The sequence below is a fragment of the Xyrauchen texanus genome, chromosome 40, assembly GCF_025860055.1.
Source record: "Xyrauchen texanus isolate HMW12.3.18 chromosome 40, RBS_HiC_50CHRs, whole genome shotgun sequence".
NCBI lineage: Eukaryota > Metazoa > Chordata > Actinopteri > Cypriniformes > Catostomidae > Xyrauchen > Xyrauchen texanus.
The window spans coordinates 32,483,534-32,627,712 of record NC_068315.1 but is presented as its reverse complement, the minus strand read 5'-3'; the positions used below and the strand labels follow the sequence as shown (position 1 = coordinate 32,627,712).

At 42.7% G+C, this 144,179-nt stretch overlaps 1 protein-coding gene across 2 annotated transcripts; it reads right to left on the bottom strand.

The window, feature by feature from the left end:
- Positions 1–32,266: 32,266 nt before the first annotated feature.
- Positions 32,267–116,185, bottom strand: ngfrb (nerve growth factor receptor b). 2 transcript variants are annotated; one of them, XM_052112444.1, is made up of 6 exons: positions 115,858–116,185; positions 100,352–100,493; positions 85,097–85,456; positions 42,854–43,130; positions 40,006–40,166; positions 32,267–34,135 (listed from the first exon to the last, which is right to left on the bottom strand). In XM_052112444.1, the coding sequence occupies exons 1-6, from the start codon at positions 115,891–115,893 to the stop codon at positions 33,813–33,815; spliced, it is 1,299 nt and encodes a 432-aa protein (XP_051968404.1). In that variant the 5' UTR covers positions 115,894–116,185; the 3' UTR covers positions 32,267–33,812. The 2 variants fall into 2 exon arrangements, with proteins under 2 accessions (XP_051968404.1, XP_051968405.1); XM_052112445.1 differs by having other exon boundaries at positions 42,854–43,022.
- Between the last annotated feature and the right edge of the window lie 27,994 nt (positions 116,186–144,179).

Here is a 144,179-nt window from a genome sequence, read left to right as displayed (position 1 = left end):
ATTAGCACTGTAAATGGCCGTGCTTCATTTTCGGCTCCTCAGTGCAAAATCCTGACTGGCATTCGCTGCCCCGCTTCCCTTTATACCTGTATGTCCGGGGTGGGGCATGCAAATTCTGTCTGCCAACTTGACATTGGCTTTTCTCAGGTTCAGAGGTATGATTCGGCGTCCAAGGAAGACCTCTTGTGTCACTTCATTCGACACAACGTATCGTTCCCTCCCTCGGGGAACGGAGTTTATGACAGTAACCATGATGTTTATTATATTCCTTTCTTTGTATTTAAAATCTTTTGAAAGCTGTGAAATTATTAAACATTTTTGTTTGTTTTTTTTTGTTTTTTTGCACCTGAACAGCAACAGTATTCAGCTCTGAATACGTTTATTAGTTGTAATTCTGCTAGATCCTGGCGCGACTTTTGTTGATGGTGTTTGTGTAATTGTATAGTAATATGTTAGCTAATTTTCAAAATATTTGTTTGAAAATTCTGCGGAAAAGCACTGACTGAACTGCGCATCTCTGCGGGTCTTCACAGTATTTGCCAAGGAGGTGCTGTTGCGAGGAGCGTGAGATCCAAGAACCAAGTCCGAGTGGGCCAGTAAGGAGCCATTAAGGTGACTTGTTCCCCGTCCTCCCTGACCTTTCACAGCACCAGTGAGAAGGCTCACTGGGGAAAATGCGTACTTGCTCAGCCCCCGGGGCCTCCTTTAGGGAGTACCAGAGCGGGCAGTGGGAGTTGCCTTGGGAGGCAAAGAGATCTATCTGTGCCATACCGCACGGGTCCCAAATCAGCTGTGCCACCTGGGGGTGGAGCCTCCACTCTCCACTGAGCATACCTTGTCATGACAGCGCATCCGCTGCTGTGTTGAGGTTGCCTGGGATGTGAGTGGCGTGTAGCAACCTGAGTCGCTGCTGGCTACAAAGGAGGAGATGGCGGGCAAGTTGTGACATATGACAAGAGCGTATGCCGCCTTGGTGATTTATGTACGCTACCATCGCGGTGCTGTCTGAGCAGATCGAGATGTGCTTGCCCCGAATTAGCGGGAGAAACCTCCGCAGGGCAAGGAATACAGCCAGCAACTCTAGGCAGTTGATGTGCCAATGCAGCGGGGGCCCTTTCCAGGAGCAAGCAGCTGCATATTCATTGGACAAGGCACCCCAACCCTGTTTGGAGGCGTCTGTGTTGACCAGAACGCATCGGGACACCTGCTGTTTGGGGACTCCTGTCCGCAGGAACACAATACGTGCCGCAGCGCCATGCCCATCTCGGACTCAAGTCTGGAGCCAGTGGTGAAGCGGTCTCATATGCATCAACCCCAGTGGCATGACCACCGCGGAGGAAGCCATATGCCCCAGGAGCCTTTGGAATTGTTTTAGAGGAACCGCTGTGCCTGGCTTGAGGTGAGGCATTTCAGCACTGACTGCACGTGCTCGTTGATGAGGCACGCTCTCATTGAGATTGAGTCTAACTCCATGCCGAGAAAAGAGATGCTCTGAACCAGGGTGAGCTTGCTCCCAGTTGACCTGAAGCCATAGACAGCTGAGGTGCCTGAGCACCTGGTCCCTGTGGGCACACAGTAACTCTCGAGAGTGGGCTGGGACGAGCCAGTTGCCGAGGTAGTTGAGTATGCGGATGCCCACTTCCCTTAGTGGGGAAAGGGCTGCCTCTGCAACCTTCATGAAGACGCAAGGGGCCAGGGACATGCCGAAGGGGAGGACCTTGTACTGAGACGCCTCGAACTGTAAAAAGGGTCGGTGTCGAGGCAAGATAGAGACATGGAAGCACGTGTCCTTCAGGTCTACCGCTGTGAACCAATCTTGATGCCAGATGCAAGTTAGAATGTCTTTGCCTGAGCATTTTGAACGAGAGTTTGTGCAAAGCCCGGTTGAAAACTCAGTCCAAGATCGGTTGTAAGCCGCCACCTTTCTTGGGTACGATGGAGTAAGGGCTATAAAAACTCTTGTTCATCTTGGCTTGAGGGACAGGCTCTATCACACATTTGAGTAGAAGTGTCGAGATCTCTGTATGCAGGTGTTGGCATCTTCGCCGTGAGGGGGCGGGGGCCTGTCGAACTGAATCGAGTAGCCGAGTCGGATGGTCCTGGCCAACCAGCGCGACGGGTTGGGAAGTGAAAGCCACGCGTCCAAGCTCCATGCTAGGGGCACTAAGGTTTTCTACGTACCTAGCGAGGCTTCACAGCGGGTAGGTAGTGTGGCGTCGGGAGGCAAAAGCACGTCCCGAGGCTCTGGTGCTGAGAGAAGACTGGAAGCACTTACCTTGCTCTGCACACCCGGCAGGGGGCGGGTTAGTGACTGAGGAGGAGGTCCCATGTAGGCGCCCTCTGGACTCATCAGAACTGGCCGGCCAGGGGGCAGCAGTCATGGGGGTCTGATTCCAGGGTGCCGGGACTGTTGAAGCATGGCACCGGGTTGCCGTGAGAAGGACGGAGTGGTCTGCTTACCAAACGAGAGTGCTGGGGGGCGGATGGTTTCTGGGGATTTACCCGGCGAAACAGAGCCCACTGTACGCCACAAATCACCTTCATCGCCAGCCACACCAGCCGCAATCCCATAAGAAGGAGGCGCAGCGCGGGCGGCGGCCGATGTGGCTTTCTCTCGTGAGAAAAGTAAGCCGCGACCGCAACGTTGTCATGGCTATGTTCTCGCATAAAATGCTGCCTGCGTGTAATCGCAGCCCAGGCACGTGAGGCAGCTTTTATGATCGTCAGAAGCGGTGAGAAATCGACTGCATCCAGGAACTACACAGGGGTAGAAGGGCATCTTTATAAAGACGTGTCCTGAGGATGTTCAACATCAGCTGTGTATTGCTCTTTTAGAGAAAATAACTCTTTCAGCAGCACTGTCGAACCACCCAGGGGCAAAGCTGCACTGCCGTGCAGAGAAGGAGAAAGCCGCTGATATGCCTGTAGATCCAACAGCATACGCTCTATAGAGATGAGTGGAACAGTAAGTGAATGCAGCTCGCTGATCACACAACCGCTCGGCTCCGAAGAAAAAATCTGAATGGACAGACGCATATTTCCCTCCCTTTATACCAGAATGTCCGGGGGAGGGACATGCAAATTCTGTCTGCCAATTTCTCATTGGCCTTTTCTCATGTTCAGAGATGTGCAAGGCTCTCAAGTGAGACCCCTAGTTTCGCTTCTTCGACACAATGTCGAAATGAACGACGGATGGGGAACATATTTTTCTGCCATAAATTATATAATAGTTTGTTTACACCACTAAACATAATATATTATTTAAAGAGCCCATTCATTCACACTGATCAGTGCCTGTGCATTTAGCTTTAGCCCTATAGCTGATAAGGATGGGTATTGTTGGTCATTTTGTCTACTCAAGTACTCGAGGGGCACTGACATGTACATAACTGTGACGTATTCCCTGTTATCTTTTGTTTGTGTACTTTTATTTAGAATTTCTTGTTAAAGTTCCTGTTCCACAGTCATGTGATGTCCTGTTTTCCCTCCATGTTCATGTGTCTGGTTTTCATTGGTTCATTGTTTGATTACTTTGATTCAGTTCTAGTTTGTCATTGGTTTTAGTTAATTGTCTTGTTATCTTGTTTTAGAGTTCTGTTTGTTAATTGGCCTTTGTTACCCATGTCTTGTGTATTTAAACCCTCATGTTTGCCTTTGTCGGTTGTCAGGTATTGTTCATGTAACCTTGTTGTTTTGCCTAAGATTTGTCTAGCCAGTTTACATGTAACCTTGTTGTCTTGCTAAAGTTTTGTCTAGCCACTGTACGTGTAACCTTGTTGTTTTGTTCTAGTCTCGTCTAGCCATAGTCATGTCAAGTCTAGTTTTGTCATGTTTAGTTAGGTCTATGGTGTTTCTTGTTTTTGTTTCATACACTTATAGTTAGAGATACTGGTTTCCACGTTTGAAGAATAAACTGCACTTGGGTTCATCTTAACTTCGTCATCATCGTCTCTGCCTGTTTGTCAGCAGCGTTACAATAACTGTATATATAACATGTCTGACAAAGGTCTTTGGCTGCTGAATTGCATCTTGTTGTTCCTGTGTACCGTCTATTAATTTTTATTGGCTGTTCTAAAATAATCTGTTACAAAATGTGCAAAAGATTTCATAATCAAAATATACTGCATCATATTTTGTTATTATGTGAATGAAGGTTTGCTGCCCAACTCAATGAAAGAATGGGCACAATGCGCATCTGTCTGTTCTTCCTTCAGGGTACCGTAGTAATCTTAGTAAGTGTGCAACAGTTTTTTTTGTGATTGTATGAACCGGTATGAACCGTTCTGTGACATGGTGAAGGTCATTTCAGGGTAATGGGCTTTTGCGACATTAGTTTTTAAATGTACATTTTTAAATCAGCAGCAGTATATCAGTGCACTTGGTACTGAATCCAGAATGTCATAAGCAGTATTTACGCATTTACCCCATGCCCTAGCGGGCATACTGAAAACGATTGCAGTGACTTCGGGTCAAAAATTCCTTCTTTTTACAATTTACAATTAAATGTAAATTCCTTCTGCTCTGCTGATAGCGTTATTGACAACTGCAGTGTGAACAGACAGCATTTCACAGGCTGCATACTCTGCGTTTAGAGAATGCTAGTACTGCTGCACAGACCTAATGATCTAAATTCTTTCATCACTGAAAACTGTAACTACACTGAACTAAAAACTACAAGCTATGAAATAGCAAAAGTAGGCATTAATAAAACATCATCTTGCTTTGGTTTATATTTCCCTTTGGGACATTGTTCACATTTTCACTGTAATAATTACTATAAAAGTTTCTAAACCTCTCTTCTTATTGACAAATTCATCCAGATCTGGCAAGAGCCCTTAAAAGGATAGTTCACCCAAAAATGTATCTGTTTCTCACCCAGACTTGGACTAGCTCACATATACTGTGAAATCATATATCAGTTTCTGTGAGGATATATGCATTCCTACTAGGGCTGATTAAACATACAACAATGACAAACCATGGTTTACAGCTAAACTCAGGCAGCTTTGTCAGGCCAAAGAGGATGCTCACAGAAGTGGCGATAAAATCTTGTATAATTAGGCCAAAAACAGAGTGACAAAGGAGATAAGAGTGGCTAAAAGAAGCTATTTTGAAAAGCTGAAAAAACTAAGCTAAGCTAACTACCCTACATCAGTGTAGAGAGGCCTGAAATGCTTTAACAACTACAAGACACCATCCCCAAAACTGTAGGGAATCAACAGTTGGCTGACAACCTAAATGTGTTTTACTGTAGATTTGACCTTCACAGCACACACACATTTACACCTCCTGCAACCCCCCTCCTCACATCTCCTGCTACTCTACCTGCACAGAAAGGCACAGGGGCCAGACAGTGTTTCACCCACTTTTCTAAAATCCTGTGCTGTCCAGCTGGCCCCTATCTTCACACAGATCTTCAACAGATCCCTGGAGCAGTGTGAAGTTCCCTGTTGCTTAAAATGCTCCACCATCATCCCCATCCCAAAGAAACCCAAGATCAATGGACTTAATGACTACAGACCCGTCACTCTGACGTCTGTGTTCATGAAGTCATTTGAGAGACTGGTGCTGGCCCACTTGAAGGACATCATTGAACCCTTTCTGGATCCCCTGCAGTTTGCCTATTGAGTCAACAAGTCAATGTGGGACTGCTAGACATCTAGACAGACCAGGGACTTGTGCAAGGATACCATTTGTTGACCATGTGCTTACGTTCGGCTTTTAACACCATCAACTCTGCTCTCCTATGGACTAAATGAACCCAGCACTCTGTTCCTGGCCCTATCTGTCAGTGCATCACCAGCTTCCTGACAGACAGCTATTGACAATGATGAAAATCACCTCCAGCACATGTACAATCAGCACTGGTGCCCCCCAGGAATGTGTACTCTTCCTACTACTCTTCTCCTTGTACACAAATGACTGCACCACCAAGGACCCCTCTGTTAAGCTCCTGAAGTCTGCAGATGACACTACTATCATCGGCCTCATCCAGGATGATGATCAATCTGCATACAGAAGAGAAGTTGAACAGCTGGCTGTCTGATGCAGTCAAAACAACCTTGAGCTGAACATGCTTAAAACAGTGGAGATGTCAGTGGACTTTTGGAGGAACACTCCAGCATTGACCCTGCTCACCATTCTGAACTACACTGTGGCAGCAGTTGAGTCATTCAGGTTCCTGAGTACTACCATCTCACAGGACCTGAAGTGGGAGATCCACATAGTATAACCTGTAGCTCATTTCGGTGTGGTTCGGTGGGGTCCATCCTAAGTCCAAGGTTCAGTCAGTGGCATATGAAGTATCCAATGTCTTACAGTTGGAGTTGGTATCAGTTGAGACATGGAAACAAATATAAAATTATTAGCGTTGATGCCATTCAATTTTATGCAGCGTTTTCAATTTTCATGATAGATGTTTCTGGTTCCGGCAGACCTAACTAAAGCAGCCTAATTGTGAGTTGATGGATAAATTAGGTGTATGCCTGGCTAAATAGATGATTCTTTAGTCTAGACTTAAACTGCATCCCAAACAGTGCTAGGAAGACTATTCCATAGTTTAGGAGCCAAATATGAAAAGGATCTACCTCCTTTTGTGGATTTTGATATTCTTGTAATTATTAACAAGCCAGAATGTTTTAATCATTATGAACGTGACGGAAATTTCTGGCCATCCAATCTTTGATTTCATTGATACAATGCTAATTTGGAGATTTGTGAATTTTTGTTGGGTTTAGAAGAAATATAAAGTTGGGTGTCGTCTGCATAACAGTGGAAACTTATTCCATGATTCCTGATAATATCTCCCAAGGGAAGCATGTATAAGGAGAAAAGGAGAGGCCCTAAAACTGATCCCTGTGGCACTCCATACTTTTGTTTGATTTGAGAAGTCCACATTTACACATACAAAATGGTAGTGGTCTGATAAATAGGACCTAAACCATGCTAATGCAAGTCCACTAATGCCAACAAAATTCTCCAGCCTATTCAAGAGAATGTTGTGATCTATCCTTTCAAAGGCACCACAAAAATTTAAAAGCACTAGAAGAGAAATGCAACCATGATCAGGGGTAACACTATCAAGAGTGCTAGAGAAGTCTGTATTTATACTTACTGTTATTAGTGTACTTTTTGGATTACTAAGTATGTGAGACAATTCTGGAAGATTATTAGTGAAGCTATATTCAACTATTAGTGGTCGAAAGAAAAGTTCTACCTGAACGTTAGTGTGGTGTATATTGAGTGACATAAGCTGATCACAGCAAACAAGAGACAAGGTAATGATCTGAAATGCAATCGCTCTGTGGTAGAATTTCTATAGCATCAACATCAACTCCATATGATGGAATTAAATCTAGTGTTTTATTATGGTGATGAGTTGGTCCTGAAGAAGATGCGCAATTTGGCGGTGAAAGTTCAGGATCTGGGGTTCCACTTTAGCCATGGGTTGGTGCATCCCCAGGTTAACAAAACCACAGCCTGTCTGAGGCACAAGACCAAAAATGAGGTGAGACAGTTTCTGGGGCTGACTGGCTACTACCGAAGGTTTGTGCCTAGTTACCATGATGTTACCAGCCTGCTGACTGATCTTACTAGAAAGGGGGCCCAATCCGATCCCAATCAAATTAAAGTAAAATCTACGCTTTGTGGGGGGCTGCTTTTAAATGCTCCTAATTTCTCTCTCCACATTATTTTGAAGATGAATGCATCTTATGAAGGGCTGGGGGCGGTGCTCTCACAGGAGATGGAGGAGGAGTGACCGGTGCTGTGCATTAGTCATAAGCTCTCACTGAGCGAGACTAAGTACAGCACCGTGGAGGAGTGTCTAACGATAAAGTGGGCCATCCTAACTCTCCACTAATACCTGCTGGGGCAGGCCTTCACCCTCTGTTCAAATCACCTCCCACTCCAGTGGCTCCACAGCATGAAGGAGACCTATGCACGGATCACCCGTTGGTACCTGGAACTTCAGCCATTCAAATTTGAGGTTATCCACAGACCAGGGTTTGGATTAACCAGTTTGTCTGCTTCCTGACCTGGGGCCTAGTTAGTCTAATACGATCACTATTAAGACATACAGCCATTCAGTGACACTAATCTACTATAAACTTCATCACCGCGATGAGCAGGGAGGGAGCCAGAGCTTATTACAATGTCTTACATTGTTTAGTAAACAAGCTATAGTAAACCTGTATGGCATGCAGGAAGCGATAACATGAGCGGATGCAATGACTTACCGCAAATGTTTGTTGTTGTTGTTATGATTGTTCTTGAGCAGCGATGATGTGGTTTGATATGGTTCCTAATCAGCAGATGTTTGAGAATGATGCAAAAGTCCATGTAAAACACAGTGGAGAAAATAAATGCACGCAGTCGAGACGTGAGATATAGACAAGAAAAAAAATTGACAATGGGTGCACGTGGTAAAATACACAGTTGAAACCGTAGAAAAGTGAAAAAAAACGTCTAGGGGTCTCTCTTGAGCGCCGATATATACCTCTGTTCTATGAAAAAAGGCCAATGAGAAGTTGGCAGACGGTATTTGCATATCCCGCCCTCGGACATACGGGCATTTAAGCGGGGCGTATACGAGAGTTCATTCAGGATTTTTCTGAGGAGCCGGAAATGGTCCGGCCATAACAGTGGCTCGGCTCAGTGATGTGGCGGGGAAGACACAAGATCTCGTTCCCTCCATCGGGGAATGGAGGCTACATACGTAACCTAGACGTTCCCCTTCTGTCACTCTCTCCACGTTGTGTCAGAGAAGCGACACTAGGGGTCCACCTTTAAACGTGCCATGCGCTGAGCAGTGTACGTGAACTGCTGATACAGGAGCGACCAGCTGTATCAGGCTGCACGTACCCTTCCCCAATGCCCAATTAAAGCCATCAGAATCCTTCTGGTTACCCTGGAGAGGGGAACAAGGAGATGCTTGCCAACCTGGGAACGGGCCAAGCCTGGCTGGGCCTCTTTTCTCTCTATGTTTCTCGCATAGAGCAACTACGGCCGGGGCCCTTACATGCATTAAAGGAAGGGGGTCTTACCCCACAGACACTGCGGAGACCACACCTACCCTGCAGGGGAGGCAAAGAGTGGTGAATACATCACATGGCCGCTTAGGACCTATGTGGGAAAGTTGGCGCGGTGGTAGATCCAGCCTCGTAGAGGGGGGAAGCTTACAGCACGGCGACCGAGGCAGCTGTAACTGCCTACGGGAGACACGGGAGACCGCTCGTGAGGGGACAGTACCGCGGAATTACACACAGGGGGAGTCCGAACAGGAGGCCTTAACCTGTGGCGCACCTATTCCAGTACAGGGTAGATTGAGTACCCGTAGTGGCTTGGGTCGGCGAGTTCCTCCGCTGAACTGCGGACCCAAAAGGGCTAGTGAGGAATCAACCAGGGATCCGAAGATGGGGTCTCCTGGGAACAAAGGCGCACTATTTTACCTCGGCTGAGGGAAAGGGTGCTAGGCGCAAGCGATTCACCCGGCCAGAATGTCAGCGTGTTACCGAGTTCTACAGGCTCGGACCTGAGAAAACACGAGATGATACTGACTCAATTCGGAGATTGAAAATGTTGGGTGTTGCCCACCCTGCTGCTCTGCAGATGTCTGCTAGGGAGGTGCCCCTGGCCAGTGCCCATGAGGACGCAACACTCCTGGTTGAGTGAACTCAGACCCGCAAGGGGGGGCATGGCCTGGGTGTGATAAGCCAGTGAGATGGCATTGACAACCCAGTAGGCGAGCCTCTGTTTGGAGACAGCGTTCCCTTTCTGCTGTCCCCCAAAGCAGACAAAGAGCTGCTCAGAACGTCTAGAGCTCTGTGTGCGGTCCAAATAGATACGCAAAGCACATACCGGACACAGCAACGAAAGGGCTGGGTCTGCCTCCTCCTGGGGCAGCGCTTGCAGGTTCTCTACCTGGTCTCTGAAGGGTGTGGTAGGAACCTTTGGCACGTAGCCCGGTCGCGGTCTTAGGATCACGTATGTGTCTGCCGGACTCCAGGCAATTGTCGCTGACAGAGAATGCTTGCAGGTCCCCGACCCACTTGATGGAGGCGAGCGCGATCAGCAGGGCAGTCTTGAGAGAGAGGGCCCTGAGTCCAGCTGAATCTAGCGGCTCGAAGGGGGGTCTCTGGAGGCCCTTGAGGACGATCGAGAGATCCCAGGAGGGAAACAGGTTAGGCCGGGAGGGAGTTAGCCTCCAGGCACCTTTTGGGAACCTGATAATTAAGTCGTGCTTACCTAGAGACTTGTCGTCTATCATGTCATGGTGAGCCGCGATGGTGGCGACATACATCTTGAGGGTGGAAGAGGACAGCCTCATCTCCAGCCTCTCCTGTAGAAACACGAGCACTGATCTAACCGTACACCTCTGTGGGTCTTCAGCCTGGGAAGAGCACCAATTTCTGAACAAGCGGGGTGGCAGAGGGGGCTCTGGCTTGGTTGATAGTATCTACGACGGTCGATGGTAGACCGGCTAGATGTTCCGCCTCCCGTCCAGGGGCCAGACGTGGAGGCCAGGGAGGGGCTGTTGCGAGGAGCATGAAGTCTGAGAACCAAGTCCAGGTGGGCCAGTAGGGGGCCACCAGAGTGACTTGCTCTTCGTCCTCCCTGACCTTGCACAGCACCTGTGCAAGAAGGTTCACTGGGGGAAATGCGTACTTGCGCAGCCCTGCGGGCCAGCTGTGTGCCAAAGCGTCTGCCCTGAGGGGAGCCTCTGTCCGAGCATACCAGAGCGGGCAGTGGGAGGTATCTTGGGAGGCAAACCGGTCTCGGTCTATGGGTCGGTCATCTCAGGAGTGCCTGGGAGCCTTCTGGGTCCTCGAGGGGGTCTGTGAGACGAGGGGCGTCCAACTTCTGTGGGGAGCTCGACGCTGGGGCTGAGAGCTGGGCCCACTCTCTTTGTTAGTTGAGGCGGAGCACCACTTTCTTTGTTTCTTGAAAGCCGCAGGAGGACGCCCTCGGCGAGCAGACAGGGCATGGCACCTGGCGGCAGGTTTGCGGCAGGGCAAGATGTGTGAAATAGTCTCCGTCTGTTTCTTCACTACTGAGGACTGCTGGGGACAAATGGACAGAGCTGGGAGCCTCCTGTACTGCGACCAGGTCCTGTCCATGCATTGCGTTTCTGGACCACGGGGATGGCCATCACCTGTTTGAGTGCAGTACGCCGCTGTTACGCTCTCCGATGCAGCGGTGATGTCATCATCCAATGCCGGGGAGCTTGAGGGACCGGACGGTAGGCCGTTAAGCAGACCGCACTAATCCCAGGCTCGGGGGAAGCAGGCAATCGTGCCGGGGAGGCGGGAGGTTTTGAGGGTATTTACCTCGTCTTTCATGGCCCGCGGCGCCTGCCTCAATCCCGTAGGAAGGAGGCGATGCACGGGGGGCGGCTGAAATGGCTCTCTCTCACTACAAGAGAAAGAAGAGATCGCAACGCTGCCGCGGTTATGTTCTCACACTGAAAACATAACCCATTGGAGAGAATGCTCATCCCGAGCTCGGACGGAAACAAGCAAGCGTGCCGGGGAGGCGGGGGGTTTCAATCCCGTAGGAAGGAGGCGAGGCACGGGGGGCAGCTGAAGTGGCTTTCTCTCACTACAAGAAAAAGCCTACGACTGCAATGCTGTCATGGCTATGTTCTCATACTGAGAACATAGACCATTCATAAAAACGCTGCCTGCGTGTGATCGCAACCCAGGTATGCAAGGCAGTTTTTATGATCGTCAGAGGTGGGGAGAATCAACCGCATCCAGAAACTACACAGGGGCGGAAAAATCGTCTTTAAAAAGACGCGTCCTGAGAAGGACGTTCAACGTCGCTGTGTTTTGCTCTTTTTTAGAGCGAAATTACTCTTTTAGAATAACTCTTTCGAGTTGTCTGCACTGTCGAAGCGCCCAGGGGCAAGAATGCACAGCCTTGCACGAAGGAGAAAGCCGCTGTTGTGCGCCGTAAAGTCCAACAGCATGCAGAGCATCAGAGGATTTAAACAGGAACTTGGTGTGTAACTCGCAGCAGACTGCATGTACGACCATCGGCTCCGAAGAAATTTTCTGAATGAACTCCCGTATTCGCCCCGCTTAAATGCCCGTATGTCCAGGGGCGGGATATGCAAATACCGTCTGCCAACTTCTCATTGGCCTTTTTTCATAGAACAGAGGTGTTAGGGGTATAACAGTTGTGACCCGGACCAGATATGGAGAAAGAAGACCATGAGTCGAGAAGTTCAATTAAAGAATCAAAAATTTACTGAAGTATAGTCTGCAGTGAAATTGGTAGAGCCAACGGCAAAGTCTCACGAGGAGATCGAAAGCCAACTCGTACCTTACACAAAATCTTACATCAATTATACCATTTGCAAGGACGTACATTCCATTATTTTACTCCTGATTGGCTAAAAGACCATAAAGTCACAACATATGGACAGCTATGCGGCCTATCAACATTAATCAGCGCACTTGTCGTCCGAGCCCGAGATTTACATCTGAAGTGACCTCGCAGATGGTCGCGGGGCATCTTCGAGTCGGCCTGGTGTGCATCCCTGGGTTCAAAACCTGGGTAGAAAGACAAAACACACAAAACACTGACGAACGACAGTTTTTCTCTGGGCACAAGAGAGCCAGAGCACCACGTTATCAGGCCATTTAAACCAAAACAGAGAGATAAAATATTCACTCCTCGGGCAGAGGAGAGGGGTAGAAATAACATACATTTCTTCCCTAAAGAAATAATAAGAGAAAATCACACTTCTACTATTCAGGTATTATTACATAGGACTTTAAACCATATAATTAGTCATGGAAAGGTAACAATCAAAAACAGAATACATCTGGAACCTATGTTTAACGCATTCTCCCTGCCCCCGAAGAGACTGGAGCCTCACAGATAAGCTTATCCCCAAAAGACCTTCAGCCTACGTGCAGGACAGAGAGAAAGACTCTTGAATGTTCCTAAAAGAGACTAGTTAACATTCAACACACATATGATTCAAAGTATATTTCAGTTATGCATAAGAAAATAGAATTGATTATGTGATCATGCATATAGTTAATTCATCACTTTATTAAAGAAGTTAAGCAACAGAATACAGATAGATATTGATAAAAAAGGAAATATATATATGTATATATGTATTGATATATCTGAAGAGACAAGGGATTTTGACCCTCACCCTTCAGTTCCCCATTTTAGACCAATGTGGGGTCCAATACCGCCATGTCTGGTCTACCAAGTGAGGTCACTACGGAAGGTGGAGTTGTAACGCATGCTTCCCTGACGGGTCACACTTGTCTCTTCGCCTCATTGCGGACATGCTGGATCCTAAAAATTCCCAGTCCCCACGCGAAGGCTCTCCCACCTTCCACTCACAACAGGGCATGGATGTTATCCTTCTTAAGTTTCTCTTTCAAGCGTGTCGTCAGTTTTCTCAGTCGGTTCTCCTCCTCGGAAGGGTTCAAGTTACTGCAAGCAGACCTGCATACATAAGAAAAACAGAAACGAACACACATCCACACACACAGACAGAGGACACCCACTCCCAAAAGAGCTCCAAAAGCATATAACACATATTTAACAGCTCCCATGACCAAATCCTCTGATGCAGCCACAAACTCCTCCCAAGCTTCCTCCACATATTCCTCCACTGTTTCCATCATGTGAGTAAATATTGCTCCTACCGAAAAAGCCAAAACCAATGCTACTGCTATAGCAGACGGAGGTTCCGAATCAGTATACCATGGAGTGCCCTTAGATTTAAGCCATACAGAATTCAAATACTCATAATCTGCAAATGGATCATTAGTTTTTATCTGTTCCAGAAATGCAGTGATAAATTTCTGCCGAGCTGTTTGCGCCTTCAACCGAGGAAAATATTCAGTCTTCTGCTTCAACTCTGCAACACAAAGAGACAGCTCTGCTTCGTTAGCTTTCTTACTCTTATCAACTGGACGCCATGCAGGACCCATGGGGTGTGTCAACCTGTGTTTAGCACAGTCCTCTGATGGAGCCTTAGACTCTAGATCTCTGATTTCCTGTACTGAAGGAATTGGACTCAGAAATTGTCTAAATTGTTTTGCCCTGTCAAACCACTCATCTCCAATAGCTACATCGGACAACTGAGGCCACATCCTCACCTGAAATGATTTATAATTGTCCCACAACAGCTCCTCATACTTTAAAGGTACCAGACTAGTCTTTGCTCGAGTGTACATCATTTCAATATTCAGTTTAAACACTTGCAAGTGCATCCATGCTGTCACATTATAAGCCATCGATGTAGGATTATAACATTTATCTTCAAGGTAATCATGCAAGTGATCCATGTTGAAAACAGTTCTGTTAGCAAGGTTCCTAGCAAACTCATACTGGTGCAACACATCAGAAAAACTAGCCCAAGTGTAACCTGACTTAACAAAAGAAGCATTACACACCTCCCAGTGTATCTCCATCATCTTCACACCGGTGAGCTTCTCAGAAATTTCTCTACATTTATCAACATCTCCAGGAGGAAACATCTTAACAAACCACTGTTGAATTTCTTTACCTAAACAACGCTCAACATGTGCAGTCTCCTTCCAAGGGTCATCGAATCTTGTGTACCTGGGCCAAGAGAGGGACAAAGCATTAATAACAGGCAAACCATTTTTACTGCCATTCAGATCGAACTTGTCCCTGTCAGTTTTATCTATCCGTCCTAACCTATCACAGACTGCACCGTAAGCCCTATTAGTGTCCCATCGGATCATGTGGCATTTAGTTGGGACTAACACTCCCCATCTCATCAAATCCTTATCATTTATTGCTGTTTGATACTCATCAGACCCCGGTTCTTCTCTAATCACAATATTGCTGTATATATAGCTTTGGGCTACATCTTTAACGACTTTGTTGTAACCAAGTTCATTCTTAGCTTTGGGAAGATAGTATGACATGATGTGGCGAGGATCAGGAGCACTTGGGTATAACGGAAGTTTCACTGCTTTTCCACCTAAAATCATGTGGGAGTCATTCACATCTGCTACCTGACGCCTCCTTCGTTCTGCTCTACTCTCACCTTTTCTAGATTTTAACAAATATCGATTAACCATATCCATTCGTATAGAGCATGCACTCATGTTTTCATGAGCTATGTGGTCAGGGATCCAGCTCATTGAACTGAAATCTCCTTCAAACAGGTCAACGCCTCCACTCCTCATCCACCGACCTTTTTGCATAATGAGGGTAGTATTGGGATAATTTGGGGAGTGACCAAGCCAATAGGTCACTGTCTCATTTCCGTCCAGACGATAACAATGATCATTTACCTTTTGGTACATGGTCGAATTAAATTTAGACCCTCAGTTGAATTTAGACATGGGTATTGTACCCATGATGGACTGGTTATCGATCTCCTCACAATCCCAATGAGTTGAAAGCATGGAATCTCCCTGTCCAAATTGAAATTTGAATCCACATCAAAAATGATAAAGCGATCAGAATTAAAAATACCAACGAGGCGGAAGTACCAATCGGATGAAAGCTCGTTTCACTTTCAGTCGTCTCTCACTACGCACTTCTTCTTGAAGAATTAGCAGCTTCAGTATGTCGTCGGATTCAGCCATCTGTAATGATAAAACATTTGTTCTAGAATTCTAGAATTTTAACATACACGACAGACATTTAATGATCCCGAGGTAGTAAGTTGTTACACTTTTCAAGTGGTTTCACCTGTGACCAATGTCTCCATACGGTACCCAAAACCCCCCTGTCCAGTAGAACAGAGGTGTTAGTGGTCAATACCACCTGATAAGGCCCATCACATTTCGGACCTAAGGGGGAAACTATCTCCCGCTGTAACATTACATTGTCTCCTATTTCAGGCAAAGCAGGCATGTCTTTTTGCTGAACATTATCTCGATCTGCTTGTCGTGTGCTAACACTAACCCGTGTGTCTCGCAGACTGTCATCCAAAGCTTTCAGATAATTTTGTAAAGCGTCTTTCAAAGGCCCGGATGGTCCCTCATGTTGCAAGGGGGCATCCCAGGGCAGCCGCATGTAGCGACCTGTCATTACCTCAAAAGGGCTGAGCTGTGTAGTCTTGTTAGGGCTGGCTCTCATGCTTAACAAAATCGCTGGGACAGCCGCATGCCACCCTTTCCCCCACTCCAACAATCTCTTTCTCAATGAAGTTTTAAGCATCACGATTAGTGCGTTCAATAGATCCGCTAGATTGGGGCCTAAATGGAATGTGAAAGTGTTGCCTCACCCCATCAATTTCATGACATTTTTCATCACCTTCCCAGTAAAATGTGTACCCTGATCTGAATCAATTTGTAAGGGCAAACCCCATCTTGGGAAAACTTCATTCAACATAATCTTGGCGGTTGCATCTGCGGTGCAGTTTCTCAGTGGAAATGCCTCAACCCATCTGGAAAACAGATCAACAATCATTAGAATGTATGTAAAACCTCCACTAGGGGCAGTGGACCTATGAAATCAATTTGGAGGTGTGTCCACGGCCCTTGAGGTCGAGGGGCATGTCCTAAGGGAATTTTCAGCTTAGAAGAAGAATTAACCTTAAGGCATACTAGACATCTCTTACAAAAATCATTGCAAGAAGCCCTCAGTCGGGGCCACCACCAGGTTTTGGAAATCATTGCATGTAGTTTTTCAGGACCTGCATGTGCCAAACCATGATACAAAGACATTAGTTCAGTTCTAGCAGAAACAGGACAAACAAAACGCTCATTAAATTTCCACAGTCCTTCTGCATTTTTCTGAGCTCCTAATTTTGTCCATTGTTCTATCTCTTCAGGGTCATCCTCATCATAGAGTTTAAAAAGGTCTCTGGGGGTCTCACTCTCCTGAGGAGCAAGAGCCATAACACTCACGCAAGTCTCAGTCCGTGTTGCAGCCTCTCTGGCAGCTGTGTCAGCAGCTCGGTTTCCTGTGGCCTCAGGAGAATTGTCCGTTGCATGTCCAGTGACTTTGATAACTGCTCCTGTTGCAGGAAGATCACAGGCATTCATAAGTTCTTTTACCTGCTGTTGATGAGAGATCGGCAGACCGGCAGTGGTTAGAAATCCTCTTCGTCTCCACACAGGGCCGAAGTCATGAACAGCACCATATGCATAACGGCTGTCAGTGTAAACATTGACTCGTTTCCCTGGCCATACTGCAATGCTCGTGTCAATGCGACCAGCTCGGCCACTTGAGCCCCTCCTCCTGAAAGAGAACCACAGCCAACAGTTTCACCATGTTCATTTACAACAGCCCAGCCAGTGAAGCGTTTTCCCTGTTCATGAAAGCTGGAACCATCCACGAACAACTTCATGGCATCAGAAAGTGGTTCAGATTGAAGAGGGCTCTGGCTGTCCGTCTCGATCAGTCGGGCACAGTTGTGTGCAGTTCCTTCTTCTGGAAGTAAGGAGGCAGGGTTGATAGCAGTTTCAATGTCAATATTTATATCCACATTTTTACTCAAGAGAGTGGCCTCCCATTTAGCTCGTCTTTGATTAGAGATAGAGCCTAAACGAGTGTTTGTTAACAATTTCAGAATCTGGTGTCTAGTGTGCAGTATCACCTTCTGATGAGTCACAATGACCTCGGTAATCTTTACAGCCCACTCTGCACAGTCGCATATCAACAGGCACGGATGCTGTCCTGCCATTGAAACAGGAATAGGAGCAGAATAATATCCTACCATCCCATAGGAGTTTCTTCCTGGAACCCTTTGACCAGGGCCGCTGAATAGGATCGAGTTCCCACCCATGTCCATAGATGGAACGGCCTGCTGGCATCGGCATGACGTAATGCTGGGGAGGAAGCAAGAGTTTCTTTGATACTCACAAACGCCTCCTCCATCTCCTCAGTCCAGTCGATCAGCTCCGATCCAGGTTTTCCTCCTTTCAGCCTCTGTGAGTGGTTTAGAAAGTTCAGTGTATTCAGAAACATACTGGCGGCAGTAATTCAAAAGACCCATTACTTGCCTTAGACCAGTAACCGTGTTTGGTTTTGGAAGTTCAATGATAGCTTTAACTCGTTCAGGAGTGATGCGTCTGCCGTGCACACCCACAATTTGCCCCAAATAAGTCACTTCAGGCAGTGCTAGCTGTGCTTTCTTCAAGTTCATTTTGAATCCCCCGTTTTGGAGGGCATTCAAAACAGTCTGTACAGCAGTCAAATGTTTGAACTTGGTTGGACTAGCAATTAAAATGTCATCCACATATTGTAGGACAACAGATCTGTCATATTCAATTTGTTTTCTTACCGGATCGATGAAGGATGCTAGTACCTGATGAAACAGTGTGGGTGAGTTGCAGAAACCTTGTGGCAAATGACTCCATGTCCATTGGCGACCCCTGCTGGTGAAAGCAAATCTGCCTTGGTCCTCCTTGGCTAGGGACAAGTCCAAAACCGTTAGAAATGTCTAAAGCAGTAAAAAGACAATGTTCAGATCCTATCTCGTGTAGGATAGTTGTGGGGTTGGCCACCAGAGGGTGCATTTTCTCAGACACTGAATTCAGAGAAGTGTAATCAATGGTCAAACGCCAGCTCCCATCCGGCTTTTTGACAGGCCACATGGGAGAGTTAGTGGGAGAGGAGCAGGGAATCACAATCCCCCGTTTGCAGTTCATCTACAACAGTGTCAGCCCCCTCTCGAGCCTCATTTTTCAAAGGATATTGTCTTCTGGCTTCATGCAAAGGACCTGGGATGCTCAGTGGCTGAATCTGTGCTAAACCACAATCATATTTATCTTTTCCCCATACATCAGGAAATTTGGAAATGATAAACTTCCACTCAGGGCGAGTTTCAGTTAGACTAGCAGGTTCAGCCACTGCACATCTCTGCTCATGGTGGGGGCCACTCTGAGATAAGCAAATTGTTTCATTGCAGCCAAGCACTAGCTTATCTTGAGAAAGCAAAACATCAGCTTCGAGTTCTTTCAGAATGTCAACACCGATTAGAGTCCCTACAGTATTTTTCCCTACCCAAAATTCAGTCCAATAGACTTTTTCAGAGTTAGAAATGGTTAGAGGGATAGGAACAGATTTATGATATACATTTGTGCCATTTAGACCTTCTATATACAAAGTTTCAGAAGTGATCTCGAGATCGAGATCTGTAATTGATACAGTCGCGCCCGTGTCAATCAAAATAAGGCATTGCCGGCCTCCTAACAACGCATGTATGAATGGGCGGGTGTCTGCATAATTACATGAACCGGAGGCCGCTGACCCCTATTCGTCCCCTATCAGCTGCCTCAGCTTTTTGAGCTCAGCTGTAGTCAGAGAGTTAAGCTTCGGAGCATCACTGTTGACAGAAACATCATTTTTAGGACCTTCCTTTTTCTCATTTCTGTGATTTTTTTGTTTAACACTACGACAGTGTCTAGCAATGTGGCCCTCTCTGTTACAATTTCTGCATCTGGCAACAGGCTTGGTACAATCTCTAGAGGTATGATCTCTCTCGTCACAATTATAGCAGGTTATGTTATTGCGGGGACTCATTTCCACTTCAACTGACACAGCAGATACTTTACCCACATTAACATCATCATCACGTGTTTGCAAACGGCTCCAGCTTACAGAGCACCAACGAAGCAAATCCTCCCAATATCTGATGTCAATGGCACTGTTCAACAACATGTCTCGGTATTGTTTATTCAATCCGCCTGTAGCGGATTCTATCACTATGGCAGAATCAAGATCTTCTGCGTTGTTGTTTGCAGCACAGTACGTTTCATAGGCTATGCGAAAGCTCAATGTATTCTAAGGGGTTTTCGCCAGCCCTCTGTTTAATCTGTGTCACACTGGTCCAGGGAAAAGACCCCGACCCAAAATATCTTTCACGCGTAACTTGTAATCTGAGTAAGCTTCACAAAACTCAGGCCAATCTGTGGGGACTCTGGGGTGGAAAGGAGCAATCTGAACCGCCCTTAATTTGCTGGTGGGAACCAAACCCTCAACCAAAGACTGTATATCTGCCATCCCCAGATTCTGTTGCCTAGCAACGGCCTCTAGCCTGTCCCATAGAATTTTGTTTGGGTTATACAACTTAAAAGGTTCCAACCCTGCAAGCAAACTGTTTTTCTCAGCCTCTGTGAGTCTGACCCATTGACCATCCTCCCAGCCAGCACCCATCTCAGTATTCAATCCTCCCCAAGCCTGATGTCGGATTGGGGTGGCGAATGCCGTCTCAATGGGTTTAGACGTTTCTTAACAAGTTAAGATTTTTTAACTTAATCTGTTTTTTGCTTAATCTGCTTTGCTTGCATGGCAGGAATCTCCAAAATGTCATAAGGTGGGGGGCGCGAAACAGCCACATTCAACAATCCGCGCGCCTCAGCATATGGCCCATCGTTCTGATTATCAGTCTGATCAGCAGCGCTGAAAGCAGCAGCTGCCTGAGCAGTCTGAGAAGAGCAGGTGGGGGCCAAGGGACCACTGGGAACTGTCTCACTTTTCACAGCATTTTCTGCCTTCTCACAAACAGCCTCGAAACCCTTACTCAAACTACACAGATCACAGCCGACTTCCTGCCCAATAATTTTTGCCACTCTATCACGCTGGGTAATCAAACTAGACCATCCGTCCATCATATTTGGAATTGCCTTTTCATGGCTTAAAGGTATACCACCCAGTTTACAAATCCATGAATAGGCAAACACGGATAGATATTTGGCCCTATCAGCGTCTTTTTTGTTCTGCAGCCAGTCAATCTGCTGCATGACGTTCCAATCAGAATCAAACCCCTGACTGACCATTTTCTTAATTAACTGTGCACATTTCTTTGATTTGAGCTCGTCAGAGCAGAGCTGTTTACAGCGTGTGCCCTCCTCGTTTTGGTCAGAACTACTCAGAAAATTCCCTTTATCAGTCATTTTTCTTGGTCACAGTTGAAAATCACTACCGAAAAGATTTTAGCAGCAAATATTTTACGCGGATAAATTAACTATAGTAGCAACAATACTGGATTTCTACACAATACACCACAAAGTATTCTTCACAAACATCCTGGTCACATATACTGATCCATACCAATTCGGGTCATAATTTATTTATTTACTTGGGACCGCTCCTGATGCATCCTTGGCAAAACAATCCCTATTGTATTTTATTTTATTTTATACCTAATATCTGAATCCCTAACTGCCTGATTCAGTAAGCTCGGGGTACCCCTATCTGAGGTGGAAGAGATTGAGCAGGTTTACGGTGCCACTGGACCTCCCGTCCAGGGACGCACTCTGCCGGGGTGGTGCTACACCAATGCCCACCTGGGCCCCCCACAGAGCACGCTTCACTTGCCCTGTTTGCTGTTATAACCCTTAACAGCTCTCTCAGCGACTTCTTATACTTTCAATAGTATAATTAAATTACTCTTCACTCGCCTCGTCGGAGTGAAGCTCTCCCGCTCCCCTTCAAAATCTCTTCCAGTCAGACAGCCCTAACAATTAATAAAAGCTTCCTACCTTGTTTGCTGATTTGCCAGAGATGTCACCACGGAGTGATTGCCTGCCGAATCCTCCACCAAACTGTTAGGGGTATAACAGTTGTGACCCGGACCAGATATGGAGAAAGAAGACCAGGAGTCGAGAAGTTCAATTAAAGAATCAAAAATTTACTGAAGTATAGTCTGCAGTGAAATTGGTAGAGCCAGCGGCAAAGTCTCACGAGGAGATCGAAAGCCAACTCGTACCTTACACAAAATCTTACATCAATTATACCATTTGCAAGGACGTACATTCCATTATTTTACTCCTGATTGGCTAAAAGACCTTAAAGTCACAACATATAGACAGCTATGCGGCCTATCAACATTAATCAGCGCACTTGTCGTCCGAGCCCGAGATTTACATCTGAAGTGACCTCGCAGATGGTCGCGGGGCGTCTTCGAGTCGGCCTGGTGTGCATCCCTGGGTTCAAAACCTGGGTAGAAAGTCAAACGCACACACAAAACACTGACGAACGACAGTTCTTCTCTGGGCACAAGAGAGCCAGAGCACCACGTTATCAGGCCATTTAAACCAAAACAGAGAGATAAAATATTCACTCCTCGGGCAGAGGAGAGGGGTAGAAATAACATACATTTCTTCCCTAAAGAAATAATATGGGAAAATCACACTTCTACTATTCAGGTATTATTACATAGGACTTTAAACCATATAATTAGTCATGGAAAGGTAACAATCAAACACAGAATACATCTGGAACCTATGTTTAACGCATTCTCCCTGCCCCCGAAGAGACTGGAGCCTCACAGATAAGCTTATCCCCAAAAGACCTTCAGCCTACGTGCAGGACAGAGAGAAAGACTCTTGAATGTTCCTAAAAGAGACTAGTTAACATTCAACACACATATGATTCAAAGTATATTTCAGTTATGCATAAGAAAATAGATTTGATTATGTGATCATGCATATAGTTAATTCATCACTTTATTAAAGAAGTTAAGCAACAGAATACAGATAGATATTGATAAAAAAGGAAATATATATATGTATATATATATATATATATATATGTATTGATATATCTGAAGAGACAAGGGATTTTGACCCTCACCCTTCAGAGGTATATATCGGCGCTCAAAAGAGACACCTAGTGTCGCTTCTCTGACACAACGTGGAGAGAGCGATAGAAGGGGAACCTCAAGTATGCAGCAAATATGGCAAAGGATAAAACGATGGACATATAAGAATAAGAACAAACAATGCTAAGAAGGCTAGCAAACTACAAACACTCATGCAGCATACTGGCAGCAACCGGAACAGGAAGTTAGCACCCCATTCAGCTCATTCTGATTCTGAAAACCTGCGAACAGTAAAGCTATGAGCAGTAAATAATAATTTTCATAATTTAATCATACTGCAAAGCATTACTGGAATCTGAAGTGCAGCTTGCTAAATAATGCTCACGCCTGATAAAAATGCAGAAAATAAGTCTTGGTTAATTGAGTCTTTTTTTCTCCTCATTTTGGAATGTCCAATTCCGATGCGCTCTACATCCTCGTGGTGATGTAGTGATTCGCCTCAATATGGGTGGCGTCAAATCTCAGTTGCTTCTGTGTCTGAGACCGTCAATCCACGCATCTAATCATGTGGCTTGTTGAGTGTTTTACCGCTGAGACATAGCTCGTGTGGAGGCTTCATGCTATTCTCAGCGGCGTCCACGCACAACTCACCAAGCGCCCCACCAGAGCGAGAACCACATTATAGCGATCATGAGGAGGTTACCCCATGTGACTCTACCCTCCCTTGCAACTAGGCCAATTTGGTTGCTTAGGAGGCCTGGCTTGAGTCACTCAGCACACCCTGGATTCGAATTCGTGACTCCAGGGGTGGTAGTCACCGTCTTTACTCGCTGAGCTATCGGGCCCCCCACTAATTGAGTCTTTGACCCTTACATTGTTTAAAGGATAGTAGAAACAGCGCTTGTCAAAGCATAGGGCCATTCACTTTTTCTTAATATAATCTTGGGAGAGAATTAAAATACTACAGATATAAAGACACAACAAACTCACATAGAGGGAAATATGAGCAATTAATCTGCAAAATATCTGCAAAGATCTACACTTTAAGAGGTATGTTTATTTTTTACATTAACTTAGCAAAAAAGAAACATCCTCTAATTTTCAATTGCTTTTATTTCCAGCAAACTTAACATGTGTAAATATTTGCATGAACATAAAAAGATTCAACAAATAAAAAATAAACGGAACAAGTTTCACAGACATGTGACTAACAGAAATTTAATAATGTGTCCATGAACAAAGCGGGGGGGTGTTACTATGAGATGTTACACCACCCTTCCACCAAGGCACTTGCAAGTTCCCAAACATTTCTGAGGGGAATGGCCCTAGACCTCTCCCCCCAATCCAACAAGGTCCCAGACGTGCTAAATGGGATTAAGATCCGGGCTCTTCGCTGGCCTTGGCAGAACACTGACATTCCTGTCTTACAGGAAATCACACACAGAACGAACAGTATGGCTGGTAGCATTGCCATTGTCATGAGGGTCATGTCAGGATGAGCCTGCAGGAAGGGTACCACATGAGGGAGGAGGAAGTCTTCCCTGTAAAGCACAGCATTGAGATTGACTGCAATGACAACGAGCTCAGTCCAATGATGCTGTGACACACCGCCCCAGACCACGACAGACCCTCCACCTCCAAATCGATCAGAGTACAGGCCTCAGTGTAATGCTTATTCCTTTGATGATAAACGCAAGTCTGACCATCACCCCTGGTGAGACAAAACCACGATTGTCAATGAAGAGCACTTTTTGCCAGTCCTGTCTGGTCCAGCGAAGGTGGGTTTGGGCCCATAGGCGACATTGTTGCCGGTGATGTCTGGTAAGGACCTACCTTACAACAGGCCTACAAGCCCTCAGTCCAGCCTCTCTCTGCCTATTCCGGAGAGTCTGAGCACTGATGAAGGGTTTGTGCGTTCCTGGCAGGGCTGGACTTGTAATCTGGCACTTTTCAGACATTTTCGCAGTGCGGCGACACACTCTGGGGCCGATCAAGGGCAGACTGGCCATCGAGAGAACCGAGCGTGCCGGTGGGTCGGCCGTGAAACGGGCCGAATGGGCCGCGATATGCAGAAAAGGACAGAGAACACCCCCCCCCCCCTTCAACTTTTGGGCCAGTTGCTATGTAAAATCCCTGGCCGATTTCTCTTCCCAGTCCAGCCCTGGTTCCTGGTGTAACTCGGGCAGTTGTTGTTGCCATCCAGTACCTGTCCAGCAGATGTACATATTCTGGTGAAATGTGATTAATTAACATGACATTTTAAGCATTGTCATCAGTGTCCTGCTTTGTAACACTTTCTTCATCTAACTATTTTAAACAATATTTTATGATCTTGTATAGCTATACAGTACATATATAATACACTCACCTAAAGGATTATTAGGAACACCTGTTCAATTTCTCATTAATGCAATTATCTAATCAACCAATCACATGGCAGTTGCTTCAATGCATTTAGGGGTGTGGTCCTGGTCAAGACAATCTCTTGAACTCCAAACTGAATGTCAGAATTGGAAAGAAAGGTGATTTAAGCAATTTTGAGCGTGGCATGGTTGTTGGTGCCAGACGGGCCGGTCTGAGTATTTCACAATCTGCTCAGTTACTGGGATTTTCACGCACAACCATTTCTAGGGTTTACAAAGAATGGTGTGAAAAGGGAAAAACATACAGTATGCGGCAGTCCTGTGGGCGAAAATGCCTTGTTGATGCTAGAGGTCAGAGGAGAATGGGCTGACTGATTCAAGCTGATAGAAGAGCAACTTTGCCTGAAATAACCACTCGTTACAACCGAGGTATGCAGCAAAGCATTTGTGAAGCCACAACACGCACAACCTTGAGGCGGATGGGCTACAACAGCAGAAGACCCCACCGGGTACCACTCATCTCCACTACAAATAGGAAAAAGAGGCTAAAATTTGCAAGAGCTCACCAAAATTGGACAGTTGAAGACTGGAAAAATGTTGCCTGGTCTGATGAGTCTCGATTTCTGTTGAGACATTCAGATGGTAGAGTCAGAATTTGGCGTAAACAGAATGAGAACATGGATCCATCATGCCTTGTTACCACTGTGCAGGCTGGTGGTGGTGGTGTAATGGTGTGGGGGATGTTTTCTTGGCACACTTTAGGCCCCTTAGTGCCAATTGGGCATCGTTTAAATGCCACGGCCTACCTGAGCATTGTTTCTGACCATGTCCATCCCTTTATGGCCACCATGTACCCATCCTCTGATGGCTACTTCCAGCAGGATAATGCACCATGTCATAAAGCTCGAATCATTTCAAATTGGTTTCTTGAACATGACAATGAGTTCACTGTACTAAAATGGCCCCCACAGTCACCAGATCTCAACCCAATAGAGTATCTTTGGGATGTGGTGGAACGGGAGCTTCGTGCCCTGGATGTGCATCCCACAAATCTCCATCAACTGCAAGATGCTATCCTATCAATATGGGCCAACATTTCTAAAGAATGCTTTCAGCACCTTGTTGAATCAATGCCACGTAGAATTAAGGCAGTTCTGAAAGCAAAAGGGGGTCAAACACAGTATTAGTATGGTGTTCCTAATAATCCTTTAGGTGAGTGTATATTATTATTATATTTGTTGTTTCCACAACCTCATATTAACTAAGACAATAGTTTATTTTCACTTATAGAAAAAAGTTCTTTAAAAACTTTCAAGAAATGCTGACTTGTTACAGCACCTAAAATACATAATTTCCCTTGTACATTTATGTAGATTTTAACCTAACATCTGTATGTTGGGAGAAATGTTTTTGGACATGTTATTTGTCTGTGCTATAAAGCACTTATTTTTAGTGCTTTATCTAAAAAATCCACTCATCACATTAACAGTGGTTTTATATGTTTTAAAGTAATGACAATTTTTGCACACTTGGGCCCATTGTCATGACTAGCAGTCAAGAGAATCTTTTTTTTTTTTTTTTTTTTTAACACAGAAATGTGAAATTGAGCCATAAAATGAAATCAATGAGCCAGTGTGTTATGGTGAGGTGTGTAACTTGTGTGTGTGTCTCTTGACAAAAAAGTCACACAAATGTAGAATTGCAATTATATTTGTTTTTTTTTTTATTTCTTAATAGTAACTGCATCAAACCTACGTATGAATTCTAGTAAATTAACTAGAATATGATACATTGCACAAAACAGTAAATACATGTAACATTCAGTCATTTGTCTTCCTGTAGAACCTCGAAATAATACAAACAAAACAATTTCTTCACCCTCTCATTGTCCTCAAGCTCTTTGCTTTGCAGTCAAGTGCATCATTCAGTCTAGTGTAATATGGTGCATTTTGTCTCTGGATAACATTAAGGGCTTTCTGAAGGATAGACACCTTTCTGATTAACTCAATGTTCCAACAACTGCACAAATGTTTTTAATTGATTGTCAGAGAGCAACGTTCCACTTTATTACATCCACCTCAGAGATCTAGACGTCTTAAATGTTCTATAACAATATTCTACAATTAAATTATCCACATTTGTGAAATAATCAAGGTTATTTTAAAGACCCCATGAAAGCAAACTATGAGTTTTATGCAGTTTAGTCCATTGGCTTTGAAGCCATCTATATGCTATATGTACTCCAAAAGGTAAAGACTTACATGTTTATATGTTATTAAAATGTACAGTATTTCTCTTTTTGCTAAACAGACAAAATATTTTTGATTCATCTTGCAGTACACCTATTTTTGTCCAGTCAAATGCTCTCTAGAATGAAAATATCCCTCCCTCTAATACCACCTGCAACTGACTAGCAGGTAGCAAATCATTGTTCATGTCTGTGACATAACTAAAGACTCTTGGTTATTTACAAAAATAAATTGCAATCCCTTCGATATTCCCTGGACAAGCTTCCTGCTTCAATAGTAGGCTGAATATATCTACACAAGAAAGAAAACTGCACAAGTGATTTCATGAGGACTTTAAACCAGGAAAACATGGCAAGGGGAAGGCCTTCAATAGGTTGACAGTGGCTAAAGATTGGCAAAATATGGGCCCAGTTTTTCAGATAATTTGGTTTATTGGCTGTGTCAGCAGGATTGGCTGATATACGCCATAAAAAAATAAATGTTTCTATATGTCCTAACCTGGTGCAACGCAATAAACGAAAAGGGATAAAAGGTATCTCATCCTTGTCAATCTGAGATTTTTTTCTTAACAGCTAAGACAAGCAACAAGCTACAGGATATTTTGTTGGTCTTTTGGTTTCTATTTTTGCGTCTTCATGCTGGGTAGGCCCACCCACAGTGAAACCTTATTGGTCCACAATCCTGCCCCACACAGCTTTTTATAAACATCAAATAGGCCATGTTCTGTTGGGCTGTGATTGTGTGACCTTGCAAAGCATTTTCGCTTTCAGTGTGGACAGACAACTCCCCTATCACTGAAAACTTCGCATCACGTCAGATTAGGACACAATGTAAGCCTTTGAGGCTATATAAAATACATGTAAACAAAACAAAACAGTTATAACAAACACAAGATAATTCTGTACATACAAACAGAAACAACCCTGATATCAGTCTGTGACAGGGTGGAGGGCGGGGCTGGGTCGTGATTCTACACACCTGTGGCCCCTTATCAGGCTAATCAAGTCTCTGAGAGGAATAAAGGCCGACTGAGTGTTTATGGGCAGCTGTCCGTCATATGTGTGTGTTTGTGTCTTTTAGTTTAAGTTCTTAATTAAATATAATTTATATTGTCAAGCCAGTTCTCGCCTCCTCCTTTCCATAAACCCCTTTACACTGGTGCTGAAACCTAGGAAGGGGGAGGGATACACCGTAGTGGATTTCTCGCCTCTACCATCCACCCCAATGGACCATCTGCCGGGGTACAGAGGAGCCTGGCTGCCTGGAAGCGGAGGAATGGCCGCCGACCGCGAGGGGAGAAGGGGCTACCAGCCGACTGCCTGGAGTGGGAGAACCGCTGCCAGGGGCGGGGGAGACCCCTTCTGTTCCCCCGAGAATGCGGCGGAGCGTTCAGTCCACCAGGGGCCAGAGGACTGCATCCGATCCGCCCGGAGAGGTGCGGCTGTCATCCGTTAAAGGGTGGAGGAGTGGCCGAGGACCGGCAAGTGTTCTCTCTCTCTCTCCCTGCAGTGCTGCATTGGCCTTTTCCCTCTCTTTTAAATGTTACAGTGTTTTTTTGTTGGGGGTACTGCACTGTTACAGGGAGTACCCCCTATTCTAATCATTATTGTTTCCCTCCCCCTGTCCCCTCCCAGATTCAGGAAGGCGAGGATGACCTGCCGGCAGATGGGGCATAGGGCACATAGTGTACATCATGCCGGGGGCTTCCCGGCCTGAGAGAACGAGGGAGTATGGGACAGGGCGGAGGGCGGGGGCCGGGTCGTGATTCTACACACCCGGCCCCTTATCAGGCTAATCAAGCCTCCGAGAGGGATAAAGGCTGACAGTGGACAGTGGTGTGACAGAGAGAGAGAGAGCGTTTATGGGCAGCTGTCTGTCATAAGTGTTTGTTTGAGTCTTTTGGTTCAGTTTTATATTAAAACTATTTATATCATCAAGCCGGTTCTCGCCTCCTCCTTGCACATCTAAACCCCTTTACACAGTCTCAGGTATTTCTTTTACAAAATGTATTATTCTTGTAAGTGCTACACACAGGTAAAATAAAACACAAAAAAAAATTTATGGAAACAAATAAATCACATCCAGAAATGGAGAATGCCTTAATTTAAAGACACAAATTACACTCTGTTTTGCAGTTTTCCAAAATGTATGGCCATAAACATTTGTAGAAACAAAAACATACACCAAAAATCATATCACAGACTTTCTTTCCTCCGCATTTAGGCAGACACAGACAGATATGAATGATGAAAGATATTAATGTATGTTGCTGCTTCACTTTTCATACCGAATGCACATCAAAAGATTACATCAATACTGGCTATCAAGCAGCTAGAGAACATGTCCCATATCTGCGTAAAAAGTAAATCAAACATTTTTACTCCTCAAACTGACCTTTTTCCATACTTGCAAAGAAAATACACATACTGTTTGTGCTGAAGCTAAACTCCTGGGACCTGTGTGCTGCAAAACCCCTCTGTTATAAGGCCACTGATAGACTGAAAACATGCAACACAGCATTGACAGATGGGCAAAACTCTAAATAAACCCTGAGAAATGATACAGTCCTGGGTATTTTTATTTAATTTCAACTTGCCATTTCATAAGAGAGCAATTATACCAGCATCATTATTTGAACCATTCAGTGAATGAACTTAAATTTCAGTCTGTTCCTCACACAAAGCAATCGCATGGCTTGGAATGTAGAGCAGGAATCATATTGATTAATTATACTTTAATAGTCTTTTTTCTTGTCTTTTTTTCTTCTTCTTCATTTTAGAGCATGAAAGCCCCAGTCCCTATTCACTTTCATTATTTGGAAAAGAGTATCTTTAGTATCTTAGTACGTTCTTCAACATTTCTTCTTTGTGTTCCACAGAAGTTAGAAAGTAATTTGAGTTTGAAACGATATGAGGGTAAATGATTATGAATAAGCTCATGAGTAAGAAATTAGTAAATTATATAGTTCACACAATTTTTGACTATTTAATTTCCATTACTTTTCCATTACCTTTCCAGACATTCATGATTATTGGAAAATAATTTGTAAAAAATCCATCTATAGAGTTTGGTGGGGATGATGTTCACTGGTACTGTACTAATCTTTGGAATGATTTAAATCCTTATGAAGAGCAATACAAAGACCATTAAATATTTTAGAACACACTAAACACACACATATCATTATTAATTATATCCATGAATTTCAACGGCCAATTCTTTTTACAAAGCAGCTTGTTTCTTTGGCATGTGTTTTTGAGCAAATGTGTCTTTAACATTTTTCTATGTAGGTCACAGACCGCATGGCCAATTGTCATGGTGATGATCTGAGTCAGGTAGTGACCAGTGTCACGTTACCTCTGTAAAAGAAAAAAAGAAAAAAAAAAAGGAACCGCTATCATCTTTCAGCCAGACCACCAGGACAGCAAAGCCTTCAGCCTATTAATTCCACCTAGAATGTTGTGAGTCACCAGCCCAAATGCAGACAAAATAAACTGCATTAGACAAACATACTGTATTACACACAGACATTAATTCATGTTTTTTGCAAAGGCCAGTATCACACTTACTACTTCTCATATTTTGGATCCTTTAATTCATCCTGCACTGTTTGTGCTATAGATATGCCATTACTTTTCTAAGCTTCTGATCTTATGATTTTTGCCAACTGGATGATAAAATGGTTGAAAATATCCATATCTAGCGACCACAATATCATAGAGACATGGAGACGACCTAGCAAACATTTTGAATGGGCAAGCACCAATCCGGTCTAATGACAAGTCGTAATAAATGTATGAGATGGCGAAATTGACAGAATGGACGTGATGGACTATAGGGTCATCAGTATTAGGGAAGAGATATTTTGGAACACAAGAATGATGTGCTGTTATTCCAACATGAATAAGAAGGGTGACTTTCATGCAGTACTTGCCAAATAGTGAGCATTTTATTTTACATGTTATAAATGCTTCATAGATATTATTAATTCTTATAATACTCATAATAACCCTAATACAATTATATTCTTATGTCAAAATGTGGCAAAAACAAATATTTTTATAATGAGATTAAAAGGATGAATTCATTAATTTCTCTACAGTCTCCTTTGTGTTTATAATAATGTCTGGACTCACTTGATTTGTCACTCTTCTTGACATGTTGATGTCAAAAGAATGGCACCACGAGTCGTGGATCTCACATACTTAACTAGTCTTAGTTACCTAGTCCTCTGTAAACTCCACACTTTTCAGGTCTTCATGTTCACTCACAGTATATATATATATATATATATATATATATATATATATATATATATATATATATATATATATATATATATATATATATATATATATATATACAACATCTCATGACCATTACACCATACTGGACATCATGTACAGTACAGAGGTGCCTAATGTTGTCAACTCTTTAATAAAATCTTCATGTGTCCATTTTACATTGGGGAGCATTTTCGTAGGTTACTAATGTTGAATAAGTGTTATTAAGCATTTGTAACATGTGAAGTAAAATGGCTCACTATTTGGCAAGTAATGCATGAAAATCAATCTTTTTATACATGTTGTTATAACTACATATCAATTATTTATAATATATTATATATTTTTAACATTCTATTAATATTTATAATATATTATTGTAGATTAGTCATTAATAAACCCCTTTAAGCATAATGTAATAAATGCACATCATTTAATAAGTTAAATGTAATAAATGTTCATAATTTTTGTTCATAATCTAACTTAAAAAAAAAACAAAAAAAATGTTTCACAAATTTCCACTACCTTGAAGGTCTTTGTGGTGGCACGGTTACTCACCTCAATCCTAAATTGCCTCCGCTTCTGAAACCGTCAATCCGCGCATCTTATCATGTGGCTTGTTGTGCATGACACCGCGTAAACTCCCAGCATGTGGAGGCTCATGCTACTCTCAGAAATCCACGCTCAACTTACCACGCACCCCATTGAGAGCGAAAACCACTAATCACTAATCGCGACCACGAATCTCACCCTGGATTCAAACTCATGACTCTTTTTCTAATACTTTTGAATGATGGTCAAAATGATGGAACAGGTATAACCTATTTTAATGGTATAACCTATTTTACACACACACACACACACACACACACACACACACACACACACACACACACACACACACACACACACACACACACACACACACACACACACACACACACACACACGTGTGTGTATTGTGTTTATATTATTATATTATAAACATTAGGTTTCACTTGTGCATTATGTGCTGTTAGTATATAATGTACTGTTATTGTGTCATCAGTTGCTACTCTGAGTTCATAATATAATAAAGTTCTCATGATAACTCTATAAAGTCACATTATGCATTCACAATTGTATTATGTTTTAAGAAAATGTTTATATTATGAACATTTATTGCATTTAACTTATTAAATTATGCTTTGTTATTCCGTTAGGTTGCAACAAATCCTTAACAAAGTGAGCATTAATGTAAAGTTCTCCCGAAATTTGAAAAGAAGTAACACATATTGATAACTCATCTTGCATTAAAGTTATTTTTTTGACCAATTAAATACATTATTCTCTACAATAGGTATATCACTCCACCTATTATCTGTCTCTGTCTAGCAATAGCAAGTAGCAAATCATGCTTTATGGTGTAACATTGGGGCACTTTGATATGTCCCATCAAATCTTTCTGTTTCTAAAGGAAATACATTACTGACATACCTCAACACAAGAAAGACAACTGAGCTGTTTTTCATTCGCTCTTGAGGTTAAGTTGGTTCAATGAGATTCATACTAAGTGGCCATCTTGGTAACTCCTCCAGGCAGCTAGAGTATTATCAAGTCATGCTAATATAGCTCTTATCCACTGGAATACGGAAAAGACTGAAATCTCCAAAAAGTTTGATCAAACTTATGTTTCAGAAACAATACAAATATGAACCAACAAAATACAGCAATGGTATCATTTCTTCTCTAGCTCAAAAGACACTCAAAAATGTTTTTTTTTTTCTTTTCAGGTTGCTCTGCTAATGCACGTTCTATAGCAAAAAGACCTGACAATCCCTTTGCCAATAGTTGCCTTTTTTTACTGAAATGCGGTACTTTCCTACATTCCTACAGCCACTATATTTGGCATTGTGATATCTTCCATTCCATTTATCTCTGAGTGGTCTGTCTTCTTATAGAGTCTCTGCTTATGTTTACCAACAATATAAACATATCTGAAGCACAACACAGACTGTGTACATGAGATTGTGAGGGGTAAAACTGATGGGAAATCATCTGAGACTGAGCATATGGCTTGTGGTTATGGTACAGTTAGTGCATAGCAAGTAAACTGACCTTGTGTTGTTATATATCTCTAGCATAAGTGTTATGGATGTTTAGTAGCGGTTGATGTATAGAGACAAAGAAATAGGGATTGGGACTGAAGATAAATGAAAAAGTTGAAGGTCAAACTTGCATTTAAAAGCACTTACGTTTGCAGTCTAACATTAGCATTAGGATATAGTGATACATCAACTTCATCAGTGATACAACAACATCAAGGTATGCTGAGGGAAATGTAGGGTGTATATTTGGTTGCCTACAGCTTCAAAGATCACTTTAGAACCAGTGTATGAGTGTGTGTGTTGGTGTGGTCTTGCTTGTGTCACACAGCAGATGTAGCAGTAGGTTTGACTGTGATGCTCTGTGCAATATCCTCCCTATTAATCTTCTTGAGTGCTGTGCAAAGCGCCTCAATACTGGCTGAATCTTGGCTCGCCCAATGAGACAGTAGGGCTTGGATAGGCCTCTCTTCCTGTTTGAAATTAGCAATGTGTTCCTCTTTGTATCCAAGCAAGCCTGCCAGGCTACACCAATCGGATTCTTCGTTGGCCCCTGACTCCTCCCTTTCACAGGTGCGGTTTAGCAGTTTCTCCAATTCGTCCCGTGTGTGTAAGGGCAAGGACAGCACTCCATCTATCTTCACAACTAAAACATAAAGAACTCATTCAGTCAGCAGTCTGGTGCAATATTATGGCTAAAGATTACACTCTATACAATACTATACTATACTATACTAATCTATGATATGCTGTACTATACTAAACTATGCTCTACTATACTGTGCTAAATTATACTAAACCATGCTATACTGTACTACGCTATACTATACTAAACTATGATATACAGTCTATCCAATACTATACTATGCTACACTATACTAAATTATACTATACTAAACAAAACAATACTCTACTATACTAAAACGATTAAATACTATACTAAATGCTAATATACTCCTTGTCCAGGCCCTTGTTAAATTAAGATTGGATCACAGCAATGCTTTTCAACCAGGACTTTGTGCATATTGTCATCCCAGGTAGCACACATACATCTCTTATACGTCTGTTTTAGATCTTTTCATCTGGAAAGCATCACAATGCAATAAACATCTGCTAAACTTAATCTTAAAAAAATAAGCTTTACAAACATTCTAACTCATAAATGTCTCAAAGACAACTGCTAAATGTCCAATTGACATCTGAGATATACTTATTGACATACTTCTTGTAGATGTATTGTAAATTTCACTTCCACCACTCCATGGTGGTTTAACGACCTTCCGATATCAATCCGAGCTGCTGATTCTTTAGCGAATTTCAAGAAACACCTAAAGACGCATCTCTTCCATGTGCACTTTTCCAGTTCTACTAACGCTAGGTTCACACATTCTCCATGAGTGGGCATGAGCAGAATATTTTGTTTCGGCACCCATATTAACAGATTACACCATTCCCACAAGTATGAGTCACAAGATGACACATCCCAGAAGCGTCCCAGACATGGCAGTGAGTGGATAGTTTCGATGTTGAGCCTATTTTTGCTGCTGGGTGCAGTACAACACTAAAATAATCAGGAGATTATAGAAAAGACACAAAAGCAAATCAAAATTATTCAAACCGAACCTATAGTACTATGTATATGTGTGCATGCAAGTAAACTCAATAAAATAACATAATAAAGGAAATAATTAATAAACTGCCAGACCTTTTACCATTCTATGTATATGGGTGTACAGTATATACACAACATTAACCAGTCACAACCAAGTGTGATGATAAAGATGAAGTTCGTGTGACTGCCTGCTGTTGTCCTTGAAGCAGCAATTACCAGATCTTTTTATGACCTTATTAAAGACAAAATTCGGCGTAGGACCACATAGATAACTTTATTTTCTTTGCAGAGGTGCTGCTGTTTCTCACGGAACAGAAGCAGCCAATGTGAATGTACACTGTGACCGCCCTGCTCACGTGCCACTCGTGCCTCGCTCATGACCCGCTCACGGAGGATGTGTGAACCCGGCATAATGCACTGACAGTGTCGCTTCTTAAAACAAAAAATAATATTCTTTCACCACTGTCTCTCCCCTTCATCTCTTCTTGTATTACTCTGAGAAATTTAAACATTTTGAATTGCAACTCTTTTCATATCATTGCCTCCTTAGGATGAATTACTTTTGATGTATTTCTCATTTGTAAGTTGCTTTGGATAAAAGTGTCAGCAAAATGAATAAATATGATTTGTTGCAATTTTCCTACGTGCATAAGTTTTTGTTTTGTTTTTTACTTGAATTGTGATTTATTGCAATTCTACTGTGTGCATCCAATTTGACCTCTCCTATTGTTACATAGATTATTATCTCAAAATGTTGCTGCTGTAGGGCCTTGCCCCACTCAAAATGGCAGCGGAGACAGCATGGCCCTTTGTTCTATGATCAAAGGTGAGACACTGAACTCTGTTTCCCAGAATGCTTCTCAAACGTCATTGGTCAAAAGCGGCCTATGACCGATGATGTCATTTCGTCAACAAAACCGGCAAACAGTGGTGAGTTCGGTCTCTCTGCATACAGCTGCGCAAGCCTGCGGTTCAAAGAGACGTGTATCTACACATACAAAGGAATTTCCCTCCTTCTGGACAAAGAGACCACGTTTTTCTAACCTCACCATTTGGCCACGGTAGAGTAAGATTAACTTAGCTTTGTTCCAGTCGTGTTGTATACTTATTACAACTGGTTCATTTCATTTTCACTGCAAGACAACCGTGAATTTATTTAGAAAACGGAAAAGGCGATCAGCTTCCCTTCTCAATAGTTTTCTATCAACGTTGACTACCTCCTGCATTTATCTCCATCACCGGACTCCAGAAATATCGCAGAGACGCATCTTTTTGCTGACGAGCGTAAGACAAAGGACCGAATCCAGATCGTTTTTCAATTTTCAATTCAATTCAATTTTATTTGTATAGCGCCTTTCACAACACACATCGTTTCAAAGCAGCTTCACAGAACATCAGCATTAACAGACGACAAAAACTGCAACGTCCATAAAGTCGATTAATCATCATTGTGTAATTTAGACAAAATTTGATTTTAATGGTTTAAAAATAATTAAATGATAATTATATTAACTCTTTCCCTTCCAAACACGGAATTTTCCGGGTTTTATGAAAAAGCTTCCGCCAAACACGGAATTTTCCTGGTATCCGTGTTTTAGGTGGAATACTGATAAGAAAGACCCAGACGCATGTTTTGAAAGAGTACGCAACTCTTTGATCAAAGAAACAGACTGCGATCGTCTTAAACGTAAAGTGGAGTTTTGAGAATGTAGCTCAAAATGTAGATAGAAATGCCTTTTTCTCAGCTTTTTGTCCGAAATGTTGTTTTTGACAAAGCCTACCTTTAATGCCTTAATGGCATTAAAAATAACAAATGAAGATAAAATAAAATCGTTTTTTATTTGCCTAAAAGCAGAGGCTCAGATCTTTATTTTGATATATAGCATCTTCATATATTCATGGAATTAAATATTCTGCGGGCCATTAAAGTTTTGCGAAAATCGTCAAAAACCCTGGCGGTGGCTGGCAACTTTTTTTTTTTAAAACGCTGGCGGGGAAAGAGTTAATAGGTTTTCTCCTGACCGCTCAATGCAACAGGAATTCAAATGGACAACCCTGCTGAAATCACACAGGATTTCTCAAGTAAGGCTTGATATCTGGGCAGATTTAGTTAAATGTGAAAATGGTTCACTTTAACGATAGATCTCAGGTGGAAAAAGCTACCCTTGACAACAGCATTTATCTGCTTATTGAAAAGTAACGAGGAGCCTAAAATCACTCCAAAACTTCTTACAAGATCTTGTACATTTGACGACCTAATTGGGCAACCAGGCCAGGTAAGGAGGACATGGAGGAACCTAAAATCAGAACTTTGGTTTTGCTTTCAATTAATTTGACGAGCTGTCAGCTATGCTTACCTGGTCCATCATGCACAATCAACTGACGAAGTCGTGGAGGGCACCTTTCACTGCCCGAAACCGACTTCCTCGCTTATCACACGTGATCGTCCCCTTAGTGCCCCTCGCCCGGAGCTTGGACGCATACACTTTCCAACCCGTCGCGGTGGCTGGCCAGGACCATCCGACTCGGCTATGTGATTCAGTTCGCCAGTCACCCTTTCTGTTTCAGTGGCGTCTGCTTTACCTCGTTTGCAGGGTGAAAACGCCTCCACCCTGCATGCAGAGATCGCAACCCTTCTGTGCAAGGACGTGATAGAGCCTGTCCCTCCAGCCGAGATGGAGAAGGGTTTCTACAGCCCTTACTTCACCGTACCCAAGAAAGGCGGTGGGTTGCGGCCAATCTTGGACCTGCGAGTTCTGAACCGGGCCTTACACAGACTCACGTTCAAGATGCTGACGCAGAAACGTATTCTAACGAGCATCCAGCATCAAGATTGGTTCGTGGAAGTAGACCTGAAGGATACGTACATTTACGTCTCAATATTACCCCGTCACAGATCCTTTCTGCAGTTCGCTTTTGACAGCCAGGCATATCAGTACAAGGTCCTCCCCTTTGGTCTGTCCCTGTCCCCTCGCATCGTCATGAAAGTAGCAGAGGCAGCTCGTCCCCTGTTAAGGGAAGTGGGGATATGCATACTCAATGTGGATGGAGTTAGACTCGGTCTCAATGACAGCATGCCTAAAAAGCAAGCATGTGCAGTTGGTGCTGAACTGACTGGGTTCATTCAGACCATGCACAGCGGTTCTACTGTAACAATTACAGAGGCTCCTGGGGCATATGGCATCCTCAGCGATGGGTGTCCTTCCTCCCTAGCCCTCTGGCTCCGAACTCAGGGGAGGATGTTCGCAGCCAGACCCACAGCAGGCACCGAATTGCCTGTGCTGGAATAGGTGCTCCACAGGTTCTGATTATTCCAATAACTCCTGTGATGTATTTTCTGTGGTACGGTCCCCCTGTCGGCGGACCCGCATCTCGCTTGGGCAGAGCTCACTCTACCCCCGGTCGCTGATTTTGTATAGCTCCTCCCGTCGAGGCAGGACCTACCCCCGCACAACTTCCATGTGTGGCTGATAAGCCCATGTGACGTATTTGCCACATGTTAACCTCTCCTGCTGGGCAGGATGTGGTCTTCGCGGGGTCTTTTTCCCCTGAAAGAATAGGATTGGAAAAGAACACCTTCCCCGATGTGTGTTATAGCATTAGATGTCCCCAGCCACATCTAACACTCTATGGAGAGAAAACATAGAGAGAGAAAAGGCCACAGCTGGCACGGCCTGCTCCCATGTTAGTTACATTGCTTTCCTCCCTCAGGGATATGGGGAACTATATGACGTTTTTGGGGCATTGGGGAAGTTTACGTGCAGTCTGATGCACCTGCTATTTTCACATGCAGCAGCTTGCTTGCACCTGCATCAGCAGTCCACGTAACATGGTTCAGTATTGTGGTGCTTTTAGATAGGTACTCCTAGTGTCACTACATCGACACAACGTCGAGTAAGTGACAGAAGGGGAACGTCTCGGTTACTGTCATAACCTCTGTTCCCTGATGGAGTCCCTCTTGCCACAACACTGTACAAAGCCGCTGAAATGGCCGGGACCTTACTCTCGGCTCCTCTACTCAAAACCTGTCTGAACAGAAAAACGCTTCCCTGCTTTTATACCCATATGTCCTGGCGAGGAGCATGCAAATTCTGTTTGCCAATTCTCATTGGTCTTTTCTCAAAGATAAGAGGTAACCGAGGCTCTCAAAAGAGACCACTAGTGTCACTATATCGACACAACGTTTCATTCCCTCCATCAAGGAACGGAGGTTACGATAGTAACCGAGACGTTTTTCCTGATGAGACTGGGAAAACTCATCTGCTGTGAAATGTCTATAGAGAAGAGTGTGATCAAACCAGTGTGTGTGTAATCTGCATCCACACTGCTGTTTACTGGAAGCGAGGGGCTGAAACAGTTGAAATAATGAAACAGCTGCTCAAAAGTCTTTTTAAAGTTACAATATCTTTATTTTTATGAAAAAATTTTAAAGCCATTGCCCTATGAACTTGCTGTTTTGATGGGGCAAAGATTTTTTTCCCCACCAAACTAAGAATGTATAAGGTAACAAGTTAGTCCATTTGAGCCTTTTACCAGTTCATTCATCTGTTATTTTCACCACTTCCAGAGCAACAAGTGGAATGGCTAGTTTCTAAGAACCTCCTTTGCTATGACAAACTGTTAAGAATTAACCCATTATCGTGTGGTATCGTGATACTTCAGCTGGTATAGTATAGTAAGATATGATGATGGTATCATGACAACCCTAGTTTACACGTGTGTAACAATATCTGATCTGTGTTGGATGTGAGTAAAAATAAATTGTGAAAGTGTTATTGCAGCCTATGAAGCAAAGATGGCAGCATGCAAATGGCATATTTCAAGGGCTGCAGTTGCTATTGATATGAATGGGAATGCCAACAGATCGCTCTCCCCAATTATTGTATTATAAACAGTGTTTGTACCTGTATGTGGAGGCCCTTGGCCATCCTGTAGACTCTGACTATCAACAGAGATGCCGCTGTCACTGTGAAGTTTCTCTCCCTCAGGAGATGGTGTCAGACTGGGGTTCGCACTGCACGCTCTGTTATTGGCTCCTTGCTTATTCTGCTTACAACTGTTCCACCTGAAAGATATCAAACCCAACATCATAATCATTACTCATTTCTATCTTAAATGTAAAGTGTGTCATTTCTTTAACACTGCACCTTGTTGCCATTGTTGAGAAAAACATATGGTCCAGCCACAAACTCTCATTGAAAATGAACTTTGACCTAGCAGATAACTTTAGCTAAGCAGCTCTCTCACTTCTGTTGCTGTCTGTCTGACTAGTGTCTATAAAAAGGCTTCTCACCTTTTAGATGGCATATGTTTTAAAGAGACGTATTTTATGTTAATAGCACCATACAGTGCAGGTCCAGTTAAGATAGCAAAAATCACAAAATAAAATGCAACCATACAGTGAATCCGGAAAGTTTTCACAGCGCTTCACTTTTTCCACATTTTGTTATGTTACAGCCTTATTCCAAAATGGATTAAATACTACAAACAACACCCCATAATGACAACGTGAAAAAAGTTTGTTTGAAATCTTTACAAATTTATTAAAAATAAAAAACGAAAAAAATCACATGTACATAATGTATGTATGCACACTGGATACATGGTTTATAAAAAATATATTTCATCAGATTAATTTCATTGTATTGTTATTTTTAGTATTATTATTATTATTAATAATTTATATTATTTATTTATTTAATAAATTCTTCATGCTTTTTGAATGCACATGTGATTTTTTTCATTTTTCATTTTTCAAGTGACCACTCCAAAGTTTTCTTAAATCAGCATCTCTAAATGTATGGTAGCTCCTGAACTTACTTCAAACCCCACAAAATGTACACAATGAATTTTTTTTCTGACCATACATGAAGACTTTCAAGGCTTTCAAATTAGTCTTATATGTGACTCTTTTAATACACTTTTGTATATAGTTGTACTTTTTTCTCTATAGTCCTGTCTATTTTTCATGCATCATGTGATATGTTAATAAATAAATAATTTAAAAAAAGTATTCTCTTTATTTGGCTTCCAAAGGGAAAGTTTGTTAATGATGTCATATACACCTTTACATTCTTAACAGTGCCATCTGTCTGTTCCTGTAAATGTTACACATAAGAAAGTGTATCACCGCTGTTTAAACCATCCTTCAATTGCACAGCTCTTGCTTTATTTCTTACAGTAATGATAATTTCAGATCAGTAATTGAGTCAAATGTTGATAAAGCTGAATTATTCAGTGACTCATTCAAAAGAAAAAAGAAAAACAATTCTAAAGAAAAGTCTTTTGAAATATTCACAAAATGAACTGGTTCAAAAGAGTCATTGTTATGGTATTTGTATCTTCAGTTCTTGTTTCTGTGACTTTTATTCTGTTTTGTAATGTGTCCAATTCCTTCTTCCTGGTTTTCTGGTCCCTTCTCTGTGTTCACCTGCATATTTTTAACTTATTAGCCATTTTGAGTTTTATAATCTTAAGGTCTGCTCTTTGTCAGTTGTTGTCCATGTATCCTGGGTGTTTTTGGTGAGCCTCTGCCCTTGTAATGTGTATCTTGCCATGGGAATCTTTATAGTAGTACTTTGTGAATAAATGTCTGCACTGCACTTGGGTCCTTGTTATCACTATTATGGAGCCAGCATTAAGGTCATGTGCTTGTGAATCAGACTACACAGGTCACACTTTGTTCCTCTCTATGTTCCAACTGATGTGATGTTCAACTGAGCGCCTAAAGGGGCGGGGCTAAATCACCATTGCAAATTACAAATTGCCGTTATTTTATAAGGGCTTCGACTAGGTTGTCAAAGAAGGAATTCCTCATAAGTGTCAGCTTAACTGACTCAATGTCTCATTCCCTTCACCTTATGGAACCGAGGTTACATGTGTAACTGGAGATGTTTTTGCGTGCAGCTAAAGCGTCAATAGAATGACTTGCTTTCTTGCCATTATTTTAGGATAAACAGTCTTTTTATCTAATGGCAATTTATATAGACTGCAAGATCACAAGTCTTTATAAATTCATTTAAAATAATTTATGTTGCGGTGGACTGCCCCTGCTTGGATGCGTTGCATATTATTTATATTGAATTAAATTCTATTTAATTTATTTTTATTAGTAATAATCATAATAAACAATTTGTTTTTTACTAATTAGTTGCTAAGTATTGCAGCAACTTGCTAAATTAATACAGAATTCAACTGAAGCTTTAGAAATTGTGTTTTCATCTGAGGGCAGCATGGTGACTCAATGGGTGGCACTGTCACCTCACAGGCCTTTCTGTGCAGAGTTTGCATGTTCTTCCTGTGTTTGCATGGGTTTCCGCCGGGTGCTCCGGTTTCCCCCACATGCATGTTAGGTGAATTGGAGACTCTAAATTGCCCGTAGGTGTGAGTGAGAGCGTAAATATGTTTGTTTGTCTGTGTCGCCCTGTGATGGACTGACCATCTGTCCAGGGTGTTTCCCTGCCTTTGGCCCAAGATAGATGGCATATGCTCCAGCACTACCCACGACCCTGCATAGGACAAGCGGCTATAGAAAATGGATGGATGGATTTTCATCCGCTCTGAGGTTACATAATATACAATGTATTTACTAAAATAAATAATTACTTACTCCTAATAAAATAAATAATTACTTACTCCTAATAAAAACAGCTGAACTAAAGCCCAAATAGCACTGTGCTTGTACATTGTGAGTGCTGTTGATGATGATGGAGATACCAGCATGAAGGAGATAATGACCCAGGTCATTCTCACCGTTTAAAGATGATGAAGGCCACCAGGCCAAGCAGCACCGCAGCCAGTATGGAGGTGTAGATGGGAATGAGATTGTTGCTCAGCCCGTGGAGTTTCCTCAGTCCAGGGTCGGTTGTTGTCACACTCTCTGTAGGCCCACTGGGAGGAGACTTGTCTGTGTATGAGACAACTGATGGAGCAGAAGAGGTAGGTGGAGAAAAAGTAAGAAAGGATGTAGTAGGGGAAACATATAGAGGAGGAGAAGAGGGAGAGGTTGAGTTGTTAGGAGGATCTACATCTGTTGGAGGAAAAGGAAAAAGACAGAGAAAGAGAGTTTACAACAATCTGTTAGTTAAAGTTACTTTGAAGTTGCTAAAGCATGTTTTAGTATATGAAAATGGTATGAGAGATCTTTGCAAACCAGCTCCATTATAACTTAGATTTTAATTAGGGCTGCCAATTTAATTAATTAATTTAGTGTGATTAATGCTATAAAAAATTATGTTAAAACATAAACTTGAAGTACCACTTTCATGTTTTTATGAGCAGGGCACAACTCCATCTGTACAGGCAAAGTGCAACTCTACTGGCAAAAATCCACACTTACTCAGCAGACAGCACAAAATGAAGATGCATTCTTGCGTTCAGATACAGCTGGATGGAGTGCAACTCCACATGCAGGGGTACTGATACATGTTTTTCTATGTTACAAATACATTCACCTTGGTACAGCATCCAAAAACTGTGTATTTGATGTGACGTATAAGTAAAAATTAAGCTACATTTTTTGCTTCAGAAAAAGATGACAGCGATTTCTGGCAAAGTCCCTTCAAGGCTGTAAATGGGTTGAAATTAATCAGTAAATAATTTATGTGAACAAGTTAATTTACGTGAACCATCTGAACGAACCAAACAAAATTAACTGGACCCAACCCTAAATATAAGCAAGTTGGTTATTGTGGCAGCGGGGGCGTGGTCAAGCGCCCGTCCGGGAGAGGAAAGCGGTAAGGGCGCTTACACCTGAGCTAAATTATGCCTAACACCTGTCTCTAATTCCAGTGAGCACGAGGAGAGCGGCATAAAAGCAGACACCGAGCCTCCAGTCGAGAGAGATGACAAGCCAACTCAGTGCGCTTGATCACTATTGTGTAGTGTAAAAGAGAATTAAAAGCTTACCTGTTGCTGAACACCTGTTCCCTGTCCTCCTTCTTGTGGGAAGCGTTACACTGGTGCCGAAACCCGGGAATTTGTTCATCCAAGAAGGAGGACAGGGAACAGGTGTTCAGCAACAGGTAAGCTTTTAATTCTCTTTTTACACTACACAATAGTGATCAAGCGCACTGAGTTGGCTTGTCATCTCTCCTCGACTGGAGGCTCGGTGTCTGCTTTTATGCCGCTCTCCTCGTGCTCACTGGAATTAGAGACAGGTGTTAGGCATAATTTAGCTCAGGTGTAAGCGCCCTTACCGCTTTCCTCTCCCGGACGGGCGCTTGACCACGCCCCCGCTGCCACAGTTATTTTAACAGGTTCATTTACATGAACTATTCAAATAAATCGATTCATTTAATTGATTTGGATTTTCCAGCGCTACATGAGAAATAAAGAGGATGGTTTAGGTGAGTGTGGTGGTTTTTGATCACTCTCTCAGCTCCATTGCTGCATTCGCAATACAATGTGACAAATGTAGCATTTTTTGATACTACAGCACTATTCTTTTTTCAGATTCAAACTTTTTATTGATTCAAAACAAAACAATAGAAAACACCTTTAAACCAACACTGATTCCCATCATAGTCACATAGTCTAGTGCAAAAAGAAATTTGGGAGTCTAAAGCCTCACATATAAAATTCTGGACTCTTACCCAGAATTCTCGCCAGCAGATAGGTCTTTAAAACCAAGCCTAAACAATCTAAAGGGAGTCCAGTAGAAACTATGCAAAATCTTAAACTGAATAAGGCATACCCTTGCATCCCAAGAAATTGTTTCAAAATGTTTAAGAATACTTTACCACTCCCCATCCTCCAATACCAAGTTCAAATCTCTTTCCCATAACTTCTTAAGAGCTGTTAAGGCCCCATCACCAAGACTCTGAATCAACAACGAATAATACACTGACGCTTTGTGCCCCTTTACAAAGGCTGTGAGCACCACACAGCGCGGGTCTGCAGCTTTAGGGGGCTGTGTACTACCACTAAAAATAGTACAAAGTAGATGGCACAACTGTAAATAGCCATAAAATCGAGACCTACAAATCCCAAATTGCTGTGTTATATTTTCAAATTATCTCAAAGCTCCGTTTTTATAAAGGTCACCAAGTGCAGCAACACCCCTCTCCAACCATTCTTTCCAGCAAAAGGGGGACTTGTTAATACACAATTTGGGATTCAGCCATATGCTTGAGGAAACATTTAAGTAAGTATCAAAATGTAACAAATTGGAAACCTTTGTCCATACTGAATATAAATGTGAAATAATGGGATACATGTTCACTTCAGGCAATTTGATAGAAAGACTTTGCAATGGTGAGATTGGGGCAAGGACCGTGTTGTACCAAGGAGGGGCTCTCTCAGGTGTAAGAAACCAGTAGGCCAGGTGTCTGAGACTACAAGCACAGTAATAAAACTATATTTGGGGAGACCTAAATTGACCTCCTTTGTCAATTGGTCTATGTAACTTACTGAAATACAACCAAGGTCATTAAACATTCCAAATAAAAGACTTAAATATTCTATCAGATTGCTTAAAATAAGAAAGAGGAACCTGTAGAGGGAGAAACTGTAGTAGATAATTGAATTAGGGATACAATTCATTTTTATAACATTGATCTTCCCTGCCATAGACAAATATTGTAAAGCCCACCTATCTACATCACACGAGAACCTTTTCATTAATGGGTTGAAACAAAATAAATCTCTAAAATCAGCTGGAAATAAAATGCTTAAATACCTAATGCCTTGATCTATATACTGAATACCTGGAAAATCATCCTCTTTTCTTATTGCAGCTGCTAATGGTTCCAGGGCAGAACAGCAAAGGGGAGAGAAAGGCACGAATAATGACTTAAAAACGAATAATGGATTCATTCGAATAATAGAAAAATATTAGTTTGACTGATTATCCAAGAAGCACAAGGATAAAGCAACATTGTAAATAAACACATCCAAAATTACAATTAATTTATGAATCTGTTCAGCCAATATTTCTAAAGTGTAATCCTTATAAATAAAAATGTGCACGGTGTGATTTCAGATCGGATATGCGTGGTCTCGACTCTGTTTGCGGTCTCCATTAATTGTGCATGTCAGAAGCTTATCAAGTGTACCTGTAATTAAGATAAAACTTCATATACACCTTCCACTTCTTGAAATGTCTATGTTCATGTGTTCATATTTAGCCAAAACCTGAGCACAATGTTAAATTCCTGAACTGAAGAGATTATTTTACGTCGGAGCTCGTCTATCCGTCTTTTAAAGTTGACCATATTTATATCCACATTAACAGAGGTAATTTTTTGGTTAAGACTTTATTCCAAAACATTTTTAAATGCTACATAACGGTTTAAATGCTCCATAGAGTATTCATATATTCGGAAAATTCCTGCTCATGTAAAATGAATATGTCATGTTCATTCTGTTGGTTCTTGTTTTGATTCCATGTCTTTTATTATGAAAAGTTTAGTTGTTGTTTCTCTAGTCATGTGATGTCCTTTTTTGGCCATTTTCCCCTCCATGTTCATGTGTCTTGTTTTCATTGGTGTATTTTTTCATTATGTTATTATCAATTCTAGTTTGTCATTGGTTTTAGTTTATTAGTTCTGTTATGTAATTGGTCCATGGACATAGTCTTGTTATCTTGTTTATAGTTCGGTCTGTTCATAGGTTGATGTTAGTTTGTATAGCACTTTTTTAGTTCATGTCAAGCAGTGCCTACCAAGCCTACCAAGTTTCAAGTTTATGTTATATTTTATTCATGTTTATAGTTAGGCTTATTGGTTTTCACATTGATTATTAAACTACACTTGGTTTCTTCATTTCATCGTCATCGTCTTCGTCTTCATCTTTGCCATTGCCAGCTACAATACGTTACAGAATACTAGACCGACAACAAGGAGCCCAGCAGTTCAGCTCCTCAGCCTACGTGGAGGATATCTGCAATCTGGCCAGCAAGGAGGGCCTTTATGAGATCGCCCTCAAGGAAATTTTTCAGGTGGGACTTAATGAGCCCATCTCCTCCTTGATGCCTGGCGTTCGCAGTCCCCTCAATCTAGCCCAATATATCGACCTCGCCCTACAGATTATTGGTTCCAAGTTCACTGTGGAGGAGGCGGAGTCAGAGTTCCACGACATGGCCGCCGCCGAACCAGAGTTCCACGACATGTCACCCGCCCCGGAAAGCTGACCAAAATCTCTGTGGGCACGCTCAATATCATGCCAGCGGTCCGCTGTGTTGATCAAATTCGGAATAAGCCACTCCAAAAGTGGTGGTGGTGTAGTGGTCTAAGCACATAACTGGTAATCTGGTAATCAGAAGGACACTGGTTTGCCCCACGGCCACCACCACTGTGTCCTTGAGCAAGGCACTTAACTCCAGGTTGCTCCAGGGGGATTGTCCCTGTAATAAGGGCTCTGTAAGTCGCTTTGGATAAAAGCATCTGCCAAATGCATAAATGTAAATGTAAAAGTCTATAGCTCTCTTTCAGTCGACTCATGAAACTCGACCCATTTTTCAACATCGTCCATTCTTGTGATCAGGGTGGAAAGTTTAGTCACCATAGATGTGGTCACTCGACGTATTTCTGCAAGGCCCTTCAAGTAGGTCGAGATTTTTGTCAGAGATCTCCCGACCTGCTTCACAAATTTTGCTGCCACTAACGTCTATACAGCTGCCATCCTTATCCTGTAAGGCGTCTGACACATGAGAAAGTAAGTGCTTTTTAATGTCCCCACAGGCCAACATTTTGCCCTCCCAGGACAGTTTAGCAAACAAAACTATTACAGTTATCGTCAGTTAATACTGCTTAAAAGGATAACTGTAGCAATGTTTAAGTTGAGCTTGCCTCTAAGCGACCAACCCTTGCATAATGTCATGTGACTCCCCACTACAGCACTATACTTTTGAATAAGTAACTCATTACTACTTTGATAATAACTAATTGAAAATGTAGTTGAAATTAGTCACTACATTTAGTTAACTGCTCTCCAGCACTGATAATCATATATCACTTCTAACAATCTCGGAGCTCATGGCAATTCTATCTAGAAAAGGCTACTCATTATTGCTAAAAATCTATTTCTCTCTGGAGAACATTAATGGTATTTATATGCCCAAGTTTTCCGTTCTGGGCCTCATTCAGTGAAACACAAGAAGAATTAATTTCTGTGTTAAATGTAAAAATATAAAAAATCAGCAGAAATTTGTTTGCTTGTGTTTCACGAATGAGGCCAAATGAAACAGAAGATCTTGAATAAGTTGTGTTAAATAAGGCCTGTTGTGTAAAAGTTAGTTATATAAATTAAAGTTAGTTATTTTAGTTACTTAAACTGTCCCCAAAAAGAGACATAATAACAGTCACAATGCAATAAAAATGGAGAACAAGGACATGAATACTAAGACGGTTCTGTTCACTGGAAAGCTGAAAAATGGTCCTTTTGATTGTATTAGCAGTGATTCGATTGGGAGTTGTAATAAACAGGCTTTGTCCTGAGTCAGACTTAATGGACACTCAGCTAGTGCAGGAGACTGTGATTAGATTGGTGAGGTGGAAGCTCGGCCCAAAGAGGACAGGCTTTGCCCCGGGCTACTTTGTGTGTGTGTGCATGTGTGTGTGTGTGTGTGTGTGTGTGTGCGCGCGCGCGCGTGCGTGCGTGTGTGATGGTGTAAGTTATAGCATAGACAGATGGACAGACACATTGAAGATCATCAGATATTCTGGCCAGAGGGGGATGGGAGTTCATGGGGGATTTGGTTTGGGGAAGGGCTGTGCAATGCAATGGTAATGCAAAATATGGATCTATTGATCAAAGTAGTGCAGCATGAAACATTTTGGAATGAATTTTGGCCGTGTGAGTTTGGCTGAGGGGTTGGGTCAACACAAATAATAATTGGAAAGTTGGGGCCTCATTTCTGAAACACAAGCTAAATTAATTTCTGTGTAAAGTAAGCTGTTGCACTGTGACATTTTAAATGGTTTTATAAGCAATTTTTTTTTTCATGAATGAGGATAATTTAGCATTTTTGCTAAATTATATTATGTAGGTTATTACACTTATCGCAGTTGTTCCGAGGTGAATGTCCACTAAGCAGTGCTGGGTAAGTTACAGTAACTAATTACTTTATAAACCTTAAACCTAAACCTAACCAATGGTGTCAGAAAAACAAGTGTTAGATGAAAAGTTCAATTGCTAAAACATCCACATCATTTTCAGTTTACATGTTGACTCACGCGTGCTCTTCAGGACTCGTTCCACAGTCCTTTGCATCACAAGTGTAATGCTCCCAGTTGGCCTACTATGCAATTTGATCTTGTTTGAACAAGCTTGTAAATGTAGTTTGTAAGCTTGTAAGTCATGAGCCATGGCAAAAGTGTTATGTCATAGGATAACATCCCTTTCAAAACATTTTCAGAACTAAAGTTCTGACAAACTTGCTGCAAAATCCCACTCATTATTTTTGCATGCAAATGTTTGCTGGAAGTTTGCAGCTCTTCACCGGCAGTGGTGAACGTGCAGCGAGCCTTTGGCAACAATAGACAATTTGCCACTACTGACAAACATTTCTGTGGCAAACATGTGGCATCAATGAGGAGTTTGCCACAAGACTCATTTGCATGTGAAAATGATCAGTGGCGAATTTGCCAGAATTCTACATTTTTGTAAGGGATTGTGTGTGAGGAACAGGACAAAAATTAAGTGTTGATGAACTGAAAATAGCTTTACTCGTGATTTGTGTGGAAGGGAATAAAATTAATTGTTACTAAAGTGCTCCTAGTGCTCATGTAACCAGGAAACTGCAGCAATATTTACAATGAGGCACATAAAAAAATGATTTGGCAAAAATGTAGGTATAGAAATGTTGTTATTTGAGACCAGGCTGAATTTGCAGGTGTGCTTGCAGGGCCAACATCCTGAGTTTTCATTTATAACCGCAAGCTCAGAATGATATGGCTATCTATATACGCCAACACACACACACACACACACACACACACACACACACACACTGAATCATGGGAGACAGGACACCAGACATGGACAGAGATACTCTTTGTGAAGGAAAAATCCCCCCTGCAAACCCCCATCTCTCTGTAACTCCTCTGTCTCTCAGTGTTGCTTTCTTTCTTCTCCATTATCTCTCCATCAAATCTCTCTTATGCATGCATGACCTTCTGACAGATTTCTTCCTTCCCAGTATATAAAGACGTGACTCACTCTTCTATCTCTTCCTCCTGTTCTTCTTTTTCTCACTTTTGGAGGTTCCCACATCAAACTTGTGCATATTGACACTTTTAAAGGAATAGTTCAGCCAAAAATTGTAATTCTCTTATTATTCACCCTGATGCCATCGCAAATGAGTATGACTGTCTTTCTTCAGCAAAATACAAATAAAGATTTTTATATAATGCAAGTGAATGGGTGCCAGTGTGTTCTGCTGAAGAAAGACAGTCATACACAACTGGGATGTCATCAGTGTAAGTGAATAACGAGAGAATTTACATTTTTGGGTGAACCATTTACTTAAAAACAAAAGAACAGTACAGTACAGGCTTAGTTAAAAGGCTTAACGTGAAAGATGCTTCTTATATTGCCCATGTGAAAAACTAATTGACACTTAAATCCAAGGAGAAATATGCTATTATATGTGTTTTCTTTGTCTCAATAATACCCTGTAAATAATGGCTTTAGTTCATGGAATAAATTCATAATGGCTGACTGTGAATGGTTCATTTTTACATTGATGTCAATAACAAAGAACTACACAACTGTTTTAGCCTGATGCTGCATCTATGCTGCCGGTGTCTCTGCAATATACAGAAACATTATGAGTGCAACTTTTAAAGATAAATATTTACTGTGCATATACAGTAACCATTTATGGTGTTTCCTAAGGCAAGCATGATGTTGCTATTGATTATTAGGGATATGAATGAACCCCAAACCCTAAGTATCGTTTAAACTACAGACATAAATGATACCTAAAATAATACAGCTCGTTGAGGAGAGGATTCCATTACTTTTCTTTACTTGAACATTTGTCACTTGGTGGATGATAAAACAGGTGCAAAAAATCACATAGACTTACAGTTAAGGAGGAACCTGAGCTATATACAAAGACCAGAATATCATAGAGACTAGTGTTGTCACGGTACCAAAATTTCAGTAGTCGGTAGCAACTAGGGCTGGGTGATAGGACGATGTTATTGGATATCGACGGTATCTTACAAAGATCCCAATGCTGATTGTGACACTCAATTGACAGGCCATGATTGAAAAATGTGGGAAATGGCCAAACTATGGAGCTGGGAAATCACCAAACACATTAAACAGTGGCCAGGGTGTGAAACTAGCACCCGCCACCCACCAAATGTGGCGAGTCTGGATCCAGTTCACAAGCTCCTCATCCAAATGTATTTCATGTGTGAGTAATTTTGCTAATCTACCTGCAACAGATGGGTGACCTGTAATAGTGGTGGTGATTTTGATTAATTTCAGTGACTTGATTCTTTTGAGTCCATTCACCAAAAAGATTTGTTCATTGATTTGTTCACTGACCATATCATTGTTACGCCTTTGTGCATGCAGATGGTGCCAAATGACCGTCTTTTAAGTAATTGCATTGAATCAAATGCAGCCATTCTTGACCAGAACAATTCTAATACCCTTTATTGAAATTATGTTAAGAGACTTCAGCACTGCAGAGTGTTTAAGCATCATAAACCTTTCCCCACAAATGACAACAAAGCATATCTATCATACTGTGAACTGATGAGCACAACTTTTAATCAAGCTATTAAAAAAAAGACAACAATACTAGCCTAAAAATAATTATTAGTTTCAATAACATCTGTATATCATTGTAATATGTGGTCATCATTCACTTTTATTCATAATTCATCCAGACCCTTTTCTTGTTGAACAAGATTGACGAAATTAACAAACAACATGCAGCACCTCCTCTCGGTCAGCAGATGATCGTTCATGATGACTGATTCGTTCATGCCGGTCACAAAGAGTTTACAGTATATTCAGTTCCCTATCTGTCACTCTCTCGATGTTGTGTCGATGAAGTGACACTAGGGGTCACTATTGGGAGCCAGAGACACCTTCTGATCTTTGATAAAAGGCCAATGGGAATTGGCGAATTGTATTTGCGTGCCACTCCCCACACATTTGGGTATAAAGGAGATGAACTGCTCATTCAGATTGTCTTTTCTGAGCCGATCAGTTGCTATTTCATTGAGAAATATGCAAGCTGAACAGCAAACAGCTTCCATTCACCTCTGCTGGATTCTGAAGGTGCATTATAGTGGCTTCTCCCAGTCTCTGCACTGGTGTACTGCAGAGATCGCCCCTGGGCGCTTTGGTAGAACAAACTAAAAGAGTATAATTCCTAAAAGAGTATATTCTAAAAGAGCGGCACACATGGAAACATCTTTTAAAAGACGCGTCTTTTTAAAGATGCCTTTCCGTCTGTGTGTTATTTCTAGTTGCCTCTCTCGTTGTCTCTCGCCTTCACGTGGAGACATCGTTCGTGGATGTGTCATGTTCTCACTGTGAGAACATGACCATGGCAATGTTGTGGTCGCAGCTTGCCTTCGTAAGAAAGCAAGCCACCACAGCGTCTCCCCGCCTCTAACCTTCTACCTACGGGTTTGAGGCCAACACGGCTTGCACTGTGCGTAATTTTAGGACCTCAATGGGATCACCTCCGCTGCGTAAATCCCCACGGACCTCCCATTCCCCAGCACGCTCATCAAGCTAGATGAGTGCGCCGGCTTGTCTAAGAGCGAGTTCAACCTCTTGTCCCTGGTGGTGATGAGATCTTGAGCGCTGCGCACTCTTGAATCCTATTGGCTCACACTAAAGTCAAGTCTTTAAAAGCAACACAAAGGAACACAAATGGAAGTTGCTTATCTACAAATGTACGAAGACACTTTTAAAATATAATTTAAACTCCATAACCATTTTCACGACAAATGGTAGGTCTTATTTTTACAATATTATGTCAAATGCTGGAGATAGCATTCATTATTACCAAACAAAGAAAAAGTTTAAGAAAAGCCTAAATATCTTACACTGTGCATTAAAGCACAACATTTCCATCTGTAATTAATATATTTTTTACTGTAAGTCTTCAGTCATTTTTACAGCATTGGGGATCATATTTTGTGCATACTTGTAAACTTGTATTAAGTGCATTTCACCGTCTGTCCTTGTTCAACGGGATTGACTCATATGCCAAACTGATTCTGAACTAATGACATACTGCAACTCCTCTCGTTCAGTCACTCAGCAGATCTTTGTTCACAAGTCATTCGTGACCGAGTTTGCTCACGAACCACCTCTAATCTCATTCAGACTCAAATTACATCTAGTTCAGTGATGTGGCATATTCGTTTAGTGGGTTGAACCAATGATATGCTCCTTCACAATGTGCACTCAATTGCTATTGGCTCATGCTATGGCCAGTCTTTGGAGGCATGAAAAGCAGCAAACAACTGTGAACGAAAGGAGAGACATCAGTGAACGAAAAATATGAGTCAGTGTATGAAGGTGAACGAGAACGGTTTGTTCATTTAAAAGATTAGTTCACTAACCTTTAAGATGTCTCTGAGTGACACATGACAAGAAATGCTGTTATTCACAAAGACACGTGCTTGAAACACACTTTATTACATTTTTAAAAACAGGCAAAAGAAAAGCTGTCAATGCTTGTGTCTGAATCACTGTTTGTTCAGAGGCGTGCAGCACGAGCCTGTCTCGTGGAACAAGCGCATGTTAAGAGTTTTCACAATTTTTTTTCTGTTTCATTTATATAAAACTGTTTGCAATAATAATGTCGTCTATGAGATGCTCAGAGAATTTTCTCTGATCATCTCAGGAGGTTCTGTGAGTTTAGTTTGCTTTATTTTCACAGAGCAGTTCGCAGTTAACATGCATTGTGAACGCAACTATGCTGGTTCAGTAATATCTATCTTTGTATTAAAGAAACAAAGATGAAATTGATTAAATCATAAAATAATACAAGACAAGTTCACCTTGAACCTAAAATTGAGTTCTAATTTATTTTCTTTAGGCAGCATTAACTGTATTACCAAAATGCAATACAAACACAAATGTGACAGTTGACAGATGCTTGCGTGATTGGAAATGGGGCCGTTGGAGACGGTAAATGTTTGGTTTTGTGGGAAGTGTTTTTTGATCACTTCATTATTTTAATTGCTATTTGTGTTTAGTTTAAATTTCCATTTGAATTTAGAAATGTCTTTTGTTTATGTTGTATATATGTATATATAATTGCTTATATACATTATTGCTTGCTTCAGAATTCTCCATAGTGATAAAAGCATTCCATTCTGCATTAAACAGGCCAGTGAGAGCAACAGTTCCCTTTCGAAGGAAACTTCGACTTTGCATACTGACCCAGTTGTGGTCTCATGTTGATCTGAAGCCTGTATATAATCACCACAATTTATTGGCTGATGGTGCTTAAGCGACGTCAATAGGGAGCCACGTCACAGGCTCTATTTAGGCAAGCATTTGGCGCCATCTCGCCAGATTTTCTTACTTCAGTACACAAATTTGTCTAAGCTGTGTTGGTTACTAGCGATTCATGTCAAAGCGAGGACTATGTTTTCCTTTTGGGTGACAACACGTGAGGACGTAGTTGGAAATTATCAGTTTGTGTGTGGATTCAACCGCCTTGTTAAACAGGCGTGATGGCACTTCATTGAGGCTCTGTCAAACCATGCAGTCTCTGAAAGGAGCCATATGAGCCTTGAGGATCTGGCTCTTGTCATAAGAAGAAGGATTGAGGATGGGCACCAGACTTTTCCTTGTGTTTCTCTCTGCATCATTCTCTATGAACGGATGCACCATTCTTGCCATCATTCTTGCTCCTCTATCTGGCATGCAGCCAAGTTCGGTGCCGTTACACCTCACGCTGGCCATTTTCCATCAGAAAATGCTGATTTGGAGGTGTTCATCACAGGAAAGATGGAAAAGGTAGGCACTTATTTAAAAATACCTAATTACTTCTATTTTGTTGCCCTAGAGTGTTTGCAGAAATGTAAACTCTTTCTTTCTCTCCCGTTTTGGAGAGCTGTTGGTGCTCAGGCCCATAGACTTGAAAAAAAAAGAGCATTTTTCAACAATACAATAGTGTGAACCAATGCGCGGGATGCTTCGTCAGCATTACTATTCTCCCTGGGTCCCAGGAGATGGTGAGGCTCTGCCATCTTTTCTTTGAAGGGTGAAGAGAAGAAAATGCTATCTCTGTCCCTGTTCAATGGCAGCAAGTACTTCATGCTCCTTGCTCCTTATAAGATGCATTAGTTCTGTACTCACTGATTTTGCAGTCTTTCTGTTGTTAAGGATTTGTGTTTTGAGTTCTCTGAAGGTAACGCTCTTGCTTCTCCTCGCGTGAGTCTGCCATTTGATATACATCAGACACTCGAGATTTAGTAAGTATGGATGATCGACAAAGTTATGAGAAACCATTGGGTCATAATTTGTATATGTAGACAAATTAGTATCAAAATTTTCTATGGAGGCCATTTGGTATCAACATTCACCTATTGAAGGTAGGTTATGGCTCAGCTGTCCCTCGTGACTTACGCTGGAGAGTGAGTAAAAAAAAAAAGAACTCTCATTCTGAAACCAGCCTCTGTTAAATTCTTTCCCATGTTCATTCAGAGTGACCCCTTTTAACACTTTTAGCCAAGGGTCTTGGGCATAACAGAATTGGATGTATAATAAGCTCAAGTGTTCACAAATCACACTTTTATAAAAGTATAAAAAGCCCCCATAATAAAGGCTGGGGCTGTTGTGGCTCTCAATTCCCTCCATGTTCACACATTCATCCCGGTTCTATGCCAGGGAAGATGGTTTATCTGGCATCCTCTTCTGTAAATACATTCAGAATTACGTCTTTTTTTTATAATTGCCTGATTGAAATCAGCCTCTGTCCCCATAGCCAAGGGTTCGGGACAGGCATAACAGAATTCGATGTACAATAAGCACAAGTGCTCCTCCCCAATGTTCACATACTCTTTTCTTCAGGATGACAGTCATTATACCTAAATAAATGTAAATGTTGTTAAACACATTCAATCAGTCACAACGATGGAAGTGCAAGGGGTTCCCTCCACACTACCGCTGATTGCAAGGCGGATGCCAAAGGTTAGCCAAGAGTGCCAATCAGTTGTTAGAGAATCATGCATTAATTACTCTGTCTGTTCATGTGATGACTTAGCAGCAGTTCCGAATTGGGTAATCTGAATGAGAGAGAATGCATTTTTTTACAGCATAATGTAACAAGTGCAGCCGAGGTTCTGGTTTGACAGTAGATTTGAAGGATGCTTATTTCCACATTCAAATTACACCAAGGCACATTAGCACATGTTCACCTTTGGAGGCAAAGTGAACTAATATTGCACCCTTTTTATGGACTTGCATTGCACTTTACGAGCAGTACATGTTCCAGGATTGTCGAATTTGGGGGAGGATCCCCTGTCCAGACAAGTTTTGATGCGTGGAGAATGGACATTACACCCGCAGATTTTAGAACAAAAGAATGGCTTCTCATTCTCTGTAGTTGCTTCATAGGCTCGTACCTTTTGCAGAAAATCTGGTGAGATGGTGCCAATCGCTCACCTATATAGTGATGTGGCTCCCTATGGGCGTCGCTTAAGCGCCATCAGCCAATAAACTGGTGTTATTCCATACAGGCTTCAGACCACGTGAGACCAGTGATGTAGTCCCAATTGGGTCATTACGCAATGTCTCATTCCCTCTCAGGGAACCAAGGTTACGTTCGAAAGACGTAACATGTTTTAAGTCTTTAAGGAATAGTTTAACCTAACATTTAATTCTGTCATTGTTTACCTTTTTTACATAATTTTCTGTCAACATGATGTTCCAAACTTTGTATGATGAACAGACCAATATTTAAGTAATTTTTCACTAATCAATTCATTAATACATACATTTAAACAGCGCACAAATCCAATGTGGTAATATGTCATAAACATCAAACCTCGTTGGTTCTTGTGTCATGACGTCATGATGTTTGATCAAAATAATATGATGTGATTTATTATTGAATAACTACTTAAGTTTCATTATGTTCATCAACTAAGTGATGGTATGCCTTCAGAAGACTTGGAATTTGAAACACAAGTCACATTTTTTGGGTGCTCTTTCAAGCTTTAAATTGAGTCAGCTGCAATTGTATGGAATTATTATTGTGTAAAGTGTGATTGTGACATGCTTTAATCTCATTTTGTGTTCTGCAGAAGAAAGAAAATCATATGTGTAATACAGTATGAAGGTGAATAAAAAAAATTCATGTTTCCGTTAACTATTCCAATAAAGAAAGAAGAGGCCTGGACAAGGTCAGTGTAACAGATATCTTTGGTTTAATAGACTGCATTTGTGCAATACTGTAATGTTGCATGCATGTGATAGCAAAATAGAAAATATCCTACATAGACACAGCATTTTTTTCCACAATCCCATTTGTTTCTTTCTAGAATGAAAAGGTGCACAACAAAGTCTTTAAACTGAGCTGATGATGGTTTGAGCCTTTCCTGTAAGACATCTTACTATGTCATTATGTTTATTGGGAATTAAGTACGCATACTACAGTTACAGTAGATGCCTTGTCATGCTGGAGAAGTGAGCTGAATATATTGTGTGCTGCTCATGTGTGTGTTCTCTGCAGCAAAATGTGATAGCACTCACAAAGGTCAATGTGTGTAACCTGAGAGTGCAGTAGAGTATAACTGCATCTCTTTTATCGACCACAAACGCTTCTGTACATATGCTTTCTCTCTCTCAACTGATTATTTGCCTACTGATATACATCTGTCTTTTCTGGAGTGTTTCTGTTTCAGTTCTGTTAAGTTTTTATCATTTATTTTGGATCTCTCGCTATACTGTCAAAAATGGATTCAAGCTGCTTGTTCAATTTAAAGAGATAGTTTACCCAAAAAGATAAATCCTGTCATGATTTACTCGCACTCATCATTGTTTTTTCTGTGAAACATGAGGAGATATTTTGAAGAATGTTGATATATGAATTTTGACTGAGGCTGTCAGTACACAACATTTTAACTAACATTCCTCTTCTGTCGCTCTCTCCACGTTGTGTCAGAGAAGCGACACTAGGGGTCTCTCTTGAGCGCCGATATTCACCTCTGATCCAGAGCCATATAGAGAGAGAGTTGCGACAACTCCATTGACTCCAATGGAATGTTTTTTTTACAGCAATGGCGGCTCGTGGAGCCTCTCAATAGTTCCCGGAAGTAGCAGCAAACACATGCTGCACCATAGAGATGCAGCAGAACAAACCGTTTGCGACGCACTTTTAAAAGGTGAGCGGTTTAAAGAATAATATTATCTTATTCTGTATATTATCAGTACTTCTAAATAAAAATAACTTGTAAATTAAAACCTTATAGTTGAGTATTACTCATTAAATTAGGAGATAAGGGATGTTATCGGATAACTAACAGATTAGGCAAGGATTGGAGCTGGATAAAGTTAGTAACGAACACCCTATTAATTGTAAAATCTGTTCTCTTGATTCAGTTTCATCCATCGTTTAAAAAAAAAGTAATATCAGTAATATATTATTACAATTTAAAATAACTGTTTTCTATTTTAATGTATTTTAAAATGTAATTTACTCCTGTGATGCCAAGCTGAATTTTCAGCCTCATTACTTTTGAACGGCAGTTTATATACAGTATGCTTAAGTTGTTTTAAAGCTGAATATATTGTGTATATGAATAAGTATTATAAGAATTATACATTAGATATATAATATTTATAATACATAAATAATTATATTACTATATATAGAATTGTAAGAATTGTAAACAATAAGCTTCATTTCACAAAATTTTACATTTACGTAACTGCTGCTAATAGTTAACAGTTCATTGACCCATTGTGCGGTCGTGAGCTGGAAATCACCTGTCACCAGCCTGTCTCTGTACTATCTGAAAAGTCATAAATATGACATTAGTTACCATGAGATTAGTGAAAACAATGAACATGAGGTAACATAAAAAGGCAACAGAAACCCTAGCCTGAAATAAGTTGAGGCAAATAACGGTAAACGAACACTAATCCTCAAATATTAGCTGATTTGATCTTTAAAAAAACAACATCGCTGTAACAACATACTCATGCTACATACATATGTCGGTGTGTTACATAAATATGTAAAATAAATGCATTTATTGACTACTAATTACCAGAAATCGCAGTTCTGTCACTCTACTCTAACAGTTTGAAATGCCTGCCAAAGCACCAAAGCAACTATCTGAAGTCTACGTGAATCACGTGACGATCAAGCATTTAGAACTTCCATTGTCGCAACTCTGTCTCTATATGGCTCTGCTCTGATCTATGAAAAAAGGCCAATGAGAAGTTGGCAGCCGGTATTTGCATATGACATATGGGTATTTAAGCAGCGCAAATACGGGAGTTCATTCAAAAAATTTGAAGCCGATGGTCGTGTCTGCAATTGCGGTGTGTTACAGACCGAGTTCCTGTCATTCCTCTGCTGCATGCTGTTGGATTCTACCGCGCACAACAGCGGCTTTCTCCTGTTTGCACGGCTATGCATTCCTGCCCCTGGGAGCTTCGACAGTTGCAGATTATAAAAGAACTCTCACGAGTCCTTTTTCATAAAAGAGTGATTTTATGTAAAAGAGTAATTTCCTCTAAAAGAGCAAAACACAGCGGCGTTGAACGTCCTTTTAAGGACGCGTCTTTATAAAGATGCCTTTCCGCCCCTGTGTTGTTCCTGGATGTGGTAGAGTGCTCTCCGCTTCAGATGGCCACAGGCGTTGTCTCGTGTGTCTGGGTAGCGATCACACCGTGGCTGCATTTGTGGATGGTTCATGTTCTCACTGCGAGAACATGACCATGACAACGTTGCGGTCGCGGCTCGCTTACAACCGTAAGCAAGCCACTCCTGCCGCCTCCCGCATTGCTCCTTCTTCCCACGGGATTGAGGACGATGCGGTTGGCGATGGAGGCGATTTGGGGATGGCAGCTCCGCCGGGTATGCCCCCTCGGACCACCCGCACCCCGGTACGCTCGTTGACTCCCATCCGTGCTCGAGGCAACGGCGACTCGCCTTACAGCCAGTCCGCCTACCCTCCTGACACCGAAGCAGATGAGCTCGCCGCGGCATCGGAGGGCGCGGTATCTGATGCTGAGGAATCCCCTGGGCTGCCGCTTTCGGGCCTGCATGCCCAAGCTAAGGCCGACACACAGATGACCGACATGCTTTCCCGGGCAGCCACTAGCGTGGGCTTGGATTGGAACCCTTGGATTGGGTTCCAATCCGCCCTCGCCACCCTCGATGGCAGAGCATGCCACGGGTACATGCCAATTCCCCATAGGTGCTATGCAAGGTCAGGGAGGACGAAGAGCAAGTCATTTTGGTGGCCCCCTACTGGCCCACCCGGACTTGGTTCTCGGACCTCACGCTCCTCGCGACAGCCCCTCCCTGGCGAATTCCCCTGAGGAAGGACCTTCTTTCTCAGGGACGGGGCACACTCTGGCACCCGCACCCAGACCTCTGGAAGATCTAGCCGGCCTACCACCGACCGTCATAGATACTATCAACCAAGCCAGAACCCCCTCAACCAGGCATCTTTACGCCCTAAAGTGGCGTCTGTTCGCACTGGGTTGTCGACGCCATTTCATTGGCTTATCACGCCCAGTCCGTGCCCCCCCCTTGCGGGTCCGAGCTCACTCCCTCATGGGCACTGGCCAGGGGCACCTCCCTAGCAGACATCTGCAGAGCAGCAGGGTGGGCAACACCTAACACTTTCTCAAGGTTTTACAATCTCCGAGTTGAGTCAGTATCGTCCCGTGTTTTCTCAGGTCCGAGCCCGTAGAACTCGGTAACACGCTGACGATCTGGCCAGGTGAATCGCTTACACCTAGCACCCTTTCTCTCAGCCGAGGTAAAATAGTGCACCTCCGTTGCCAGGAGACCCCATCTTCGGGTCGCTGGTTGACTCCTCCCTAGCCCTTTTGGGTCCGCAGTTCAGCGGAGGAACTCGCCGACCCAAGCCACCTGAATGAACTCCCGTATTTGCACCGCTTAAATACCCGTATCGGGGGCAGGATATGGGTACCCAAACTAACCTGTACTGGAATAGGTGCTCCAAAGGTAAGGCCTCCTGCTCGGACTCCCTCTGTGTGTAATTCTGCGGTACGGTCCCCTCACGAGCGGACCCCCGTTTCTCCCTTAGGCAGTTACAGCTGCCTCGGTCGCCGTGCAGTATGCTTCCCCCCTCTACGAGGCTGGATCTACCACCTCACTAACTTTTCCACATAGGTCCTAATAGGCCATGTGATGTATTTGCCACTCTTTGCCTCACCTGCAGGGTAGGTGTGGCCTCCGCAGGGTCTTCTCCCCCTGAAAGAAGGGCTAAGACCCCCTTCCCTCAATGCGTGTAAGGGCCCCGGCCGTAGTTGCTCTATGCGAGAAACAAAGAGAGAAAAGAGGCCCAGCCAGGCTGGACCGTTCCCAGGTTGGCAGCCATCACCTTGTTCCCCCCTCCAGGGTAACCAGAAGGACTCTGATGGCTTTAATGGGGCATTGGGGAAGGGTACGTGCAGTCTGATACAGTTGGTCGCCTTTGCACGTAGGAATACCTGCTCGCTCCTGTATCAGCAGTTCACGTACACGGCTCAGCGCATGGCACGTTTATAAGTGGACCCCTAGTGTCGCTTCTCTGATACAACATGGAGAGAGCGACAGAAGGGGAACGTCTAGGTTACGTATGTAACCTCCATTCCCCGATGGAGGGAACGAGACGTTGTGTCTTCCCCGCCACGTCGCTGAGCCGAGCCACTGTTGTGGCCAGACCATTTCCGGCTCCTCATAAAAATCCTGAATGAACTCCCGTATTTGCGCCGCTTAAATACCCATATATCCGGGAGCAGTATATGCAAATACCGGTTGCCAACTTCTCATTGGCCTTTTTCATAGATCAGCGGTGGATACAGGCGCTCAAGAGAGACACCTAGTGTCGCTTCTCTGACACAATGTCTCGTTCCCTCCATCGGGGAACGGAGGTTACTTACGTAACCTAGACGTTTCCTTTTGTGTACTATGGATGAAAGTCTTATGGGTTTAGAACCTAATTAGGGTGAGTAAATGATGACAGAAGCCTCATTTTGGTGTGAACTATCTATTTAATTAAAATTAGCTATTTGTGTTGCCCAACACAATTATGACTTTAATTTAATTAAAAAAATAAAATAATTTAAACTTTATTTATTACTTAAAAATTGTGTGCAGTTCATTGATCCATTAGCATATCGACTACATGACAATTTTTTGATGGCCATAAGTAAATGTATGGAAATCCAGATCCTTGCTGACACAGACTTGGAAACTGTTTCAAGCCTTATTTTCTTACAGCTGTTGATGTAGTTTGTTTAATTAAAACTCTATTAAATTATAATTTTTGTATTTTTTCTTTGTTGGTTAATGTTTGCCATAAAAAAAACTATAATTTGCCAATGTATAGTCAAATGCCAAAACTGTAACAATGTATTCAAATTTGTAAAGGTATCATGTAATATAATTGTATTGATGTAAAAGCAGTCACTTCATTAGAGGACCATAATTGTGGTGAACATAGGTTAAGATGGCATTCCAGGGACCAGTTTATGGCAGGGTGCCTCTCTAACTGCCAGAGTGGAAGAAGATGTGCCACACTGTGATTGGATCATTGGTGAATGAACATAAACAAATGTTCAGGAAAATCATATAAGATGCTAAGACAACTGCCAGACACCTCTTACAGGGCAGGAAGGGGGACCTTCTGCACCCACCACAACCAAGGATTTCTCATTGGACTACAGGTTGACTTCAACTCAGCATTAACTAATCAAATCAACTAATTCCTAAGGTTTAGGCAAGAACTGCCAGGACCTCCCGGATGCAGTAGCAGTGGAGGGCCACAGAGATCTATTCATACCTATGTTTGGAGGCCTTAAATGAATATAAACTGTAACACATCCACTCCATTTTCATGCAAAGCACAGTTTATGTTAATGATTATTGACTGTTAACACAGTTCACAGGAAAGACCTATTAACAGATAAACAAATGCATGGACGATGACTGAACCGTTTCTTATCGTGATTGGTCTCTATCTGTTCCATACAATGCCTTTAATATTTTGAAAGAGGTTTGGTAAAGAAATAATGCATGGGTAAAACATTAAAGGCACTGTTTAAACACTGTACTTTATGCTATGCAAATGAGTTCCACACTAGAGTGGGCAACACCGTGGCTACTTCAGATCACACTCCAGGATCGGAAAGGTGCCAGATTCACCAATCTCCACCTCATCAGAAAGGTATAAATATGTCCCCCAGTTAGACACACCCTTGTTCTGCATTTCCAACTCGACTGGGAAGGAGACACCAACAAACACACCACGTCCTGGGTTTCTGACCTGATGAGGAAAGAGACTACAAGATAGTTGAGGTTAGGCATTTGCGAGCAAAACCTTTTATATTGCTTTCAGCTGCACTCTAGCTGAAAAAGGGCCCAGCATTGTGGGACCTTATCTGACCCCTTTGGCTCCACCAACAGCGCAGCCCAGTCCACAAAGGACCCCTTGGGTCACCCGCAGTTCAGCATCCTCCAGCCGAGCATGGCAACGACTACACCTTTTCCCATAGGTATATTAGTTGTTTAATGATAAATAAGCATGGTTTCCCATAAGGAGCATTCCCATACAATTCTCTCCCATTGCAACATTCAGTTCAACAGCATTGCATTTATCCATTCTGTGTTCAAATCATGTATTTGTTTTATTGTTTAATTCAGTGCTTTCCTCTTGGTTATTAGTTTATTATCCTTTAGCGCTACATATTCATTATTAGCATTATTAATCATTGTGGTATTTACTCTTGAACATGTTGATGATCAAAGACTCTACTAGTTGTCCAGACTCTCACAAATCCTTCAGATATATCAGCTGACCAACTCCCTCTAGTTTACATTAATTCGAAATTATCGATCAGCTCTTTTGAGAGTGTTCTTAAATTGTTAAGATAGTATTCTTAACTGGTGCTCCGTATTGAAAAGGGGGAGGTGTCAACTGATACACAACTTAAGTGACACGTGATCAAAAATCACTACGTCATTGGTGAATTAAGTAGAAACCTCTACAATTGTGAATTATGTTGCATGGTGGTGAATGTGACTCGAGTTTGAATATCAATCAGTAACTTAAATTTGGCTGCATCTAGTAGGATAACAAAATTATTTTATGTTCTTACAGCAAATCTATTTTTTGCTGAAAAGGCTTAAGGCTTAATTGTGTGGGAAAGTTTTCCTCAGTTTAATTGCCGATAAATTAAAAATATTTGTAACTCTTTTTGTGTACTATTGTTCCCCTTATCTTTCAAGTCTTGTTCCAGTAATGAGCAAGTAAATCTTTTGATCTGAATCATGTCAAATTCAATCACATTTACAATAATAATAACATTTTGGCCCTCTAATCACCAAGTTAACCTAGTTTAAGGTTGTCATTCACTGGCAGTGAAATCTGATCTTCAATTAAAAAAGTTCTTACTACTACCTGATTTAATCAAGTGTTAATGCACAAATACTGTTCACTGCCATCCAAGATCTTTAGAGATCACTTCCTGTTAGTTGTAAGGACAATGAAGTTAGGGATTCCACTTATCCATTCCATTAATGACTTGAAGTACTTTTAGGAAAGTACCAAATAATGGATCCTAACTACAATATAGAGTATCATACAGTATCACCTACTATACTTTGTTCTATGGTGAATGTTCTACCTGTCAATCAACCTCTGCACTTAAATAAGATTTTTAAGCTTTGTCTGTTACGTGCGGTTTTAAAAGGTAATGCCATCTCATCGTAAAATTTGAAAAAGCACATACTCTCATGCATAAAACTTCACGGAACGTCAGTGTGCTTTCAACTTACCCCTCTTGTGGTAGCCAAAAGGGCAGCTGTAATGGCGATCTGAGCCGTTTTTCTTTCTTCGCCATTTTTATAAGGGTGTAGCACAAAGGATTTGACGCGTGAATCCATAATTTGTCTTGTAAACTTTACTTTTCGTTATCAGGTTACATTTTAAGAGAACTCAAATACACACAAAAAAAAAGATAATACTTATTCACGTTCCAATAACATGAATTCGATCCTTTTCACGGTCAAAAGACTGTCTAGCCTCAACCCTTTCTTCTTCCTTTTTCTTCTTCAAATTATTCCACGTACATAGCACGTAAAACTAGTCAAGTCTCGCGATACCATACAAATAACACAACATATGCATTTATCAAAACACATAATCACTCTTAATATAAGGAAAAATATTACAAAATTATTAATGTAGTTATGGCTCTAACATTCCGGCCCCTAATTGTCTATGCCGAAAGCATAACAATTATCCTGTTCAATATTTGAATAGAGTAATAACAATATTTCCTTTTCTTTAAACAGTTCTTTTTAGAAAATTCAAATTTTCAATGAAATTTCCATTCACAGTCTTTATGAAGGTCCTATTCCTCTTCTGCTTCTTGCAATAAGCAGAGTTTTGTTATCGGCCTTTCCAACTGACAAGTTTTTGTCTGAACACGAGCACGTCGGACAGTACCAGAAGCATCTGGTGTGGTCTTGAGAATTCTTCCCATAATCCAAGAATTTCTTGGAGCGGTATTGTCCACAATGAGAACAATGTCTCCAGGTACCATGTTTCTTTTCAATTTCTGCCACTTCTGTCGTTCTTGAAGTAACGGCAGATATTCCCTAGTCCATCTGAACCAAAAGAGGTCTGCCATGTATTGAACCTGCCTCCATCTTCTACGCGGATAACAATCCTCTTTCACAAAAACTCCTGGTGGCATGGTTGGTTGTTTTTTCATAAGCAACAGATGATTCGGAGTCAGAGGCTCCAGGTCATTTGGGTCATCTGATGCTTTAGTAATCGGTCGATCGTTTATAATGGCTTCAACTTCACACAAGACTGTGTGAAGCCCCTCATCGTCTAACATCTGTTGATTCAATACGGAATTCAAAATCTTTCGAACTGTGCGGATCTGTCTTTCCCACACTCCTCCTTGATGCGATGCTGCTGGGGTATTGAAGATCCACTTGATTCCTTTTTGAACAAGAACTTCAGCTATTGTGGAATTATTTAATTCTTGAATAGCTTCTTTAAGCTCTCTTTCAGCACCAACGAAGTTCGTACCATTGTCCGATCGAATTGTAGACACCTGTCCTCTTCTGCAGATGAAGCGTTGTATGGCGATTATGCATGATGAGGTATCAAGACTGTTGGCCACCTCAATATGAACTGCTCTTATGTTCAGACACGTAAACAACACTCCATACCTCTTTACAATGGTGCGTCCTCGTTTTACTGAGAAAGGACCAAAATAATCCACTCCTGTATGCGTAAAGGGAGGATTATCTGGCAACACACGATCTCTTGGCAAATCTGCCATTTTCTGTTCGTTGACTTTGGCATTTAATCTTCTGCACACTGTGCATTTAGAAATCAGCTTCCGTATGGCTGTACTGGCAGCAGCAACCCAAAATTTGTTTCGCAGTTTTGCAAGGATTTGATTTCTGCCACTATGGCCTGTGTTTTTATGTATATCCTTCAGAATCAAAGACGTTACACGCTGTTTTTATCAAGAATTGCTGGATGCTTCGCGAGATTCTGGCATTGTGGACTGATTTAAACGACCACCTACTCGTATTATGCCATCTTGCACCAGTGGGTCCAGTTTGTACAGAGGACTACTTCTTTTGACATGGTTACTGCTTTGTAAAGATTTGAATTCGTCAGGGAATGTCTGTCTTTGATTGTAACGAATCAAACTCAGTTCTGCATTTTCCATATCTTCTATTGAAAGAGGTTTTTTGGTCAGTGTCTGTTTCAACTTGAACATTTGAGTTTGCAAATGTGTTTGTTGTCTGTTTGGATTATTTTCAGTTTGACTTTTGGTAGCTTGAATTTCTCGTCTCTTGTTTGATAGATGTTGGAGTATTTCCTTCAGCCTCAACATCCAAGCGATTGCTCTCTTCAATCTGTACCATTCTGAATAATACTCAATCAGTTTATCCAAAGGTTTAGCATTTCCTGTAACACTGACACAATTTACTACAGCTGATTCCACTTCCATTGCACCTGCCTGTTCAGGCCGCCGAGGCCATTCACTTTCAGGTTTGCAAAGGAATTCTGGACCTTTGGCCCAATTTTCCTTTTTCATGAAGTTTTCCACTTTGATGACTCTAGAGGCCATGTCTGCTGGGTTTAGCAAGGTGTTGACATACCTCCACTGTGAGGGCTCAGAAGCTTCTCTGATGAAGGAAACCCTATTGGCAACAAACGTTTTAAAACGTGAGGCTTCATTCTCAATGCATTGCAGCACTGTGAGGCTATCTGTCCAGAACATAGAGTCTTTGAGTTGTAACCGAAGCTCGTATTTTAACATTCTGTCCATTTTCGCTGCAACAACTGCTGCAGTCAACTCCATCCTAGGGATTGTTATCTGCTTCAGAGGCGCAACTCTGGATTTACCCACTATGAATGAACAGTGTTTTTCTCCTTGCTCATTTGTGAGTACTAGATAGGAAACGGTTCCGTACCCATTTTCACTTGCATCTGCGAAATGATGTAATTGAGCAGACTTAGTAGTTCCAAAATTGTCTGGCTTGAAGCATCTGCTTACACTGAAGTTTGATAATTGTTGTATGTCCTTTTGCCACATGAACCATTTTTGAGCTTGATTTTCCGGCATGTTCTGATCCCAGCCTAAGTTGTCTTTGCACAGTTGTCTCAAAATGAGTTTCGCTGGAAGAATACAGGGTGCTACAAGACCGAGAGGATCGTAAATGGAATTCACTACTGAAAGCATTCCTCTTCTCGTAGCAGGTTTCTACTGTATGTTGATGGAGAATCTGAATGTATCTGATTCTGTGCACCACCGTACTCCAAGAGCTCTTTCAATTGGTAGATTGCTTTTGTTGAAATCTAAGTCCCCTACCTCTTTAGATCTTTCCTTTTCTGGAAATGATAACAGAACTTCTCGGCTATTGCTGACCCATTTAGTCAAATTGAATCCACCTTTAGAGCACATAGATATCAGACTTTGTGATAGTTTGATTGCTGCCTCCTCAGAGGCAACAGATTTTAAGCAATCGTCCATGTAAAAGTTTTGCTGAATAGTATTGGCAGCTTCAGCTGTTTCCTCTGTTTTTCCATCCATTGCAGCCTTTCGCAAAGCGAAGCATGCACAACTGGGAGACGAGGTTGCCCCAAACAGGTGTACTGTCATCCTGTATTCCTCTGTAGGCTTACCTAGATCTCCTTCAGGCCACCACAAAAATCGCAAAAGATCTGAATCATAATCTGGGACTCTAACTTGGTAAAACATTGATTCAATATCTGCCATGATAGCAACTGGCTCTTGTCTGAATCGATTTAGCACACCAATTAGAGTATTGGTCAGGTCAGGTCCCTGCAACAGTTGATTATTTAGTGAGAAGCCCTGGTAAATCGCAGTGCAGTCAAAAACAACTCTGATTTTGTTCTTTTTCGGGTGATATATCCCATGGTGTGGAATATACCACACTCTGTCCTTGCGTACTAGTTGTTCTAAAGGCACTTTTTTAGCATAGCCTTTGTCAATTATGTCTGACATGAACGCTTTATAGTCTTTGTGAAACTCAGAGTTCCTGCTGAGCTTTCTTTTGAGACTGATGGCTCTTTGTTCTGCTATGCATCTGTTGTTGGGCAGTTTATCAGGATCGTTCTTAAAGGGTAATCCAATACAGTAATGTCCATCTTTATACTGTATCGACTGCTCAACGCACTGCATGAATTTTAGGTCTTCTTGGGACATCTCAGCTTTGTCACTGTAATTACGTTTAGGGAAGTCTGCATTGAACTGCTCTACCAACAGCGTTTCAATGTCCACCACTGCAATCCTGTTCACTGTGAAACTTGGAGTTCTGACCTGATCCGATTCAGTGCTCACTTCTGTTCGTAAAGGCCCATTCACTATCCATCCTTATGCCGTCCTAAGAGCATAAGGTCCATTTCCTTCACTGTTTATTATTTGCCATGGTTCTATTGCCTTGTGCACATTAGCGCCAATCAGTAGACCTACTTCTGCATTGAGATGAGGAAGGGTAACTTGTCTCAAATAAGGCCATCTTTTCAGGTCCTGTTGTTGAGGATTGTTTTCCTGTTTTACCGGAATCTCTTTTTGAGTGAACATTTTCGGAAGTTCTATGTAGTCTTCACTCTCTAAACCACTTATTTCCAGGTCTGACAGAATGTGACTATGAACAGGTTTTTCTTGTCCCATAGTACGAAGAATAATCTCCGTCTTTCTGCCTCTCAAGTTTAACTCTCTCATTAAAGACTCGGTGCAAACCGTTGCAGAACTTCCTTGATCAATGAAAGCATATGTCTTTACTATTTTGTCACTTTTCTTTGACTTGATCTTGACTGGAACTATAGCAAGAATGTATTCACTGTTTCCGGCCCCAGTGTACCCACAAGTTTCATGGTCTATGGAAGTTGTTCTCTTGCTAGTTTTGTTCTCATCACAACTGCTAGATGTGGGGCTGTACTCTTTTGTAATGTGCAAAACACTTGGGTGCCTCTTGGAACATTCTTGACAAATAAGCCTTTTCTTGCAGTCTTTGCTTAAGTGTCCTTGTGTGAGACATCCAAAGCATAGTCCTTTTGTTTTCATAAACTCAATTTTATCTTTGTGTGCTTGCTCCTTAAACTTGAAACAGGAATGCAAGGCATGATTCTTTTGACAGAATATGCATGTGACATGAACGGTCTTGTCAAATTGAGGTTTTGTCTCTTTCTTAGTCTCACTTTCTTTTTTCTGATCATTACAGACACTTGTAACGAAACTACTTCCCTTAGTAGTAACCTTTTTGTTGTTAAAATCGGAAGCTTTGCTTTTCTTTCCAGCATCAACACCTATCTCCTGAATGTCTCCAAACAATGGGTCATTTTTTACTTTGGCTTGACGGTCGATATATTGCACTAAGTCTGAAAACCTAGCTCTTCTGCCCGTCCTTTCATGAATATCATATGCCACGTTTCTCCAGTTCTCTCTCATTTTGTATGGAAGTTTGGAGATGATAACCCTCAGGTTTGTAGGGTTGTCCATTTCAACCATGTAATCTACATCTTGCATAGTATTGTGGCATCCAATCAAGAAAAGAGTGTATGCATTTAGCATCTTTCCGTCTTCTGTTTTGATCTGAGGCCATTTTAGTGCTTTCTCAATGTATGCTGAAGCAATTTTGAGCTCATCACCGTAATTATGTTGCAATAATCTTCTTGCTTCTTTATATCCATTTTCTGCACTCATGTGTCCACAACTCCTTACCAGGTCTTGTGGTTCACCGATGGTATATTGCTCCAAATAGAACAGCTTGTCCTTGGCATTCTCAGTTTTACTGTCTATGCTATTGTCAAAGGCTCGCACAAACGATCTGAAATTAAGAGGATCACCATGGAAGATTGGGACATCTCTTTGCGGTAGTTGAGACAGATTTTGTTGCTTTACTAGCATTTGTGTGATCTCATTTTGTCTTCGCATTATTTGAAATAAATTGTCTTCTGAGCTTTCGGATTTTTGACAATTTTGACTGGCATTATGAAGTCGAGTTTGTTCAGCAACAGGCTTTTGTTTTCTTCTGGTTGCAGCTTGAACATCAGAACTTTCACTGCTTGAATCTTTCTTAAGTCCTGACGTCCTTTCATCCAATGCATGCTCTGGTTGAACATATTTTTGCACTGATTCACCAGAATTTTCATGCTCATCATAAACCTTCAGTTTTGCGTTAGAAACAGCAATTGCGGTCTGCAGTTCTAATTGCTCCAGTTTAGCTTTCAAGTTGATCTCTTCTACCTGTAGAGCTTGTTTCTTTTTTAAAGCAGCAGCTTTGGCCAACAGAGCAGCTTTCTCAGCCTCTTCTTTAACTCGTAAAATAGAACTTGAACTGGTGGCTGATGATGTGGCACAACTATTTCCAGCTGACGAACCTGCTCTACTCTTTTTTCTTACTGTTGAAGCAACTTCAGAGACACTGTCACCTGGTTCAATGTCATAATTTTTTGCAGCATTTTCATTCTTGACATGTTCTATCCACTGTTCAGTAGCAATAACATAATCCCTGATTTTTGATGATTTTGTCTCAAACCAGATATGCTGATCATCCTTCCTTTCATCATCCAACAAAAGCTCTTGAACGCTTTCATTTAACTCAATGAACTCCTGATACAATTTGGTGAGTGTTGTAAGAACATTTTGTTCTATTCTTTCTACATTGGCATAATTTTCTTTTAATTTGTCGATTTCTTTCATTTGAATGGTAATTTGAGCCATCTTTGTCTTTCTCAAATTAACGAGTCTGTTCAAACTCTCCTCCTGCGCTTTAGGCATGTACTTGATCACCCTCTTGTGGCCATCTTTATCTGAGTCATCCATAATTCAACAACAAGTCAAAATCAATGGATTGAAAAAAGTAAAAGCAAAATTACTTTTAAAATTGTATTAAGACTCTCGTTTCAACTTGAAAAAACAAGTTTAAATGTCTCTATACATCCAAATAGTACAGACCGGGAAATCAACGCGTCCCCTGGTTTACTTTCATTTTCGTCCGTCGCAATAATCTCGAGCTCGCAGTTTGTTCCGCTCATACATACATAATCCTTGAAAATCCTTTTCGGTCCATTGCAGCATCAATCCTGGCAAACCGATTTCCACTTCACGCAATTCCAATGTGAAGTAGTCTTTTGACTAAAATGTAATGGCGATCTGAGCCGTTTTTCTTTCTTCGCCATTTTTATAAGGGTGTAGCACAAAGGATTTGACGCGTGAATCCATAATTTGTCTTGTAAACTTTACTTTTCGTTATCAGGTTACATTTTAAGAGAACTCAAATACACACAAAAAAAAGATAATACTTATTCACGTTCCAATAACATGAATTCGATCCTTTTCACGGTCAAAAGACTGTCTAGCCTCAACCCTTTCTTCTTCCTTTTTCTTCTTCAAATTATTACACGTACGTAGCACGTAAAACTAGTCAAATCTCGCGATACCATACAAATAACACAACATATGCATTTATCAAAACACATAATCACTCTTAATATAAGGAAAAATATGACAAAATTATTAATGTAGTTATGGCTCTAACAGGCAGCTTCCTCACTCCTTGACTCACCTAACAGGTGTCCACACACGCTGTTCTCACGGCGGTCTGGCGCAAAACACCAACAGTCACGGCACCATGGACGCGGTCCTTTAGCCTCCACGCCTTCGACTGTAGACTCTGGCGGGCCTGTTCTGACTAGTCTAGAGGATGCATCCATAGGACCTCCTCCTCAGTCACTTTCCCGCCCCCAGCCGGGTGTGCAGAGGCAGGTAAGAGCTTTGAGTTTTCCCTCAGCACACTGTTTCGGGACACAACTTTTCTCCTCGACATAATATTACCTGCTCCCCCCGCTGAGAAGCCCCACCAGGAACATCAAACGTGATTGTCCCCTTAGTGCCCCACCCTCGGAGCTTATGCTTTCTAACCCATGGTGCTGGCTGGCCAATACCATCAGACTCGGCTACGTGATTCAGGTCACCAGGCTCTCGCCCCGTTTCAGCGGCATCTGCTTCACTTTGGTGCATGGCGGGAACGCCAACACCCCACGATCAGAAATTGCAATGCTTTTACACAAGCACGCAATAGAGCCTGTCCCTCCATCCGAGATGAAGAAGGGTTCTAAGGCCCTCACTTCATCGTGGCCAAAAAACGCGGTGGGTTACGGCCAATCTTGGACCTGCGAGTTATGAACAGGGCCTTACACAGACTCCTGTGCAAGATGCTCACGCAGAAACTTATTCTAATGTGCGTCAAGCATCGAGATTGGTTCGCAGCGGTAGACCTGAAGGATATGTACTTTCATGTCTCAATTTTATCTCGACGCAGACCCATCCTACGGCTCGCGTCCGACGGCCTGACATACTAGTACCAGGTCCTCACCTTCGGCTCGTCCCTGTCCCCTCGCGCCTTCACGGAGGTTGCCGAGGCAGCCGTTGCCCCAATAAGGGAAGTGTGCATCCATGTACTTGATTACCTCGATGACTGGCTGTTTCTAGCTCACTCTCCAGAGTCACTGTGCGCCAACAGGGACCAGGTGCTCAAGCACCTCAGCCGCCTAGGGCTTCAGGTCAACTAGGAAAAGAGCAAGCTCTTCCCCGTTCAGAGCATCTCTTTTCTAGAAATGGAGGTCTCAATGACAGTGCGCCTCAAATGCGAGCGCACGTGGCCGGTGCTAAACTGCCTATGTTCATTCAGACAAGGCACAGCGGTTCCACTGTGGCAGATTCAGCTCCTGAGGGCATATGGCATCCTCAGCAGCGGCAGCGCCACTCAGTTTGATGCATATGAGACCGCTTCAGCGCTGGCTTCAGACTCGAGTCCCGAGATGAGCATGGCGCCACTGTGTGACCATCACTCTTCTCTGCCGTCACCTATTCAGCCCCTGGACAGACCTCTGTTCCCTGCGGACAGCAGTCGCCCTTCAGCAGGTGTCCAGATGCGTCGTGGTCTCCACAGATGCCTCGAATCTGTGCTGGGGCTCCTTGTGCAATGGGCACGCAAACGCTGGCTCCTGGACAGGACCGTGGCTGGGCTGACACATCTACTGCCTAGAGTTGCTGACTGTACTTCTTTCCCTGTGGAGATTCCTCCTACCCTTTCAGGACAAACACGTCTTGATCCATTCAGACAGCTCTGCGACTGTAGCATATATAACTCGCCAAGGCGACTTTTGCTCTCATCGCATGTCGCAACTCGCCCGCTATCTCCTCCTCAGGAGTCAGCCGCAGCCGACGCCGGATCCCGAGCAGCCTCAACACGACAGCGGATGTGCTGTCACGACAGGCCACGCTCTGTGGAGAGTGGAGACTACACCCCCAGGTGGTCCAGTTGATTCAGAATCAATGGTGCGAAGCAAAGGTAGACCCGTTTGCCTCTCGGGAATCCTCCCTCTGCCCGCTTTGATACTCCCTGATGGGAGCCCCCCTCGGGACAGACTCACTGGCACACGACTTCACTTTTTCCCCAGTGAGCCTACTTGCAGAAGCCCTGTGCAAGGCCAGGGAGGGCGAGGAACAAGTCACTCTTGTAGCCATTTGTTGGCCCACTGAGACTTGGTGCTCGGATCTCACGCTCTACGCGACAGAACCTCCCAGGCAAATTCCCCTGAGGAAGGACCTCTGGAACCTCCACGTCTAGTCCCTGGACGGGACGCAGAAGATCTAGGTTGTCTACCAACAGCCATCGTAGACACGATCACCTAAGCCAGAGCTCCCTCTACCAGGCAGTGTTTATTTGCGAATTGGTGTTCTTCCCGATCTGAAGACACACAGACCCTCCTTGAGGGCCTTCAGAGAGCTCCCTTCAAGTCAGTTGAGCTAAAAGCCCTCTCCCTGAAAATGGCCCTCCTGATTGGGCTCTCTTCCATCAAGAGGGTTAGGGACCTGCAAGCCTTCTCTTTCAAAGACACTTGCCTAGAGTTCGGTCCAGCAGATGCTCATGTCATCCTAAGACCCTATGCGCACCTATTTGGACCACACGCGGAGCTTTAGACATTCCGAGCAGCTCTTTGTTTGCTTTGGCGGACAGCGGAAAGGGAACGCCCACTGGGGCGTCGACACCATTGCACTGGCCTATCAGACACAGGCTGTGTCCGCCTCCTTGTGGGCACTGGCCAACCTCTCTAGCAGACATATGCAGAGCGGCGGGCTGGGCAACACCCAATTCCTTTGCGAGATTCTATATTTTCTGGGTTGAGTCGGTCTCGTCCTGTGTTTTGTCAGGTCTGAGCACGTGAACGTACTCCCAGGTGAGCCCACAAAACTCATGCTCCCGTACTTCCTCCCTAGCCCTCTGGCCCACGAATTCTGTGGAGGAATTCCCGACCAGACCCACTACGGGTACTAATTAATCTTTACTGGAATAGGTGCTCCACAGGCATTGGTTATCAAGGTAACCCCCTGTGTCGTATTTTCCATTGTATGGTCCCCCTCTCGGTGGACCCGCGTCTCCCTTGGGCAGTCCTCTCTGCCCCCGGTCGCTGTGTTTGTAGAGCTCCTCCCTCACTAGGCAGTCCTACCACCACGCCACTTACATGTGTGGCTTGATGCTTGTGATAGCGTTAGATGGCCCCAGCTGCATCTAACACTCTATGGAGAGAAAACATAGAGAGAGAAAAGGCCACGGCTGGCACAGCCTGCTCCCATGCTTGTCACATCACTTGTCCCCCCCCTCAGGGAAGCCAGGAACCTAAAATGTATATGATGTCTTACAGGACGTTGGGGAAGGTTACAGCGTGCAGCGTGATGTGGTCTGCTCCTTTGGCATGCAACAGCTTGCTTGCACCTGCATCAGCAGTTCACGTAACACGGTTCAGTGTCATGGCGTTATTGGATAGGGACCCCTAGTGTCACTACATCAACACAACGTTGAGTGAGTGACAGAAGGGGAACGTCTAGGTTACTGTTGTAACCTCCATTCCCTGACGGAGGGAACGAAACGTTGTGTCCCTCTTGCCACAGTACTGTAACAACCACAGTAACGGCCGAACCTTATTCTCGGCTACTCAGTGCAAAACCTGAATGAACAGCCATATTGCGCCCTCCTTTGTACATGTATGTCCGGGGGAATAACATGCAAATTCTTTTCGGCCTTTCTCAAGTTCAGTGGCAACCGAGGCACATTCTCGAAAATGTCCCTCCATCAGGGAACGGGGGTTACAACAGTAACCTACACGTTTCTTTAGAGAACTGCAACAAAAAGGTTTGTCTCTCCTACAATGTGCATCCGTTTCTTACTTTGTTATTATTTATTAAGTCACAGAGCCCTATGCAAATACTCGGTAAAAAATGTAATGTTTCGGATTTTCACTATGCTGGCGTAGCACTATTTGGGCAGAGTAAAATTTACTTATGTGGCTTAAACAGACAGATGCGTTTACACTTATCCATAGAACACAAATGTTGGTCAAAATTGACCTTGCGTCTATTTCTTAGGACATAATTTTTACATGAAGCTTTTGATCTGCCACAAGTATTCCTAAATTAAGGTGTCTTTAATCATGTGAAGTGACTTTTTAAACATTTAGTTAAATATTTTTTTTAATTATATGGGAATTTGCATCACCACTCCTAGTATGCATATGCGGTCCTATTTAACACATATTTATTTCCAATGGTATTTAATGCAGCTTACACTGGTATTATTTTTGTAATACACTGATTTTTTTTTCCTCTCCATTTGTTATACAATTAAATATATGTTAAATAACATGTTCACATTTATAATTGTGTGTAGTATGAAAGTATAGAAAGTCATTCAGCCGATGCTAATATCCAAAGTGCTTGACATTAAACCCATTAACAGGGACAGTCCTCCTGGAGCAGCCTGAGGTTAGATGCGTATTTCACGACACAGGCACAATTGTAGTGGTCTCTGGACCAATTCTTAGTGTGTTTGAACCTGCATCTTTTCTTTTTTCAGTATGCCTCACCACTCTAAACAGCAACATAGAGTAATTAAGAAACAGAATGTCACTCAGCAATACATACGGTTGTAATTTTAAATTGTAGTTTCATAAAGAATAAGCATCTATATTTCACCTAGGTCTTTTTTGACCCACATATGCATTGAATGGGTGTAAAGTTACATTTGCATTATTTTGTCTGGAATGCTTCTCAAACCCCTATGATATTCTGGTCTCTAGATATGGCTTTGGTTCCCCTTGCAATGCTAGTCTATGGGATTTTTTTTTGCCTGTTTTCTATCTGCCAGGCAAAAATCATTATTGTATAGAAAAATAACAATACACCTTTGTTTAAAAAAATCCAGGGTTATTTAAGGTATCACTCTTGTCAGCAACACAAACAGTGTGCAACAAGTTACATGCCAAAGTTTAATACTTAGTGTAAGGGCTCATAACCCTTTAAAATTATGAGCAATTTGCCTTAACAAACCTCACTAAAGAACAATTAAATAGTAGGGAGGAAGCCTGACTTTTAGTAGCACCTATATTACATGATAGTGTCAACTCCGAAGAATTATAGTTTTGGCTGATTTTGCCCTTTTTATTTTACCAATGCATTACGATATATCTTAATGCAATGATTAATCCCAGAATTTGATGCAGGGCCTCTATATATTTATTAATTCACCAGTGAACTTCTATACTTGAACGTCAGTGATGTCATCTGGACATACTATTGACCCACAATACAGCGGGTGAACCATGACACTGGGGTTGTAAAGGGGAAGATTGTAAGATAAAAGAAAAAGATGTTAATTGTTCTCGACTGAATGGATTCTTTTGAAAACATTGGAACAGACAACAGAGTGAAAATATTCCTTTGTAAGATGCTGAAATTCCACACTGGGCATCTTGGAATTTCAGTGATGTAATTCCAGCCACAATCCCAGATACATCCTAGAGGAAGAATGAGACACAGAGGAAAACTTACTGGCCCGGAAGCTTAGCAAACTTACAAACCACAAAACTGGTTTCATGCGGGGTAACAGTGTGACCGAAAACAGCACATCAATCTGTGCACTAATGTCATTGGGCACATGCCATACAGCTGCAGGATAAGCCATTGCCATGAATGGACACAGTTCATTGTCTTGGTATGAGTAGGATGGGGCAAATCGGAGAGAGAGAGATTTATTATTTCTGTCCAGTATGAAAGGACCTCTGGGTTTGAAGGCGTACATTGTACTAGGCAGAGAGAGAAGGTCAAAGTTAAAAAAATCAATACGGGTGATGACAAATCTTTGGGTTTGGATGGGTGGAGATTGACCAGTAAAGCTCTTCTCTGTGCTTGAATACACACAGAGAGAGCGACAGAGAGAGAGAGAGAGCGCATCACACTATTTTTCCAGCGATTTTCAGACATAACCTTGATTACATAATCGCTGGCCAGTAGGTAAATGATGGAGCAGCAGGAGGTCATTCACTTCTTGACCGTCTGGTCTCCCTGCTAAGATAATGGCTCTAAGAACTGGAAAAGCAGATACAAATTCTTAGAAAAAATTCTTAGAAAAGTTGTGCCATTGGATTCTCCAATTTTAAAATGACTAATAAAATCAGAAAGTGGAGGCAAAACTGTCAGTTTTTGTTTAACATTAATCCTTTTATCACTAAAAGCTGCATATGGACATTCTACGGCTAGCCTCGAGGGGATACAGTATATGCACAATCTCACACATATTTACAAAGTAAAATTACAACATGAAACGCATACTAAATCACTCTATTACAATTTATTATGTTCACGCGGTAGTCCTGTTGTTTTTTTCAAGCTCCATGTGACAGAGAATCAAAAAGAAAGTGTCGAAGGGTGCAGTATGTCTGTCCACCCTCCACCATTCTGAACTGGCATGTGTGTCATAACTCAAAGAGTACGAGATCTCCCCAAAACAGTCAGTAAGTGTGATAACTGCTGCCAAAATGTAGTTGATTGGATTCAGCTAGTGTGATGCCAGCTTAAGAGAAACTCACATGTCCACTTCCGAAAGTTAATCACACTATACCGAGAAATATAATTTTGAAAGTTCACAATGCTTGATATTTGATTTAGAATTTATTTCATAATATATATGTATTTTGTATGTAAAACGTCTAGGTTACGTATGTAACCTCCGTTCCCCGATGGAGGGAACGAGACGTTGTGTCGGAGAAGCGACACTAGTGGTCTCTCTTGAGTGCCGATATATACCTCTGTTCTATGAAAAAAGGCCAATGAGAAGTTGGTAGACGGTATTCGCATATCCCGCCCCCGGACATACGGGCATTTAAGTGGGGCGAATACGGGAGTTCATTCAGGATTTTTCTGAGGAGCCGGAAATGGTCCGGCCACAACAGTGGCTCGGCTCAGCAACGGGGAAGACACAACGTCTCGTTCCCTCCATCGGGGAACAGAGGTTACATACATAACCTAGACGTTCCCCTTCTGTCACTCTCTCCACGTTGTGTCGGAGAAGCGACACTAGGGTTCCCACTTCAATCATGCCATGCGCTGAGCCATGTACATGAACTGCTGATACAGGAGTGGGCAGGTATTCTTACGTGCAAAGGCGACCAGCTGTATCAGGCTGCACGTACCCTTCCCCAATGCCCCATTAAAGTCATCAGAATCCTTCTGGTTACCCTAGTGAGGGGAACAAGGTGATGCTTGCCAACCTGGGAATGGGACATGCCTGGCTGGGCCTCTTTTCTCTCTATGTTTCTCGCATAGAGCAACTACGGCCGGGGCCCTTACACGCATTGAGGGAAAGGGGTCTTACCCCGTTTCCTATTCTTTCAGGGGGAGAAGACCCTGCAGAGACCACACCTACCCTGCAGGGGAGGCAAAGAGTGGCGGATACATCACATGGCCGCTTAGGTCCTATGTGGGAAAGTTGGCGCGGTGGTAGATCCAGCCTCGTGGAGGGGGGAAGATACAGCACGGCAACCGAGGCAGCTGGAACTGCACCTATTCAAGTACAGGGTAGATTGAGTACCCGTAGTGGCTTGGGTCGGCGAGTTCCTCCGCTGAACTGCAGACCCAAAAGGGCTAGGGAGGAATCATCCAGGGATCCGAATGATGGGGTCTCCTGGGAACAAAGGCGCACTATTTTACCTCGGCTGAAGGAAAGGGCGCTAGGCGCAAGCGATTCGCCCGGCCAGATCGTCAGCGTGTTACCGAGTTCTACGGGCTCAGACCTGAGAGAACACGGGACGATACTGACTCAATTCGGAGATTGTAGAATCTCGCGAAAGTGTTAGGTGTTGCCCACCCTGCTGCTCTGTAGATGTATGCTAGGGAGGTGCCCCTGGCCAGTGCCCATGAGGATGCAACACTCCTGGTTGAGTGAGAACAGACCCGCAGGGGGGCACGGCCTGGGTGTGATAAGCCAGTGAAATGGCGTCGACAACCCAGTGGGCGAGCCTCTGTTTGGAGACAGCGTTCTCTTTCTGCTGTCCCCTGAAGCAGACAAAGAGCTGCTCAGAACATCTAGAGCTCTGCGTGCGGTCCAGATAGATACGCAAAGCACGTACCGGACACAGCAACGAAAGGGCTTAGGATCACGTATGTGTCTGCCGGACCGAACTCCAGGCAAGTGTTGCTGACAGAGAACGTTTGCAGGTCCCCGACCCTCTTGATGGAGGAGAGCACGATCAGCAGGGCCGTTTTGAGAGAGAGGGCCCTGAGTCCACCTGAATCTAGCGGCTTGAAGGGGGGGTCTCCGGAGGCCCGTGAGGACCACCGAGAGATCCCAGGAGGGGAACAGGCTTGGAGGGAGTTAGCCTCCGGGCGCCTTTTGGGAACCTGTTAATTAAGTCGTGCTTACCCAGAGACTTGCCATCTATTGTGTCGTGGTAAGCCGCAACGGTGGCGACATACACCTCGAGGGTGGAGTGGGACAGCCTCCCCTCCAGCCTCTCCTGTAGGAACACAAGCACTGACCTAACTGCGCACCTCTGTGGGTCTTCAGCCCGGGAAGAACACCAATTTGCGAACAGGCGCCACTTTAGGGCGTAAAGATGCCTGGTAGAAGGGGCTCTGGCTTGGTTGATTGTGTCTACGACGGTTGATGGTAGACCGGCTAGACCATCCGCATCCTGTCAAGGGCCAGACGTGGAGGTTCCAGAGGTCTGGGTGCGGGTGCCAGAGCGTGCCCCGTCCCTGAGAAAGAAGGTCCTTCCTCAGGGGAATTTGCCAGGGAGGGGCTATCGCGAGAAGCGTGAGATCCGAGAACCAAGTCCGAGTGGGCCAATAGGGGGCCACCAAGGTTACTTGCTCCACGTCCTCCCTGACCTTGCACAACACCTGTGCAAGAAGGATCACTGGGGGAAATGCATATTTGTGCAGCCCCGTGGGCCAGCTGTGTGCCAATGCGTCTGCCCCGAGGGGAGCCTCTGTTCGGGCATACAAGAGGTATGTCCAAAGTTTGAATGTCTGGCGGTAGGCGTGGGTGAGAAACACACGGTGCGTGCCGCAGGATGTCGTTCCTGAACCACGAGGGTGGCCATCGCCTGCCCGAGTGTCCGCGCTGTGACCTTAGTGGCACTTAGGGTGAGGTTGGTCGCTCAGCGCAGTTCCTGCAACATGTCTGGGTCAGGACTACCCAAGTGCAGATCTTTAAGTGCCTTGGCCTGGTGGACTTGCAGGAGGGCAACCGCTCTGTCCACCTGGGGGACCGCCGAATACCTGTGGACCGCTCTGCCGTTGAGGGTAGTGAGAGCTTATGAGCGGTGGGTTTGATTATGGGCAGTAAAAGGTGCCCTCCATGACCTCGTCAGCTCATCATGCACTTCTGGGAAGAAAGGAACCTGGGGGGGGTTAAGCGTGGCTGTGAGCGCGCGCAGACACAAGGAATCAATCATCCAGCCGTGAAGGCTGTGGGGAGGATGGAGGGTTCCAGTCCAACCCCATGCTGACAGCAGCCCGGGCAAGCTTGTCAGCCATTTGGGCGTCAGCCTCTGACTGGGCATTCTGACCCGAGGGTGGCAGCCCAGTCGAGTCTTCCGTGTCAGACGCCGAAACACTCTCTGATGCAGCGGCAAGCTCATCATCCAGCTCAGGGGGCTCAAGAGGATAGGCCATCTGCAATCCCGTGGGAAGAAGGAGCGACGTGGGGTGCAGCTGGAGTGGCGTTCCTTTTTAGGAAGGAAAGCCACGACCGCAACGTTGCCATGGTAAGGGAATAAACATGGTTTGTGTACAAGAGCCCATTCAAATACATTACCATTGGACGCATACCTGGTTCTCGCAGTGAGAACACGAACCATCCACAAAAGCTGCCTTGGTGTGATCAAGGCCCAGACACGAGGCAGCGCCTGTGACCATCAGGAGCGGAGAGCACTCGACCGTATCCAGGAACTACACAGGGGTGGAAGGGCATCTTTATAAAGACGCATCCTAAAAAGGACGTTCAACGCCGTGGTGTATTGCTCTTTTAGAGAATTAAACTCTTTTACAAAAATTATCTTTTAGGGAGCGCTGTCGAAACACCCAGGGGCAAAGCTGCACTGCCGTGCAGAGAAGGAGAAAGACTCTGATATGCGCATACGCTCTGAGAGATGAGATGAACAGTCTTGTGAATTGCAGCTCACTGCTCACACAACCGGTCGGCTCTGAAGAAAATTTCTGAATGAACAGATGCATTTCCCTCCCTTTATACCCGTATGTCCGGGGGCGGTACATGCAAATTCTGTCTGACAATTTCTCATTGGCCTTTTCTCAAGTTCAGAGATGCGCGAGTCTCTCAAGAGAGACCCCTAGTGTCGCTTCTTTGACACAACGTCGAAGTGAGAGACAGAAGGGGAACAGTTTTTATTTTATCTATGCAAAATATATTCCTTTTTTATGGTATATGGTGAAGTATGACTTTGAAAGTTTCACTCAGATATGTTTCGATGGGGCTCTCTGACACACACCACACACAAACACAAGTTTATGCTTTTATTATAAGATTACAGGCGTTTTTATGTTCCACTGTCAGCAATAGCCTCACACGCGGCTAATCTCCAATTAGAGTGCAGAAATTTAAAATGAACAAACGTGTCTCTAATCTGAAGATCTCAGATCATTATTGATGCCTTTTGCAGAATCTGCCTTCTACTAAATGTTCTTAAATAAACTCCTTGAAATGGACAACATACATATTTTAGAGTTTTTTTCTAGAGATTTTTAGGATTATAGAAACCAGAACACATTGAAATCAGCATCAACCCGTGACTTCTGACCTATCACCTTCATGCTAAAATCCCAGCAAGAGGTCAGACAGGGTCAGCGCAAATCTCATGTTGATCTGTGCAGATAAACATCATAGGCAATCACGCACACTCATACACATGCATGTGTGAAAGCTGATCTGACAATTATGCTTCAAAGACACAGTCCAGAAAAAAAAAAAAATCAACCGAGATAGAAGTCTTAATTTAATAATTTTGGAGTGTTCTATTTACAGTAGTTATTTAAGCTTATTAAAGTATAACCTTTAACAATCCATTGTAAACAACTCTGCCAGTTATTTGATTAGTGTTCTCTCTTTGGCACTTTCAGCTAATATTTGTTATGTTTATAATGCATGCACTATTTTATAGATTCGGTAGGAAACCAATGGCATGGCATGCATGTGAATTTGAGCCAGACTAAATTATCGGATGCTTTAAAAAAGTTAGTCAACTGACACACCCTTCTGCTTAATCACAAATACTGTCTACACACTACACGCACAAACACACAGACACACACACATGCACACAACATGCTAAAAAATTATGTCACATACTCTTGCTGTTATGCCATAATGAGAATAGATTAAAGGAGCTTAATTATAGAGTTTACAGCTTGTAATTACGAGATCTTCAGACACATGAATGCTTTTTACCAGGGACTAAAAATGAAATGATATTCATTTCGGCTCATTCTGAGCAAAAACGGTATTTTTTTGTTCCTGTTCAGAAGTTCTGCAGCCTCGCTTCCAAATGGTAACTGGTTAGAACTAAATAAAATAAATATACTTTTTTCCTCTAATAATGTTTTCCTTGTACCTGAATTAGCTGTGTATGTATTTGTAGTAATAAAACATAGTTGTTAAAAAGGTCATTCACAGAATGCTACATCCACAACAGGCAATTAGGCAAAAAAATGTGTGATGCAGTTTCCTTCAGGATCAAAGCACATGTTTTGCATTTTCGGGCAACAAAAAACGTAAAAAAAAAAAACTTACTATGATAAAATCTTTGGCCTTTGAACAAATTATAGGAACAAAATTAACCAGTAATAACGTTTTCATTCCATAACAATTCAATCACTTTGTTCCCGTTTTCGGTTACGTTCTGCCAAAAATTTTGTTCGTTTCCAGTTTTCGTTTTTATTCTTTGAACCGTTATTAGTCTTTCCTTTTTACAAGTCGTAATCTCATAATTATGGTAATTACGACATGATGTGAAAGCACCATCATTAGTGGCACCCCGGCCTCAATCGGGCGGGGGAGGAGTGTGATGAGGAGGGGGGCCTGGCCGAGCTGTGATGGAGCACGGCCGGTGCTGAATCAGCTGATCAATGGGAGAGCAAGATAAAGGGCAGCCAGAGACACCCGTTCGAGAAAGAGAGAAAGAGAGACACACGCGGCCGCATTGCATGTGTGTCTGTGTTATTTTATGTTTGTTTTAAATTTGAAAATTAAAACTTTATGTTTAATGTTCAGCCGGTTTTGCCTCCTCATTGCCTGTCCTCAAACTGTTACATTATGTAATCATGTAGTCAATATGAAATACAGTTTCTACTAAAAAGTAACTGTAATCTGATTATGAGTATTGTACGATGTAATTTTATCTAATGAAATTACTTGATTTTTTTATATGATTACATAATCCAGATTACATGTAATCTGTTACTATCGAGCGTTGATTGAGACCTTATGCATAGCTGGTGTAACCCAACCCAGAATATAATAGAGATTTGGGGGTCAGCTCTTTTGATGTGAGCCAATACCATTAAACTCCCTAGCAACCCATAGCAACACACTAAAAAACACATGGTAACATACTAGTATCATAAAAGTGAATTTGCATGGGCAAGCACCAATCACATTTTCATAAGAAAATTTAAAAATGTTGTCAAAAGATTGTCTTCCATACTCATCTGTCATCTCTAGAATAACAGGCCATTTTGCCACAGGGAAAATTACTGAAAAATGAGAGGCGGAGTGGGGGCCGTTAATAGACAGCACATGGGCCTCCAAGGCCAATGTTTGGCCAGAGATTTTAAAAACAAACAACAGGGTTGAGTTTAATAACAGGAAACTTCTTGTCACATTGCTGAGTTTGTGTTCACAGTAATTTGTCTATTTATTTAAAATGGCTTCATGATTCTCACTCCTACCTTGGCAGACAGCGTCACTGACAGACGTGCAGCTTTTCAACTCCATTTCAGGCTGGTCGCACACTGTGCAGGGCAGGCATGGGTCGAGAGATGTCTCCTGGTCTGAAAACGAGTCTTCAGGGCACTCCTCACAGACTGTGTCACAGTCATAGTTGCAACGCGTCAGCACCCCCTTGCCCACCGGACACACTGTGCAGGCCTCACAGCGACCTGTCACTTTGCTGAAGAAGTAACCGTAATCGCAGACACAGATGGCGTCGTTGGCATCAGTGCAGGGTGTGAGCATTCGCATGAGTTCAGAGCAGGCTGTGCATGGCTGGCACTTCTCTGTGTGGCTGAAGTTCTCAGAAAAAGTCTCACCTGAAGACACAGAGAGAAGTTTTAAAGGGCTGTATGTTTATGAATGCAGAATTTTTCATTGTCCCTCACTTCTGTTTTAACCATGTTCACACAAGACCCTTTCATGTATTCAATTTGCACTATTTTTAATGTGCATATGTTTCAGATGGACGTCTTTGGCCACGAGTGGCATGATGTATCAAGTTATAAGTAGTTCAAATTTGACAGTTCAAACTGTTTTGAACTCAATAATGTGTCCTATGTAAACTGCCCTTAAGCTGTGAGATTTTCACCCTTTAAAAATATTGATTAGATTTTTCTGTCATTGTATTTGTGGCAGCGACATGAAGTCTTTTTGAGCATGGTTCAAACTGTCTTTTTGTTCAAACAGAGTCAAACACCGTTGTGAAAAACAATCACAGTGATATCATTATTATTATTTCAGTTTTTGTTTTCCTGGCACAAAGTAAAAGAAAAAAAAACATAAAATGAATAATGTGGTGTGGTTAATTTTGCGCATATTATCAACCCCACAACATTGAACTCTGGAACACTTTGTTTGAAACAGGGTTGATTTTTTGTTGCACAAATATGTTTTAAAAAATGGTTCAAATAGTATTTATCAATGTTTCATTGTGTTTACCCTTATATTGGCTTAAAACTGGTTTTGAGAAACAGATTGATTTTCCCAAATACTTCGGCACAAAGTTAAAAAAAAAACATTGACAGTGGAAAATGTGGTTTGGTCAATTTTGCACAGATATAACTACGGTTTTACCATGAATGCCATGGTTAAAATATGGTTACCGTAATAAAACCATGGTTAATTTTGTGGTTATTGTTTTACTACAAACACCATAGTTCAGGGGTCGCCAAACTACGGCCCGTGGGGCAAATATGGCCCTCTTTAATGTTTTGACTAGCCAGCAGAACCATGCCTGTCACACATTGCTAAAAAAATGAATAAATTAGTCACCTTGTTCATGGACAAAAGGATCTGCTGACCGGCTGAACAAGAGGAGGAGCCAAGATGTTTGTTTAATTCTGCAATCTCGTTCAACCAGAAAATGATTAGGATGAATTATTAATTCAAAAATGTGATGAACAACTTATTACAATGACAAACAGACTTTATTGAAACATAATAGTTGAACAATATGATAGATATGCTGTTTTCATTTATGGGGAAACAATAATGATGCTTAAACACTGCTTAAAAAAGTCTCTTAGTAGAATTGTTGACATGCAAATTTTCAATCATGAATAACTGTGCAATTTAATCGCTTAATGCATAAAAGACGGTCATTTAGAGCCATATACTGGCTCAAAAGAGTAATATGCAGAATTGGTCAATGAACTAATCTGAACGAGTCTTTTTAGCAAACCGATTTAAAAGACTTGAGGCACTAAGATGAATTAAAATCACCACTACTTTTTACAAATTCTCTGAGCCAGTGGATGGATCCTATGGTGTAAGATGAAGTAGGCTCAAATGTAACTGTAATGAGGTAGAAGGGAAAGGAGGAGGCGAGAACCGGCTTAACAACATAAATAATAATTTAATGATTAACTTAAACAAAAAGTAAACACATGTTGTGCAGCTGCCCGTAACTCTCTCACTCTCTGTTGAACAGCCGTCTCCGGTCGGCTTTAACCCTCTCGGGCTTGATCAGCCTGATTAGGGGCCGGGTGTGCAGAATCACAGCCCAGCCCTGCCCCTTGCCATGCCACAGTAACATTTAACAAAGATTTTAATTTTTTTCTCATTAGCTTACGATAGAAACAAATATTTCATGAAAGTTCTGTTAAAATGACTGGACCTTTTTTCCCCCCTTGTCATGTCTAGACATTCACACGTCGTTGAACAGAGATAACATGTATGCAGTGACAAAGTAGGCCTATCCTAAAGCAAGTTGCTAAGAAATAATTATGTGGCAGGGCGGAGGGATCCTACACACCCGGTCCCATATTAGGCTAATTATGCCTCCGTGAGGGATAAAGGTCGACTGCAGAGGATCGTACGGGAGAGAGAGATCGTTTACGGACATGTCCATCATGTGTGTGTTTATGTTGTATTTTAAGTTAAACCATTATTTATATCGTCAAGCCGGTTCTCGCCTCCTCCTTTCCATTGATCACGTTACACTGGTGCCGAAGCCCGGGAAGGAGGAGGGATACGCCGTAGTAGAGTTCTCGCCACTACCATCCACCCCAACGGAGCAACGCTGCAGGGTTTAAGACCGCCGACCGCGAGCGGGAAGGGGCTCACTGCCAACCACCTGGAGCGAGAGAACCGCTGCCAGGGGCGGGCAAGACCCCTTCTGTTCCCCGAGAACGCGGCGGGGCGTTCTGTCCACCAGGGGCTGGAGGACTGCCTCTGATCTGCCAGGAGAGGCGCAGCTGTCGTCCAATAGAGGGTGGAGGAGTGGCCGAGGAACAAGCTGTGGCTTATCGGAGAACTAAAAAAACTCCTAATCTCCTCTCTCTCTCTCACTGTCGTTCTGCGTTGGCCTTTTCCCTCTTTTAAATTTTACAGTTTTTTTATTTAAATTATTTCTGTTTCCCCTCCCTCGTCCAGGTAGATGGGAATGACCTGCCGGCAGACAGTGCAGAAGGTGCACCCTCCCCCAGGGAAAGAGGGGGGGGGGATGTACGTCAGGCCGGGGGTCCCCAGCCTGAGAGAACGAGGGAGGAATCTGGCAGGGCGGAGGGCGGGGCCGGGTCGTGATCCTACATCCTATACGGTCCCGTATTACGATAATTATGCCTCTGTGAGGGATAAAGGTCGACTGCAGAGGATCGTGCGGGAGAGAGAGATTGTTTACGGACATGTCCGTCATGTGTGTGTTTATGTTGTCTTTTAAGTTTATGATTAAACCATTATTTATATCGTCAAGCCGGTTCTCACCTCCTCCTTTCCATTGATCACAATGAAATTGTTTTCCTACTTAGAAATATAAATTGAAATGATATGATAACACAAGAAAAAGGCACTTCCGTGTGCAGATGTGTACATGCCGTATTTTCACAAAGTTTTATTGCATTATTTCAATATAAATGATGAGCTGACGTCGCTGTGGAGGGCACCGTTCACCACACAACATCACAAAGCCACACGCTCATCCGCTCTCGCTACCCTCGATGGCGGAGCGGCCCACGGGTACACGGCGATCCCCCGGTGGATAGGGCTGTTGCGCTCCATCTATGCCCCGGAAACCCTACCACCTGGCGCGGTCGCCCTGTACTCCCTTCCAAGGCCTGTAGGACAACATCCTCGCTGACAGCGAAGGCCTACAGCGCCACCGGAACTGCCGCTTCCGCCCTGCACGCCATGGCCCTCCTGCAAGTCCACCAGGCCAAGGCGCTCAAAGAACTGCACGTGGGTAGCCCTGATCCCGACGTGCTGCAGGAACTTCGCTCAGTGACCGACCTTGCCCTCAGAGCCACGAAGGTTACGGCGCAGTCACTCAGGCAGGCGATGGCCACCCTCGTGGTCCAGGAACGACACCAATGGCTGAACCTGGTCGAGATGCGTGAGGCCGACAAGCTTCGCTTTCTCGACCCCCAGTCTCCCAGTTTGGTCTCTTCGGCGACACGTCGAGGACTTCACCCAGCGGTTCTCCACGGTGAAGAAACAGACGGAGGCGATATCACATATCCTGCCCCGCCGCAAACCTGCCGCCCCGGGCCCTGCCCCGTCTGCTCGCCGAGGGCGTCCCCTTGTGAGGAAACAACAAGCTGCTCTGCCTCAACCCGGGCCCAGCTCTCAGCCCACGCGTCGAGCACCCCGAAGGAAGCAGACGCCCCCTGTCTCACGGACCCCCTCGAGGACCCGGAAGGCTCCCAGGCGTTCCTGAGACGGACGACCCAGAGCCCAAGATGTTAGCTCCGGAGGTGGTAAGACCACTCCGTCCCCCAGTGGAGGGCCGGGAGGAGAATTTTCCTTTAAAAACTTTTCTTTTGCCGCTCCCCTTAACCGGGGCAGCGGTACCCAAATTCTCAATAAAAGAGCTATTTCCTTTGTCTCTGGGTCATCTGGCCCGCAAATGCCGTTCTCACGGCACTCTGCCCCCAGATCTCAACAGTCCCGGCACGCTGGACGCGGCCTCAGGCCTGCCTGCAGCCCCACGACTGTCCCCCGGCCGGCCGGTTCTGACGAGTCCAGAGGACGCCACTACAGAACCTCCTCCTCTGTCACCAACCCGCCCCCTGCCGGATGTGCGGAGCAAGGTAAGTGCTTTGAGTTTTTTCTCAGCACCTGGCCGCGCCTCCCGATGGCGTATTACCTGCTCCACTCCGCTGCGAAGCCCCGCCGGGTACGTCAAAAATAATCGTCCCCTTGGTGCCCCTAGCACGGAGATTGGATGCGTGGCTTTCACTTCCCAACCCGTCTCGCTGGCTGGCCCGGACCATCCGACTCGGTTACGCAATTCAGTTTGCCAGGCCCCCGCCCCCCTTCATGGGCGTCCGCTTTACCGCAGTGCACGGCCAACATCCCAAATTCCTGCGCGCGGAGATCGCTACTCTTCTACTCAAAGACGCGATAGAGCCTGTCCCTCCAACCGAAATGAAGAAGGGTTTCTACAGCCCTTACTTCATTGTACCCAAGAAAGGCGGCGGCTTACGACCAATCTTGGACCTGCGAGTTTTCAATCGAGTGCTGCTCAAACTCCCGTTCAAAATGCTCACGCACAGATGCATCTTGACAAGCGTCCAACACCTAGATTGGTTTGCAGCGGTAGACCTGAAGGACGCGTACTTCCACGTCTCAATCTTGCCATGACACCAACCTTTTCTACGGTTTGCGTTCGACGGCCAGGCGTTCCAGTACAAAGTTCTCCCCTTCGGCATGTCTCTGTCCCCTCGCGTCTTCACGAAAGTCGTAGAGGCAGCTCTTGCCCCACTCCGAGAAGCCGGCATCCGCATACTCATCTACCTCGACGACTGGCTCATATTGGCCCACTCCCGAGAGTTACTATGCGCTCACAGAGACCAGGTGCTCAGGCACCTCAGCCGCTTGGGGCTTGAGGTCAACCGAGAAAAGAGCAAGCTCACCCCGGTCCAGAGCATCTCCTTTCTCGGCATGGAGTTAGACTCAGTCTCAATGTCCGCACGTGTCACCAACGAGCGTGCGCAGTCAGTGCTGAAATGCCTCGCCAAATTCAGGCCAGGCACAACGGTCCCTTTAAAACTCTTCCAGAGGCTCCTGGGGCATATAGCATCCTCCGCCGTGACCACGCCGCTGGGGTTGATGCATATGAGACCGATTCAGCACTGGCTTCAGACTCGAGTCCCGAGACGAGCATGGCACCACGGCACGCACCGTGTGACGATCACCCACGCCTGCCGAAAAACACTACAACCCTGGACAGACCTCTGCTTTCTACAGGCAGGAGTGCCCCCGCAGCAGGTGTCCTGGTCACTACCGACGCCTCCAGATTGGGTTGGGGCGCCGTGTGCAAAGGGCATGCAGCCGCGGGCCGTTGGAGAGGGGCCCCGCTGCGCTGGCATATCAATTGCCTAGAGTTGTTGACTGTCTTCTTTGCCCTGCGGCGGTTTCTCCCGTTAATTCGAGACAAACACGTCCTAATCAGGTCAGACAGCACCACTGCGGTAGCGTACATAAATCGCCAAGGCGGCATACGCTCCCGCCACATGTCAAGACTCGCCCGTCGTCTCCTCCTTTGGAGCCAGCAGCGACTCCGGTCGTGCCACTCACATCCCCGGCAAGCTCAATGTGGTAGCGGACGCACTGTCACGACAGAGCTTACCCAGTGGAGAGTGGAGGCTCCACCCCCAGTCGGTCCAGCTGATTTGGGAACGGTTCGGCAGAGCCCAGGTAGACCTCCCACTGCCCGCTCTGGTACGGCCGAACAGAGGCTCCCCTTGGGAAAGACGCGCTGGCGCACAGCTGGCCCACGGGGCTACGCAAGTATGCTTTTCCCCCAGTAAGCCTTCTTGCACAGGTGCTGTGCAAGGTCAGGGAGGACGAGGAACAAGTCACACTAGTGGCTCCCTACTGGCCCAACCGGGCCTGGTTCTCGGACCTCGTGCTCCTCGCGACAGCCCCTCCCTGGCGGATTCCCCTGAGGAAGGAACTTCTTTCTCAGGGGCAGGGCACGCTCTGGCATCCGCATCCAGACCTCTGGAAACTCCACGTCTGGTCCCTGGATGGGACGCGGAAGATCTAGCCGGTCTACCACCTACCGTTGTAGACGCGATCAACCAAGCCAGAGCCCCTTCTACCAGGCAGCTTTACGCCCAGAAGTGGCGCCTGTTCCCAGATTGGTGTTCTTCCAGGGCCGAAGACCCACAGAGGTGCGCAGTTAGGTCAGTGCTCTTATTCCTGCAGGAGAGGCTGGAGGGGAGGCTGTCCCCTTCCACCCTAAAGGTGTATGTCACTGCTATCGCGGCTCACCACAACGCAGTAGACGGTAAGTCTCTTGGTAAGCACGACTTAATCATCAGGTTCCTAAGAGGCGCCCGGAGGTTAAATCCCTCCCGGCCAAGCCTGTTCCCCTCCTGGGACCTCTCGGTAGTCCTCACGGGCCTCCAGAGACCTCCCTTCGAGCCGCTAGAATCAGTTGGACTCAGGGCCCTCTCCCTTAAGACGGCCCTGCTGATCGCGCTCGCTTCTACACTACTGGTATACATACTATAAAGTAACCAATATTAAAATCTTGTTCTGTGAATGGATTGTAATTGTAAAATTAATACAAGTAATAAAAGCTGAAGAATAATGTGACAAAAATACCATCTGCTCACTCCAGCCCCCCTTGAAAATATAACAGAGTGACCTGGCCCTGGCAAACTGCTATAGATGATACTATGGTTAATTTCAATAAGGGATAGATAAAACTATTGCAAGGTAATGCAAAATTCATTTTGAGTGAACAAAAACTATTGTGATTAAACAAAAATCGTATTATGAGGGAACGCAAACTATTAGAAAACAAATGCATATATATATATATATATGCATTTGTTTTCTAATAGTTCTAATATATATATGATATATATATATATATATATATATATATATATATATATCATAGCTATTCTAGAGGCTATGGAATAATGACAAATTACAAAATCTAAATGCTGCATGCTTATGGTATTGTATTCATATCCTCTATCCCATTCAGATATATTCGAGGATAGAGGTCTGGCTTACACTAAATTATTCATTAAGGTATTTTGTGTGTGTGTGTGTGTGTGTGTGAGAGAGAGAGAGAGAGCGAGAGAGAGAGAGCACAACCTTTGTGACCAGCCCCCCACTTAATGGCACGCTGCCCCAGTATCCCATACCATATCAAATGTTTTAGTAGGTTATTTATCACTGGCAGGATATTCATGGCCAAAGTGACCAGACACCAGTAGAGAGAGAAAGATAACACGCTAATGCCATAGTTATCCTTGGATCTGCCATCAAAGTGGATGAAATGTTATTGTGCTGGACAGAGTTGCATGTTATGGATGCTTGCTCTCTTGTGTGCTGTGCACTGTTGCTGCTAATGGCCCTAATTATAAGGAGGTAATGTGCTTGCATCTAGGGGGACTTCTGGGGACTTTATTCAGAACCCTCAGAAGGGTTGATGGGATATCTGTACATTTCCTGCAGATGTAAACTCGTCCACTCAGCCGTTCTCCCTCTGAGTCGACTCTCCTCCTCTTCTCTGCTCTTTGAGACCATTAGCATAATGCCAGCCATCAATAATGCATGTCTATGCATTATTACACACAGCCGATGTGTGTGGGGAGGGGTGATGTTCTGAGAGTTTGTGTGAATGTGTTGGTGAGAAACAAACTAAAAGTAGCGAAGCTGCTAACTTAAAGAAACAATTCACCCAAAATGGAAATTGTCACCTATGACTCACTCTAACTCATGTTGTTCCAAAACTGTATTGCATTTTTTCTAATGAGGAACACAAAAGGAGACGTTTTAAAGAATGTTCAGACTGCTCTCTTCCATCTAATGAAAGTAGTTTGTGACCAGGGGCTGTTGAGTCATTGGGAATGACATGGGAAAAAGCCTACAGTACACAACAATCCATTTAGCAATTGAGTTCATCAATCTGTCCTTTTCTCACAGGACGTGTTTTTACGTTTTGTCACTCTTTTTAATTGTCAATCTGTGTACATCAAATGTCAAGTGGATGTTTTTGGAGTGTCTAACCTGGTTTAGATCCTACTTGTCTGATTGCTACCTCTTTTTGTACAACTATCTGTATAAAAGCTCAGTGTTTGGGCCTTTGTTGTTCTCCTTTTACCATCTCCCTTGAGGTGATATAATTAGGAGTCATGGCATTACCTTAGCCAAATATACAGTAAATTCTGTTACAAAATAAATGTTTTCCTATGACCGGAACAATTCCAGCTTGAAGTACATGTTATCTTGTGTATTTTCAAGCTAAGTCAGCAGGGGGCAGTCAGCACGCTACAACAAACCTCATTACCAGTGCATGGGGTATAACGATTCTCTCGTTTTCTCTGCATCAATTAGTAATCCTGCTGATTCATATGCATCGATCTTGAAAAATTATTTTTTAATAGAGAATCGTTAGTGTTGGTCAATAATTGATTTAAACTGTTAAAATATCAAATGAATTGTGATTCAACAAATTGGCATATAATATTTTAGAATATATAAACATTTAATGAATTATATGTGTGATTTAAATTAGATGGGCACGGCTTCATTTTCTAGCACATCCCGGAGCGTGTGCCCTCACAGCTCTCCCCTCAGATGTATGCTGCACAATCACCCTTCACAGGATCACACCCACCCTCCGATCCATCCGAAACTCTCACTGAAACTTTTTCTGAGTAGCTATCCAAGTCTTCCTAGCACCATATGTCTGTTCACTCCTCCGGATGACCACTGCCTCATGAGCAAATGGCGGTTCGCATAACGCTCTTGCCTCGAGCCAAACACGCTCAATCTATATGATTCAGCTGCCAACTCGTTGCATGGCCAAAACAAGGGCGGATATTTAGGGTAGCTTGGGGCAAAAATGCCATTAAAATCATTTTAAAAAATGCTCCCAAAATTCAAAATGTGGGGGCAAAAAACGATTGTAATAAATTATTCTGTTTTTTTTATTTGTAACATTTTATATAGTTGAAGTTGATGTAAATTGTAGAGTAAGATATAATACATTCTCAGACTTAAGAATTTGTATTTATGAATTGATTAAGTCTACATTTTGACAAACATAAAAATATGCCCTCATAAAGGTAAAAATGCCCATTAAAATAAAATACAGGGGCAAATTGACCCTAAATGTAAAAGTTATTTTCTGACACTTGGTCACTACTGAAACAAAGAGATTTAATTGTTAACTGTTATTTTATATAAGATAAAATAGTGCCATTTTACTGGAATCATTGTTTCATTGGTGATTTGGTGTGCAGAAAACCTTTAAATTGAAGTCATCTATATGATTGTGTAGTCAGATGTTACTTTAATATTGTAATACTTGAATTAGTTTACTGATTCAGGGTCCATGACAACATGATTCATGGACAGCATACATCAATCACTATGTAACTGTGTTACTGCATGATAATAAACCATAAAAGGTCATTAACGACAAGAAAGCATGAAAGTGTGTTGTTTCTCCCAAATGCAACTGAAATTTGATTTAAAGCACAAAACGCAACATTTTAAACAGAATTCTTTGTTATTTTTTTTAGATTACTTTTATTAACCTGAGCTTCAGATGTTCGTGCTTCTCATCTGTGTTCATATTAGACACACTGAAAAAGATCCTTGAAGTTCTCGTGTTTGTGTGTCTGTTTTTTTTTTTTTTTCCATTCAGAATTTATTTTCCTTTTAAAGCCGCTCGTAACTGGCAAAGTTTAAACTCTTGTTTTAGCACAGGGGTTGATTGACAGGATAGTGTGTTGCTTCGCTGGGTTACACTTTATAATAAGGTTCCATTTGTTACAACATTAGTTAACATGAACTAACAATGAACAATATATTTTTACAGCATTTATTAGTCTTTAGTTAATGTTAGTTCATGGTACATTAACTTGTGTTTTTAAATATATGCTTTAACATTAACTAGGATTAACTAATGCTGTAAAAGTATTGTTCATAGTTAGCTCATGTTAAGTAATATTGTTAACTAATGTTAACAAATGGAACTTTATTGCAAAGTGTTATCCTTCACCATTGCAGGGACACATTTAGGACGGATTAGTGTTTACACCTCAAATGTGATGTGGTCACATACGTTTTTGACTACCTTTGTATGTGATTTTTGTGATATGATCACAAAACGTTTTAGACCTGATTTTAGAGCTGACCACATGTGATCGGATCACCCAAAATGCATCTTAATACCAGGTGTAAAAGGGGTCTATAGTGTTTTCAGTGGAGTGTTACTTCCAGAGAAATACAGCCCCAGTTGGTCAAAGTAAGAAGGTCATTTGATACTTGGACTTAGGTACAATAAAAATAAATAGTATTATTACTATTGTTATTATTATATTATTTGTATTTTTATTATTATTATTAGGGCCCAAGCACTGAAAGTGCAGAGGCCCTATTTTTCTTCTAAGGATTATTATTAAGGATCAAGCACCGAAAGTGTTGAGACCCTATTGTTCTTCTAAGGATTATTATTAGTAGTATTATTACTATAACTATTATTCTTTTCAAGGTTTTTGGTACTTTTGGGTACTTAACATGCTTCAAATTTCATGAAGGTTTGGACACACATCAGAGTTGTCTCTCTGTAGCACCCCCTTTAAAATGGCTGTGTAAGACACCCTCTGTAGTACCTCCATTTTGAGCTAGACTCACAAACCTTGGTACATATATTGTTCTCATCAAGCAGAAAAACTTTCATACTGTATTACATACAGTCATTAGCTTGCCCAACAGGAAGTCTGCCATTTTGGATTTTCTGAAAATTGCAGGTTCTGAACTTTTAAATACTCATCCTAGGGGATTCATGCGACTAGCACCAACTTTGTGCAACATCGTGCCAAGACATTGTAGATGCTAAAGTGTGAACAGATTTTTTATATTTTGAATACATTTATGGCGATAAATGGGGAAAAGGAAGTGCCTTGTATCTTATGTGTACATTGTAAGATTTTGATGAAAATTAATATATATGTTTGGTAATGGGGCTGATCACATGGATGTGGCTATTATGAGTCACAGTCATAGCACTACCAACTGGCAGTAGGAAGTATGGCACTTTAAACAGAATTTGTATATGACTTTAAACAGCCCTCTTATGTTTACATGAATTGCTTCAAAATTATTTAGAATAATGTCAAGACTGCTGATGTAAAATTGTTGAGAGATATTTGATATCTTAAATAGTGTAGTCATGGCAACACATTAATTGTTATTATTCCTTTCTTCCTATATTTTGGTGTTTTTGAGGCACTTGGCATGCTTAAAATTTCATGAAATTTTGCACACACATCAGAGTCATTGGCCATTAGGGCTGGGCAAAAATTCACGCATGGGTGTGTAGGGGAGCTCTGTAGTGCTCCCTTTAAAATGGGCGTGTAACAAGGCCTTAGTTGCACCCCAATTTTCAACTACATTCACAAATTGGTACGCATATAGTTCTCATCAAGCCAAACAACTTTAATAGTTAAAGTTATTAGCTCTGCCCAACAGGAAGGTGGCTATTTTGAATTTTTTTTATATTGTAGCCTCAGAACTTTTAAATACTCCTCCAAGGGTTTCATGAGACTGTCACCACATTTAGACAACATTACACCAAAAGATTGAAGATGCTAAATTGTGAACTGAATTTTTGCAGTGTTGCCATGGTGAGGCATTCAATTATTTATTATTATTACATATAAATGAATTGTGCATCATGCCAGGTTAATACTGAAGCTAATATGAGTCATGGATTCTTTTTTCATTCCCAATATGGGTGCTGAGGAAAAACTTTAGCTAAATTAAAAGTATCTAACCAAAAACACATTTTAGTGAAAGTCCAAAAGTGTTTTAATTTAATTGTATTACAAAGTATTAGTTCTAAGTAAAAGTGAATGTTAGTTACAAAGTAAACTAGTTAAGGTGACTTTGATGCACAAACTTTGTATAGCAACAAGTTAAAATTGCAGTTTTGTCCTCACCGTGTAAGGCTCTAGAAAAGACCAGATGTGAAACTAAAGCCTATATCGTGAAATCTGTTAAATGAACATTTTAAACTATAAATGCAGTAGCAGCTGATTTCATTGTTGTTTGACATTTGAGTACAGTTGTTTATTGAGTATCGACCATGTTCACCCTCAAGTCAAATTCGTCCATCTCTGGGAATGGTTTAATTAAAACACATTGCTTTATGTCAAGGGCTTTATGTTAAGAAAACTGTTAAAGGGATAGTTCACCCAAAAATGAAAATTCTCTCATTATTTACTCACCCTCATGATATCCCAGGTGTGTATGACTTTCTTTATTCACCAGAACACATTTGAAGAAAAATAGAAAACTATCCTACTCTGCAGGTCCATAAAGAAAATGTTGACGCTCCAAAAGTCACAGACAATCAACAGAAACGTCATTGATAAGACCAGCAGTTAAATTAATGTCTCCTAAAGTGACATGATTATATTTGAAGTGAAAAATATAAATATTGGAGTACTTTGTTTAACTCTAAATCATGCTTCCTGTCAGGAGCGGTAAGCGTGTGTGATGTAATTACACTGGCATTTGAAACACGTGAGAACTGAGGCACATGCGTCATAGCTGGAAGAGCAGTGCTGTTTACAAGTGAGAAGGAGGAACTCTGTACAGAAGCTTGGTTGGTTTTGATTTAGATCTGTATTGATCTGTTTCTTTACTCACAATGGTGCATTTGTGTGGAGTGGAGAATGTGAGATTACGTAGGTATCATGGCAATGCAGATCCGTCACACAAGAGACCACTTGGGCTCCACCCTCTTGTGAAGCTTATCGGAAGCATCTGATTAAAGTTAAAAAGTAATTAATTACACACCTGGGATATCAGTGAGAGTGTGTAAATAATGAATTTTAATTTTGGGGTGAACTATCCCTTTAAGTTGTCTTTGTTTGAATTTGAAATTTAAATAATTTATTTTCATTAAATAAAGATTTAAATAAAGGTTTAAGGTAAAATTTGAGGAAGCACAATTTGATTCACTTATCAAGCCACTCAAAGCCAGTGTTCATTTGGATGGATGTTAACCTGTAAAATAAGTACTTCAAAGATCTAAATAAAATTGTAACAACTGAAAATTATTGTAATTGTAAAATTATCATGTAAGTATTCCATTTCAAAATCAGTCAAGAAAAGAACAAATTAAAAACAAAATACTGTGTGAAATACAAAAGTGACAGGGCGGAGAGTGAGGCCGGGTCGTGATGCTGCAAACCCGGCCCCTAATCAGGCTAATCAAGCCTCAAAGAGGGATAAAGGCTGACTGGAGGCTGCAGTGCGAGAGAGAGAGAGAGAGATTTACGGGCACCTATCCGACACCTTTGTGTGTATGTCTTTTTGTTTAGTTCTTCATTAAAGTATTATTTATATTGTCAAGCCAGTTCTCGCCTCCTCCTTTCCATTAATCCCATTACCACATAATATTGAATTGAAGAACAATTACTCAAGTACTTTATAACCTTGCCTTCTTCTTAAGAGTAAATCTATTTTTTGGAAGAGGGTTTAAAATTTAGGTTTTTGACAAACAGAAAGGTAAATGGGGTGGTGAATGGTGAATTAACACACCTGAGTATTTCACATAACACAGTACTTACAGTATGCATTTAAAATTACTATGGGCTACATAAATGTATCACTTCTTAAACAGCTGTTTTCATTCCAGCAACATCACATATGCTCTTTTACATATCAACACATAATAGCTGAACAGTTGTCAAACAGCACTGAGTGAGTTATGAGATTGTGAAGAAACAGTTTGGAGTTTTCAGCATGCAATGGGTCAAGTTGATGGATGGGGTCAGGAAAATAGATTTCAGAACAGGTCCTTAGGGAAGTCCTGATGGAGAGATGGGAATTACAGAATGAAGAATGTTCAGGGTTAATAGTGAATATAACAAGAGGTTAGCGGCTCTAGTGATCAGGGGTCATGTTGGACATGCCTTTTCCTGAGCTCCGTTCAACAATTATTAAAAATATTAAGTAAGTATAAATGAAAAATTGTAAGCAAAAGAAAAAAAATTAAACTTAATAATGTTACATTTAAAATGTTATTAATATTAAAAAATATATAAGTTACACAGAACTCAACATCAGGTTCATTTAATTAAATAGTTGGTTTGAATTTATTTATTTATGTGAAAATCTATCTTATTCAGCCCTGCCATTTTCAGTGGTCCGCTCTTACGCATTTTGTTGTCTAACTTCCAGTTTGTATTGAAGCTACTGAGAAGAGTCGATCTAAGAATGGAATACATGCGGGAAAGTATTTTTCAACAAGAGGTGATGTGTGAGGCAACTGTAAATGTTTATTTTCCGAAACCCACAGAGGTACATTGAATCTTGCAGATCACATTTTGGACAGCTATGACTGTGCTCTTTTCATACTTTATCCATTGAGTATTTGGAATACTATATAGTTGGGAAGTCGGCATATTCCAACGCAGGATAAACTTTTTTGTTACTCTGCAAAAATGCAATTTACTGTTTGATTTTTCCATAATTAATTTCACTTATCTGTGAGTGGCCAGACACCTTGGGATTGGTCTCAGAGCACTCCAGACTATGTTTTATCAAGCTTCATTTCCTAAAAGCATTTCCCTTTTAGCTGCTAATTACCGTTCACAGCTGAAAGGTCTCTGCCTCCCCTTAAGTGAGATTTCAGAGCAGGAAATGTCATTTTAAATAAGGCAGCTGTTTCACTTGTTCAGTGTTGTGGCCAACATCTCTGGCTAAGTGTGTGTGTGTATACTTACTGTCAAGACACGGTTCACACACTGTCTGTGTCACTCCACAGGGCTTCACCATGCCCTCCCCAGGATCACATTGTTTGCAGCACTCTCCACTGGATGTGTACGCCCCTAAAGGACATACGTCACGACTGGTCAAAACTTCCCCCTGTAGATGTGATGCAGAGAAAGAGGAAATGTTTGATAAAGTAACTTTAATGATAATAATAATTGTAATAATATGTCTTGTCAATGAGTCGGCATAATGTGGCTGATCCAAGTGTACTGGAAGTTTTTTCCCCTTTTCTCCCAATTTGGAATGCCCAATTCCCACTACTTAGAATGTCCTCGCGGTGGCGCGGTTACTCGCCTAAAATCCGGGTGGTGGAGGATAAGTCTAAGTTTCCTCCGCTTCTGAGACCATCAATCTGCGCATCTTATCATGTGGCTCATTGTGCATGACACTGTGGAGACTCCGCATGTGGAGGCTCATGCTACGCTCCGCAATCCACGCACCATTAACCCCATGTGACTCTACCCTCCCTAGCAACCGGACCAATTTGGTTGCTTAGGGGACACCCTGGATTCAAACTCGCGACTCCAGAGGTGGTAGTCAGCGTCATTACTTGCTGAGCTACCAAGACTGGAACTTTTAGAAATAACATGCCAACTTCCCCTGTGATCATGTTGGTTTTAGCCTTGTTCCAGACACCGATTTCATTGAGAATCTATTATAAAAAAAAACAATACAAAGTATCACGTTTAAAACTATGATAATCTAAGCAAAGGCAAAAATAAACGTAAATATATAAATACTGAAATGGGTTATTTTATATTTCACTATTTCGTGTGTGACATTGATTTCTTTTTATTATATTTTTGTAATTTTTTAATATGATTGTCCCACAGTTGTTGCATTATTTCCACCACACCAAACAATTTTACTCTTAATAAAGTGTTTATATTTATAATCTTTTTCGGAAGTCAGTGTACTTGTTTACAAAGTCAGCAAAAGTGAGAAAAGTGATGTTTGAAGAACATTTATTTTGGTTGTGTGTTTTATTATTGGATGTCATTTAAAATCAGGCTGTAATTTTGCTCAATTATTCCAAATATTTAGGATCCATAAAATGTTAGCTAAAATTTCTATATACATTATATACACAGTATAAGAAATAAAATGTTTTGGCCAAATTGTTCAGCCCGAATTTGAGCTCATACTGATCAGCATTCACACCAGCTGAATCAACCATCCCAGAATCCAAGTATCTTCACAAACAGTTCTAAAGCAACAGAAACTACAGTCTGAAGAAACACTTTTTGAAGATACTGTATGATTATACACATGATCTGTAAACAACACATGCATTTTTAAACTCAATTTCTGGTGCATGGATTGGATAAAGGGGAGATTACGTGCTAGCAAGAGCTTCCCACCATTATTTTTTCAAACATCTCCTTGATCTATTAGAGACAACTACATTTTAACTCAAGCTCACCAGATATAAAAATGTAGAAAAATAACAGCCTTTCATAATAATTAAAATAGTTTTGTATATAATTATTTAACAAGCAAATAAATGAAATTCATACTACTGAAAACATTTTGAAAAAGCTTGTAGATATATCAACAGACTTGACTGAAATCACTGACCAGTACAAAGTTTTCCTCACTCCTGTGGCTCTGCTTTGAGTCTAATGTCTTCAGGGAATGTAATTCCAGAAGCTACGACTACTCACGAAGACTCAGAGCCAAAAGCACTATTTGCATTGGAGCAGGACTTGTTACATTATTTAGTCCTGATAATGTCTAAAGCCTGTCAACAACATGCTTTGGAGAGATTAGAGAGCTTCAAATGGGAATTAACAGGTTTCCGAGCCTGTTTGCAAATAAAGTAAACATTCATGGTACATTTAACCTTAATTCAAACACTTTTCATTTAAACATATTTCAAACTGAATGATTGATAGACAGACAAAAACATGGCAGCTGAACAGGGTCGTTTGGTGTTGCACAGAATATCTTGTGTCTCAAGAGTTTTATTTATGATCATGAGGTAAAATAAGCAAGAATTTATGCTGACAGCAAGTCCTTCTGGGAAGTTCCTATTTAAGAATTTGGAAATTGTAATTGTAGTGATGTCTACAAAGTGAATTTTGATGGAATAAAATTGACTCTCTTTTTTTTACTTGCCAACAAAGACAGAAAGATTTTGAGTTCAAGTGCATATAAATATAGAGCAAAGGATGAAATATAAGGTGCCTCATTTATGAAACAAAAACAGAGTGAATTTCTATAGTAATCATTTGTAAAGCCATTCGTATGTAAATTGTCACATTCATGTGTGTAATAAGTGTGTGGCATGGGGGGGGGGTCATGTGTCGGTCTGCGGGAGAGAGAGAGTGGTAAGGCTCGTCACCTGGGTCATAACTGTCTCTAACAACTGTCTCTCTTCCGCAGACTGACATGCCACAATGTGTAAGTTTGTACAGTAGTTTATGCTTTATATAATCAGTTTTGTGCTGCCAATGTTATGTTGTTAATGTTGTTTTGTCACACAAGCTTGTCACCCCATAAACTGGCTGAAAAGTAATAATTCTGGTAATCTTTATCTCTATTTTTATCAACAGTACACAAAATGTGTACAAACTAAATTGTATAATTAACATTCACAACTGAACTGAAGTCATAAGAATGAAGAAATCATTAGAAATCGTAAAAGTTGGCACGCACAAAAACGTAAGACTTTTACTTCTATAGAGAAAAATAAATGAACCTACGAATGTTGTTGTGATTTTTGGTATAGCCCTTAACCCAAACATAAACCTAACCATGATTTTAATAAGAAAGGGAAGAAAGGGAACCACTGGAGATTTAAAAAGGGATGTCAAATGATCCAATGAAAAAATTAAAAAAGATCAAGTCTGACAAACAAATATCAAAGTGTAAACATTCAGCAATATGTCCTAGTGTATAAATATACAGTATATTCTGAATGTGCTGCAAGCTTCAGAGTGAATGTGTGAAGCCGGTTGCTTGTACACTGAAAACAAATCATCATGAGCATCATGAGTGCACTTGTGTATAGCAGATGACATAGGACAGAGCACTTATACACTGTGCAGCACACAGCACATACAAACTGCATATTTAATTTATTTAATTGCAGCCTTTTGCGGCTGTATAATCACACTGGGTTATGTAGCAACTTGCTTTTCCGGAGGTATGAAACTGTCATCAAAAACATAAAAACTGAAACGGCATGGCAAGGCACATCTCTCTGAACTCACAGAGCAGATGTGGCAGTTATGGAGCGCAGCCAAATCCAGTCATCTCGCAGTGCCCCCTGCTCCTCCCCCTGCCAGTCCTCCTGCCAAGTGGAAATCTGATCTTCGACTCAATCCTCCAGCTCCCTATGATTGCGACCCAAAGGCGTGCTAACCGTTCGTGTCTCAATGCTACATGATATTCTCACTGCAGCCATCAGCGTTTGCCACCGACCCAGCTAAGACTGCCTATGCCATTACCCTTCTGACAGGATGGGCTCGTGAGTGGGGAACAGCTGTTTGGGAGGCTTAGGCTCCTTGTTGTGTAGGTTATTTTGAGTTCTCTATGGAGATGAAGAAGGTTTTTGTCCGATCTCTGCAGGGAGCTTTGCACCTGTCAACTTTGTGAGATTAGTCAAGGGAAGCATTCGGTCATGGATTACGCTATCAAGTTTCGCACTCTCGCAGGATTGGAATGAACTGGCACAATGAGACAGCTTCCTGCATGGGCTCACCAATCGCATCCACAATGAAATCTACGCACTGGAATTACCACCATGCTTTGAAGACCTTGTAAGCCTCACTGCTCGGGTTGATAATCCCTGGCTCTTCATCAGCAGTGTCGACTGCTCTGCTCGGCTGATGCTTGGGGCATCTCCAATTCCAACTCTCCGCCCCTTCCGCTGGATTCATCCGAGGTGGAGCCCATGCAGGTTGGCTGGGTTCGGTTGCCTGTGGAAGAGACACAACGTCGGTTAGCCAATTTTCAAATAGAATTTGCCTCTACTGTGGGAAACCAAGTCACTTTTCCAAGAACTGCCCAGTAAAAGCCACTGCACATCCATAGACAGGGGCTTACTGGTGAATGCAATGTCTGTTGATTCAGCCCCTGTTTTTCATACTCTCCTTACGGCCATGCTTCATAGGAAAGATATACATCATTCATGCTCTGTTTTTATTGACTCTGGGGCCGAGGGGAACTTGTTGATTCCACCTTGGCTGTCCAGTGGGGCCTGCCCATCCGTAATCTCACATCTTCACAGACTTTCAGCGATCTCAGGGGACGTACTTTGGAAACTATTAACCAAGTCACTGCTCTGGTGAGTCTGTTTATTTCTGTCATAAGGAGGTGATTGGGCTTTAGTTAATCAGGTCACTCTTCACTCCCATTATCTTGGGACATCCCTGATTAGTATGGAGTGGTGTGATGAGCTGGAGTGGTGGTGTAGTGGTCTAAGCACATAACTGGTAATCTGCTATCTGTTAATCAGAAGGACGCTGGTTCAAGTCCCACACCCACCACCATTGTGTCCTTGAGCAAGGCACTTAACTCCAGGTTGCTCCAGGGGGATTGTCCCTGTAATAAGTGCTCTGTAAGTTGCTTTGGATAAAAGCCTCTGCCAAATGCATAAATATATTAGTAAAGCACAATTTCCATTTCCATTCACCATTTCCTCATGGAGCCCCTTTGGCCTTGATAATTGTCAGAGAGCAACACCTTCTCCTGTCTCATCTTCTCCTGTGTTTAAGGTCAAGCACCAGATTTGATGGGGGTCCTGGCAGTTTACCATGACATGGGGGGTGGGGGGTGGTTGTCAGCAGGCTGCGTCTCTCCCGCCACATCACCCGTATGACAGTGCTGTGGATCTGTTGCCAGGTACTTCTCCACGACGGAGCTGACTGTTTTCGTTGTAGGGCCCCGAGAGGGAGGCCATGGAGAAATCCATCAAGGAGTCTCTGGCTCATCCATCATTCCTCATCGCCAGTTGGCGCAGGTTTCTTCTTTCTGGATAAGAAGAATGGATCACTTTGCCCCTGTATCAACCTTTGGGGGCTGAATGCCATTACCATCTAAAACTTGTCCCCTTTACCTTTAATGTCTTCAGCATTCGAGTTGTTGCAGGGGGCGACCATCTTTACCAAGTTGGACCTGCACAACACCTACAACCTTGTGCGTATGAAGGAGGGGGTTGAATGGAATACAGCTTTTAACACCCCTACATGGCATTTTGAATATTTAGCGATGCCTGTTGGTTTGACCAATGCCCAATGATGAATGATGTGCTGCGGGATATGGTTAATCGGTTTGTCTTTGTGTACCTGGATGATGTATTGATCTTCTCCCAGTCTCTCCAGGAACACACCCAGCACATCTGCCAGGTCCTCCAGAAACATCTCGAGATCCAGCTCTTTGTTAAGGCGGAGAAGATTCAGTTTCACACACAGCTAGTTCCGTTCATGGGGATTGTTGACTCTTCGGAGGAAATTCATGTGGCAGAGTAAGTGCTGTAGCAAGTTGGCAAATCCCTTATTCCCGCAAGGCCCTGCAGAGGTTTTTGGGATTTGCCAACTTTTATAGACATTTCATTAAGAATTACAGCCAAGTTGCTGCCCCATGACAGATCTTACTTCCATCAAGGAGTCATTTGTGTGATCTGTCAAATCTCAAGCTACCTTTGACAAACTTATTTCCGAATAACACTTCGTGTTGGAAGTAGATGTGTCAGAGGTGGTTGTTGGTGCAGTCCTGTCACAACAGTCCCCTTTTGATGGTTTGACTCATGCTTGTGCCTATTTTACTCATTGTATTTCTCAGGCCGAAAGGAACTATGGTGTCAGTAACTGGGAATTGTTGGTGGTCAAGCTGGACTTTGGGGGAGTGGCATCACTGGTTGGAGGAAGCCAAGAAAATGTTTGTGGACTTCTGGACCAAACACAAAAGCTTGAATACATCCAATCTGATAAAAGGCTCAATTCCCATCAGGCTAGCTGGGCACTCTTCTTCGGGCGGTTTGATTTTAAGATTTCATACCATCCTGGCTCCAAAAATGCTAAACCTGACATGCTCTCTAGGATCTTTCCCAGACCTGAGCATCCGTTCTGTCCCGAGCTGTCCAATCTACTTTGCTGTTTGTTAGACGCTGTCATCAGATCTGGGCCCGGGCCCATAAAACTCTAAGTTAGGTTAGGGACTGCACCAAGGCCCATGCCGATTTACACCGTACGGCCCCACTGGTTTAAGTCACTTGCCAGAAGGTCTGGCTGTCCACTAAGCACCTCCCACTCAATACCTCTACTCACAAACTCTCCCCTTTTCCATTGCCAAGGTCTTTAGTCCGGAACCTGTGATGTTGGGTCCCAGCCCAGGACATTCTGGATCCCTCACTGATTGATGATTTCCACTGTCTTCACAGGTCGATTCGCCTGGCAGCACCAGGTGGTGCTTCTGAGAGGGAGGGTAAGGTACATGAATGCTTATGTTCGTAAAAAAAAAAACCTGGCCCTTACATTTGAAAAATAATCTTTATTGGTAGAAAGCCTTTACATATTGGTTATTATTATGATTTTTCTGTGATTTTTTGATCATTTATAATAAAGTGAGAGCAAAAAATAACTTATTTTATTTATTTATTAACATAATTAGTTTTGAGTTACTGTTAATGAAACCAAAAACTTTAGAAGGTCAGCTCTCTTGGTTTTGTGTATAGTGATTATATTATATCCAATTTTTAATGTGAATTTTGTTTGTAATTTTTTATCATTTTGTGACAGCTAAAAATAACTTTTTTGATGATGTCTTTTAAGTAACAGTTACTGAATGGTACTAAACACTGTATGCAAATCATCAGTCTCACAGTATTGTATTTGAAAACAACAACACTACAAAAAAAACAACAACAAAAAAAACAGGTAACTTATCAGCAAGTAGTACCGAAATGGATGTATTGGTACCTGTACTCATTCTCCAAAAAATCAGGACATCCCTAGTTTTGAACAAGCATTCTTGTGATTTTTTGTAAGATTAACCCCCAACCCAAACCTCAAACCTAACCATAATGTGTAAACCCTTACCAAAACCCCAAACCAAACAATTATTATAACAGGCAAATCACTGTTGTGCATCATGGAAGAAAGAAAATTAGATGAGGGAAGCATATTACAGGTTAATAACAAAGATTAATCATTTGTATTGCATAAATAAATATGGAAGGAGTAACCAAATTTGTTCAGGGATGTTTCCTTGATAAAAAATTTAGTATTGAATAGTATTATGTCGGGATCTCTGGTCTGAACTGTTGTGGTCCATGTTTCTTCTCGCATGTGCCTTGTATGTTTATAGGCGCCACGTGTATGCCGGCTTTGCTGGGTTTCCCCGCAGACTTTGGCGGCTCATTATCCTGATTATCACCACCTGTCTCTTATCACCCTTTCCTTTTATTACTCCCTTGTGCTTGCTGTTCTGTGCCAGATCATTTTGCATTCCCATGCGTCAGTCACGCTGAGCGATTCTTAGCTCTGTCTGTATAGTGTTGTTTTTTCCCTTTCTGTCAGTTTTTGTTTGGTGCTGTTTTCAGTCAATTGTCTCCCTGTCTTTCCAGTGCTCACCTGGTTACCAACTGCGACATGCAAATGTTTGGATGAGATTCGACTTCACTCACAAGAAGCTATCGTGTGACATCATATGACTTTTAATGGAGCCTGAGTCATTTGAAATACTTATTTGTTATTTTTGTCATAATTTTGTCTTTTAAAAAAACTATTGTGACTGTACTTGTATTTGCTTGTTACGTCTTAAATTTTTGATAATTTGTTAGGTTTATGAGTGTGGTTAGGTGCTCCAAAATATCTACAGCATACAACAGTGTTATGTAACTTAAGTAATTGTGACTAAATTTATCTGTAATTCATCTTTTTATATTATTGCGAATTGGTTAGACTTAGGAATGGGGTTTGGTTAGGGGATAAAACATATATTGATATGATAGTATAATGTAACTAAACTAATGCATTTAAAAGTAAAATAAAACATTGCACATGCAGTAAATCAGAATATTGTCGAACCTGATATGGAATCGTCCGAACTGAGGTGATAAACGAATGATAAGGACGTTTTCATGATCTAGGCAAAAAGTCACAATGGTGACACCTCCCTCCTGAATTACTGTGCAAAATCAAACTACAGTAATTAATCTAGAAGCTAGCCAAATTAGACCAAAATATGCAAGATTAAAAGAAATACAACCCAGACAAAATTAAATACCAGTTCACAGGTAAATCACAGTTCTGTTATGAATTTATAAAAATGTATAAAATTGCCTATTTAGCTATATGTATTTTTATTGTTAGGCCAATGTCATTCAATGACATCAATATACTGTATGTAAATATTTTTAGGATATTATAATTGTGTAATATAAGCATTTTTGGTACTGTGTTGGGTTGTCACTTGATCCAATGTAAAATCTGTAAAGTCCTGAAGCAAAACCAGTTGAGAACTACTGTTCTATTGTAACCACAACTCTACGTTTTGTGTTCCACCCACTTCCATTCATATGTATGCAACTGCAAACAAAGGAGTGCCTAAATGCATGAATCTACGGAGAGTGCTTACCAAAGTACAAAATTGGTGAATTCTGACATGCAAATTTGTATTGCAAAAAGATGTTTGTCTTTGACCAAGTGAAGAATGTCTCAGATTGACTTAATACCAGGAAACCAGACTTCAAAGTTGCTTAGTTTGTAGTGTTGCAAGAAAGTGTAGTAGATAACATGAGGCCGATTTAACATTTTGAGGTTAATATTAATTGTTATCTGTGATTTTTTTATTCATCAAACCTTAAGTGTGTAACTTTTTCTGTTGTTAAAATAAGTTCCCCTAACCCAGATTAATATTTAAAGAAATCTATAAGTAAGCAATTCGTAGGTGGAGCAAGTGGCACCTAGAGCATGACATCCTGTTTATATACTGTTGATATTCTTTGTGTTGTCCAAAGTAATTGTGCATGCACGAAGTCTACTGTGACCGCGCCTTTATCCTCATGCTGAAGCAGCGCTTGAATTGTTTTCTGAGGGCGGATGATGATCCCAAGAGGTGATTGGCTGAGTGTGTGGTGTGCAGCACTGTTTGACACAGGTGTAAGAAATTACATTTAAAAGAGTGTGAAGAAAGACAGAGATAGATAAAGAGTGAAAGAGAGAGAACGATCCCCTCAAGCCGTTTGTGAGTCAGCTGGAGCAATGAGAGTGATGGGTGAAAAGAGGTGGGGCAAGCACAAATTAACATTCCCTTGGTTTTTACCTGTCCCTCACACCCCCTGACCTCCTCACACACATAAAAACACAAACACACCCCTACAGCAGCATTCCAGCTCCAGGTAATGTTTAACAGCCCACCAAAGGTACATCAGCCCAAGTCTTTATAAGTTAACTCTTTGGCCAGACATAATTTGTACGCTACATTGTACAAATGTTATTCACAACCATGTGGCTCAGTCATTACTGTGTTTAGGAATGTGTAAAGGGTCATAAACAAGTACGCGTGTCACAAAACCTGTTTGCAGTCAGCATTAATCCTGACAGGGACAGCCAAGCTGCAGTAACTTGTGCAGTTTTGTTCAAGCAGATCTGTGAACAATGTCAGCATAACATTTCACAACATGTTTATTATCACTGCCAATAAACTTAAGAATGGGTCGTAATGAAATGCATTCACCAACAGCAACAACAAATGTGTGATTGGCAAATCTGTTTTTTACGAATTGTGAAATAATGATGTAGTTCGACTAGATTTTTGCATTTTCTAAAGAAAACGTGAGTGGTGCTTGCTACCATGATTCTAGGGTGTTGCTAGGAGATTGCTTATACCAGTCAAAAGAGCACAACCCTTAAATGGTGAGTTCACCCAAAAAATTAAAGAAATTCTCTTATGATTTACTTACCTTTAAGTCATCCCATATGTGTATGACTTTCTTTCTTCAGCAGAACCAAAGTGAAGATTTTTATAAGCAGAATAATGTTTTTTTTTTTATTTTTACATCAGGCTGAGTAGCCTGCCAGGAACAACTCGAGACACCTTTCTCCTATCGATTGAAGATCCAGGAAGTAAAAAAAAAACTACTGCATTAGTTGCTTTAATTTAACGCATAAAACTACAAATCTTAATTGCAGAAATTAACGTGTAAAATTGTCCAGCACTAACTTTTATGTATTCATTTGTATTGTAAGAATGATAATATGATGCTCACTGACAATGTATAATGTGAGCAAATTAAACAATATAGCCTAAACCAACAAAATCAAATAAAATTGTGTCTTCTTACAACTTTGACCTCATTAGAAAACTTGCACAAGTTTATTTAGGATTTTCCACAACTTCATGTGGTGATATATGTGTGGACATATACTTTTGTTTACCACAAATGTAGGCTACAAAAAAGGCTAAATAATGCCATTGATATAAGGACAAAAAAAAAAAAAAAAAAACGACAATGCAAAATATGGTTTCATATTATTCTATGAGTCATTTTATTTAGTACTGTGTAATACTAGGTAACTACATGTACTTAATATGGGTTAAGGTTAGGATTGGGATTAGGTTTAGGGTTAGGGTTTGTACTTAGTAATTACTGTAGTTGTTGTAATTATATTGTATGTAAATGTAAAACAGTACTGTAAAATAAAGTGCTACCGTTAACCCTTATGAAACTTAACCAATGGTTTTACTACAGTAATCATACTTTAAACATGGTATTTGTGATAAAACCATGGTAACAACATGGTTAACCATGGTAACTATTGTCATGATTACTACAATATTACTACCGTTAAACTGTGGCTACTGCCAAAACACAATGGTTTGTAATATTACTACAGTTAAACCATGGTTGATTTAGTGCAAGGGAATGCTTTTTGCAAGTGCAACAAGTATGAAGGTATATTTTAAATACACATTTATTTCTCATTTATAGAATTACACAAAATGTTCAATAAGTAGGCTGCCTAATGTAACCAAGTCTGTGCATAGTATGTAGCTGGGTATCCATCAAAATGTTTTGTATTTTTAAAGCGCATTTCTTAAAATCAGAGTAAAGAAAATTCTAAACATCTCGCATTTACATGAACTGTTAATGTGCATTATCTTAATGGAGCCTGCCTTTTTGTCATGGAACAGCTGAACAAACTTTTTGCTTTGGGGAGAGTTGTATTTGCTGTAATAGCCTATAATTTATGGTAAAAATTTGCATTGTTTAACATGAGAGTACATGTAATTTAGAATTACAGTAAAAACAATAATTGGGTATTCCCACAATTCCCTGCATGACCCATCATATTTCATTATATTTTATGGTAAAAGTAAAAAAAAAATTTTTTATATCAGTTACGAACATTGGGGTGTTCTGTTTTATATTTAATTTAGTTTAGTTAATGTTTACGGCACTATTACAATTTCTGTTTATTTGTCATTGCTTCTGGAAGAGCCACTGTTGTTAAACTTCATGTCATCATGTGCTCAAGGCCGTAACCAGGATTTTTCAAATACCGAGGTAAAAAAAAAACACTTGAGAAATAAGTTTGGCTGACAACACATTTATTTTCAATAACAACATGTGCAAACTGTGCACCGTGTGTGTGTGTGTGTGTGTGTGTGTGTGTGTGTGTGTGTGTGTGTGTGCGCGTGTTTTTGTGATTTACGAGGACAATTTTGTAAGTTACAAATTAGTAATTACAAGGGTATTATGCTATAAATGATATTTATGAGGACATTTCTAGTGTCCCCATAATTCAAATCGCTTAAAAATCATACTAAACAATGATTTATTGAAAATGTAAAAATGCAGAAGGTTTTCTGTGAGGGTTAGGTTTAGGGGTTGTGTTAGGTTTAGAGGATAGAATCTATAGTTTGTACAGTATAAAAGTCATTATGTCTATGGAAAGTCCTCATAATGATAGGTAGACCAACATGTGTGTGTGTGTGTGTGTGTGTGTGTGTGTGTGTGTGTGTGTGTGTGTGTGTGTGTGTGTGTGTGTGTGTGTTTTCCTCTATCTGGGTGTGAACTGTAGAAATATTACCTATTTGTGGCTTCTTGTGCAACCTCTGAAATGGTGGAGATCCATTTGTAGTGTACACTAAATTATATTATATAATATACTATATTAGTGTGTATGCATCCTCTGAAATGGACTTGGGTTCTCACCACTAACTGTAATTGATAGAAAAATATTTCCATTATCAGTTCAGTTGACTCAACTGTTGATACAAAACCTGTACTGCAATGCATACATACAATACATAAAATAATAAAGAATACCTTTAGCTTTCAGTAATTCAGTCTCACCTTTTATCAAAACAAGTGACTATTCTTTTGTGGCCAGAAGCATCCCACCTTTGCAGGACTCTTTTGGTATAACGCAACGCAGTGTCTCGCACATGTCACGTTCTTTAATTGGTTTAGGGAACACTCCGCTACAGCCTGACTATTTTCGTTTTGACATGTCAGCGGAATCTGCAAGTTCGTGTCTTTCCGTTGATGCAAGGATAATTGTCTCGTCTGCTATTTTCACTTCCCAATGAAATGACACTTCAAGAAAAAAAAAACGAGGAAATGACCTCGGTGTCCTCAATGGTAGTTACGGCCATGCATGTGCTCTTCTGTAATTTTTATAGTCATTAGCAATACTTTATAAAGTAAAAAGCAGATTTTTACCGTTTCAGAAGGTTAATATCAAGTTTATTTATTTATTTTTTTTACTGTAAATGTAACTGATTTTTTTTTTTTACATTGTACATTATGATATTAAATGCTGCCAGGAGACATCACGGAATAAGTGCAATAGCTCACATAATGAGGTCTCAAATGGCTATTCCAATTTGCCGACAGCCTCCATATAGCTGCTCCATCGTGCTTTACAAATGGTCATGTCATCATTCAAGCGATGCACATTTTAACTAAATCCATCTCCTACTAGCGCATTCAATTTTATGCAGATTCTGAGAGTTTATTCACATATCAAGCATTTCAAATGAGGATTTAAATATTTGGATGAAAATACAGCTTGTGTGTGTCTCTGCCCCTTTACATTTCTGACCGCAATTCTGTGCTCATTAATGATTTCCTGTCTTAGCTCCTCCTCTTCCATTTCGGCATTGCTCTAATTAATCTAATTTTATCTTTGCTTTAAAAATATATTTTAGGTGTATTTTATTTTTAATTCACATGTATGTCATATTTCCCCAATATACTGTACCTGTATTTGATTATTTTCTTGATTTTATTTTTTTCTGTCTCTTCTATGAACTTGAAACACATGCCCACCACACCCCACATCATGTTAAAAAGGGCGAACTCACACAAATAAATGACTGGATTTATTTTGTATTATATCAGAATAAACCACGAGTTGAACCCAACCAAGGATGTCCACAGTTTACTTAATTTCCATCTAACACCCAGCGCAGAATAAACCAGTTACAAGAGGGAACACAAATCCTCCCTGACCTCTGAGGTGCTCAGTAGAAAACAACATACTTTTTTCTTAAGGTTTTCAAATGTTTTGTGGTCTCTGGTATGTTTATTTCATGTAAGTCTATGGGATTTTTTTTTTTATGCCCAAAAGGAAAAAATGATTATTCCTATTGTACAGAAAAGTAATTGCACTCTCCACCTCAAAAAGCCACACAATTTGAAGTAATTAATTTAACACACTTTGTTCAAATCACTACCCCTATGTATAAGCAATAGCAGTAGCAATGCTTGCCTAAGCAAATACCACTAATTACTGTGGCTTGTTTCCAAAAAATAAAATAAATAAAATAAAAACTCTTGTGTATAGGTGTAGATAATTGGAATGAAAAGTATACCAAAGTTCTCCTTTTTTATACTGCGAAGCTGCAGTCAAAACTAACACACACACACAACATTTTATTAGCAAAGTGATTTATGGGGAGTTACTGTATGACATGACACTTTCATACTGAAGAACCAAATGATGATTAACAAAGAAAAGTAATACATGCATCAAGCAGATGTTTTTTTTGCCAGTAGCTCTACAGAATGTCTCGTTCTACCATTCAATCTTTGATGTTTAGGAAGAGTTGTTTGAATGACTGAATGCACTTTACTCCCTTATAACCCTTATAACCTGTTGGCACTTGTCAACATTTCAAAGTTGCCCACTGTTCTCCCCAAGCTGAATTGAATGAGCTTATGGGTGCTAATGGAGTTCTCTCTCTCTCTCTCTCTCTATCTCTCTCTCTCTCTCTCTCTCTCTCTCTCTCTCTCTTTCACTTGAATATTTTAAATTTTTTGGAAGATTTTATAGGGTTTTTGTAAGATATTGTGAATACGCAACCACAAAAGAATTACATGTACTTTTCCCCTCCAACATAACTGGAGGAATAATGGTCTGGTGTTTGCTAAGGCAAGCATCACTATTACTATTGCTCATAGATAGAGTTCACAAGTTCACTTGCCCATATAATCCTTAAATGATGTAGGTCAACAGATTTTGTTTGCTGTTCATAATGGAGGGGCTCAAGCACAAGACTCGACTCAAACTCTGAGCTTCCTCCCTGGACTATTAATGAATGAGAATCAGTGGCTAAAATGTTACAACAAAGGTGGCGATGGGGATTAATAGCTCAAGGTAAACAACATATTATGTGACTATGCATTACTTTACAGAGAGTTTACAACATAATAGTTGCTAGTACAACCAAAGTAAGCACAGACTTAGTTTCAAACTAACTAGTAGTTACTAAGCCCCTAATTTGAATATTACATCCTGAATTACTTAAGACCTTGTGCACAGCTGGTGCAACCCTACCCAGAATATCATAGAGGCTTGGGAGTGGGCTCCTTTGACTTGGGCCAGTAAGCAACCACCTAGAAACCATTTAGTCCTGCTTAGTAACCACTAGCAATGCCCTAGCCACCACCAGAGCACCCAAGCATGGCAGCATGTTTTTGTGTGTATGATGTCAAAAATGTGGGTGTATCTATAGTGGACACATGATGACATATGCTGCAGTGACATAGATGTTGCCAACACATTTATCATGTTATTCACATGGGCGTAGCTTTAAATCAGTTTTAAAACAAGCCATGCGACCACAATATGATTCTCTAACACATGATATTGGTGAAAACCTAAAATATTAAGCAATTAGGCTCTCAAATGTAAATATGCCTGCAGTTATGTAGGTAGACATACTCAATCAATTATCAGTCATAATAGGAAATGCATTTAAGAGCACACATAAGAGTCAAAAAGTTCAAAGAGTCTCAAATATATTTCGTACTATTCAGGAGATGACATACAGTTTGAATAGTAAACATAATACTCAAAACAAGACCTTCATAGACAGATCTCCACTCGCTGATAGTCTAAAACATAAAAAAAAGTTTCACTTTCTCAGGTGTGAATCCGTAGAGCGTATCACAGCCGGGTTGAAACGCTTACACTGATTTAAAAGATCGTGTACTCACCACTCCAAGTAAAAATAGTAAAATCACAGTGAGCATGCTTGTCTTCTGTGTGTCCTTTGATGAAGAGACTGCGGATTAATTATTCACTCATTGACTATGGCTTTAAAATACAACATTTAGCATCATAGTTCCTTCACAGATTCAATGTCTGAAGTATCTCTAGTCCTTATTCGCATTCGATGGAGAACTTTCACAAACAACCGAAGAGCATTGTTGTTCTTGGACTTGAGAGCGGTTTTTCCAGATGAAACTGTAGTGGTCGATGTATGAGAGTCAGTCGGAACTGCAATCTGCCCAAGCGCTCGTGTCAAGTGATATATAATTGAAAAGATTCACCATCTCTCTCTCTCTCTCTCTCTCTCTCTCTCTCTCTCTCTCTCTCTCTCTCCTCGTAAATCAGAGTATTTTCCCCTCCCATCTCACAATACCAATCAGTAATAACAGTACAAAATAAACAAATGTCATATTGTAGGAACTAGTTTGGCATTGGTGTAATATAAGATAAAGCCTATAATATAATATAATATAATATAATATAATATAATATGATATAATATAATATAATATAATATAATACACAGCAATAAATAGAGTTATATTCCTGTGTCAACAACAGACATTTAATCGCATTAGGCTTTACTGTAACATAAAACTATTACAATGTAATAAGAACCATGTTTCCTTCTGTAGCGGAGAGCGTGCTGCTGCTTAAAGTCAGCTCTGAGCGGGTCTGTGATTAAACTTTTCGCTAGAGGGCGATCACGCACAATACTTGAGGCCCGAGAAAGAGTTCAGGTCTCCAAGATAAGAAGGGAGAAAGTAAATCTAGAAAGGGCCCACCATATGTAGCTTCCTGTGAGTGAAAGATGCACTTTAGAAAACTGGTTGGCATCTTTTATACTAAAAATTAAATAAATAAAAAGTCAGTGTTTTTTGCACGTCAATGTAATTTTTCTACATGACATGTAGGATGAGTTTAACGTCAAAGCAAATGTATTCAGGTTTCAAAAATATAAATGTTATCATGCAAGTTTTTGAAATGCCAATATATAAATGGCAGATGTTATTTGCACCCTCATGCAATAATGGTATATTTGCACCCCAACCTTGGTACAAATAATGGTAGATACTTATTGAACCCTGGTGCACATAGGGTCAGGTACTATTTGCACCCATATTTAAATACTAACTTCCAGTATATGGGCATCACTGCAGTGGGTTTATTGTGTTTATTTGGAGTCCAACAGACACACTATATTAACCCCTACACCTAAACCTAACCTTAAACTTTTCTTTGAAAAAATGATCTGGGTCATATTATAGTAACCATGGTTTCAACATGGTATTTTTTTGTAAATTTACAGTAACCACAAAATTAACCTATAATTACTATACCATGATATTACTGTACTAACAGCATGGTTAATTGCATTAAAACTATGGTTTCTACCCCCCAAAAAAGGTAACTACAGTATTACTAATACAGTTGTGCAATCTACACACAAGCAAAGCTGAGCCGTGGGAGTAAACAAGTATGATAGACAGACCCCGCTTCCGGAACAAACTCTTATCTGCACTACTCGATATTCACCATGACCAAATTAACATTTATATAATTTTGCATCTATTATTATAGAAGAATAAAAAATTGGATGGGGAAAAGAGTGGGACAAAACATGGACTCAATCCACAGTTCCTAGGACAACAGTAGGCTACACGTTCACACACCATCTTTACACCCCATGCCACTGCACCAGTGATGGATTTAGGCATGGGTGACATTGGCAGCCGCACGGGGTGGCATATTGCAGGGTGGCATCACAAGGTACAGACAAGTGGGCACCCTGAACTCCACCAGCCATCTCATTTCCAACCACCCACAATGGCTAACGGAAACCCTGGTTTGTTTTGTTGTGATTCACCTCAGAGCTGGTTGGTTTGGTTCATGGCTAAGAACTCTTTTATGAAGGCTTTTATTAAATCTCTATGAAATCCCTATAGTGATAGTGAGCTTTGTATAATGGTAGTAGTTTGTCCTAAAGAAACTGATCAAGGATTTTTCCCACATAATCAGTCAACGAAACCTTACTGTCATGGTCCTGTCACATTGTCAATTTGGGTTTCTGCCTAATGGCAGAATCATTCTGTCTTATTTCGTGTACGTGCTTTGTGTGGGCACACAGGTCCGGTAGTTGGTTCCCGCCGTGTGCTCGTTACCTCCATGCGTCTTCCAGTGATGTCACGACCTTTCACCTTGCCATGTTGAGTTTTTTTTCTGACGAGGACTGTGGTATCATCGTTCCGTGTCTGTTTTTGGTCAAAGCATGTTTACGTTTTGCCCTCATGTGTTTCAGGTGCCGCTGGAATGCAGAATTAGCGTTTCCATGGGAACCCTGATTACCTTCAGCTGCAGGCGTCACAAGCCCCTTGTTTGTTTCCTGCTTATTTAAATCCCCTCGTCTGTCATGTCTGACTTTGGATCATTCTACATTGTTAAATGTTGTTCCACGTTTAATGTAGTTTGATGTTAAACATAATCTTGCTGTTGCTGATTGTTTGACCACTCAAGAATAACCTTTCCCTTTCTTTTTAGTTGGTGTTTACCTTCCAGTTCGCCGTACGCCTGTACTCACCATCCACAAATTGCCGGTGGTGGATTCCTCTTCTCTGCCCGTGTGTCGGGAAGACGCCAGCCCTCTTTCGCATGGGCTTTTTGAGAGAGTTTTTGAGAGTTTGAGAGAAAACAATTTTTTTTCTGTTATTAATAAATACTTTAAGTGTTTCCTCTGCTATTGGGTCCTCTATCTCATGCATTCTGACACTTACAGAGAACTTTACTAAATTGGTGACATCCAAACATCATACAGCAAAATTCACAGAACAAGCAACTATCCAAACACAACAAAAGAAATATCCCACATATACTCCAGGGAGGGTCATTTTATAGAGAGAGCAAAATAGGACACCACATGTATCTGAGAACAACATGGGAAAAAATCTATCAGACCGAAAACTCGCCCAGAGGATGAAGTTGTGGAAGTTGTGGTAGTGTCCACAGCACATCTAAAGGGAATCAGCAATACAAAATAATAAAGTATGATAATTTGAAAGAACAACTTCTTGACTCTAGCCAATGGAAAAGCAGCTCCTTGAACCTTTTGACTCAAAGGAAGGCCCTGACATATCTCAACAAAACCTGAAAATCACAATCCTAATGGCAGATAATGAATAAATGGTAAAAATCAAGGTTGCCACAAGGATTTTACAGCCTGATGTCATGGGATATTTCTTTTTAATTCCACAGTTTTTAATTCTCTAGTTCTTTAGTGAACCAAGACTATCAATTTATTGTTGCTTTCAAGAACGCAGAAAACAAAATACTGATCCATAGAACCTTTAATGAAACATCAAGAACTTTAATAATCTCAAAACTAAGGACATTTAATTTAATGGTATAATTTAACCACTTAGTATTGGTTACATACTGTGTTGTGGTCACTGTTGAGATGTCCTGTCACAATAATTAATAACTGTAATTGTGGACTTGTGCTAATTTCATTTTACTCTCAAATGGAAAATATTGTTGTTCTACATAAAAGTTAAGTAAAGATTAAAGATTTAAGTATTTTGACCTGTAAAATATGTCCTATTTACTTTGAAAGTAATGATTTTACCTTGGATCTGTAATTGAGTAAGAGGACAAGTAGTCCGTTTCAGCCGTACTGGAGCAAGGCTTAAATTTTCCAAAATATATTTAAGGTTGATGAGGAAGAACACTTCAAACGCAGCAGGGGAAGTCCATCGTCCTGTGGGTGACAAGGTATACTAATTATTTTATGTTGCAATTACACCTAGCTGCACAGAATCAGCATCACACAAGAACAAAAAGTTCTCATGACTGATGCCATTGCAGAAATGCACTTCCTCAGAAATTTGTAGTCAGATATGATTTATGTATTTATTAGTGAAATCATCCAATTACAGGAGACTATTGAGACAAAGCAAGTAATATTCAGCTGGTCATATGATCTCAACATGGTAACACTCCATCAAATGTGTCCAGCACCACATAAAGAATAAATGAGACCTTTCCCTGAGAGTCTTCATCTCATGTGAGTGCACATCATTAAAAAATACTTTTAATTTCTTGCTGTTCAAAATCTAAGCAATTAACAATAAAAAACACAAACAATATTTTTATTATATTTTATTATAATTTTTTAACAAAAAAATAAAATAATTATACAAACAGACATACATACGCAGACATACATACGCAGATTTTAATGTGGAAGGATATAATGCTGTCACAGAATATTTATGATAAAGAATTTACTTTCATTTTAGATTAATTTGACATTCAATCAAATGTAATGGTTTTGTAAGAAATGAGTCCATCCAGATAGAAATATAAAAGGTATTAGTGTAATAGAACCACAGACTCGAAGATAGTGTTGAACCCGGAGGTATAGTTTATTGCAGGGAAAAGGGGAGTAGGAGAAACTGAGTGCACAATGACGTGCAACGGAGTGAGTATCAGAGGAGGTTGATGAAGGGGCGATGAAGTAATGAGCCTTGACACACCTGAGTGTTGGAGTGGAGAACTTGGTAGTAAGTCGCTGGGATGAATGAGCGAGGAGCCCGGAATGGCGATCACTGGAACGTAATGCAGAGGCACTTGACAATGGAGCGTTGAAACACGCCGGCGCGTTGGAGAGGAGAATATCGTCGAACGTAACTGGAACGAAGGAGCAATGAGCATTAGAAGGAAGCCAGGAAACGTCTTGGAGAAGGAGCAGGTAAGTGAGTCTATGTTTCACGTATGAGATCAGACAAAGAGTGAACGGAGAGTGGAGCTTTTATGTTGTGACGCAGATTGATGAGGGAACAGGTTTCAGGTGCGGGTGATTAGTACTCTGGAGAGAGGGAACGTGGAGTGAAAGTGCTGGGAGTGTCAGGCTGAACTGTTACATTACCCCCCCCCCCTCCAGGGGCTGCTCCCGAGGGGCGTGTAGTCCGGCGTCTGGGGCGCCCACGACCACGAGGAGCAGGTCTATCTGGGTGGGTATCGTGGAAGTGGGAAAGAAGGTTAGGATCCAAGATGTCATCACAAGATATCCACGATCTTTCCTCTGGTCCATATCCCTTCCAGTCGATGAGATACTCCAAGCGACCTCTACGGCGCCGGGAGTCCAGGATGTCTCGGACTGCATAAAAAGGATCATCTTCTAGGGGTAATGGTTGGGGAGGCGCATCCGTAGGGTCCTGTTCCGTGGAGCGAAGAGAGAGAGTTGGGTGGTGAGGTTTTAGCAGAGAGACATGAAAGGTAGGGTGTATACGGAATTCAGGTGGGAGTTGGAGTTGGAAGGTGACAGGGTTAATCTGTTTGGAGATTGTGAAGGGGCCAATGAAACGGGGACTTAGCTTTTTGCAAGGGAGGTGTAACCTGATGTCTCTTGTGGACAGCCAAACCCTCTGTCCAGGATGGTAGGTCGGAGTGGGAGCTCTGCGGGTGTCAGCAGAACCCTTCTGACGGTGTATTGCACGTTGCAGGTGGTGGTGAGCCAAGTTCCAGGTTCTCTCACTCTCTCGGAACCAGTGATCGACGGCTGGTAGCTCCGAGGGATCACCGGACCATGGGAATAAGGGGGGTTGGTAGCCCAACACACATTGGAATGGGGTGAGCTTGGTGGAGGATTGTCATAGTGAGTTCTGGGCGTACTCAGCTCAGGGAAGGAAATGACTCCAACGATTTTGTCGATGATGACAGAAGGTTCTGAGGAAGCGCCCGATTTCCTGTATCTTCCTTTCCGTCTGTCCATTGCTCTGAGGATGGTAACCAGAAGTGAGACTGATGGTTACCCCCAGGAGAGAAAAGAAGGCCTTCCAGACTCGGGAGATGAACTGAGGTCCGCGATCTGAGACTATGTCTTCCGGGACTCCGTAGTTGCGGAACACCTGATTGAAAAGGGCCTCAGCAGTTTCTAGGGCTGTGGGGAGACCCTTGAGGGGAAGTAGTTTGCAGGCCTTTGAGAAATGGTCTACTGCGACCAGGATGCCAGTATAACCTTCAGAAGAGGGTAGATCAGTGATGAAGTCTACCCCTAGATGTGACCAGGGGTGATGAGGAACAGGTAAAGGAAGGAGTTTGCCTGCAGGAAGTCGGCGCAGGGTTCGGGAGATGGCACATTCCACACATCCTTGGAGATACCTTCGAACGTCAAGTTCCATATGTGGCCACCAGAATTTGTCCTGGAGAAGGGAGAGAGTTCTGTTACTCCCGGGATGACCAGTACCCAAGGAGGAGTGAAGGGAATTGATGAGGATTATACGTAGTGAAGTGGGAACGTAGGTTTTGTCTGCAGGGCAGTTAGGAGGAGCTGGCTCGGTGACGGTTGCTTCGGCGATGTCCTCGTCCAAGGACCATTGAATGGGACTAACCACGATGTTGGGAAAAAGGATGGTATCTGGGACTTCCTGGATCTCCTCAGGAGCATAGAGACGAGACAGTGCGTCTGCCTTGACATTCTTGTTACCTGGGCGGTAGGAGATAGAGAAGTTGAACCAGGAGAAGAAGAGGGCCCATCGTGCTTGTCGTGGGTTTAGCTCCTTCAAGCCAGTGTCGCCATTCTTCCAAGGCTAGTTTGATTGCCAGAAGCTCCCGGTTACCAATGTCGTAGTTGAGCTCAGCAGAGTTGAGTTTCCTGGAGAAGTAGGCACAAGGGTAAAGTCTGGATGGTTTCCCCTGTTGTTGGGAGAGGACAGCTCCCACGCCGGTGGTGGAGGCGTCTACTTCTACAAGGAAGGGCTTGTTAGGGTCCGGATGGAAGAGAAGGGGAGCCGTTGTAAAAGCTGTTTTGAGACGTTGGAAGGCCAAGGAGGCCGAGGGGGACCAGGTTAAGGACTTAGGCTTGGACTTGAGGAGTGAAGTCAAAGGGGCAGAGAGGGAACTGAAGTTCTCAATGAAACGGCAGTAGAAGTTGGAGAAGCCCAGAAAGTGTTGGAGCTCCTTAATGGTCGTAGGAGTGGGCCAGGTTCGCACTGCCTCTACCTTACCCTCATCCATCTGGATGCCTTCAGTTCAGAACTTAAGTGAGCGCAGGTGAAAGGAACACTTTTCAGCCTTGAGGTATAGACGGTGGTCCCTGAGCTTCTTAAGTACTAGCTCGACATGCTGGCGATGGACCGTTTCATTTGTGGAGTAGATAAGAATATCGTCGATGTAGACGATGACAAACTGATTGAGGTACTCCCAGAAAACCTCATTCATGAAGCCCTGGAACACAGATGGGGCATTGACCAGACCATACGGCATCACCCGGTATTCATAGTGGCCAGTTGGGGTGACGAAAGCAGTCTTCCATTCGTCTCCCTTCCAAATGCGAATAAGATTATAGGCGCTGCGTAGGTCAAGCTTGGTAAAGATAGTCGCTCCTCTCAACAACTCCAGGGCAGCAGGAACTAGGGGAAGAGGGTACCGGAACTTCACAGTTATCTTGTTGAGAGCGCGATAATCAATACAGGGACAGAGACCTCCGTCCTTCTTGGCCACAAAGAAGAAGCTAGAGGCAGCTGGAGAGGTGGATGGGTGAATGTAACCCTGAGAGAGAGCCTCCGTTATGTACTCTTCCATGGCGGTCTGCTCTGGAATGGAGAGAGGGTAGATCTTACCTCTGGGTACAGGTTCGCCCTGCAGGAGGTCGATAGAGCAGTCCCAGGGTCGGTGAGGTGGTAGTTGTGATGCCTGAAGGGGACAGAATACGTCCTGAAAGTGGGAGTAGCAGGAGGGAAACTCTCTGGACTGTGAGCTGGTCGGGCTTTCGATGGAAGTGGTGTTTAAATGGACAACAGATTCCCTGGAAGTAGTAGAGAGGTTTGGAGCAGGTAGGTTGGGAAAACTGTTACAATTAGGGTGGTAAGGCAGACATTATGTAAGACTGACGATAGACAAGACACCATTATACAGAGGTAACGTGGGGTTTGTGATGGGTCGTGACTTGATCTGGGTGTGACAGGAGGCAGTGATACTCAGGTTAAGGTGGTGTGGAGTAGGCAGTCACAAGATGTAGGTGGAGAAAATAAATTGAAATAATGTTGGTATTTCTTATAAAGGAAAGCAAAATAAAGACAAAATGTCCACGCCATCCACTTCATCAATATCATCAACCTACCGGTGTTCCACAGGGTTTAGTAATCAGACACTTTCTAATCTCCCTTTACACCAAATTACTTGGTAAAGTTGTCACTTCTCACAACTTTGGTGGTACTGAATTAATTTTCTCGTTTCCACCCTCTGACAACCAGGTAACCTTTCGCACAACTGCATATCTGGCAAACATCTCCACCTGGATGAACACCCATCATCAAAAGCTAAAAATGAACAAAAACGGAGACACTGTTTCAGCCAAGAACCACAGGACCATGTCCTCGTAAACTTCAATGGATAGCACAATCATCTTACCCACACATAAAGAAAAGCTTGACATCCTATTGGGTGACATCCAGTCATTTCCCTCCCACATACTAACCACAGTCAACACATGTAGATTCCTACACTTTGACCACTGTGCAAAGGTTTTAGTGCCATCCATAGGGCAAAGAAATATCACTGAGTACACTACACCGTACTGATTGTTTTGTAAATTATTATATTTTACACATGAGTAAAGCACTACTGAGGAAAAAACTTACAGTTGAGGATTATAATAAGGTTATTTGTTAACATTAGTTGATAACATGAGGTAACATGAATTAACAATGAACAATACATTTATTAATTTATTAAAGTTCATGTTAATTTCAACATACTAATATGTTTTAAAAATCAAAAGTTGTATATGTTAACACTATATACTAACATGAACTAACAATGAACAATTCTATTTTTATTAACTAATATTGACAAAGATATTAAATATTGTAAAAATATATTGTTAATTTTTGATCATGATATCCAATACATGAAAGCAAGTTAGCGAATGGAAACTTATTGCAAAGTGTTAACACAATTTAATCTATATTTAGGCTATTGTGTCACGAACGTTAACAATCGTGAAGAGGAAAGAACCCAAATGCAGAGGCAAGTAAAGGGTTTTATTACAAAATATAACATAGACACAAACCAAAACTCCCACTTAAAATATCAAACAAACAAGAAAACTAACCGAGGTATCTAAAACAGACAGGAACCAACCAACTGGGAAAATACACAAAACAATCATGGCATTGGACAGAACATGAGAGGAGCTTAAATAGAGGAGAAAACAAGGAGGACAGGTGAAACAAATTAATATTCAGACAGATAACAAGGCAAGCAAGAGGGCGGGGTATCACTAAAGACAGACACGGATGCACAAGGGAATGAGTAAACACAACCCATGTGCATTAACACACCACGATTACATAATTAAACCCAATAATAAGGGGGGTGTTCAGGGTGGGGCCGGAAGAACAGTCCAGGTCTGAGTGTGATCCGGCAGCTGGGGAGGAAAGTCCAGGAAAGGTGTGCGGTCAGATGGCCAGGGAGGAAACTTAAGGTAGAGGGCGGGGTCAGGTGGTCTGGGGGGAGGGTACAGGTCAGGGTCTGGATCCTGTGGCAGGGAGGAAGCCCAAGGAAGTGGGTGGAGTCCAGTGACCTAGGAAGTTGGGGAATGGCCTCTGTGGCCGAGAGAGCTGGCAGCAACAGGGGAACGCCTCTATGGCCTAGAAAGCTGACAATGCCAGGGGAACGGCATTCATGGCCAAGGGAGCTGGCAGTGGCAGGGGAATGGCCTTCATGGCCAAGGGAGCTGGCAGCAGCAGGGGAGCGGCCTCCATGGCCGAGGACGCTGGCAGTGGTAGAGCAACAGCCTCCATGGCCTAGGATGCTGGCAGCAACTGGGGAATGGCCTCCGTGTCTGAGGATACTGGCAGCAACTGGGAGAAAGGCCTTCGTGGCTGAGGACGCTGGCAGCAGGGAAATTACCTCTGTGGCTGAAGACATTGACAGAAACTGGGGAAAGGCCTCCGAGGCTGTGAGCGCCGGCATCGACTGGGGAACAGACTCCATGGCCGTGAGCGCTAGCAGCGATTGGGGAATGGCCTCCATGGCCTTGGCAGCGACTGGGAAAACAGTGTCTGAGGCCAAGGATGCTGGCAGAGACTGGGAAATGACCTCTGTGGCCAAAGACACTGGCAGAAACTGGGGAAAGGCCTCCAAAGGCATGAGTGCTGGCAGTGACTGGGGAATGGCCTACATGACCGTGAGCACTGGCAGCCACTGGGGAATGGCCTCCATGGCTGTGAGCGCTGGCATCGACTGGGGAACAGGCTCCATGGCCGTGAGCGCTGGCAGCGACTGGGGAACGGCCTCCATGGCCGTGAGCGCTAGCAGTGACTGGGAAACTTTCTCCATGGCCGAGGACACTGGCAACGGCAGGGAAACGGCCTCTGTGGCCCTAGATGCTGGCAGAAACTGGGGAAAGGCATACAAGAACATGAGTGCTAGCAGCGACTGGGGAATGGCCTACATGGTCGTGAGTGCTGGCAGCAACTGTGAAAACGGCCTCTGAGGCCGAGGATGCTAGCAGAGACTGAGAAATGGCCTCCGTGGCTGAGGACGCTAGCAGTGGCAGGGAAACGGCCTCTGTGGCTAAAGTGTCCATCTGTAATACAAAAGGGAGAGAGAAATTAAGTGCATGTATTAGCAGCTCCGCTCAAAGTGCGGGTTTCACCTGCTAAAATGCCTGTTGGCACAGCTCCGTCCACTGGGAGCAGTGCAATTGGGCTGGACCAGTCAAGTCAAGTCAAGTCAAGTCAAGTCAAGTGAAGTCAAGTGGTTTTTATTGTTGTTTCAACCATATACAGTTAGAACAGTACACAGCGAAACGAGACAACGTTCCTCCAGGACCATGATGCTACATAAAAACAACATAGGACAAACTCAGGGCCACATGAGACTACACAACTAAATAAAATACCTATATAAAATACCTATATATACCTATATAAAGTGCATGTGCAAACATGTGCAAAAAGTACAGGACAGTACAAGAAATTTCTGACAATGAACAGGACAATAGACACAGTGAGAGACAGTGCAGCGCCGACCAGTACACAGTAGTGCAAAAAGATGACATAAAACATAAACATAAAATACTATGAGATAGTGAGCTTCGGTACCTCTTGCCAGACAGCAGGAGGGTAAAGAGTTTGTGTGAGGGGTGTGTGGGGTCGTCCACAATGCTGGTTGCTTTGCGGATACAGTGTTTTTTGTAAATGTCTTTGATGGAGGGAAGAGAGACCCCGATGATCTTCTCAGCTGTCCTCACTATCCTCTGCAGGGCTTTGTGGTCCGAAACAGTGCAAGTCCCAAACCAGACTAGAATATAGTGAGGATGGGGGGTGGGAGATGTGCTTTCCTCAGCCTTCGAGAAAGTAGAGACGCTGCTGGGCTTTCTTGGTGATAGACCTGGTGTTGAGGGACAAGGTGAGGTTCTCCGCCAGGTGAACACCAAGGAATTTTGTGCTCTTGACGATCTCCACAGAGGCTCCGTCGATGTTCAGCGGAGAGTGTTCACCCTGTGCTCTCCTAAAGTCAACAACCATCTCTTTTGTTTTGTCCACATTCAGGGACAGGTTGTTGGCTCTACACCAGTCCGTTAGCCGCTGCATCTCCTCTCTGTATGCTGACTCGTCGTTCTTGCTGATGAGACCCACCACAGTCGTGTCATCGGCGAACTTGACGATGTGGTTCGAGCTGTGCATTGCTACACAGTCATGAGTCAGCAGAGTGAACAGCAGTGGACTGAGCACACAGCCCTGGAGGGCCCCCATGCTCAGTGTGGTGGTGGTGGAGATGCTGTTCCCGATCCAGACTGACTGAGATCTCCCAGTCAGGAAGTCCAGGATCCAGTTGCAGAGGGAGGTGTCCAGGCCCAGCAGGTTCAGCTTTCCAATCAGGTGCTGAGGAAGGATTGTGTTGAATGCTGAGCTGAAGTCTATGAACAGCATTCGAACGTATGAGTCCTTTTTGTCTAGGTGGGTGAGGGCCAGATGGAGGGTTGTGGTGATGGCGTCGTCCATTGAACAGTTTGGATGGTACGCAAATTGCAATGGGTCTAGTGAGGGGGGCAGCTTGGTCTTAATGTGCCTCATGACGAGCCTCTCGAAGCACTTCATGATGATTGGTGTGAGTGCGATGGGATGGTAGTCATTGAGGCAGGACACTGAAGACTTCTTTGGCATGGGGATGATGGTGGTGGCCTTGAAGCACGTCTGAACGATGGCGCTGCTCAGAAAGATGTTGAAGATGTCGGTAAGAACATCTGCTAGCTAGTCTGCACATCCTCTGAGCACTCTGCCAGGAGTGTTGTCTGGTCCAGCAGCCTTCCGCGGGTTGACTCTACCTACAGTTTTTCTCACATCCGCCGTGGTAAGCCAGAGCACCTGGTCATTGGGAGGAGGGGTGGTCTTCCTCGCCACCACGTCATTCTGCACTTCAAACCGAGCGTAGAAGTCGTTCAGCGCATCTGGAAGGGAAGCATCATTGTCACAGGCAACTGATGTTGTCCTGTAGTTGGTGATGGCCTGGATGCCCTGCCACATGCGCCGCATGTCACCGCTGTCCTGGAACTGACTGTGGATTCTCTGGGCGTGTGCGCGCTTTTCCTCTCTGATGGCCCGGGACAGTTTGGCCCTAGCTGTTCTTAGGGCTGCCTTATCGCCTGCTCTGAAGGAGGAGTCTCGGGTCCTCAGCAGTGTGCGCACCTCCGCAGTCATCCACGGCTTCTGGTTGGAGCGTGTGGTGATGGTCTTGGAGAAAGTGACATCATCAATGCACTTGCTGATGTAGCTGGTCACTGATGCTGTGTATTCCTCCAAGTTGGTAGAATTGCCATATGTTGCAGCCTCCCTGAACATGTGCCAGTCAGTACACTCAAAACAGTCCTGAAGAGCAGCGCTGCTCTTTATTAACATAACAGAGATGTGGTCTGAGTAGCCAAGGTGGGGGCGGGGCTCCGCCCGGTACGTGCCTGGGATGTTTGTGTAAACAAGATCAAGTGCGTTCGCCCCTCTCGTTGCAATGTCCACATACTGATGGAATTTAGGGAGCACTGTCTTCGCATGGTTGAAATCTCCGGCGACAATAAACAGTCCATCGGGGTGAGCGTTCTGCAGTTTGCTCATAGCCCCATACAGTTCACAGAGCGCTTCCTTAGCGTTAGCGCTGGGGGGAATGTAAACTCTGGTTACGCAAACAGTGGTGAATTCCCGTGGTAAATAAAAAGGTCTGCATCTAACAGTCACAAGCTCCAACAGCGATGAACAGTAACTAGTGAATAGCATAGAGTTGTTGCACCATTCCGTGTTGATGGAAACACACAAGCCATCACCGCGAGTCTTACCGCAGAGAGCTGTATTTCTGTCGGCACGAAACAAGGCGGGCCCATCTAGCTGAATGGCGGCATCCGGAACTCTGTTGCTGAGCCACGTCTCCATGAAAACAAAGACGCAGCAGTCTCTAAACTCACGCTGCGTAGCCTGCTGGAGTCGGATATAGTCCAGTTTATTGTCCAGGGAGCAAACATTTAAGAGCAGGATAGACAGGAGAGCCGTTCGGCTAGGGTTTGTTTTTAGCCTAGCATGGACCCCCGCCCTCTTGCAGCGCTTCCGCTTACGATGTCCTCTCCCCCAGCCACCGGCATCAGGCGACGCCGAGAACTGGAGGCCTGGTCTCCGCAGCAAGCCGAGAACGCGTAGCGCCTAGTGCAGGTCATCATGCAGCTTGGTTTTTGCATGAGTCTTGTATTTCAGTAGTGTCTGGTGATGGTAGACACGAACACCGGTTGCTCCGATGTCCATGTGTCGCAAAAGTTGGGCTTTTTTAACAAAAATAGCACCATTACTGCGCCGCCATCTTTGATCAACACCTTGTTAACCATCCCACAGTCACTGTGTGATTCCTCTTTTACTCCCATATCAAGCATTGCATCCAGTGGGAAAAACCATGTGGAGGCTTGCGGGACCTCTCGTACTGCGAATAACAGGGGATCGGGCCATTTGTCCCAATTTCTAGCATCCTAGTGCACAAACTTACGAATCATGTTTTCAAGGGTTTTATTCAATCGTTCCACCAGGCCATCTGTTTGTGGATGGTAAATGCTGGTGCGGATCGATTTAATGCCCAATAATTCATAAAGCTTGCATAGTGTTCGTGACATAAAGGTTGTGTTTAATTTCTTTCGGAATCCCCACCCTGGAGATTATTTTGAAGAGTGCCTAATAGCCTGACAAGGTCCATGCCAATTCTCTCGAAGGGGACCTCGATCAGTGGATGGGGGCGCAATGGCGCTTTTGGGGTGGCCAGTGGATTTACCAACTGACATTTACGGCATGCCGCACACCAACTGCGAACATCGTCACCAATGCCCAGCAAATAAAAAAGGGCTATTAGATGGTGCAGTGTTTTTCTTTCCCCTAAGTGACCCGCCATTGGATTACAATGAGCCGCCTGGAACTTCATTTCCTGATGGCTCTGAGATATTAGGAGCTAGGTTGTATCTTTCTTTATTTGAGCATCCTGCATCACTATATACAACCGCTAATTATAATTGCAAAACAGGGATATGAAAGTATGACATTTTGCTAGAGTTGTTGACCATCGATCACTCTCATTTGATCAAAGGCATGCTTGAGGGTTTCGTCTTGCAACTGCTCCAAAAGATAATCCCCTTTGGTAATTCACCCTAGGATGGGAGGGGCTGCAGCCTCTCTCCCCCCACGTCATCCTGATGTGGAGCTGACAAAGTCGGCCCCGGCTCCACCTCCCCTGCCAGAGCATCACACATTTCACATCTCATCGCTTTTGTGCAGGACCCATCCACAATTATTCTGTTTAAAACATTTTTTAATTCAGGCCAATTAGTCCCCAAAATCAGCGGATGTGTGGCGCGGCAACTAACCAAGGCCTCCACTCTATGATTTTTTTATTTAATAACAAGTGTCACCACAGGGTAACAAGTGTCACCACAGGATAGTTGTGAATATCCCTATGTTCACATTTCAGCCTCACCTTTTTAGTTGTGCCCAAAGCCTTGTGTTGAACCAAGCATTCGTGGATATTGGTCTGGTTACAATCCGTGTCCACCAAGGCTTGGTGTGTACTTCCCTTGATGCTTATCAGTATACTGTACCTTCCGGCCCAATCAGGGACAGCCTATGGTGCATCGCGGATCCGGACTGCAGTTCCCAGCTCCATCACAGCAGCGGATTTCCATGCCTACAGGGTGCAGGAACAGGGCATGTAGAGAGGACAGAGTGAGAGGGAAGTGGAAAGAGATGGGAGAAAACACAAGGGGAGAAGAGAGAGAGAGAGAGAGAGAGGACTCCTCCGTGGTCAACCGCCAGCTGGACCACTTCCTCCAGTGGCACTGGACCCACTCCACTGTTCCTTCTGGAAGCTGCACCACAAGGTCAACCACTCCCTCGATGTCCAGGTCCCCCACCAGTAGCCATTTCCGGCAGGCGTCACGGAGACGGTGAGAGAAGGCAAACGGGCGTCCTATTCTCTCCAACTCCATCGACTGGAAGAGCTGGCGGTGGCGTTCTGGGCTCCAACCAACCCACTGCAGTATGGTTTTCTTCAAGACATCGTAGGTTTTGGCACCAGAGTAACAAAGAAGGACACCGGTAGCTGGATTCTTCAAACACATGTAGGGAGCATTTAATCAACCACTTCTCTGGTTTACAGCTGAATTTTAATTTGAATAACTCATCAGCTTCGCTATAAGTCTCTCGACCCCGTCTCTCTCAATCTGGTGCTGGCGTGGCCCTTTTATGCCACTCTCCCCAATCTCACTACACTTAGAGACAGGTGTTTGTCATAATTTGTTTGCACCCTTACCGCTCTCTCCCAACGGATGCTCAACCACACCCCCACTGCCATAGCAGTATAAGTGACATTTACCAATACAACTACCAAGACATTTTTATTCTTGAAAGAAATTGATGCTTCCTTGATCAAAAATACTGCCAAAATCATTATTTGCTAATTATTATTACAGTTTGAAATATTTTTTTAAGTTGTATTAATTTATTTTTTTCTTTACCCGTGATGGCAAACATATACTGTCTCACCTATTCCTTACAAAAGCATTCTAAAGTGTTAATTTGGTACTCAAGAAAATGTTCTTATTATTAGAACAATTGAAAATGGTTGCGCTACCTTGCAGAAATCACAATAGAGTGGGTTTTGTTCCCCATTTACTGAGGTATTGAGTTCTTACAAGTTGCTTTACACTTGCAAGTCAAATATTTGTTTTAAAAATAGGCAAAAAGAAACACATTTCTCCTGAAATTCAAATTTCTCTAGTTTTAGAGAGATGAAAGGTTATTCCATGCATTACTGTTTTTTTTGTACTTTGTAATTGTGGTGAAATATAACTGTATCGGAGTTGAATACTTCACGTTTAATCAACTCAAGTAAAAGTTATATTATTTATTTATACTTTTTGAATAATGTCCTGTAAGTAGAGTAGTTGTAATTCATTACTTTCCACCTCTGGTTATCACTGAAGACAGACACAAATGCACAAGGGAATGAAGAAACACAAACCCAAGTCATTAACACAAAACACAAGTGCCTGGATTCAGACACAGCCTGAATAAACCGAACCAACCAAAGTTGCTAAATCCAGACACAATACCCAAAACAGACAAAGAACACGTACTTGTCAGGGCTCTGCCAAAAAGGAGGAAAAAAACACAATTATGGGCAGAACCCTGACAATTGTGTCAAATTACTGCGTCATTGTTAGCTGTCTTTTTTTCTGCAAATAAAAGAAAAAAGGAGAATAAAATGTTCACTTCTAGATACTTTATCTAGCTAAATGAATCAAGTGTAATACAGTCGGAAACAGGGACAGGGACCTTGCTGAGCCAGTGCTGGTCTATGGTTTGTGAATATTTACCCTAATTGTGGTTGATAATTTAAAATACACTTTATTAAACCCCTTCCTTTTACTGGATGGAGCAACAGCTCTGTGTCTCAATGTGCTATGGATATTGTCCAATGTCACCATCAGAAACTTGTGTAAATAACATGTGTGAAAAGTAATTTTCCCCCGAGTCCTATCGACAGCATTAATCAGCGTAGAAAGAAATAGTTTCCGGCACTGCTCTGGAAGTAAGTGTGCCCCCTGAGGCAAAATGCAGAAGTGACCATGCATATAGTTCATTGTTGTCCAAAGGCCACACAAAATATGATTTAAAAGACTGTTTTACTCAGAAAAGAAAAATCATGATGCTGCTAACAGTGCTAATTTCTGATTTCAATAGATAAAGAGGTGAATTTACAACAAATTTGCAGAGATTCTCAAGGTGGGATGCATGGAATTCGTGTCCATAGCATTTGCATTGCATAATTTCTGGTTAGTCTGAAACGTGGGAATGATTTGGTGAAATTCACTGACTGTTGTAAAGGATTTGATTTTTGACTCCCGGCAAAATTGTATTGCAAAAGGCTTGCCTGATCTGAGCCCCTTTTCCCAATGATGATTGATCTTAGCGGTTAAGAGCGTTTGCTAGAAGCAATTTTACAAACTTTTTTTTATGTGTGTTTTCCAAAACAGCACTTAATATGAACACGTGAGGAGAGAGTTGCTGTCCGTGTGCGAGGTGCTGAAATGTGGCCATAAAGTGCTGCTCAGTGTAACTTCATTATATTTGTGCATAACTTTATAAACATTTGTAATTTAACTCACTGGAAATGTTTATACATATTTAACCTAATTAATTACACATTATGATTGGGGGTTGGGGATGCTTATTGTGGCCCCCTCTGAAATTCCAAACACCCCCACATATTTCATCCTGGCTCTGACTCTGTGCACTGCATATACTCATTCTGAATGCACATGTGCCTGTGTTCATGTGTGTTTGCTGACATCAGGTATTAGTCCAAAGAGCCTGATACTGTGTCATGTTCGTTCCTGTCAAGCTCCAAAAATGACATAAAAGAACCATAAAAACACAATTTATGTAGTTAATATGACTCCTGTATTTTATTCAAAGCCACTTGAAGACGTGCGATAGCTCTGTGTATCACAAAAGTCTGTGTTTAATAAGTAAATATATAATATGCACATGCAGTCCAGCATGTTATTGAATGGCGCTACTCTGTTTACACACACGCTCATAGCTATTTTTAGCCTTCACGCATTGCGCAACATTTGAGTGCTTCTCACAAACAACATCTCAGAAGTAGATGCTCAATAGTGCGGTTCACTTATCATATGCATTTAGAATGGTGCTGGAGGTGCATTTTAACAGAATTTGAATAAGAAGCGAATTAAACTACTGAGAACTTGTTTACAAACAGACACATACAGGACTTCCTGGAGAGTTTGGAATGTCAAAATGAAAGCCAGAGGGTTTTAAAGTTAAAGGTGCATGATTGAAATGTATTATTGTTGTATTTCACAAGTCACAAGTCTTCTTGTGATATTTCAGCTATGTCACTGTAATTGTGTTCAGGGAAGTCTATATTGAAATGCTCTACCAACAGTGTTTCAATGTTTGCAACTGCTATCCTGTTCACAGTGAAACTTGGAGTTCTTACCTGGTCCGATATGACGCTCCCATCTGTTTGCAAAGGCCCATTAACTATCCATCCTAATGCCGTCCTGATAGCATAAGGTCCATTATCTTCACTGTTTATTATTTGCCATGGTTCTATTGCCTTGTGTGCATTAGCGCCAATCAGCAGGTCAACCTCTGCATTGAGATGAGGAAGGCTAACTTGTCTTAGATAAAGCCAGTTGTCCAGGTCCTGCTGTTGAGGAATCTCTTTCTTAATAAACACTTTTGGAAGTTCTATGTAGTTTTCGCTTTCTAAACCACTTATTTCCAGATCTGACAGAATGTGACTATGTACAGGTTTTTCTTGTCCCATAGTACAAAGAAGAATCTCTGTTTTTCTGCCTCTCAAGTTCAAATCTCTCATTAAAGACTCGGTGCAAAATGTTGCTGAACTTCCTTGATCAATTAAAGCATGTCTTTACTATTTTGTCTCTTTTCTTTGACTTGATCCTCACTGGAACTATAGCAAGAATGCATTCACTGTTACCGGCCCCAGTGTATCCACAAGATTCATGGTCTATGGAAGTTGATTTGTTCTCATCACAACTGCTAGATGTGAGACTGTTCTCCTTCGTAATGTGCAAAATGCTTGGGTGCATTTTCGAATGACAAGTAAGTCTTTTCTTGCAGTCTTTGCTTAAGTGTCCTTGTATGAGACACCTAAAGCACAGTTCTTTTGTTTCAATTTTATCTTTGTGCACTTGCACCTTAAACTTGAAACAGGAATTCAAGAAATGATTCTTTTGACAGAACACCCACTTGACATGAACTGTTTTGTCAAGTTGAGTTTTTGTTTCTTTTTTAGTCTAAATTTCTTGTTTCTGTTCAGTACAGCCACTTGTAACGAAACTGCTTCCCTTAGTAGTAACCTTTTTGTACTTAAAGTTAGAAGCTTTGCAATTCGTTCCAACATCAGTGCTTGCTAGCTTCAGAATGTCTCCAAACAAGGTGTCATTTTTTACTTTGGCTTGACGGTCGATATATTCCACTAAGTCTGAAAACCTAGCCCTTCTACCCTTCCGTTCATGAATAACATATGCCACATTTCTCCAGTTCTCTCTCATTTTATATGGAAGTTTGGAGATGATAACCCTCATGTTTGTAGAGTTGTCCATTTCAGCCATGTAATCTGCATCCTGCATAGTGTTTAGCATCTTCCCGTCCTCTTGTTTGACCTGAGGCTATTTTAGTGCGTTCTCAATGTACGCTGAAGCAATTTTGAGTTTGTTCCCGTAATGATGTTGCAATAATCTTCTTACACCTGCACCTTCCCAATACCCCCAAAAAAATCTCACCATTCCCAGGTGTTTCGGGAGTTAGCGATTTCCAGCTAAATGTTGGGTCTTCCTGCTGTAGTCAGAATGTGGAACACTCGACATTCCCTCAACAGGAAGTGTCACCTGGCAGTGTGGAAGCTACTGCCGGGCATTTCCATGTGGGTCCTAAGGACAGTAGAAAAAGGCTACAGAATTCAATTCACTAGCTGTTCCCCATTAACCGTAACAAGCACATATACTGTAGAACTGCAAAATCTCTTGGTCAAAGGGGCCATAGAACATGTTCCCCTTCCAGAGAGAGAGTCAGGTTACTACAGCAGATACTTCCTGGTTCCCAAGAAGGATGGGGGATTTCATCCAATTTTAGACCTTCAGGGGTTGAATCGCTCAGTCAAGGCGCTCAAGTTCAAGATGTTAACCGTCAAGATGGTTGTGTCTCAAATCCAACATGTTAACCGTCAAGATGGTCGTGTCTCAAATCCAACATTACTATTGGTTAGTCACGATCGATCTCATGGATGCATATTTTCATTTAGAAATACTGCCACAACACATGAAGTTCCTGAGGTTCGCGTTTGGGGGTGAAGATTTCCAATATCAGGTTCCATTTCTGCCTAGCCTTATCACCCCGCACATTCACAAAGTGCATGGATGCAGCACTGGCTCCTCTGCGACTTCAGGGCATCCGCATTCTGAATAATATAGACGACTGGCTGATACTAGCACAGTCACAAGAACTGGCATTTCAGCACAGGAATATCGACTTAGCTCATCTGGTTTCTCTGGGTTTGAGACTCAACGACAAGAAAAGCAATCTCTCTCCCACTCAGAGAACTACGTATCTGGGGATCGTATGGGATTCAATCATGATGCGGGCACAAATCTCACCTGCTCGAATCGAAACCATTCAGAATACCCTGAGCAAAGTCAGGCTAGGCCAAGGTTGCACTGTTCATCAGTATCAACGAATACTAGGTCTCATTACATCTGCGTCCTCTGTGATTCATTTGGGCCTTCTGCACATGAAACCGTTTCAGTCGTGGCTCAAAGCCAGGGGATTTCATGGGCCAGTCCCCTAAGGCAGAGAAGGGTTACGCGCTGTGGGCTACGTACCCTTTCTATGTGGTTCAGACCCAGTTCCTCACCTTGGGTCCCAATCTAGGTGCAACTTGCCACTCCCTGTCGAGCTGGGGAGCAGTCTTAAGTGGTTGTCTAGCTCAAGGGGAATGGGAGGGTCATCAGCTTAATTGGCACATCAACTGTCTCGAGTTGATGGCTGTATTTCTGGCCCTGAAGTACTTCCTCCAGTATCTGAGAGGCTGCCATGTCCTGGTGCAGGTAGACAACACAGCGGAAGTCTCTTACATAAACCATCAAGGAGGTCTACGGTCACGCCAGCTAAACAGACTGGCACAGCGGATTCTCCTTTGGGCCCAGGGCAAGCGCCTGTCAATCAGAGCAGTTTATATCCCTGGATGCCTGAATGTGGGAGCGGATTTACTGTCCAGACAGAAAATAGAGATGGGGGAGTGGAAACTCCACCCTGAGGTAGTGAGACAAATCTGGTTGAGATTTTATAGAGCAGAAGTGGACCTCTTTGCCTCCCAACAGAGAGTGCAATGTCCCCTCTACTTCTCTCTGTCCCACCTGAGTCTGGACGCGATGGCACATACATGGCCCAAAATTGCGCCTGTATGCGTTTCCTCCGGTTTCCCTGCTCCCGGGAGTTTTGGCCAGAGTTCGCCAGCAAGGGTCCTGCTTCATACTGATAGTGCCGTATTGGCCGAAAAGGGTATGGTTCTCTGAGATAATGTCTCTACTTGACAGCTCGCCTTGGGCGATTCCGGAGAGGAGGGACCTTCTGTCTCAGGCGCAGGGGACAAGGGAAACAACTTAAAATACTCCGTCATTTTTGGGTATACAGATAAGTGTAAGACATCATTAGAGACTATAAAGGGTCTACTTTTATTTGTGTACACTCACAATAACAACAAAACCTTGTGACAATAAAAAGGGCGAGCTTTCAGCAGTCTTTGTGTTCATGAGCATATTTCAGAAACATGTCACAAAAATGAACTGAAACTCAGCAAATACTTATCAAACAAACATGAAACCTATGTCTAAAGAAAGCTTAAAATGTCTACTTTTAAATAAAATAATCAAATTTAAAACAAATATTCTCCTGCAATGCAATCTGTTTGAAACAAAGCTATCTAATTATCTGTAATGTGATACCACCCACCAGCAGAGCGTGCTATTCATACGCTAATGTGCTGAGACACAAATTATCAGGTTGTAAACACATGCGAGGTTGTAAACACATTTCATTCATTTTTCTGCACGTTTGCAACAATACACAGGTGAGAAAGCTCCAGGATATTAAGGAAGAGTTAACATTTTCCTCAGAAGAAGAGCGGGACTCCGATGAATGTTTGTATTTTGAAGATAGACTTGATCCAGCCGAGGATACAATTTCGGACGAGTATGTCATTTAGTTTTCATTAGCTGACATGCTATTTTATATAAACGTACATATTTTACTAGTGGGACGTTTTGCAGACTTGCCAGCCAGGATTCAGAGTATTGACATTTTAAATATGTCCTAATAAGCAAGTTTTAGTTACATTTAAATAATGTTTCGGCTAAAGCAGGTATTTAAATTGTTTGCTGTATAATATAAATATTATATGTAATATGATATAAAAATAATATGAATGTTTAGATTATATTTTATCTAGTGTTTATAATGCCTCATTATCATCAACAAAGCTTGTGCTTGCAAATATGTGTTAGGGTTAAATTTGTAAAATGCACTTTAAATATGCCCATATTAGAAAATCAGCATATTATAATGATTTCTGAAGGATCATGTGACACTGAAGACTGCAGTATTGATGCTGAAAATTCAGCTTTGATCACAAATTGCTTTTTACAATATATTTAAATTGATATGCTGAACTCTTTTTACAATTTAAAAGAACAGTTTTCTATGTTGTTTCTTAATTTTGTATCAAATAAATCCAGTCTTGGTGAGCAGAAGAGACTTCTTTTAAATGGTAGTGTAGGTCTAAGATTAAGTAAAGTCTTTATGTAAAGAAAATGTATAGTCAGATTTCTTCTTTTAACTTAAAACTTGATTTCGATTATTAAGTCTCCTCACATTCATACTCTATCCCTCATTGATAGGCCCAGGGGAGGGTCTTTTGTCTCTCAGGTGTGAAATACAATGAATATTTATGATCATTCACGCCTCCTCGCATATTACCTTTCAACACTAAAATTGTCTTTCAAACGTTTGTAAGCCCGTTTATCGGTCCAATGGCGGTCTCCAATAATACGGGTGAAGGTCTCTGCGCGTTACTGTCTTTCTTGTACGCAACACAACAATATTAAATGAAATACATTTTCTCTTATGTATTACCTTGTTATTTCATCTGACTCCATAAATGAAAAAGGTTTTCAATGATATCTGAGCATCATTAAAAGTGAGCGAACGTTTGATTGTTCTTTTAACCCCTTTAATGATATTTTACCCGTTTAGATTAAGAAACTATGTCGCTTTGAGGTCCTCGCGTGTTTTTCTCTACACCGCGGGTCTCACGATCACAAGCGGTCAGTATTGGATCATCAAACAGAGGTAATTGCTATATACCTGAGATCGGTCACGTTCAAGTTCACACAATCAAAGATACTTCAGTATAGCCCCATGGATTTGCATACACTTGAATGTAACTTAACGTCTTCTTCAGTAGAGGTCACGGCCACTATTACAGATGTAAGTTGACCAACATAACTTCTCTTGTAATAGCTTTGGATTGGCCATGCGTGGTTTCCCACGTACACTTATCTGGAGAAACATCAAATTAAAACAGAGGTAAGACACTCCCGAATTTAGATTGGTCAAGCAGCGTTTGCTGTTCTAAACGGAAATTCACTTTTTGTCTTTGCAAACCAAGTACACTTGAATCGATGCCAAATATTAGTCGTCACTAATCTGATGCAGACTTGCGGTAACATACGAATCGTTTAATCTGTTTGGGAAACACAATGTCAGAGTCAGTCAGAATAAAATCAAATGTTGACAATTTATTGACCAGGTAACATAATCAATTCATCAATTCCAATTAGACAGTGATAAGTCAAAGTTAGACATTTTATCAAAACATAAGAAATTCGAATTGCAATCACCTGATATAAATTACACACAGTAAACTGTGTGGGCTCGTCTGACTACAGAGAACCCTGAGCAATGTGTCACAACTCCTTAAATACCCAAACCATGGACAAAGGGGATTTTGGGAGTGGTTAGGTTTGGAAGTCCTGGGGACATACCTCATTAACATACAGGCATACAGAATGGGGACAGACCTCCAGAATTATACAGCATTTGGCAAAGACCTTATAACTTTGTTGTCATTAAGTTTACAAACCTGGGAATAAGAGCACAATACCAGACGCACTGAGACATTTTAAATGATACCAAACATGTTCCACTAGTTAGATTATTTGTATACATCACATATTATATTTTGTTGCATGTAGATGAGGAGGGGGGGCAGATGTTTGTGCCTAAATTGGCCTGAGGTTAGATAGAGGTCAGATGTGAGATTTATGTTTTATTGTCCTTGCTCAGTAGGATGTGTTGACTCAGGTGAAGATGTTCTTCTGTGTGAGAGTTTTTATGACTTGGTTCTCGCAGAGTTCTTTTACTTTTACGACCTCTTGATGTCAGCCTTACAAGTTAAATTACTATATTGTTTTGTATGAATGAGTGATCAGGATGGTTTTCACATAATTTTGTAGCAAAAACTCTAGGCTACAAGATCCAGTTCTCAAAAGTATTGTGGAAAAATGTTTAGTATGTGTTATATGACCGTATTTCAGTGACTTAAAATATTAGTTTTTTCAAAAACCAGGCAAAACGTCTAGGTTACGAATGTAACCTCCGTTCCCTGATAGAGGGAACGAGACGTTGTGTCGGAGAAGCGACACTAGGGGTCTCTTTTGAGCACTGAATATACCTCTGATCTATGAAAAAAGGCCAATGGCAGTGGTCAGTATTTGCATACCCCACCCCCGGACATACGGGTATAAAGGCGAGGAAATACTAGACTTCATTCAGGATTTTCCTGAGGAGCCGGAAATGGTTCTGGCCACTACAACGGTTCGGCTCAGCGACGTGGCCAGGAAGACACAACGTCTCGTTCCCTCCATCAGGGAACGGAGGTTACATTCGTAACCTACACGTTCCCCGTCTGTCGCTCTCTTCGACGTTGTGTCGGAGATGCGACACTAGGGGTCCAATTTAAATCCGCCATGTGCTGAGCAGTGTACTTGTTCTGCTGACACAGGAGCGGGCAGGTATTTCTTACGTGCCAAACGACCGGCTGTGTCAGACTGCACGTACCCTTCCCCAATGCCCCACAAAAGTCATCGGAATCCTTCTGGTTACCCTAGACAGGGGAACAAGGCGACGCTTGCCAACCAGGGAATGGGACAAGCCTGGCCGGACCTCTTTTCTCTCTATGTTTCTCGCATAGAGCAATAGACAGCCGGAGCCTTTACATGCATAGAGGGAAGGGGGTCTTACCAAATTTCCTATTCTTTCGGGGGGAAAAGACCCTGCGGAGACCACACCTACCCGGCGGGGAGGTAGAGTGGCGAATACATCACATGTGTTTTTAGTCGACACATGGAAGTGGCACGGTGGTAGATCCAGCATTTTGAATGGGAGTTTGAGCAGCGCTCGATTGAAAACTCGCAGGTCCAAGATCGGTCGTAAGCCGTCGCCTTTCTTGGGTACAATGAAGTAAGGGCTGTAGAAACCCTTCTTCATTTCGGTTGGAGGGACAGGCTCTATCGCATCTTTGAGTAGAAGAGTAGCGATCTCCGCGCGCAGGAGTTTGGCATGTTGGCCGTGCAATGCAGTAAAGCGGACGCCCGCGAAGGGGGGCGGGGGCCTGGCAAACTGAATTGCGTAACCAAGTCGGATGGTCCGGGCCAGCCAGCGAGACGGGTTGGGAAGTGAGAGCCACCTTGGAGACCTGCTTCGGATATGGGTACGGCCCGGCACGAGATTTACACCTTCTCCCCTGGATTTTCAAGGGCCAGCGAGAGCTCACCGGACGCTGCCGGAACCGCGGCGCTTTCCAGGGCGCGGGCCCCTATCTCGGGGCGAACCCATTCCAGGGCGCCCTGCCCTACACAAAGAAAATAGAACTCTTCCCGGGGCTCCCGCCAGCTTCTCCGGGTTCGGTCGCGTTACCGAACTGGACGCCTCGCGGCACCTGTCTCCGCCACTCCGGGTTCAGGGATCCGAACCCGCCTCCCTTCCGAACGACGTTCACCCATCCCTTAGGACCGACTGACCCATGTTCAACTGCTGTTCACATGGTACCCTTCTCCACTTCGGCCTTCAAAGCACTCGTTTGAATATTTGCTACTACCACCAAGATCTGCACCTGTGGCGGCTCCATCCGGGCCCACGCCCTAGGCTTCTGCGCCACCGCGGCGGCCCTCCTTTTCGTCGCGGCTTAGCTCCGTGCTGGCTCTCATTCCAGTGACGGCCGGGTATGGGCCCGACGCTCCAGCGCCATCCATTTTCAGGGCTAGTTGATTCGGCAGGTGAGTTGTTACACACTACTTAGTCCTGCTGTCTATATTAACCAACACCTTTTCTGGGGTCTGATGAGCGTCAGCATCGGGCGCCTTAACCCGGCATTCGGTTCATCCGGCAGCACCAGTTCTGCTTACCAAAAGTGGCCCACTAGGCGTCTCGCATTCCTTCTTACCCATTTCAAGTTTGAGAATAGATTGAGATCGTTTCGGCCCCAAGGCCTCTAGTCATTCGCTTTACCGGATAAAACTACGAGTGAGCGCCAGCTATCCTGAGGGAAACTTTGGAGGGAACCAGCTACTAGATGGTTCGATTAGTCTTTCGCCCCCTATACCCAGGTCGGACGACCGATTTGCACGTCAGGACCACTGCGGACCTCCACCAGTGTTTTCCTCTGGCTTCGCCCTGCCCAGGCATAGATCACCATCTTTCGGGTACCATCGCACACGCTGGGAGATCCGCGAGAAGTGCCCGGCGCACGTCCAGAGTCGCCACCGCAGCACCGAGGCACACACGCAACCCCCCGCGATCTGCCCAGCCTCCCCACGAAGGGGCGACCAGACTGTCGAGAGGGGAAGAGGAGAGGGGGCCGCACACCGCACTTCGGATGGGAGGCACGGCGGAGGTGCCCCGGGCCGGCCCCGCTTCGGGGCAGCCCCACTTCGCACCCTGGCCCGACCGGTCCAGCCCTTAGTGCCAATCCTTATCCCAAAGTTACGGATCTGACTAAGGGCCGTCAAGTCAAACCAAGTCAAAACACCTCAAACCTCGTCAAATAGCCCATTGCGATATGGAACGTGTCCGAGGGTCCCTGTACCCTGCGCGCCAGCCTCAGAAAATTTTTCGGTGCCCCGGGGCGGGCATTAGGGGGGTCCGACGGGGAAGATCTGTGATGCGGAGGACCGCCTCGGGAGCAGCGGACCCCCGCCACGAGCGTTTAAAGGAATCCCCCCGAATATAGCCTCTCCAGTGCAGTTCAGCCTTTACCCACGTGAGGGCGGCCTCACGTCCCACCTCTGGCTCGACTGATTGGGTGCCTTCTCCATTCATATCGATGGCAATCGGGCGCCTCTCGGGACAGGGCTCTCCCTGACCCACTATTTTACCCAAACTGACCAGCAAGACCCCCTGACCACCCTGAGGGGGCGGGGCTGTCCACGGACCCATTATCATTCCCCTGACCCACTATTTTACCCAAATTGACCAGCGAGACCCCCTGACCACCCTGAGGGGGCGGGGATGTCCACTGAACCATTATCATCCCCCTGACCCACTATTTTTCCCAAATTGACAAGGGACACCCCTTGACCACCCTGAGGGGGCGGGGCTGTCCACGGACCCGCTATCTGCCCACTAACCATCTATTTTGCACACAAACTGAGTCCACCAACAGACTAACTTTCCATTAGCATTTGATTGTATAGTTGTATGTCCACCAACAGGCTATCTGCCCATTATCAATTGATTGTATAGCTGTATGTCCACCAACAGACTAACTGCCCATTAATAATTGATTTAATAGCTGTATGTCCACCAACAGACTAACTGCCCATTATTAAGTGATTGTGTAGCTGTATGTCCACCAACAGACTAACTGCCCATTAGCAATTGATTGTACAGCTCTATATACACCAACAGACTAACTGTCCATTCATTTGACTGTAAGTGGGACTACCCACGTACAATTTATTGAACAGGCTGTCTGCCCATTATCAATTGATTGTATAGCTGTATGTCCACCAACAGACTAACTGCCAATTAGCAATTGATTGTATAGCTGTATATACACCAACAGACTAACTGTCCATTCA

What these genes read in the sequence shown, in the direction of transcription:
- ngfrb (XM_052112444.1), bottom strand. Translation starts at nt 115,893, where the DNA reads ATGCTCACTGTGATTTTACTATTTTTACTTGGAGTG. An exon ending in GTGTGAACCGTGTCTTGACA is followed by an intron (nt 85,457 to 100,351) that starts GTAAGTATACAC and finishes CTGTGTCTTCAG; the next exon opens with GTGAGACTTTTTCTGAGAAC. An exon ending in CAGTGACGCTGTCTGCCAAG is followed by an intron (nt 43,131 to 85,096) that starts GTAGGAGTGAGA and finishes TTCCTCCAACAG; the next exon opens with ATGTAGATCCTCCTAACAAC.